This window comes from Trematomus bernacchii, unplaced genomic scaffold (genome assembly GCF_902827165.1).
Source record: "Trematomus bernacchii unplaced genomic scaffold, fTreBer1.1, whole genome shotgun sequence".
In the NCBI taxonomy this organism is placed as follows: Eukaryota; Metazoa; Chordata; class Actinopteri; order Perciformes; family Nototheniidae; genus Trematomus; species Trematomus bernacchii.
Genome location: NW_022988066.1, coordinates 366,325 through 467,377, shown reverse-complemented (window position 1 = coordinate 467,377; position 101,053 = coordinate 366,325). Strand labels below are relative to the sequence as shown.

The 101,053-nt window shown below is 40.3% G+C and overlaps 6 protein-coding genes across 6 annotated transcripts; 3 read left to right on the top strand and 3 right to left on the bottom strand.

The window, feature by feature from the left end:
• Positions 1–13,059: 13,059 nt before the first annotated feature.
• LOC117474708 lies at positions 13,060–15,397 on the top strand. The gene is made up of 2 exons (XM_034120691.1): positions 13,060–13,519; positions 14,584–15,397. Exons 1-2 carry the CDS (start codon positions 13,149–13,151, stop codon positions 15,173–15,175), a joined length of 963 nt encoding a protein of 320 aa, XP_033976582.1. The 5' UTR covers positions 13,060–13,148; the 3' UTR covers positions 15,176–15,397.
• A 2,009-nt stretch (positions 15,398–17,406) lies between these two features.
• Positions 17,407–22,798, top strand: LOC117474720 (ras-related protein Rab-40C-like). Its single transcript, XM_034120706.1, has 6 exons — positions 17,407–18,074; positions 18,166–18,226; positions 18,320–18,380; positions 18,484–18,561; positions 19,212–19,434; positions 20,985–22,798. The coding sequence occupies exons 1-6, from the start codon at positions 17,921–17,923 to the stop codon at positions 21,284–21,286; spliced, it is 879 nt and encodes a 292-aa protein (XP_033976597.1). The 5' UTR covers positions 17,407–17,920; the 3' UTR covers positions 21,287–22,798.
• A 1,249-nt stretch (positions 22,799–24,047) lies between these two features.
• wfikkn1 (WAP, follistatin/kazal, immunoglobulin, kunitz and netrin domain containing 1) lies at positions 24,048–26,871 on the top strand. Its single transcript, XM_034120269.1, has 3 exons — positions 24,048–24,311; positions 24,412–25,911; positions 26,806–26,871. Exons 1-3 carry the CDS (start codon positions 24,048–24,050, stop codon positions 26,869–26,871), a joined length of 1,830 nt encoding a protein of 609 aa, XP_033976160.1.
• mettl26 (methyltransferase like 26) lies at positions 26,695–30,128 on the bottom strand. The gene is made up of 6 exons (XM_034120270.1): positions 29,762–30,128; positions 29,378–29,540; positions 28,185–28,244; positions 27,998–28,065; positions 27,074–27,152; positions 26,695–26,977 (listed from the first exon to the last, which is right to left on the bottom strand). The coding sequence occupies exons 1-6, from the start codon at positions 29,953–29,955 to the stop codon at positions 26,921–26,923; spliced, it is 621 nt and encodes a 206-aa protein (XP_033976161.1). The 5' UTR covers positions 29,956–30,128; the 3' UTR covers positions 26,695–26,920.
• A 553-nt stretch (positions 30,129–30,681) lies between these two features.
• On the bottom strand, positions 30,682–56,184 carry ccdc88aa (coiled-coil domain containing 88Aa). The gene is made up of 28 exons (XM_034120780.1): positions 55,959–56,184; positions 53,311–53,413; positions 50,566–50,635; positions 49,636–49,694; positions 49,470–49,553; positions 48,751–48,891; positions 48,426–48,601; positions 46,727–46,808; positions 45,958–46,116; positions 45,700–45,846; positions 45,448–45,592; positions 44,088–44,717; positions 43,065–43,270; positions 42,780–42,974; positions 42,095–42,225; positions 41,859–42,000; positions 41,574–41,747; positions 40,550–40,711; positions 39,769–40,046; positions 38,617–38,760; positions 37,843–38,029; positions 36,956–37,101; positions 36,651–36,743; positions 35,251–35,462; positions 34,650–34,727; positions 33,365–33,622; positions 33,136–33,201; positions 30,682–32,296 (listed from the first exon to the last, which is right to left on the bottom strand). The coding sequence occupies exons 1-28, from the start codon at positions 56,018–56,020 to the stop codon at positions 31,248–31,250; spliced, it is 5,379 nt and encodes a 1,792-aa protein (XP_033976671.1). The 5' UTR covers positions 56,021–56,184; the 3' UTR covers positions 30,682–31,247.
• A 2,049-nt stretch (positions 56,185–58,233) lies between these two features.
• Positions 58,234–97,169, bottom strand: pld5 (phospholipase D family member 5). The gene is made up of 10 exons (XM_034120825.1): positions 96,919–97,169; positions 67,019–67,155; positions 66,220–66,403; positions 64,873–64,981; positions 64,297–64,424; positions 62,082–62,279; positions 61,252–61,403; positions 60,955–61,120; positions 59,890–59,980; positions 58,234–59,531 (listed from the first exon to the last, which is right to left on the bottom strand). The coding sequence occupies exons 1-10, from the start codon at positions 96,949–96,951 to the stop codon at positions 59,269–59,271; spliced, it is 1,461 nt and encodes a 486-aa protein (XP_033976716.1). The 5' UTR covers positions 96,952–97,169; the 3' UTR covers positions 58,234–59,268.
• Positions 97,170–101,053: the final 3,884 nt, after the last annotated feature.

Genomic DNA, 101,053 nt, shown 5'->3' with positions numbered 1-101,053 from the left:
AATGTTTCAGCATAAAAAAAACACCGGGGTGGTGCTCGTGGAGCACGCTTACAGTAATTGCGCCGCATATGAATTGTAATGCTTAATGGGATAAAGGTGTGCCGCATTTGCGCTTCGGGTAAGGCCCCCTCTGCAAGACGAGGGCCCCTCCGTGAGGTGAGGCCCCCTCCGCGATGTGAGGCCCCTTGTGATCTGCGTGTAGGGAGGGGCGGGCCTGCTTATTGTCTTAAATGGAATAAGTAAACTGTTTACTGTTTTAAATATTTATTTAAAACGTAAACTTATAAAGAATATGTTTGCTGGAAGTGATACCGAGTTAATGAAGTGATAGGAAGATTATTTTCTTGTTAACTTCTATAAAACCTGATGTGTTCAACCAGAGGAGACGCCCCCTCTTGGATAGAGAGAATGCACATTCAGGGAAGTTGCAGGAATAGACCAGAAAGATAATAATTCACTGCATAAACACATATCAAAAATAATAACTGCAACATAAGGATAATGATGTGTTGCTGTATATCAAGAAAGTCATCACAGGATTATAATTCAGACACATTTTAGATTGCACACAGTCATTGTTAATATTACAATTGTTAGTTTTGCTTTGTAGTTCTTACAAAAGATTTCCACTGTAACTCCGTAACATTCACACCCTTCTCCGCCAGCTTCTTCTTGATCTGAAATAGAAAATAGAAAATAAAGAAATTAAAAGCAAAGCTCACAATATGTTTTTTTTTTCAGGAAAATGTGCAAGAAATTCAGGAAAATAATAATAAAATAAAACTTAAACTTAAATTGTACATGTCTATTGTTGAATTGTCTTAGTATGGTAGTCGCATAAACAGATATGAAATATTATACACCAATGTATGTCGTACAATTTTCGTGCAAAAATAAGGCTGCATACTTTTTTCTTTCAGTATGTACTGCAACTGCACTGTCACATCACTAGCAAGCAGTGAGCTCTGTGAAGAGAAGAGTGTCTACTGAAACTCAGCTAAACGCTGCCGTGATTAAACGCCATATTATGTTCCAAACCACTTCAAGGATTATTTCTGAAACAGTATGGAGCTCAAATGCTTTTTTCTGCCGCATGTTTACCACAAGGACACTACCTTTTTATATCTTGCTTTTTTACACATACTCTCTCCAGTACAGGTTAGCTCTGAGTGTTAGCGTTGCTTGCTAGTGTAAACACAGACCATATTACATCCAAAACATGTTGCGCATTGTTTCTGACAGCAACGTTTCTGATTCACATTTTAGTAATGTCGTCATGCCCACAGCTAATCTGGATCAGCTCCGTTGTACCCCCGTTTTTAGAGATGTGGGTAAGGAGGAAAAGAGAGAGGGTTGTATTTTCGGACACTTTGTGAGTCTCCTTACACACCGGCCGGGGACACATATTTATGTATAAAAGACATTGAAAAGTGCATTTTGCATAATAGGGGACCGTTAAAGTAAAAATATGTGAGCTAATGCTCGCCACAGATGGAGAGCTCTGCTTCTCTCTCAGGGTTTCAGTCAATGTGATGTCTTCTCCGTAGCACCGAAGATGGTGGGTCGAATACTATGCACGTTTTCATACTGCAATATGCGACCAAATTCAGTAGGACTTCATGGTATTTTTGGCAACTTGCATTTGACATACAGTACTGTGTATTGGGACAAACTACTCCTTAAACGGCTAAAGTGCAATAATTATTCTTCCTCTGGCATGTTTGGCCATCAAAAAAAGCTTTAGGTGCATTACTACAAGCCTGTTGACTGGAGTGGAGCTTATGAAAATAATGATTTGCATCAGTTTAAAAAACGGGACAGATTGTTATTGGATTTTTATCTTGACAAGGAAGATGGCCATATTTGGCTTAAATCCAAAATGTCATCTATGTTTTATTGCAACACTTAAAATGGGACCTTGGACTCACTTGAATCAAGAGGTCATTCTTCATTGCAGGAAGGTTTTCTTCCAGCACTGCGTCCTGTGAGCTGATAGTCATTTTCAAATGCATCATAGTGAGACCTGATATAATGAGAGACACAAAATATTTCATTAATTCCATCATGACCGGAAAAGACAGAGTAGTTTATAAACTCTGCTTTATTCAGCGATTTGCTATCAAATCAGAGTATCAACATCTAGAACGTTCTCTTACTTTTGGATTACCTCAAGATCAAATGGCAATAAATACAAAAGAAAAGAAAAATAATAACCAATAAGATGTTTTTGTCTGTAAGACAACTGAACAATGTGAAGAACCAAGATATTTAGGGTCTAAAATGTGTCCTTTTCTCAGAGATTTTATTGATAGGAAAACCTGCCTTTCATGAAGCATCATCAGGCAGTAGCCTACACACCAACAATGAAACACACGAGCACATACTACAGTTGAAAAAAGCAGAAATAAAATCTGAGCTCACAGAACATTCCTGTTTAATACACACAGTTAAAGGTAATTCACTTCAGAAACACTTGTTGTTATATTCCATGGAATGCTCTTAACATCCTGATAGCAATGAACAAATTAAATGCTTTGGCAATAAACATATGCAAATATTTCATCTGTGGAAGCCGTGGCGCTGTAAAAAGCACGACCAATCATCTGCCTCGGCCCGCGGCAGATAATTGGATGGCCTACCTGCCTGTCAGCCTTCCATCTCGTGCACAAACTTATCTCGTGCCCTCATTGGTCATGTGCGCGTTCGTGTGTGTTGGAGGAGGGGCTCTGTAAGGAAGTCTGAAGGAAGGGGCAGATTTTTTTCGGTTGTGTACTTTCAAATTCTAGCTTACTCGAGCTAGTTTCTCCATTCTTACCTACCCTACCTTTAAGCTCACACACACACTATTGTATGGACATATACTGTATGTTCACCTGTTCTCACAAATAATAAAATAATTTAGATTATGAGCTCAAAAAATTAACTAAACAGGGAATATGAAAGAATCAAATTGAAGAACTCACCACATTTACAGAGGAACGGGTGTTTTTCTGCGCGTAGCCGTTCTCCCCATCGTCCAGAAACACTCTTCATCAAAGCTCCACAGTTTCCGTCAGATGGAGTATAAACAGCTTTGCCTGTTTTCCAGTATCTGAATGAGGATAATGTCTGGTCCGACCACACCCAGATGTCCCTGAAGAGGCCAACCCACACTTGCTGGTCCCCGGCTACTTCCCTGATGATCTGATACTCTGCATCATTCCTCACACTGGCCAGGTCTGTGTAGAATTGTCTGCAGTGGTCTCGAGCAGCAATCCAGGTCCTAGCATTTGCAACGTGCACGTACTGATCTCTACCTTGTTTTCCTCCTATGAAGAAAACCACAAGTTTATCGTTTTTGTGTGTCTCTCTGTGTATTAGAAAGACTGGTGCTGATTGTTTTGATCCTTAAAGACGCCTTGTGTATACAGGCTTTTTGGGGTTTCCCTTCTACTGCGTTATATTGGTTTGTGTGCATGTAAATGGTCTGCAAAGGCTAAAACCCCTGCCTGAAACGCCTCCATTGGACTCCTTTGTTTACGTCTGTAACATAGTGACATCACTATGTATCACTCATTTTCCTATTGGCTAGCGCTCCAACACATTGTACGTGATAGGCTAGGGGGCGGGACATCTCTAAGCGGTTGACCAATCACAACAGAACCGGCCAGCTAACCAATCAGAGCAGACTGGGCTCTGGTTTCAGACAGAGGGTGAAAAGAGGTGCTGCAGCACAGGCAGTATGAGAAAAATAAAGAGCTTTTTAAAGCATGGAGACATGTCACAGTAGAGGCACACATTTTAAAGTGTGTGTGTGTGTGTGTGTGTGTGTGTGTGTGTGTGTGTGTGACTCCAGAATCAAAGTGTCACTCACCATCAAAGCAAATTGAACGTTGTGTGGTGGTGCACTCTCTGACAAACAGTGTCCCGTTGTTGAAGGCTCCACAGTTGAAACGATTATCTTCTTGCATGTACCAAATTAAATACTCTCTTTCTCCCTTCTTGTAGAAATCTTTTTCAGTTATGGACCAGTGCCACCTCCGCTCCCCTTTCATGAGTCCTATCCACACGGCATCATCGTACTGGCCCTCAACAGATCTCAGCACTGTTTCTATATCTCCCAGGTCCTCTATGGTGGCAAGGTCGAGACAATTCTCTCTGCAGAAACTCTGAGCCTCTCGCCAGGTTTTCATGAAGACAGAGAGCACAGCGCTGTGGGAGAGAAGCCATGGAGATACATTTCAAATGAAAATACAATAAACATACTCAAATTATATTCAATTACACTTTTATATTTTAAGAGCCATTTAAATTATGATTTGAATTGATTGATTGATTGATTGATCTAGTTAGTGCATGATTAAGTTAGTGATTGGTTTGTTAACTGATTAATGTAGTAATTGATTGAGTTAATGATTGGTTAATTGGTTGGTTTGATATCTGGAGGAGAGAAACTGTGTAATAGAAAATCAAAAACATGCTGCAGCTGAGAGAAACTACAGTATTGTGACAAATGATCATTTTATATCCTTGTAAGTCACATTGGTTTGTCAAACGAAAACTAATGTTTATTCAGAGACTGTTCACTTAGAGAAAGTAAAAGGAGTTACACTTACTTGAAAGTATAATGAGATTTAGAATCCAATCCATAACTCTGATGAGGCGGAGAAAGCAAGATTTAGTTATACTGCTATACAATTGTTGAAAGACTGAATTTAACAGACAAAGTTCAAGATTTAAAAGTGGGATTAGCTCATGAAATAGTTGACCAAATGCCCAAAAATGATAGCATGAAGAGTTTTATTTTTAACATATTGAGATTTAATAATAAAAAGATGAACAACTGATTTACCTGACGTATGCTAAGTCTTCACTGGTCAATTGTTGATTGCATTGTCTGTGTCTTTTCTTCTTAAAAATAATATCTATGTTATTTTTTCAGCTCTGAATCCCTCTCTCCTCTGTGATCACAGGGCTATATGGTTATGTAGTTTGAACATACATGAATACATGGGTTGAGTTTACATCCAGTGTCTCATATCCATATACAAATGTTTCTTCCTCTTATGTAAAACGTGCAATCTCTGGAACGTGTACAATGCAAACTTTATAATAATAATGTTCAAGGGCAAAGTAAAGATACATACACACCTAACAACATCTATTTACATTTGTTGTACTAGACAGATATAGGGCTTGATTACCGACGAGCCCTGGTAAAAAGAATATTTTTTATTGGTAGGCGCTTGTAATATTTATTATTCACCACAACATAATGCAGTACAATGTTTTGGGGAAATATTTTCCAAGGCCCATAACTTTGACCCAGTTTATCAGTTCATACTGTCCTGACTGAGCACACGCACCTGTAACCTTGGCTGCTGTGCTCTCAGTGTTTTGTCTCCCTGTTCCTGCCTGTTGGCGTCAGCTGATAGAGGTGTTATGATTCTATCTTGTTATGCACAATGTTGATTATTCTCTCTGAACTAGCTAAATACATGTGTCTGGGGGAGAGTTCTTCAGAATTGACGTGGCAACTCTACCGTGAAGTCAGAACGTCTGACTCCTGATTTGTTTTGTGAATTCTCCGGCCGAAGCTCCTAAATAAACCATCAGTGTTTGACATCAAAGCTCCAGCTCTCCCCGTGTCTCCTTCCTGAGTCGGTGACTCCTCCTGCATTGCTACACAGAAGTTTCCCCCCACATCTATGTTATTTTTTCAGCTCTGAATCCCTCTCTCCTCTGTGATCACAGGGCTATATGGTTATGTAGTTTGAACATACATGAATATGTAGGTTGAGTTTACATCCAGTGTCTCGTTTACCAACACACTCTCACTCCCTAAGCGTCCAGGAGCGACGCTTGGTCAGGGTCCCGTGGCGTCCAGTTGTGACGCGCCGAGGCTCCTTCAGCTTCATAAACGGACGCAAAGAGCTTTCAACTGATTGCAATGTATTCCCATCGGCGGCGGTATTTGACGCTTAGGGAAGCACGGCATTCGTTTGTGTCGGAGGCTGTTAAAGGCAATGTGAGCGTCCATTCCCATTGGATAACGGAGAATTGTACACCCGGAAGTAAGTATTCCCCTTACTGTCGATTGATTTGACAGTGATATCTCCACTACACATCAACTCAAAAACACCAGATTATCCTAATAAATAATACAATTATAAAATGCAATAACGTGCTTTAACCAGTAGGTGTCCCTTTCTATCAGCTGTGCACTGTTATGGTGTAAATACAGCCTATCTACCAATTGGATCAAATATAAAAGTCAGCCGAATTAGTGTTGATACTGCAAGGAGACGTATTGTGTGAAAAGAAATGTAAGATGTTGTTTAATTGCTTATATATTTAAGATCCACGTCAAGTTTTCAGTTTTGGCGGCAGTTCCTGTTTGTCTAGAAGTCTTGTCATCAGGGCTCTATAAATAGAGTTAACTACGGCAGATATGTCATATTTAATGCAGCCGAAACATGTATTACAATGCCGTTATGTGATGACTTTCAAAGAGAAAAGCAAGCACACTCGGAATAATGTATTATTTAATTGTTTTATACAGTCTATGGTTGCTACAGAGGATTGTGGGTAATGTAATGTCTTCGGCCGTCCAAAACTCATAGAAAACGACTAGTATATTCATATACAAATGTTTTTTCCTGTTATGTAAAACGTGCAATCTCTGGAACGTGTGCAAACTTTATTATAATAATGTTCAAGGGCAAAGTAAAGATACATACACACCTTACAACATCTATCTACATTTTTTGTACTAGACAGATATAGGGCTTACCGACGAGCCCTGGTAATGTTTTACTCAAATGGATGGAAATCTTTTTTATTGGTAGGTGCTTGTAATATTTATTATTCACCACAACATAATGCAGTACAATGTTTTGGGGAAATAATTTCCTAGGCCCATAACCTCTCTCCCTTCTCTCCCTTTTCTCCCCCCCCCCCCTTCCACCTCTCCCCTCTCCCCCCTCTCTCCCTTCTCTCCCCTCTATCTCACCTCTCCACCCTGCCCCCACTGGACCGGGACTTTAAAACCCCCCCACACACACAGACACAACAAATCCAACACCAGTCACTTTTACGCTGCTATGGAAATGTTTGCACTCCCATTTGCACTATGTACATCATCTTTTTTTATATATATCTTGCTTACTTGAAGTAAACGGTTATTTTGTGTTTTTTTGTAAATATTGAGTGTTCTTGCATTACATTACATTTAGCTGACGCTTTTATCCAAAGCGACTTACAATAAGTGCATTCGACCAAGAAGATACAAACTAGAAGAAAACAGAATCATATAAGAACATTAGGTTTCATAGAGCCAAAACATTTGTGTGCTACTCAACTGGCTTTAGATAAGCCAGTCCTTTATTAGTAGCCTATATAAGTCCTTTGTTAGTATGTAAGTGCTTTGTTAGTATCTAAGTTTTTTTCGTTTTCATTTTTTTCATTTTATTGTTCGAAGTGGAGTCGAAAGAGATGAGTTTTCAGTCTGCGCCGGAAGATGTGTAAGCTTTCTGCTGTCCTGATGTCAATGGGGAGCTCATTCCACCATTTTGGAGCCAGGATAGCAAACCCACGTGTTTTTGCTGATGGGAACTTGGGTCCCCCTCGCAGTGCTGGTGCAGCGAGCCGTTTGGCTGATGCAGAGCGGATGGCACATGCAGGTAGACCAGCCAGGAGGGAGTTGCAGTAGTCTAGGCGTGAGATGACAAGAGCCTGGACCAGAAGCTGCGTCGCTTTCTGGGTGAGGAGGGGACGTATCCTCCTGATGTTTTAAACTAAAGAGTGTATCTGCAGCAGCGGGTTGTAGCAGCGATGTTTGCAGTGAAGGACAGTTTGTTATCTAGGGTCACACCCAGATTCCTTGCAGTCTGAGTCGGGGAAACAACCGAGGTGCCGATGTTGATTGTTAGGTCAAGAGTGGGACAATCTTTTCCCTGAAGAAAAAGCAGTTCAGTCTTGTCAAGGTTGAGCTTGAGGTGGCGAGCAGACATCCACTGAGAGATGTCAGCTAGACAAGCAGAGATGCGTGTGTTAGAAATTAAAATGTATAACGTCAACATGGCTGTAAGATTCACAATTTAAATTTTTCTTTTAGGGATTGAAAGAAACCTTCCGCCCCAACCCAGATGTTCAAACTGAGCATTGAATGATAGTTTTAGAATTAACCTGCTCCATATCTGGGGATAAGATACTGTTTGATGAATGTTGACATGTTTCTAAATATTGATTGCATTTTGAACAGGTAACACAGATGCAGTGGCCAAGGGGCTACTGTGAGAGATGTAATTCCAGAATAGAATACAGAAGAAGTTGACCTGTGATAATGAAACTATTTTGTAATATTTTAACAGACATTAGAGTAACTGAGGTTTGAAATATAGAAAGAACATATTACAGTTAAGTTAAGCTAAAACATAGTAATGTAATGACACAGAATTTAATTTAGACAACATCTTGTAACTAGCCTGGTAAATAGATGTAAAAGCCATGGACTTTATTGTTTAGGCTATTATGGGGATATACATTTAATTTAAATTCATAATAGAAAGACATTTGATGACAGTATGTTGGAATTCTGCATTCATTTTTCAGCTTGATGATAGACAGGTAGAAGCAGTATTGCCAGGTGAAATTGATGGGATTTCTGCACACGATCCAAGCAGAGAATGACGTACCTTACAGGACAGATACACTCAGGAAACCACACTCTGACAGCATCATGACTTCAGTTGTTTTTGAATCCATAATGAAATTGTATTACATAATGTTAGTGTGTGTCTTATAGTTCATTGTTATATTTAGATTTGAGAAAGATTACAAGGATTTTATTTAGGAATAACACAGATGCTCATCAGACATTTCCGAGCTATTGAAATATGTTATTTAGTTCACCATGAAGATGTTTTATTTTGTTTGTAACATATGCCAAGTAGTAAGATTCAGATATCAGCAGGTTCTGAATTATTATTCCTCTGTCCCATAACCAACAAGAATGTGGATGGGGAGAACTATATCTGCTGTAACCAGCAGAGATTCATAAATTACACCAGAGACACAGTAACAAGATGACACAGTTAGATAAAAACAGACCGATAGAATGGCGCTAAAATTTAGTTGAAAAAGGGGGTGTATGCAAAAAAACTGAAGAGGATAAGATTGTTTAAAAAAAAAAAAAAAGTAATATTTAGCTATTTTCAGATAGTTTAATCCTCATATTTTGTAAAAGAACAAGTGCCTTAACACTGAATGTGGTATGAGAACTGTTTCTGTGAAAGGAGGGAGAAAGAAATGTTCAAATACCAAGCTAATTGCTGCTATTTTGAAAAGTGATATTGAATGTTAAAACTAGAAGTTTAAGCACAAGGGAAAACTTATGTTGAAGACCAACCGAAGCATTTTTTGTATTTTTGATGACGGTTATTTGAACCATTCCATTTTGATAGTATGTTTTTGATATGAGTTATGTACTATGCAAAGTTCAGATGAAGAACTCATTGATTTCAGTATTGTGTTCACACCTTAAAAGGTGTGAAAGGAGGGATTGTTAGAAATTAAAATCAATGTTTTATGGCATAATTTAGTCTAAAACATACCGTCAGTTTAAAAGCAGTCTTATGAAGAACTCATTGATTTCAGTATTGTGTTCACACCTTAAAAGGTGTGAAAGGAGGGATTGTTAGAAATTAAAATCAATGTTTTATGGCATAATTTAGTGTAAACATTCCGTCAGCTTAAAAGCAGTTTTATTCTGAAAATCCTTCATTTCCGGTTAGCATTAGCATGTGGCTAACGTTTTGAAACCGTGAATTGAAGGTGAAATGACATGTGATGTTGTACACTAAACACACTGGGATTAGCACTCATTTATTGACGCTGAATAACGTTTATCAGGGAGTGTTTAAATAACCACAGACACCAGAAGGATGTAATTTAGCAACAAAAAAGGCAGGAATTGCATTGGACCCGCCCCCGACGACGCTGGCCAATAGGAGAAGACCTCAGATGACAACAGGAAGACGAAGCCAAGAATCAGGAGTTCTCACCTCCTGACCTGGGCTGACCAAGACATGGGGAGAGTGTCTCCGCTTGCAATTTCATTTGTAAACCACCGAATCTTTTGTGTAATTAAATGCTGTTAACTTTTATAAGCTTGCCTTGACTCTTTTCAGTCTCTCCTGCGTGTCGTCAGCGTAGCAATGGTATGCATTTTAATGTGTGTTTTTTTGTTATACCTCGGGACTGTGGGAAACAGTATTTCGATTTTCTGTGTGTACTGTACAAACATATTTTGAGATTGACAATAAAGTTGACTTTGACTTTTACCTAGTTAATCAGTTTTTACTGCCCTCGCTGAGCACAGGCCTGCAACCTTGTGTTTTGTCTCCTTATTCCTGCCTGTTGGCGTCAGCTGATAGAGGTGTCTTATTGCTTTGCCTGATCTATCTGTGCACAATGTTGATTATTCTCTTGTCACCAGCTAAATACAAGGCTCTGGGGTAGAGATCTTGAGGATTGGTTGGGATACCGCCGTGTCAACTTCTGGCTGCAGCAAATGTCTTTGTCAATTCTCCGTCCGTAACTTCAAATAAATCTTCAGTGCTTGCCATCAAGCTCAAGCTCTCCCCGTGTTTCATTGTGTTTCGACTACATGCTCCAGAAGTTTCCATTACACAATGCAACACCCTATTTTTAGCATCACGTAAGTTAGCCATAAAGTCAAAATCCACACTTATTGTTTCCCACCAAAGGATATTTGTTAACATGGGGTAAATTAGCCCAGTTACAAGTGTTAAAAGGTACCTATTGAAGTCTATCCTTTAGGCAAGGCAAGGCAAGGCAAGTTTATTTATATAGCACCTTTCAACACAAGGCAATTCAAAGTGCTTTACAAAAATGAAAGACATTAAGAAAATGGCATTTAAAAACAGTCATTAAAAAGCAAAGATAATAAAATAAACATTAAAATGAATAAAAGTTACAGTGCAGTTTAACATTACATTACATTGCATTTAGCTGACGTTTTTATCCAAAGCGAATTACAATAAGTGCATTCAACCAAGAAGATACAAGCTTATCATATAAGTACATTAGGTTTCATAGAGCCAAAACATTTTAAGTGCTACTCAACTGGCTTTAGATAAGCCAGTCCTTTGTTAGTATATAAGTGCTTTGTTATGTAAGTGCTTAGTTAGTATATAAGTGCTTTGTTAGTAATTGTATTGCTCAAAGTGGAGTCGAAAGAGATTAGTTTTTAGTCTGCGCCGGAAGATGTGTAAGCTTTCTGCTGTCCTGATGTCAATGGGGAGCTCATTCCACCATTTTGGAGCCAGGATAGCAAACCGACGTGTTTTTGCTGATGGGAACTTGGGTCCCCCCTCGCAGTGGACTTCAGAGACTAAACTGAATTAAAGAGTGTCATCACTGTGTTCAAATTTGACTAAGATTTGCCAGATAAAGTTTTATTTGCATCTGTGTGTCTTTGGCTGCTCTTCTTGCTGAGAATGTAAATAAATACTATATTTACTCACTGACCGTTTTTGTCAGCCCATGCACCTGTCCCTTTGACCCCAAAGTGTCCAGGCCGACTTCATTTAGACAAATTCAGGATGAGAGGGACACAGTGGGTGTTTCTCAATCGCGAGTAAAGCTGCTTCAGAGCCACTATTTCAAGCATACTACGTCATCGAGTGCCGCCGAAGTACTGTTCCAATCTCCAGTATACTTGGAAATCTAAGTGACTCACTATAACAAACACCAACAATCCTCCAGATGTGTGTGATATTACTGTTCCCAGTGATGGAAGAAGCAGAGGTGGAAGAAGTACTCAGATCTGGTACTTCAGTAAAAGTAGAAGTACCAGAGTGTAAATACTCTGTTACAAGTAAAGTCCTGCATTCAAAATGTTACTCAAGTAAAAGTGGGAAAGTATTAGCATCAACATATACTTAAATTATCAAAAGTAAAAGTTGTCATCGTGCAGATTGGTCCATTTCAGAATAATATATATGATATGTTTTATAATGATTGATCATGAAAGTGTTCTCAAAGCTGGTAAAGGTGCAGCTAGTTTGAATGACTTTGTATCCTGCAGGGTAGCTTGTGAATTTACTCCAGGTGGAACTAAAGTCTGATTTAACACTTGATTATATTTCACATCATTCATCCACATCTGTAAAGTAACTAAAGGTATTAAATACATGTAGTGGAGTAAAAGGACATGATTTACCTCTGAATTGTAAAATAGAAAATAACCATAAACATCTCACAATATAAAAATGAAACAGAACTAAGAAGTGAAAGATATACAAGTTGACCGTGAAAGATGCAAATCTGTAGACTATCTGTTAATAAAAGTTGGATATTATTAGCATCAAGTGTGTAAAGAATGGCATAATAATTCAATATAAATGTTATCTGAATAGTTATCACCACAATAAACCGTATTTAATTTTGTCTTAATGTCAATTATTTAATTTCATATTCTGTTTTTGTACATATCATATTCTATTTACATGTATATAGACTTCTTGCACAATTATTTTATTTTATTTTGTATTTTTGTATTTTATTATATATGTTGCATTGTTGGAGGAGCTCAGGTCAGAAGAATTTCATTGCCATTTCTACACTGTAGCTTTGTGCATATGACAATTAAACCTTTGAATTTGAATTGAATTTGAATAAATGTACAGTGTGAATATAAGTCCAGTTAAAGGTCCCCTATAATACTGTTTTTCATCAACATATTATAGGATATAATCAGATATATACAAAATATGTCTCTGAAGTGTTTGGCTCCAAATACCAAACAGATCTCTGTTTCATCCCTGTTTCAAAAGTGCTGATTCTCTTTCTGTTACCTTACCTTGGTTGGTGATTGGCTAATGGTTACACAAGCCAAAACATCGTTATGACATCATAAAGTGGCTAAAATCTGATCAGCTCATTTTCAGACAGGTTTTTATATAAATGGATCAGGATAGAAAGTGAGAGAATCTTTTTTCCTGAAACGTTCAGAATCTCTTTACACAGAGGGGACACATGTTGATGTAGAAAAGACATGAAGAAGTGGATTTTGCATGATAGGTGACCTTTAAGAGCAGAGATGTTAAACACACACTGTGCTTCATCTTCAGCTCTGAGTGGAGATGAAGCCGGAGCACCAGGATCTGGTCCTGCAGGCCTGCGGGGCCTCTTCCCTGTGTGTGGGGGCAAAGATCCAGACGCTGTGGAGCGGGTACGGGGAGATCGTGCGGCTGCAGTTGCAGGGCTCTGATTGGCCGTCTGTGGTCCTCAAACACGTCAAGTTTCCAGAGGAGGCGGAGCATCCCGGCGGCTGGAACACAGATCGCTCACACACACGTAAAGTGAGATCCTACCAGGTGGAGACTCACTGGTACCAGAACTTCTCCACCAATCAGAGCTGCAGGACCCCCGCCTGCCTGGCTGCTCGTTCCTATGGAGACGAGATGCTGATCGTGCTGGAGGACCTGGATGTGGCCGGGTATGATCAGAGGAGGTATGAGATTTTGTAAGAAATACTGGTCGGTCTGTAGCTCTGCAATAGATATCAAAGTCAACTTTATTGTCAATCTTTCAGTTTGTGTGTACATACAGAGAGATCGAAATACCGTTTCCCACAATCCCGAGTACAAAAACACATATATATATACAAATATGTGTGCAAATATTTATACATATGCACACATTAAGACCTAAATAAAAGCACAACAATCAATATATACAAAATAACAGTCACTTTAATATCTAATGAATCATCATGTTTTACATTTCTTATTTCCTAGATGAGAAGCAGTTGAGCAAAACATACATTTGTTCAAAGACTTTCCGTTATAAATACATCCACATAAACAGCCAGGATTAAATAAATCAATATTGAGGTCATAGGTCAAAATTCTCACATTGCATGTTACTTTTCAGAACATATAATCCATCACACAGGGGAAGGAATAAGGTTTCATGAAATACAAACGAAATAAAAATACAGGCGTTTTGGTGGCTCGTCATAAATCTTATACGTGGAAATATACTGTTAAAAATGCTAATGTCTTTTACACTCGCAGGACATATTAAGGTGAAGAAATACAAAACCCCTTTATCATATTTAGTTATTGCTTAAAAACAATACAAATTAGACTAAAATATGATACAAATAAGCACTAAAAACTCACCAAAATGTGTAATGCGTGTTATCTCACCTCTTCTTCATGATGTTAAAAAGAAAACTCATATTTCCAAATACAAAAGTGTGAGAATCAAAGTGTTTTCAAGCTTTGGGTGCATGATGTATGCATGCAAATACTTCTCACCGCTCATAAAATAAGATGCAAATACCATAACAAGGCATTTTAACGTTTTAAACCATTATCCATTTTCAAAGAACCAAAATAAAACCAAAACAACATCTGGGAGTTCTTGTGAGCACTCTGTTTTTGACCATTCCTCTTCAACATCCTGTATATTACATGCTTGTCAGGTTGTACCACGGCATGGAGAAGTGTGAGATATTATGAGAGAATACAAATGTTTCATGCTGTATAAATAAGGATGTTTTCTCTGTAGGACCAGCGTGAAGGACAGAGAAATAAATGCTTGTCTCAGCTGGCTGGCCCACTTCCACACTCTCTTCCTGGGGGTGGAACCTGAGGGTCTGTGGCCCGTCGGCACATACTGGCACCTGGAGACCCGGCCCGACGAGCTGGAGGCCATGGGCCATCCCGAGCTGAAAGCAGCTGCCGGGGACATCGACAAGATCCTCAACGAATGTCGCTTCAAGACAATCGTTCACGGAGACGCCAAGTTAGCCAACTTCTGTTTCTCGGAAGGTGGGCGGGACGTGGCGGCGGTAGACTTTCAGTATGTGGGAGGAGGCTGTGGGATGAAGGACGTTGTGTATTTTTTAGGAAGCTGCATGGAGGAGAAGCAGTGTGAAAAGAGGGTACCAGACCTGCTGGACTACTATTTTAGTGAACTGAAGCAATCTGTGAAAAAAGATGTGGACTTTGCTGCCCTGGAGACGGAGTGGAGGGAGATGTTTGTTTATGCCTGGACAGATTTTCATCGCTTTCTGCTGGGATGGAAGCCTGGACACTGGAAGATCAACCACTACAGTAAACAGCTGACCAAGGAGGTGCTCCGAAAACTGAAGCTGTAACCAAAAACATTTAGGAGAACTGGGAGTGTGGCTGGAAGGCTACCTGAAAATCTGTAAATGGAAAAATGTATTACTTAAAAAACCTGTGTATTAAGCATGCCTTTTGAAACACTTCTGGATACATTGAAGTGTGTGCAAAATACTGTCACTTTACTATACTGCCGTTCTTTTGACAAGGAAAACATTGTACCATCTCAATAAAGGAAAACAAAAAAACAACTAGTCACTGGAGCTTGTCTTATACGAAGATTGTACTTTTCCCTTTTTTCAGTGTCTTTAGGTTTTTTCCTATATTATTGGGTTTTTTCTCTCTTAAAGAAATGTCCAGCTACGATGTTGAAAATATTATCCTATTGAAAGTAAAGTCATGACGTTATCAAAATCAGGTTGTGTGACCATTTTGAACGCATTAAATAAAAACATAAAATGGAATCAAATGTTGAAAAAAGGTAGGAAGTTTAAGTCAAAAGATGCAACTCAATTTATAACAACAACAAATATGTAAAAACATGTTTATTACAACAAATACAGTGATGTCATAATAAAGGTATTAATGCTTAAAACAAGGTTATTGATCAGGGTAATAACTTGAATGATATGAATTGTTTTAAAGTCTCGTTGCATTTTTTTTATTCTACAATATGAAGATAAAAAATGGCAGGACTTTTACTTTGTTGTTGTTGCAGAGTTTTACATACTTTCTCCACCTCCAGCGGTGTAAAGTAACTAAGTACATTTAATCAAGTACTGTACTTAAGTACAGTTTTGAGGTACTTGTACTTCCCCTTGAGCAGGGGCGTCGCCTGGACCTGAAAACATTCGGGGCTTAGCCCACAGTGGCAGTGGCATTTTTCACTGCAACACTCCCCACACGCACACACAGTACACCCACGACTGTTACAATGAAGGCTCGATAATCAGCTCACGGCATATAGGCAGGGGTAAAGTGGTATTTTTTATGAGTGGGGGGCTCACCTCCTCTAGGGGGGTCCGGGGGGATGCTCCCCCGGGAAGATTTTTTTTTAAATATTGAAGTTAAATGCATCAATCTGGTGCACTTTGAGAGCAACATGAAGAGATCTATGGATACCTCTCTCAGCACCCATATGAAGCAGAACTGTAAACAGATTTACTTTTTCTTTATGGATATTTTACTAATCACTCCCCTTTTAAACTCTATTCTTGTTTTACTGCCATATAGTATTTCATAACTGTTTTTCCGTTATTCTCTTATTTTTTTTATAACTATAATGATCATATGAAGGTGTGCCGCGGAAATAATCTTTTGAATAATTTGTGACCAAACCGTTTGAGACCCACTGAGATAACTTAGACTAAAGTTAAGTATCTAAACACTCAGAGAGTCCTTTAGCTCACCTGAGTCTCTCAGTCTGAGAGGAGAGGACTCTCCTCCAGCTTGTTGTGGAACAAACAGCTCCTTATGTCCGTTAGTGCAGCTAGCTAACCAGATGCTAACAACACGGTCCCTGCTGGCACCGGTCCCTCCCTCCCTCTCTCTCCCCCTCTCTCTCTCTATCACACTAAATGCGCTATTGCCACACACACACACAGAGCCGAGCTTGAATGACACAAGCACACGTTTATTTCCATGCAACTCTCTGATTGGTCTGGTGTCATGCCTCTGTTGCATTCACTGAACACGGGAAATTACAGTCCTGCCGTCCTCTCTTGTGTCATGATGAGGTTCACGTAAAGCACGGTTAATGTATTATATTATTGAGGGAGAATTGTCCGGGGCTACAGAAAAAATAAATAATAAACGTAAATAAAACATACATAAAGTGAGGGTCAAATACCATACATTAATTGCACCATTTTTATTTTGTGTAAAAGAGAAAGAACCTTGCATTAGTATTATAGATTAAATACATTGAGACATACAATTACAATAAAGCTTTAATGAAAAGCTGCAAATCCTATTTATTTTACTAAATTATTTTTAAATAATCCACGATCAGATTTATTATCTGTTGACTAATACATTTAAGGGCCTCAATGTAATTTCATAAATCATAAATATCAATCAAATTAAAAAACGAGGCAGATAAGGAATAGTTTTACTAGTGAGAATGTTGGGTAATGGTAATAAATAAATAAATAACATGTTGGCCTTTAATCATTTTATATTTTCTAAAATATGTTTTGTTGCGTTTCTTTTATTTGGTTAATCCCACCCCGGATGGGACGCAGCTCATGATGTCATCAACACCAGGAAGTTCCAACACAGTCCACATAGACGTTGGGCTTGGACGCTGAATATCTCTTTTAGGCTTTATTCTTTCTAACAAATTGAAAACAGTCACATTTGATCTGGTAGAGTATCGTTTATTGTGGAACTAAACAGCCTCGTGTCGACTGTTTGTGCTAGAATGCGTCATTGTCGCTTGCATTAGCTGGCTAGCTAACAAGCTAACAGCTAGTTAAGGTTGTTTTGGTTATTTTTGTAAGCGTTCCATCATATTGACGGTGTCTAGAGTAGACTCGGCTTTAATTGCCGATAACGTACATTGAAAGGCGTATTTGTAAAGTTGACCAGGACACCATTGTATTTGTGTCTGAGTTTACATAATACATAGTTAATGTAAATCGTGGGTAGTGTAGCAGCTAACGTCAAACGTCGGTCGCCTAGCTTTAGCTACCACTGTTAGGGAACGTCTGGTTTGTCCCTTTCCCCGAAGAGTGGACCTCTGGTGAGCTGCAAAGGCTCTCTCTGAACTGGACCCAATGCGCGGGATTATGGGGACCCAGAGTAGTCCAGTGAAGAGTTACGATTATCTCCTGAAATTCCTTTTGGTGGGAGATAGCGATGTTGGGAAGGGAGAAATCTTGGAAAGTTTACAAGACGGATCAGTGGAGTCTCCCTATGCCTACAGCAGTGGTGAGGAACTATCTATTTGTTCCCAGCTGTTTAGAAATCGATTTAAAAGACTGGACTGACTCACATTAAATAACTGTGTATTTACTCTCAGGCATTGATTACAAGACAACTACTATCCTGCTTGATGGCAAAAGAGTGAAATTAGAGTTATGGTAAGTGTTTAAAAGCAATAAACAATGAGGCAAAAGTGACTGTCCCATAGCATGTTAGTGTGCTTACTCTACATGTCCGTGTGTCTTCCACAGGGACACATCTGGGCAGGGCAGGTTCTGCACCATCTTCAGGTCTTACTCTCGTGGAGCACAGGTGACGACTTGCAGAGCATTTTCTGTGTTTCCCTTCATTATGTGATTCTGTATACATGTATACAAATGTACTGTAGCTACATGTTTGTTTTTTTATTTTACAGGGGATCTTGCTTGTGTATGACATCACTAACAATTGGTCGTTTGATGGCATTGACCGCTGGATACGAGAAATTGACGAGGTAATGCCATACATTTCTGCTTGAAACAAAGGAAATGCACCTGCATTCATCTGCAAAGAAAGATAGTTATTAGTGCAATGGCTTTATTTTTTTCTCCAAAATACTATATTTAAATATGCAACCCGTACTCAGATTGGTCTGAAGTCTTGAAATATGGTAGGAAATACTTTGGGCAAGTATCTAATAAAACTACCTTTTGAATCACAGGAAAAATATTTTTTGTATCAATTTTCAAATGCAGAATGTTTGAAAAGTTAGACAACTGTTTGTGTTAATTAAACTTCTTCCATATGAACTGTTTATTTCACTGCATACGTGTGATTTCATAATCAAGTTGTTATTCTCCTCATAGTCTTTGAGATACACCCATTTCTTAATATTTCTAATAACATTTTTTATTCTATATTTAGTCTTGGGGCACATGGGACTGCTGTTTTTTTCATAAAATATAATGAAATATATAGGACCAAACTGTAGTCCCATATGCCCAAAGATTACAGTTTGATAGAAAAACTCAGTTTTCTGCCAGATATGTGATTGACCAAATCCAGAGAACACTTTCACTAAAGGACATTCAAAGGGTCTTGCATGAATAGGTTACGAGATAGCATGTAACATTGTTTTTAGAAACTCATTTTGTTTTCCAACAGCATGCGCCAGGTGTGCCCAGGATCCTGGTGGGGAATCGTCTTCACCTGGCTTTCAAGCGGCAGGTGCCCACAGAGCAGGCCAGGGCCTACGCGGAGAAGAACAGCATGACTTTCTTTGAGGTCAGCCCGCTGTGCAACTTCAACGTCATCGAGTCCTTCACAGAACTTTCACGCATTGTGCTGATGAGGCACGGGATGGAGAAGTTCTGGAGGCCCAACAGAGGTGAGCTGGTTTGAAATAGCAGTTATGGCAGATTATGAATGCATTGTTTTTCTCAATTTGAGATAAATGACACAAAAGACAAAACGGATGAAGGATGTTAAAATTGCATTCGTCCAATTTTCAGAAGTGTATTTGACAGACTCAAAAGCATTTGGATTACATAGTGACCTGGACATTATTTCTGAAAAGACACACTGCTCTTGAGTGTTTTAGAAATAAGGTCGTAATTGTAAATATTTTGACCAACCCTTACCCCACAATATTGGAGCGATATATTTGAGCTCTACAATAATTAATTAAACATGGCACATATTCAGAATTAAACAAATATTGTGCTTCCTGTGACATAATGAACCGACTAGTCCATATTGAAGTTTTGATCAAATGTGATTGATTGTACAGCCTTAAATAAAATATGTTTATCAGTTGTTTAGTAAAATGTCCTTCACAATGCCGCGTTTTATGTGTGGCGCTTGAGTATCCACTTTCCCCTCGCTCTGTCAGTCCGAGAAGAAATCTAAATTTAACAGAGAAGCAGCCTCTGTAACTATATAATAGTTATATAATATATTTTGTCTTTCGGAATATTTGTTTTATTGCTTGCCCATATTGCATTAATCTGGGGCAACACATGAGTAGAGCAAATGTCGTATGACATCAGGTTGGAACTACAAGATTATTGCCAAAATCATGTTATTTAAAAATATTTAAGATCTATACATTATTGTTTTTTAATTTATCTTCCTATAAGACAAACGTGTTTGTTCATGTAAGCTATTTTCAACTGAATTGTTCGGGAACATAAGAAGGGCCTGGAAGAAAAGGAAGAATAAAATTCACTCAGCTAAATAAAACAAAGCTTAAATATTGATAAGATAAGAAGCAAATCATTCTAAATGTGCAGGAGCAAATATTTGTATCTGGCGGAGTGCCTCAGCTAAATGTTCCCTTTGTTGTGATGCCCACATTAGGGCTGCACAATAAATCAACATTTTACTTTTATTTACACAATTAGTTTTGTGATAACTAATCAGTAATGTGGATATAAGGGTTAGGTGGGCAAAGAATAGAGCTGAACGATTCATTGGAATTGTATCAAATTTGCAGTGTGGATGTATGCATGACTAAATTGCAGTAAAGGAACATTTCGTTATAGGCAAAATATGTGAAAATATCATTAATTAAAAGGTGTGATGCTGCAGAGAGGTGCCTGCCTACAAACAGTATTCTACAGGCTAAAGGGAAAATCTTCGTTTGGTACGGATCCTCTTAATAAAATCACATTATCTTTTAAAAATATTTTTCAATGATACTGTGAGTAATGTTTCAAAAGTCGTTTTTCCCTCTCATAGTGCAAACATATCGCAGTTGAAATATCATTCCAAATAACTGTAATTAGTTATTTTTTCTACATTGTGCAGCCATGGTCCAAATAAAAGTTTGAGCTATCTGAAAACGTATTTGAAGAGTATTGAGTATTTAACTTAAGGTTATTGTGACATAACATCGAGTCATAACGTCCACATTTCTTCTTCTTCTTCGCCCCACAGTCTTCAGCCTCCAGGACCTGTGCTGCCGTTCCATCGTCTCCTGCACCCCCGTGTACCTCATTGACAAGCTGCCCCTCCCCGTCGCCATCAAGTCCCACCTCAAGTCTTTCTCCATGGCCAACGGCATGAACGCGGTCATGATGCACGGACGCTCGTACTCGGTGGCCAACAGTGCATCGTCGGGCGCTAACGGCAGCGGTGGCGGTAGCAAAGCTAACGGTCTGAAACGCTCCAAGTCCTTCCGGCCTCCGCAGAGTCCTCCGAAGAGCTCGTCCTCTAAGGGGAACTGTAAGATCTCATAGTGAAGGAGAGGACTAGCGGTTAAAGTTATAAATGTGTTGTTGCTCCGAGAGGTCACGAAGGCCATAAAGGAGCACGGAGAGCCACCAGCAGTCTTCACCAGGAACAGATTTAGCTGTGAACTTTCATTGTCCTTTGTGGACTTGCATTGGTTTCTTTGGGACGTGCTGGGACGTCTTGTGGATGTTCCGTTTACCCGTACTCCTGACTGAAAGAGGCTCGCTATGATCAAGTAAAACCAGATTACCCCTGGGACCGACAGATGTGAATCTAGGGAGCACGGCTCACCTGTTTACACATGAGTAGAGGGATGTCAGCTATCTTTTATTATGAAAAAGGATCTATCGTATTTAAAGTTGTAAATAAGCTGTATGTGCTCGTTGTTTTGGTCTGTGATGGTGATTTGATCCAGTTTATGCTTGTTTTTGTCTTGAATGTTTTGGGAGCCCTGCTTTCGGTGTTCAACTTATTTGTGTTTCATGGAAAACTCCTTTTTAAGGGTGCTTATTTAAAATCAGATTTGTTTTTAAATGAGGTTTGAATTGAATGTCATGAGAAACTAGTTTACCAGACAGACTAATACAGGATTACAAATAAATAACGACACTGTCGTCTCGTTTTTACAGACTCCCTGTGGTGCCCCGTTTTAATTCCAGCCCAAATGAATTCACCCTCCGTTCTCATCGGGTTTGGACATCTGTTGACTTTCTCAGGCCATTTTCTTAATCTAATATTCTTAGTTGCAGCTTTATCACTTTAACTGGTTTCAGCAGCATGATCATTTATCAGAGTTTTCACTTTTTGGGGGAACTTCCAGAGATTGATGGTGCTGATGAGGAAACCTTGAACAAACACAAACGTACAGATGGAGCCTTTGGGAAGTGATCTTGTGTCTTAGCAGTACATTGTAAATTCACCTTGGTCAGAGGAATATTTTTTAATGGATTGCTTTTTGGGGATTTTTATATGCAATGTATTTATGAATGTAAAACATTACTCTTCTGCTACTTTGCTGTGGCCGTGCGGTAACTAAGAATCAGAGGTGGAAAGTTATCGCAATACTTTTAACACGTTTTGAGTATTTGTACTGTAATTTCATTCCAACCCTCATAATGTGTACAATAGGAGGGGTTAGAATTGTTTACTGTGGAGAAACAGGATGTCAGATGACTACGGAAAGTCTTGGACTTTAAATCAAAAATATTGTTTCTTTAAATAATCCGAACAAAACGCTTTTATACTTTTAAATTCTCAATTTTCTTTCCACCTCTGATTTAGCGTATTATACTTCCACTCCAACATTCCTAGTGTCATGGCTTAATGTCTGATACGCTCATTGAGGGCATACAAAAAAATGTGGTGCATGTTTTCTACTGGCGCTGTATGGAAATGTAAAGCACTATATGTAAACGTTTGGTAATGACTGTTGCTATCAGAACTGTGTGTTTGCATACAATTGTGACTCCATTGAAAACAGACAACCACCTAAATAAAGGGTAAAGATATTACTAAAAGGTTTCTGCCATGAATCTTTTTTCATTCATTTATCTTTGTGGGAATATATTTTGTACCCCTTTGTCCAGTTCGGGGGTCGCCGGTGCTCAAGTGCAATAAAACCCTTTTTTCGGGGGGGTGGGTAGAATTGATTATCCCTCCCTCGGTATTGGCCAGATTTTTTGGATAACCGGGCACGTCGCTGCAGCGCATGAATGCAGCGCGGTCAAAAGTCACCCAAAGGTTGCAGGGTCACTTCCAATGAAAAGATGGGGGGGTGCAGCTTCTCATCGCCTCGGAGCCGCGTGGGGACAAAGATGCGTCGCCCACTATTGAAGAAAGTGGACGCTTTACGCCTTCCCACCTGACCGCGGCTTCTCTGTCCCGTGTGAATGCGCGACGGTGCTAAAGTGACCGACGTCTAGACAAGAGGACGTAAACAACATGTTTTGCCAGACAAGACGCGACACGCCCCATGTTTGTTTTACACGCTTTCCCCCCCAGACGACTAATTTCTGTTTTAAAATGTGATTTTACACTAGGAAAACTTGCATATGCATACGTTTTCCGTGCGTAAAACCTCCGGGAATGCGTAATTATAACCGAAAATGACAATACACCCAACAGCCAGATAACAGGCTAATTTCCTTATGTATGAATGACACCTCTATAAATGCTGTCTGGACGCATTTAACGTTGGATGTCTCACCGGAATGTGTAGCTCCTTGAGCACGGTTGTTGGGACAGCTTGTCACCACGGCTCCACGTTTTCTTTGATGTTTTTACAATGTTTGTCCAGTTGCTTAGCGCATGGTGTTGCTTCATAAGAGTTTCAGACACTGGACGATCGTGGGGGCGGTCAGAGGGGCTGCCCTTTCCACCTCCATTCACTCTCTGAAAGACTGATGTTGCGTCTTTCACTCTCATTGTGCCGTTCCGTTCGCTTGTTTCGCTGTCCGGTGGAAATCGACCTGAATGAGAGTTTGTCCAATTGTTGCAAGAGGTTTGTTTTGTTTCTCAAGGCAAATATTGCATGCAACCCGAGTGCATGTTTTACACGCTTTTCTGGGATTTATTTTTTTCAGCGGATGGGGAGCCCGTGTTGATTTTCGGGATTTCTACAACTCTTTGTGCGCACACAGACAAACCTGACTTCCATAATGTTTACGCACAAAACGGACGGCTACATTTGAAAACCGACTTCAGAATTTCAAGACTTAAAAGGAGGAATGGATTTACTCGCTGGGGGACTCATGCAAAAGAGCAATAATGTTTAAAATCCCTTTACAACTTTTGGAGCACAGATGCATACAGGATCCACGTCTGGATATTAATGGACCAAACACAAATAAAATAGGATGGATTCGTGCGTGTTTGTTGATACTCCTGATTTGCAAATTACCCGAACTTTCTTTGTGTGCAAGTGTGGCAGGATCCAAAGTTGAACACGAAGGATTTTGTCCCAACAAGCTGAATTCCAACCTCTGGGTTGATGCGCAAAGCACCTGCGAGAGGGAATGCAACGTTGACGAGGTGGTGTTATTTATGTTTTGATAAACTAATAATCATTATTTTATTACTTTTTTTTTTTACATTTAAATCTGATTTTATAAATGCTGTTTTGTGTGTGCAGGACTGTGCTGATTTTGAGAAATGCTGCACCAACGTGTGTGGTCTCAACAGCTGTGTAGCTGCACGTTTCTCCGATGGCACTCCTGCCCAGCCAGATGGAGAAGAAGGAGTAACTGAAGCCCCCACCTCCACAGCTACCTGCGAGGGCTTCATCTGCAGCCAGCAAGGGGCCACCTGTGGCATCTGGCTGGGACAACCCATCTGCAAGTGCCAGGACCGGTGTGAGAAAGAGCCCAACTTCACCTGCGCCTCAGATGGCCTCACCTACTTCAACCGCTGCTACATGGACGCAGAGGCCTGCATCCGCGGGGTGACAATAACCGTGGTCCCCTGCCGCTTTTACCTGGCCGGGCCCCCCACCAGTCCACTGCCTCAGGACACTACGGCCAACCCGACCCCTACATCCTCCCAGGAAGACCCCATGTTCCCAATGCTGTACTCCAACCCACACCAACAATCTGTCTACGTAGGAGGCACAGTGAGCTTCCATTGTGATGTGATTGGATCCCCAAAACCTGATGTAACATGGGAGAAGCAGAGCGAACGGCGTGAGCAGCTGGTCATGAGGCCCGACCAGATGTACGGCAACGTGGTCATCACCAACATCGGTCAGCTCGTCATCTACAACGCCCAGGTGTGGGATACAGGTATCTACACCTGCATTGCGCGGAACTCAGCAGGGGTTCTTCGAGCAGACTACCCTTTGTCCGTGATTCGCCGGGGACTTGACGACTTCTCTGAAGACCCTGAGATGCCCATGGGGCGGCCCTTCTCGCCAGCAGACTGCCTGGCTCCCGTAGACTTGAGAGTGTGCAGCAGCGAGCGGCACGTGGACTGGTTTTACGACGGCAAGCTGAGCACCTGCCTGGCCTTCAGCAACGGCGGATGCGATGATAGCCGCAACCGATTCGAGACTTACGAGGAGTGCAAGGCCTCCTGTCAGAGAGAGGGGATGGGCATCTGCTTCCTGCCTGCTGTCCAGGGCCCCTGCAAATCCTGGGAGCCACGTTGGGCCTGGAGTTCTGTCCTGAAACAGTGCCAGGCCTTTGCCTACGGCGGCTGCCATGGGAATGCCAACAGCTTCAACAGCAAGAAGGAGTGCGAGGCCAACTGCCCACAGGCCAAAAAGAAACCTTGCAAGGCCTGTCGGGTGAAGGGGAGAATGGTGCCCAGCTTGTGCCGGAGTGACTTTGCTATTGTGGGGCGGCTGACAGAGCTGGTGGAGGATCTGGACTCTGGGTTAGCTCGCTTTAGCTTGGAGGAGGTCCTGAGAGATGAAAAGATGGGATTGAATTTCTTCAATACCAAGCACCTGGAGGTGACCATCGCCAAGATAGACTGGAGCTGTCCGTGTCCTAACATCACCATGGAGGAAAACCCTCTGCTGGTGATGGGTGTGGTGCAGGACGGCATTGCCATCATCCAATCAGACAGCTACGTCAGAGTCATCACTGAACGCAGACTCAAGAAGCTACGTGATGTTCTGAAAAAAAAGGCCTGTGTATAGAAATCCCAGGAGTCAGACTTGTCTGGGGTCACCTTCACCTTAAGCACTGAAACCAGGATTTCAACAAGAAAAGCTGATATTTAATTATGAGTCTTGAAATCAAAAGACAAACATTTTGTTAAAATACTGTAGGTTTAAGGAATATTTCCCCCTCAAAATGACCATCAGTTTCTCACACTGTGTTACCTTGAACGTTTTTGTAACTTAATTTCACAGAGAAGGCTTGTGGGATGAACAAACTTTTGTTCAAGAATTCTAATCAGCACAGGGTGAGTCATTGATGAACACATGTTTTATTTTGTCGGGGAAGTATTCCTTAAATTAAGACATGAGATATCTTGTATATATATTAATTACAACAGAGGTTGTACTACATTCCAGGTGTGCTGCGAGCCTAATAATACCAATGTTATTATGTTCTTTTTAAATAAGATCAAATATAGATGTTTTTTTTTAATAAATGTATTCTTCATGTTATTGAAAAATAGAATAGTAGGCAGAAGTAAAGCCATACAAAAGCATCAACTTGTAAAAATGCTTAGCTAGACGTCTATATTACCTCATTATGTTTTTCTATGAAATTGTATACATTTTATTCTATATTAGCCAGTCTTTTTTACATAGGTGTTATATATAGTTTGTTATGAATGATTTCAATATCTTATAAGCAGCACGTTCTCTTTTGAGTATCTCCCTCTGCAAAGCACTTCTGCTAACTTAGAAATAGAAAGGAGTAGGTGGCTGTATGGAGGTAAAAAAAAAAGTACAAAGACATCATATCAGTGAGCATGTTTTACTCAAGTGTGCAATACATAAGAATATAATAGAGTAGATGGAGTAGTATGTCAGGTCTGAGTAAACAATTGCGTTGATGTCAATGTGTACCAGAATATGGGAAAACAATTTATTAAAAGTTCCGGAGAATTTGGCAATGTATCTGAGCTTCAAGTGTAGGTTAAGGCGCTTGGACCGTTGTGCTCCACACACTGGACCTTAGGACACTTCACACCAAACTCTCTTTCCTGAACAGAAGACACTTGTTGTTGGCAGGCATGTCCATCTGGAAAGGAAAAGATTAAAAAACGAGACTTTAGTAAACCAGTAATCCCATAACTGCACTGTTTGTTTATGATGTTTGAATGAGCTTTATACTCACAACTTTCTCCAGGAATAAACCACTTTTTTCTGCTATAGAACCGAGGAAGGAGATATCCCTGAGTCCCCACTCGGAGTTCCTGTACAATTAAAAGGCATACAGTCACCTTTGCATTATTATTGATTTTTAATACAGTCAAAATATTACACATAACAAATACAACTAAATTATGAAATAACAATTTGCCCTCAATCAAATTAGGAACAAACATTCAAAAGAAAGAAAGGAAAAATAAATAATAAAAATAAACTAAATTGTATTCCTTCAGTAAATCAAATGATTAGGTAGATAGTGGCAATACATTTTCAAACTGAAATATATAAGTCAGGTAAATACATTTGTATTAAAATGTACTTATATATATAATGTATACAGTTCCCACTAGATTATTTTTGTTTATTTGTGTCACTTTGAAATGGTTTGTAGCAATAACTTTTTTCAAAATAAATGAGCTTTGCCATGTCATTTTCATTAAATATAGTTGAATTTTTAATCTGGGGACAATTTCTATCCATAATCCTTGACATGAAGTTTAACGGTGACCATTTAAAAATAATTGTTCAGTGACCTTATCCTACTTTAGATATTGGTCCCCAGACTTGCAACATATATAGACAATAAAAACACAAATGATTACATTATTCATGTTCAGAGTTTTTTTATAAACATTTTAGTTTTTTTGTAGATACCATCTTTTAGAATATCTTTAATTCAAACATTCAGTAGTAGGAACCAATTTGCTGAAGTTTATTGCATTCTTCTTTAAAATGATTATTGATGCCTCTCTCTAAAGAAAAACAGATGCTACTTTATGTCAAAGTGAAACACATTGGCTGTCCATGTCTTTGACCAGAAAATACTGAGACCAATCCTTTATAAACAGCTTTAGGCTAAGCATTAAAAATATGTTTTTGAACACTTTACCTCTGCCGTAGGCTGTAGTCAAAGTCAATATTACTTTGAGGCGCGATCTGCCCATTCACCGCATATGGCTGAGGGCAACAAGAAAACATGTTAAGTAGAATTTACAGGCACTCTTTTATGTTTAGATTTCATAACATGTCATGAATGTGGTAAGTGCATGTTTATGACAACATGGTCTTTCACTCACCCCGTATGTCATCAGGAGACCCTGCGGCTTCAGCACTGCTCCGGCCCCTTTGAATAAACCCTAGGAGAAAAATAGTGATCACACGCAGTGGGGGTTGAGTGGCAGGGGGGATTACTTTATGTTCCTGATCTCTTTTATAGACTAAAAGACCCGAGGCAGGAATAGTAGAAAGGGCAGTTATTATCTTAGGTCAAAGGGTTCATACTGCAGATACACTCTAGGGGACTTACACTGAAATATCTCCACTTTATGGAAACTAGAAACCATGGCCAGACTGTAAAAGTTGATGTAAAATAAACTATAAAATAACTTGAAGTTGAATTTATAAGCCAATGTTGCTCAATAGTGGTCAATCATTATGAGTAATAAAGCAGGTATATTTTGATTTTCTTTTGCATTTGACAAATACAACACTTTAATACTTACTTAAAATATTACAAATAATGATAATAATTAAGTCATAAATACTTAAGAATTATAAAACAAACTTGTTAACTTCATTTTAACTCGATCTGCACCACAAAACCCAGGAGTGGCCATAGAGAGATCAAATATATATTTCAAGTACACAATCTATACATTTGTGTGCAGAAAATATCATTTGTTACCCCAATTTATTGAAATGTTCCTGCATTTATTGCACTTTTGCAGTAAATTGAGGCCTAAATAGATTTATCTCCGGGGCACAAATTATTCACAGTGGGAAAAATGCATGTAAAATGATGTCTCAAATTACTATATTGTGCTTACACATTATTGTTTTCTAAATCTTATTAGCAGTTTTTTTTCTTTTAAGAAATAGTCACCATGAAAACATAGGGCCTCAATATTAGGAAATAATACCATTTCAGTTTTATTCAGGGATATTCCCGGACTGGGTCCTTTGGTCGTTGGGTTTGATAAATCCAATCTGAACACTGTGGCTACCTTCTAAAGCACATCACATACTTTCGGGTCATACTGCTTTGTAATAGCATAGGAATGTGAACCTTGACCCTGATTAAATATTCCCTGTGCAAAGGATTGTGGTTCAGTATAGCCAGAGAAGCACTGCTGCACTAGGACACCCAGGCATGTCTGCACTGGAAAATGTATTGGGAGGATACATTAAATCTAAATCTGTCTTCACTTGTGGTAGAATTGGTATTGGGACGCAGTGTATCGAGCAACTATAACACCAGCTGTCCTCCTACCTCTGTGCAAGCCATGGGAGAAATGTGGATCATGTTGATGTTGACCACCAGATCTATGCTCTCTGGCGGGATGCCCCCCCAGTACTGGTAGGGCAGAGAAGCATCCAGGTGGATGGCAGGCCTCACATTGGGCAGCTGGTAGTGTGCTCTGTACGCTTCGATACTGAGAATGGGAACAAAAGGCATTATTGTGAATGCAAGCAGACCCCCAAAAAACACAGCCCTGCATTAGAAGTATTTAATACACTACCGTAATACTGCAGATGCATGGCCAATGCCTTTCTTTAAATTAGCTACGCAGGAATTATTATTACCGTAATAACCGAGTAATGCTGTTAATACGGTATTTTGATGTACTAACTGAAACACACAGCCTGCGTTTACCTTGCAAGAGACTGGCGGTCAAACTCTGAAGGCTGCCAGACGATATTCCGCAGGGACTGGGCAAAGTGTGTGACGTGCTGCCCGGTACCGGAGGAGATCTCCAGAGCCTGCAGGTGTCTCCCGGTGTTCACGCTCTCCTGGAGCACCGCGAGGATGGGCTCCTTGTTCCTCTCCGCGGCGGCGGCGTTCAGCATCGTACCAGGCCCCGGGTAAAGCTGTCGAGTGATGCGGCACAGTCTGCGGAACCACTCCAGTGGAGCTGAGTAACGTCAGTCCAGATTGAATAACTCAAACACCACCCACGAATGTTTTGGTTTTTGGCCGAAAATGGTCTACTTCCGTACTGCCTCACGTGACTGACCTGTCATCCAATGGGAACACTGAATGGGAACACTGAGTGGGCACAAGAGCTCCTGCACTGCACCGTTAGTAATAATAAGAAACCAACAATGATAGTAATACTAAAATATAATGAGACTATTATAATTACAAATAATTCATTCAATTCAATTGATAGAAATAATAATAATATTAATAATAATACACATTTATTGGTAAAGGAACAACATTTTTTCTCGTTTTTTGCTTTAATAAAATCTGAAAAAAACAAGATGGAGAATGAACCACACTTGATTTAATTTGACCAACAAATAACATAAAATATAATATATGCAATATAACATGAGATGGCCGTAGATGGGTAAAACCCTTGAATAAGAATAATATGGAAATCAGCACCCATATTTGCTACATGTATATATTTAATGGTCCAAAAAAACCCACAACATCTTTCTCAAACTACTTGCATTCAATTCTTCAATCAACATATTTACTCAGCAAGGTGCTTTTCGGCATTAATGGCAGTGTCATTTTTAATTGAATAAAAGAATGACAAATCGAATGTTTACGTAGAGGGTTTGTTTATTTAAGGGAAAATAGCATTCAGGTATACATCCTATTTTACAAGATTTACAGTTTTTCACATGTGAATGTCACATTTCCCCAAGGCTCACATTAAAGTCTAACAGTACAGAAATCATATAATAACTTAACAGTTCATTTATAGTAACAGGACATAAATAGAAACGACAGTAATTAACAAAATATTTTTGGCAAACACAAATATACATAACAGGATTGTCAGTGTGGTAAAATAAAATTAAAAAACAGGCTCGAGTCCGAACAACAACCTAATTAATAACGGGCAAAATAGGGAAATCTATCCATACGTCATTCACTTATATCAAACATAATGTGTGCAAAGAGACCGAACGGATAAAGATAATGTTGTGAATATCTTGAACTAATACTCAGGTGTTATATGAGCTAAAGCTGTGTGGGAGAAAAATCACAACTCAAAACACCTTTTTTTTTACACCTTACATAGCTGTATAATCAGATGGAATACAATGGAAACAGATAATTGTGTGCTTCGGTTGACGAGATTAAAAGTGACCTTCCTACACAATATTGAATCGTTTGACAGCTACTTCCGTGCAACCGTGAGCGTCTTGTCCTTCTCCAGCCCAGCGTCACGTTTTACATTTAGTCTCTGCTCGTTCTGCAGCGTTTTCGTTGTCTCAGGTGGACAGTTTTGCCCCAGATCTGGATTCAGACCGAGGATTGTCTGGTTGTTGTCCAGGGCATCCAGACTGCTCATGGTTGGAACCACAGAATCGCTGAATATTGTGTTAGAGAAGACAGAGTTGAAAGTGAACGAGGAGCCCAGAAGTGACTCCTGCACGGGGGGTTTGGGTTCATCTGTGGGGACAACAGCGGTTGGGTCTCTGGGAGGTTTGACTGGAGGAATGGGCTCACTGTTTTTTGTCTCTAGTTCGAGTTGACCTGGTTCTTCCTCCTGATGGCTCTCCTCTGAAACCTGTACGGACAGCAGGTCAGCCTTCGCCCTGCAGTCGCTGTTTACACTGGAGCGTCGAGACGACCCCTCTGCTGTGGAAATGACGCTGCTGGCTCGTGGGAGACATGTGGGCGACCCCCTCAGTCTGCCCTCTTTCCCCAGAGGGGTGGAGAAGCAGTTGAGGCAGCCGGACATTGAGGATGACTTGCCCTGAACATACAGCACTGTGATAGGTGAACAAGCCAAGGCTCGGGTAGTTTCAACTTTGCTGGAGCTCGATTTTGAATTCACCCCATTGCATCCTGGGTTCACTTTGACTGTGCCCACTGTATCTGAAGAGCGACGCGTCACTTTCACCCTCGACCCCCTCCGGATGCTCTTTGTACCCCGTGTGAGCCAGAAGTCCTGAGAGAGCCCGTGGCTTTTTTGTTTTGGAGTAGACTGCGTTTCCGAATGGGCGATGGGCATGGTGGAGGCTTTCTCCTTGTGCTGCTGCCTCAGTGTGTGCTGGGGGGTGGAGGTATCGCTGGGGGGCTGGAAGGAGGAGGAGGAGGAGGAGCGGCGTGACGGGGGCTGCTGGATGGGGCTGCTGCCGTTTGACCATGGCTCATTCTCTATGCTCATGCTGAACTCACCGCTGCTCTCACTTTGGGCTCGACTCTGGACGCCATTTAGCCCTGGAAAGAGATTATAATGGTTTTAAGGGGAAACACTACAGGTGAATATGGTACAATATTTAAGTAAAACTTTCCCAGTTGATGACATACATTGAGACAGTTGTTTCTTGTGTTACACGTTTTCTTTAATGTTATGTTTGTATGTGCAGACGAGTCATTATTTTTAAGGTTCCTACAGGTCCTTGAAATCCTTAAAAGTGTAAACATTTGAGGGAAATAACTAATCGAAGAGTTTGAAAGACCTTGAGAGATCTTGAAAATGTATGACAGATTTCATTCCAAGTTCTGGAGTAGAAATGTAACTAAACTAAACAAAATAATAGATTTGCTGTTTTTGTCATAAAAAAAAAAAAAGTCACAGTATTATATGTCAAAGAAAAGTCATAGTAGGCTTACAGTATGCCATTTAATGTCATAAAACATTATTTGAAAAAGTCTAGAGGTTTAGTATATCTTACAATTTTCATAAAAGATTAATAGTATATTGTGATATATTTTTTCACGAAATGTGTTGTTTGAGGGACTTCTTTTCAAAAGTACATTATGTGTTATCAAAGCAAAATAGACATAACTCAACATTTAGCTACAATAAATACACACATTTTCATTTCTATCAGGAAATCATGTCAGCTGAATCAACACAATATCCTTAATGACCAACAGGGGGCAGCAAAGTCCAGTCTTTCTCTGACAGTTGTTGGCCTCTGTGGTCAGCATAGATAGACATTAATACGAAACAAGGTCATGAATGCAATTTGATGGATTTGCTCTAATTCCAGAGCTGGTAATACATCTGAATGTTTGCTGAATCCTCTAAACGACAATCCGCAGGGCTTTACCGTAATTCTGCAGCTCGTCGTTGTCCTCAAATCCAGATGGCACAGCGCTATCATTTGAATCCTTGTCTGTGGGGCATAACATGAGAAATCCCTGAATGAATATGACGACTTTTCAACATGAATTAAAAAAAAAAGAGGGCCGCCTTAGCTCCACTCACCTACACTTTATTCTAGCATCTAACTAATGAAGATGACATTGAAATAAAAAGCTCATGAATGCCTCATCTACCTGTCACCCAGAGCTCAGAAACATCTGGAACAGTGTCGGTGGTGTCAGAGGTTGTGATGGTGACGTGGCTGCATGGTGGAGTGGTGGGAGGATTAAGGTGGAGGATGGACATGGAGATGGATGTGGATGGGGATGAGGACAATGTGTTCTCCCTGTCCTCGTCCACATCGGCCTGGGACCCCTCCAGCCGATCTGCGCTCTCCGCCCAGCGCTCCCCCCGCAGCGGGGCCGAGGCGGGGGACACCAAGCTGCTCAGGGCTGCATTGTTGGAGCAAGGAGTGGAGGAAGTGGGAGGTGGATGAGGGGAGGAGGGTAAACATGGAGTTTAAGAGCTATTGTAGTTCTATGGTGTTGTGAATGGACACAGGGATGGTTCGCTCTCTCAATAACCACACAAATCATGGTTTTACATCACTAATCCCTACAGTACAGCTGCTAGCTCACACGGCACCAGTTTCCTCCTGCAATGCAGCATTTCTTTGACCTCTGATGAAAATAGCCCAGATTGTCTTCAAAAATAGCAACACGCGTGCAAAGGCTTAAATATGTTATATTCAATTATATTCATCTAAGTTAGTGTGCGGAAATGAGGTTGGGATGGAACAATTGCTAACACATGACTCCTGATTTTCCACCTTTTTGCAAACAATGATGATTCCTATTCAACATACTGTATGGTTATATAGGTGTTATGGCATCTAGAAAAAGAATACTAAAGCATAGAAGCACTTGATGGCGTTTAAGGGTCATTGTAGGGTAAATAACAATAATTGCAGAGCTAGGACAGGGGGGTAACATTTCCAGTAAAAAAAAGTAGAATTTCAGTTTAAACTGAAAAAAATGAAGGAAATTAGGAAAAAAGATAAAACGCAAAAATTCACAAAATAAAAAACCTTGAATATTCTCTGAGATTATAGTAAATAATAAGGGGGGAAATATGAGAAAAATCAACAAAATGTACGAAAAAACAGGTTTAATATTCTCTGAGAATATAAAGTTAGAAATGATTGTGAAAATAAATCTAAAATGTACCGATATTAAAGTCTCAAATTTCCCAAAGTTTCATTTCTTTTCTTCTTTAATTCCAAATAAAATCTGAGTTTTTTATTGTAAATGTACAATTTGAGTTTGATCTTTGAATATTACCCCCCTCTGCTGGATCTGTAGTTATTTGTAAACCTACAACGGCCCTTAAACGCTGTCATACTTAGTATTATCCAGTTAGCAGTGAAACAATAGGCTACAGTCAAGATGAGGGTAGACACGGGACCACAGTCTTTCTTACACATGGAACGACGGAAGAGGGACTTGACTTTGTCTCTGTCCTTCAGTCTGTTCCTCATGCGGGGAAACATTTTGGTGGCTATGATGTAACAGCAAAGGGAGGTAGACAAAGGGATTGATGCAAGCAGAGAGAGGGACGTAAGGGAGGAGAGAAGTAGGAAGGGAAGGAAAGGACAAAAGGGAAGGAAGGCGGGAATGAAGAAATACATTAGGAAACAAGAAACACATTTGGAAGAAATATTGAGGAAAGTAAACACACATCATGCATCAGGACTAAATGACTGCTTGGACACATGCTCATTTACATTCAAACACAATGCAGTATCTGCATTATTTAAGTATTTATTACAGTTTTACTTTAAAATCCATTCATTTGAGTTGCTGCGTGTCCTTGAATATAGCTGAGGCGGAGGGAGACTTTGGGGAGATGTCTGGACGTAACATGAACACACTACTAAAGGATCTTTGTGCCCTGCCTGACCTCACTTCCTGGTCTATGGCTGAAGCAGTGAGGGGGGGGGGGGGGACACGACGTTGGTACTTTGATGACACCGCTTCCACCAAGTCAATGGGAGATGTGAGATCCATAAGGTCGTACTCACTGCTGTGACGTTGGGGTGAGATGACGTCACCTGCCGAGGTGCAGGCCGAGCCTCCGGAGCCGTCTGAGCTGATGAAGGAGCCGTTGTCATGGGAGACGAGGTGCGGCTCCACACCCCCCAAGTGTGTGGGGGTGGGCGGGCAGTCGGGTCCATGCTCACGGCTGTTGGATTTAATCAACTTCTTCAGTTTCAGGGTGATCCAGTTTCCACGTCTGCGAAAGGGTAGATTTAAACATAAAGAAGAAATCAATATATCAACAATCAGATGTGAGTTTGGCTAGCAAAGGGATAGTTTGGATAGTTAGAAGTAGGGTTCTTCATAACATATGAAATATTCTTTTAAAATGCATTGTTTAAAGTAAACAATGGATACTTAAAGCTGCTCTTATCAATGTACTTGTTGTACAACTCTGCAAATCCTTTATGGAGCATTTTATTATCTTGCAGCTTCTTGTTTTGGTTTTAAAGCCCACAACTTTAGTTTTTTGGTTCACCCTGGCTGCTTTCGTGGTGGCATTAGAGGCTCCGGTTATTTTCAGTAAAGAAAACAAAGTTAATTTAAAGTGGACCTATCATGCTATATTTGAATAATATAGTATAGGACCATACCTATATAAGGCATATTTATACTTTTTTTTTTTCAAAATACCAAACAGATCATGCATTTTAGCCATGCCTCATTTCGCTCAATTTGAAAAAAAATTTGCTCTGTGTTTGCAAGGGCAGATTCAGTGAGAACAGCACCATCTACTGGCCTGGCATATGTACTACAGCGTCTCCAGCGCTTTCGAACGGCAATGGCCGTGGCTGTCTCCTCCTGATTGGTGGAGTTGGCCCAATAGCCGTAGCGCCACTTTACTGACGTCAGTAAAGTGTTCAAATCTGGATCAGTTTTTATCAGATCCATTGCAGCCCCTTTTTTAGAGATTTGGGTATGGAAGGAAAATAGAGAGGGTTGTGTTTTCTGACACTTGGTGAGTTCCCTGGAACACCGGGGACACATATTCATGTATAAAAGACGTACAAAAGTGCATTTTGCATGATAGGTCCCCTTTAATGGAGCAATTAGCAGTTTAAGATTGATTTTCTTCAGGAAGTTGGTTCGGACCAAAAACAGAACAATGCAGGTTTGAAAGACAATGAACAAATAGACATGTTCTGCCATACAGAGATGCAGAAGACTATGGAGCTCCCTGATCTATCATCTATTGTCTCATCAAAAAAAAAAATGTGTATTAGTACTACGAACATGTGTTGAGCTGAAAAGAAACTCTTAGTATTAAGTGAAGTACTACATAGTGATCAAAAGGTATAAAGTTATGTGATTACTGATTACTGAAATCTGACATGTCACAACCATTTCTCCATAGTCATGAAAAAAAGAAATCACAGTCTCTTACCTGCGAGGAGGCGACGGCTCATAAAACTTGTACTGGTCCATTATCTTTTCCTCTAGCTTCTCCTTCTGCCTCCTCAAATCATGAAGCTTGTCACTGAACAGAGACAGAAGAGAAAGACATTAATAAGATCATCAATTATAATTGTCAGCCTGATGCTAATTGTATTTTAAGTGTCTTCAAGTACCGAACACCAAGGCGTAATGCGTTAGCTGATTAGCTAATTAGTGATACATGGTGTAAATCAACACATAAGACCCTATTTGCTGCCACGTTATCTCATCATGTTGTTGGCCTTATTTGCTTACATATACTGTCGCTCTTCAACGTGAAACAGATCCTTGCTCTCCATGGTCTGCTCCAGCAGGGTCCGGTTCTGCAGCATCAGGGTCTCGATCTGGCAGAGCAGGTGGCGATTCTCTTCCTCCATGTTGCCCTTCAACTGACCCAGCAGCTACAAATCACATAGAAAAGCATGTGTGTAAGCAGGTATGTAAAACACACACTATCCATCCATGTTACCCATAAGTGTTTAGAAGTATAGAGGTCGGCCATGAGAGTTTTTCAATATGTGACCAGTGCCAGTAGGTGTGTCTGTATGTGAAAACTATATACACAGTAGACATGTAAATATGTTTGTCTTTTATCTTTGACTTTGATGTATAATTTCTATCTTTTGTGGAACTGCAGGACATTGAACAGAACACATTTCTATCAAGTCATGTCGTATTGTAAATGATTAACCCTTTTGTGCCCAAACACTATCCTTAGTAGGGAAAAACCCACAACATCTGTTCCGATTGGTCTAAACTCTAAAGTCCAATTTGAGGGAAAAACGTATTTTTATCAATATTGTTTTGAACACTCTATATGTGTGCATATATTCATAGATACAAAATACCTAATCATACTCTTTGTGGTTTCTAAATAACACCAATCTTCCTATCATACTATATTCAGTGTTTTTGCACATTACTTTTTTCTTCTTCTGGCCTTTCATAAGAAGTAAAGACAGCAGTCCGATTTGCCCAAAAACTGAAATATAGTATAATAACACATATATTAAAGTATAATAAACACTTGGGTTGAAACTAATTGGTTGAACACAAACATATTGCACTATTAGAGTCAGCTCATTTAGCCTATGACTCTTAAGAGTGATCTTTTCCAGAGGGAGCTGAGGTACAGTCAGTACCTCACACTGGTTGGTGAGTTTCGTGGAGGAGATGTCCAGCTGCTGGAACTCCTTCTTGAGTTTGGAGAAGTCGGCCTCCAGCCAGGTGTGCTCCAGCTTGGCCTCGTTCAGCTGGCTCTTCAGCTGCTTGTGGTCCACCGTCAGCGACTCGTTGTCGTTGAGAAGCTGACGGTATGTCTGGTTCAGCCTTAAAGAAAATACAAATAAATTCATGTTTGTCCTTTTGTACAGCGGTGGAAGGGGTATTCAGAACTTTTACTTAAGTACAAGTTGCAATACTACATAGTTAAAATACTATTTAACGATTAAAAGTTCTGAATTCAAAATCAAGTCTAAGTACAAAGTATTTGCATGAAAAAATACTGAACGTTACAATATTAAAAAGCACTCATTATGTAGAACGGACCTTTTCAGAATCATGCATATGTTTTATAACTCAATTAAAATAATAATAATCACTAAAAAATGATGTTTAAATCAATGTGCATTGTCGCTTAACCTTCAGTCACACATCATAACATATTATTTTGTAAACATTTCTTATAATAATCAATAGTAAAGTAATTTATTCAATGTCTTAGTGAAATATACATTAATATTTGCCTCCGAAATGTAGTGGAGTAAAAGTATAAAGAAAGATTACATAGACATACTGATATAAAGTACCTCTAAATTCTATGTAAGTGCACAACTTGAGCAAGTATTCTTAGTCTAGTCTTGCCACTATGCCCTGGTAAAGTGTGTGGGTGTTCATCAGTGTGTTCCCCCCCTCACCAGTCCTTCTCGTCCCGCAGCCTGCTGCACTCTGCAGCCGTGCTCCTGTGCTGTTCTTTCTCCAGGGACATCCTCATCTGTTCTTCCTTCAGAGCTTTCTCCAGGTCTTCTAGCTTGGTGCGCTGCTGCAGCAGGCTGTTGTACCTGAACACACCACCAACACACACACACACATGTTACAAACTTATACAAACTTATTATTATTATATATATTATATATATATATATATATATATATATATATATAGATATATATATATATATATATATATATATATGCTATATATATATATATATATATATATATATATATATATATGCATATATATATATATATATATATATATATAGATATATATAATATATATATATATATATATATATATATAATATATATATATGCATATATATATATAAATATATATATATATATATATATATAAGCATATATAAGCATATATATATATATATATATATTATATATATATATATATATAAAAAATATATATATATATATATATATATATATATAAGCATATATATATATATATATATAAGCATATATATATATATATATATATATATATATATAAGCATATATATATATATATATATATATATATATATATATATATATATATATATATATATATATATATATACACAGACAGACAGACAGACAGACAGACAGACAGACAGACAGACAGACAGACAGACAGACAGACAGATAGATAGATAGATACTTTATTGATCCCAATTTGGGAAATTCTTTCGTCGCAGAAGTGTGTTCAGACTTTATAATACATTACTTACTTAAACAAGTGGAAAAGAGAATTAACAATTAAAAATAAAATGAAAAATATTGTATCAAATATAAACAATATAAACCAAACAATATAAAATATTCTGGATAATTAAAATACAAAAGTCAAAAATACTACAGGATCCAAAATATTACAGGTCTTTTATAAGAAAGTAGAAACTCAAACTATGGAGCAGTGAGTTCTCTGCCAGCCAGAGGTGAGGTGTTGAAAAGTGTTATTACAGAGGGCAGGAATGTTTTCCTGTACCTGTCTGTGTGACAGCGGAGCTGGAGCAGTCTGTTGGATTTAAAATAAAAGTTTTAAATAAATGATCATTAAATGATCATACCTGTCCTCTGTGGTGCGATGCTCCAGCTCCAGAGTGCGATGGGCGTTTTTCAAACAGCCGTGCTTTCCCATCAGGGCCTCGCACTCCATGGCTTGGCGCTCGTGCAGAGCCGCCAGCCGCTCGTGATCTCGCAGCAGCTGCTCGTGAACGCCGCGCAGATCTTCACGTTCCCGCACGGCGCCGTCTCGCTCGCTTTCTGTCCCCAACTGCTGCTGCTGGAGCTGAGCATTCTGGGCCATGAGGGAGGCGCTCTGCGAGTTCAGAGTGGACTTCTCCACCTGGAGAAGGAAGGGATTAGAGGTTAATGTATCTTTTTACTTTATACAGGTCAAAATATATGTTTGATTGCTTTTGATCGTCCATTATCATCATTTAAATAGTAAAACAACAGAGAGAAAGAGAAGTGAATTGGTCACACATACATGCACACGGCACACACAGTGAAATTTGACCTCTGCATTTAACCCATCACACAGCACTAGGAGCAGTGGGCAGCTATTGCACAGCTCCCGGGGAGCAATGGGGAGTCCGGTGCCTTGCTCAAGGGTACCATGGCATGGCCCAGGAGGTGAACTGGGACCTCTCCCAGTAGTAGTCCACACTCCATATTTAGGTCTGTTCAGGGACTTGAACCGGCGACCCTACGGCTCACAGTCCAAGCCCCTACTGACTGAGCCACTGATACTTTTGCAGTGGTTTCTTCACTTTTTCCGCGGCTAATTATATTTGTGTGTACAGGGCTCAAGTGCACCACAGAGAGAAGAGTGTGTGTGGTAGGCACCTGCAGGTTAGCGTTGTGTGTCTGCAGGGCCGTGTTGTTCTCCTGCAGCGAGGCGGCCTGCCTCTGCAGGGCGAGGATCTGAGCCTGCTGACTGTCACACTGACTCTCCAGCTGCCTCAGCTGCGCCTGCACAGCCTGACGCTCGGCCTCTAGTGTTGCATTCTGCAGGGGAGAAGATAGGTTACTGTCAAATGTGATGTGAAAACATGGAGGTAGTGTTAAGTTTAGGCCCTCAGCTGAGCACACTTAGCCTCATGCAGGAAGCGATATACAAAGAGAGTTCCCTTTTATTTTTGTTTGTGTCCACTTTTCCCCCTATCTTCTTAGTATCCATTAGTTTCTAGGATATCACCGTGTGTTATTATTTTGTCTTTTAGGTAAGAGAACATTTTCAGTATTCAAGGGCACTTTACGAAGATGGAAAACATTTTTATTTTTCCTATTTCTATTGTTTTTATTTTATTTTACATTCCACAAAGCCAAACAAGTTTAACATTTGAAAACAAAAGGGATGCATTTCATATAATTACATTTAGATCAATATTGCATGTAAGAGTGATTAAGCTAACAAAATAAAATGTGTACATTTATCCCTGATGAGAGTAAAAAAACTGTTGATGATATTGCATTAGTTCAGCTTCTGAATGGCTTACTGTCATGTTCTTAGATGTTTCCTGTAACGCCGGTACTGACTCTCTGGAAAATCACATGTTTATTTTGTTTAATTGTCTTAAACAATAGCTTAATTTCACAACTGTAATTGCTGGGCATGTGCCTGAGTATCTGTACCTGCCCTTAGTTGTTAGTGGATATCACCTATGCTAATGATTAACAATTAGCACGAGTTAGTCCAGTTTATGTTCAAGTGGGATTCATCATTAAACACTCCTGGGTTCGAGCAGATTTGAACTCTCCTAACAGAAAATGAAGAGCAATAAATACACACCAAAAGCGTGTCTACAAACCATTTGTATGTAATGGTCACGATATAGGTATTTTACTTTGATAAAGGCCAACAACTTACATTCCTTTCCACTTCAATGAGACGGTCTTTGAGCTTCAGCAGTTCTTTAGTAGCCTCCTGGCTCTCACGCAGCCATTCGCTCATTGCCTTTCCAGTCTCAGAGGTAGGGGAGGAAGTTGAGGCTGTCCACTCCTCCTCCTGCCTCTGCTGAAACGCCTCATAGCTCTGCTTCACCTGCGGGGGTCAAAGGTCACATCAAATCAGCGCAATGTCTTTTTTATACTCTTCTTTTTTTAATGTGACACTTATAGGCCTCAAAAGGTGACATTCTATGGCAGGACGTACAGTCTTGAGCTCTTGCCGCAGCTGCTGGTTCAGGTTGGAGGATTCCTGCAGACGAGCCTCCAAAGCTGCCATCTTGTCTTCTTTAATCTGAAGAGATCTTTTCAGAGACGCCTCCAATTCTGACTCCAGCATCTTGAACCTGCTGCACAAAGGATAGAAGGATTTATTTTTAACCAAATGTCGCATAATAACACTCATAATATTAATTTCAAAGGGTACAGGATGGGACCTCCCACCTGCTGTTTGGAGTCTCTCGCTGAGCCTGCTGTGCGCTCTCCTGGTTCAGGACTTGCATTTCCAAATCATGGGCCAGCCTCTCCAGGTCATTGTTCCTCTGCTGGGTGTTCAGCTTCTCACTCACCAGCTCCTAGAGAGGGACAGTATATGTGGGTTACATATTTTAAGGGACATTTGTTGATAATAACATCTTTTATGAAACTCACTTAAGTCTATTATGTTTTCTTTGGAGTTCTGTTGGTTCATGCAAATGTAGGACTTTTTTTATTCGCAGAGATAGAAAATTGTTTTTCGATAATTTGTGAGCTTTTTTCTGTAAATGTACGACTTTTATCTTTAATTATATCCAATTAAAAAGAGTATTAAAGTTTTATCTTTCTTGAATTTACAACTTAAATGTGGAAAATTCAATACGTTTTTGGGAATATTATCCCCTTCCACATTTCAGTAAGTTCACCTAAAAAACCCTATTACATCTCTTAGTAATTCCCAGGCCTAGTAAAAATGTAAAGGAGCCGTTTAAAAAAAATTGCACACAAAAAAAGAGTGACTTTAAGATAAGAGAATATTCCTCCTTCTCCTGTTGAAAAACAGTGCTTTATCGGTGAAATGTCATGGGAGGTCCGGTTAGATTATCTATTCAGTCAGCGTAAACTGGACAGCACAGACTTCCCCCCCCCTCACCTCTCTGAGGGTGGCCAGGGTCCTCTGGTCGATAGCAGCTTGCTTGGTCAGTTCTCTGTTGTCTCTCTCCAGGCCTTTCACCCTCTCAGCAGTCTCCCTTAACCCCTCCACCTCTTTTACAACAAAACGCATCTCCCTTTCCAGGCTGGCCATACAGACGTTGCTGCTGTCTAAGTTGGCTTCCAGGATTTCAGCCTTAGACAGAGGAAGGTAGAACAGTGGCAGGTTATTTAAGGGCTAAGTACGTTTTTCAAACAATGTCCTTAGAAAAACAAGCCTACCTACCTGTTGGCGGAGACGTCGGTTATCCTTCTCCAGCTGCCTCTTCTCCCTCTCCAGGACTGTGGTCTCTTGCTCCAGGCTTTGCTTCTCTGCTTCCAGTTGCTCGAGGCGTCGTGCAGAGATCCGAAGTTCCTCTAAAGTGGCTTGCAGACTGTGGTTCTCCGCCTCCAGCTCCTGAACCTCTGCCTCCAGGCGCTGAACTTTACGGTCTAAAGAGATGTAGGAGGGCGGAAGAATTACACTTTATAGTTTATAGTATCTGAGGCTTCCTTCACCCAACTCTTCTATTTTCTCTCACATGCCTCCACGGTGAACATAGAATCAAACATATTTACAAAAGTCTTGATGAAGTAGTACAATTCAAGTCCCATTTAGCCATTCATATACTTCAATAACACATGCCTTTTCACTTAAACCTTAAAATATTATAGATGTTGTTATCCTCTCGAACGTTTTCGCAAGTGTGAGAATGTTTAAGCTGACGTGGTCTATAAAGGGGCCCTATTACGCACATTTTCAGCTTCATATTATGTAGTGTCTCTACTGTGACATGTCTCCATGCTTTAATGTTCAATAAGCTCTTATTTTGCTCATACTGCCTGTGCTGCAGCACATCTTTTCACCCTCTGTCTGAAACCAGAGCCCAGTCTACTCTGATTGGTTATTTGGCCGGATGTCCCGCCCCTTAGCAAGTTACGTACAATGTTTTGAAATGCTAGCCAATAATAGCACGAGTTACATAGCGATGTCATTATGTCACGGAAGTACAACAAAGGAGTTCAGGCAGGGGGGGGAGTGTGTGGGAGAGAACGTTGGGATTTTAACCTTGCAGACCATTTACATGCAAAAAGGGGTAACCCTTTTTTTCATTTTGCTCTTGTTAACGCAGATCTCATTTACTTCAATTAGATTTTTCTTAGCTTTTAGATTCATAGTTCACTTTGGTGGCTCTCAAGAAAAAAGTTTTCTTCAGGAATTTATAAGGGTAGGTTTTCCTTTAATGTGGCTTTGCTCCACACAACCTACCGGTGTTATCGAGGGAAGTCTGTAGATGCAGGTTCACCGTGTCCAGGGCCCTGCACTTGGCCTCCAGCCGCTGTGTGTGCTTGCTGGCGTAGGAGGAGCGTGTTGGCAGACCTGTGAGGATGCTGTCGTGGCAGGGACTGCTGCTCTTTGAGCCAGGGGAGTGGTCACGTGATCCAACAAAACAATGGCGCCTGTTGTGATGGTTTTCTAAGTCCTCCATCAGTTCTTTGAAATGATCTCCATCGTCTCCATCCTCTAGCTGTCCTTTCTCCTGAACATGGAGGTCTGGATTATCTGTGAGGACGATCTGACTCTGGACCTCCTCCAGATCTTCAGTGACGAGTTGCTGATGGCAGTTTGAACCTCCATTCAGCGTCTGCTGTGTCACTGTGCTGAATGGGATTACATGAGTGCGGTTTTGGATATTTGAGCAGGTGGTCTGCAGCTCCCTGGGTTCATCTGTTGATGAGGTGCAGTTGTTGGTGCTACAAACCAGCTGGCGGCCATGTTTGTTAATGGAGGCAGCTCTGAGTTCCTCGATGATCCTTAAGAGACTTTGGTTCTCCTTCTCCAGCTTCAGCATGCGACTGCACGTCCTCTCACTCACCTCCTCGCTCAGAGTCTGCTGGCCTTTACACAAACACATGGTGGCAATTAACTGAAGGACAAGAGGACTCGCTGTAGACATTACAAAGTGTAGACAGAGTTAGACACACTCGTGGATAACTTTATTATGTCTGCACACAGTTTAAATGTTTGTTGAGTCTTGTTTTGCTCAATTAGCCAGTACCAGAATGTTTAAAGTGTTTAAAGGGACACCAACAATCTTAAATACTTATTTTTCCATCTACATGTAGAGCTACATATACTGTACATTTATAATATTGTTTGGTGGGAGTTTCCGAGAGCTGGAGATAACGTCGACAGAGATGTCTGCCTTCTCTCCAATATAATGGAAGTAGATTCTGTTGCCCAATGCACCAACAATCATGGAGGAACTCTTTTCTTTCTTGACCTGCCAACACTAATAACACAAAGATTGAAGTGTGCCTCTACTCGTGTACAAGAGGCTGTTGACATTGCAAGAGTTAAACATTAATGGCCGATATCTCCAACACTTGGAAACTCAAACTAAGACCGTGTCTGGTCAAACATCTCCTGAACGTGCCTATACTCTAGGTCATGTTTCAGCAGACATTCAAACTGGAATGCTGAAACATAAAATAAACTGTTTTAATCCAGAGAAAAAAACATCTCTAAAGCAGAAAGAAAGTGCTAACAGTATTATAGTAACTATTTCCCTACTTACCCCACCATTCATGATCCCATGACTTTATCTTACTGTATAGCCGTCTCTTACCCTGGGAGTTCTCAGTGGTCTGTGAGAGCTGCTCTAACTCCCAGCCCAGGTGCTGCGACTCCTCCATGCTCCTCCTTTGAGCCAAACACAGCGCCAGGTTCTCCTCCTGCAGCTCCTCGATGCGCCTTCGATCTGCCTCCCGCTCCTGGAGTGGAGACACAAAGTATCAGCAGAGGACAACAGATTCTTCACAGCTGCAGAAAAGGAACTGAGGGATCTAACGTTGAGTTTTCCTTTATTGAGCAGTCTGACCTGTTCCATGTCGTGGACCGTGGCCTTCAGCAGCAGACCGTGCTTCTCCAGCTGGTGGATTTTATCGGAGCGTGCCCTCCAGCCTTCCAACTGATCCTCCAACACCTCTTTGGTCTCCTGTAGCACCCTGTTGTCCTCCTTTAGCTCCTGAAATGCAAACAAAACAACAGATTCATCAATACGTGATTGTTGCATTCAGTAATTCCTAATTTCAGGTCTTAAAAGTCACTGGTAAATCATGTCTGAGACTGCATCTACCTCTACTTTGGCCTTGTAGAACTCTATCTTGTGAAGTTGCTCCCTGTAGCGTCCCACTTCACTCTCCAGCTTGTCTGCCTTCATGGCTCTCTCTCTCAGGGCGTCCAGCTCGTCTCGGTAGGTGCGGGCTGCGCGGGCGTCTACAAGCAGCTGGGAGTTCTGGTCAAAGTTGAGACAGAGGTTTATAGCAGAAACTGGAGTTTTGCATCATTCTTGAAAATGTATCTCAGCGGTTTCATGTCAGTGTCAGTTTGTTAGATGATATGTATTTCAAAGTCCCATATTGTATAAAATTAGATTTAGATTTTTAAGCATGTGCAGGTGTTATATAAATACTGTGAAAGTATTAATACCCTCAATCCATGAATAAATGCGCCATGAGGTGTCAACTATACTATATACTGTATAATTAGAATGTGCCATACAGTGCAGATACAGTGATTCCCCGTGTGCAATGACAGCGCAGATTTTAAAGAGTGACAGGGGCTAAACTGACATTTCAGACGGAGGGCAAATACAGATACAGTTAGTTCAGACAGGTGACATTATATGTCTCCCATACTAACATGTACAGGCACAAGGCTTAAACAGGGAATACATTTTGCGATTTCCTGATCAGACAAATCCATAGGAGCTTTGTTTGTATCTGTGTGGCTAAGAGTGGTGTGCATTAATCTGTATAATCTGCAGAGCGGTCAGGAGGTTACTGTGTGTCATCATCAGAAGGAGCTCTAATTTCCTTCTTTTCTAGTCTTTTCAGTCTTCAAACCTCCAGCTGGATCCTCTTCAGCTCTGTCTCCATGTTCTCCAGCTCGTGTCTGCAGTCCAGCATCTGCTCACTCTTCTCCTCTCTGGTGGGGTCAGATGAGCGGTGAGGAAAGACAAACAATGGCTGGTTAGTGAGTGTGGTCTACCTACTACTTTTTCAGTGCATATATTCAAATGGCTCATTTGATCAAACACAAAAGGACAAATTCAAATGCTTGGTAATTCTACACCTTAAGGGGATATGGTTGCAAACGTTGTTACAAACTTGCATTGCACAATACTAGATTTGATTTCAACTGGGACTGCACAATTAATCTGAATTTTATTGAAATCGCAATATAGAATAGTGTAATATCCAAAGTAAATATTTGGTAAAGGCCAAATATGTGAAAAAATGATTCTGAATTTAGTATCTAGCTTCTGCAGAGAAGTCCCAGACAACAAACGGTTTACAACAAACTATATGAAAAAGTCTTGTTTGTTACAGATCCCCTTAGAAAAATCACAAAATGATTATTTTAATATATTTTTCATTTATAATGTGAATGACATTTTATAAATGATAATTTCCTCTATTATCCCCAATCATATCGCCACTGTCGCAATAATTGCAATTAGGTTTTTTTCAAATCATGCAGCATTAACTTAAATCTCCTCGAACTATATTTCATTTTATTTTCCACAAGTTGAAAAACAGATACATGTTGGAAGAGCTAAAGCAGGCTCTGATGAACACACAGTATGCACATGAAAGAGCTGTTAAAGGCCAGGGCTATACATGATGCTTTAAGTGACATTGTGTTTGCTCAGCAAGTGAATCTGAGCGGCTAAACAAGAGAGCACAATACAGCCTGGAAGATGGGACCGAGAGCAATGATGGAACTGAGGTCTTGACCGGATCAGGGTTAGTGTGTGTGTGTGTGTGTGTGTGTATGTGTATGTGTATGTGTATGTGTATGTGTATGTGTGTGTGTGTGTGTGTGTGTGTGTGTGTGTGTGTGTGTGTGTGTGTGTGTGTGTGTGTAGTATCGGCTGAATTGCAGATCCAATGTGGGTCAGTGGTGGTGAGCAGCCATGGAACCTGCCAAGCTGGCTGTAATGTGGGCCAAACTCCCAGGGGCATCGCTTATCCTGTAGTATCTCTCTGGCTCTCATTCACTCTCTATTGGCAGTTCCCCAGAGGACAGGCTAACACTCTATACCATCATCCATCCTGTGGTAAAACTCAGACTGTACCCAGAAACAATCACTTACTGTAGGATTTGAAAACTTCTACCAGCAAATATTTATGATTTCATCCAATACGCCTTGTATTTAGATCTCAGAATAACAGTTTTCCTATTAATTGGCTTTTTTATTCTCCTGGTATTGTTAACTATATGTTAAACTGTTAGTTTATAAGGGCAATTTTAGCAAAAATGAAGACTTTATTTTCAGAGATTTTCATTTATTTTTTGGAAAATATATATTACTGTGTATAATCTCAAAGATTATTACAATTTGTATCTGTAAATTCCCCACTTTGATCTCACTTTTCTTTTTTGGTATGGTCTTTTTATTCTTTTAATTTTTTTTATTTTGTATCTCTTGGAAGATACCCCTGCTCAGTAATTTTAGTCCTATAATACACTTTTTTGTTATTTCTTGTTTAACCTTATTGTTTATTTTTTGTAAATAATAAAAATAGTTTTTTTACTCACAGTTCTTGTCTAAGTCGTCTGATCTTGGCCTTGGAGTCGGCGAGCTCCACCGCCAGGTGTTGCTGAGTCCCCGCATGCTGCTGCATGCTGGGAGAGTAGCTCCCTGAATGTGGGCTGGAGGGGCTATTGAGCAAGCTAAAAACTCCTTCCTTTTCCTGCATCAGCTCTGCTATAGTCTGCGAAAAGGACAGGTTACAGATTATCTTTAACATAATGACTCAATACCACATTTTTTACGTACAAAAGCTCACCATCAAGCACACTTTGCAACACCTTTATACCCAAATACAACATCTAAGCAATCTTGAATGACTATGAAATCTACCTCTAGATGGTTGTCCCTCTGGTCCAGCACATGTCGCAGGTGAGCGGCCATGTTTCTTGCTACGACCTCCAGCTCATCCGGATGCACCTCGCTGGACTCCAGCCACTGCAGATCCATCACATTCTCCTGACTGAGGGTCAACTGGTCAACATGGAAAGGGACAGTCAGGGTAGCAGGGAAAAAAGCTAATATAATATAAAAACAATACAAAATGATCCTCAATATGCAGCTCCACAATAACTTAGACATTTAATTCCCTCCTTTCCGAAAGAATCCTTACCACTTCTACCTAACATTTATTTTCCTCCAATAACATCACTGCTGGACAGGAAAACCAACCGTGTCCATAATATTTATTTGCAGGGTTGGGAATTACTTTAAAAATACTAAGTAATTTACTCTATACAAATGACATATATTTGGTTAATGTAATGTTACATTGTGGACTTTGATCACTGTCCTTTGTTCCAAATCGAGACAAAAACCCAAAATGCTGTCGCTGCAACTGCGTAAAAATGTAATCAGATAATTGTTGAATAAAAATGTAAACTGGGCTGTGTATAGTATTCGTTTTTTGTAATCCCATTAAATAATCCCAGTCACACGTAATCTGTTATTACCCAAGCCTGTTTATTTGACAAGCACAACAATACACAAATAGATTTCCTCTATGACACAGCTGGGGCTTTTCAAAGCTCATGTCATACACAGTCAGATACCTCCTGAATATGTGCAGCTATGGCAGCTCTCGTCTCAAAGTCAAGCGTCTGGATCCTCTGGATGTACTCCTCTTTTTTCTCACACTGAAAATCAAAACGTGAACAGATTTAGATCTCCACAGCTCATGCCGGCTATTTGAGAATTGATCTCACAGTCAGAATTTACCTGGACAGCACATCCCAAGAGCAGCAGCAGAAGCTTCTTCGTTTCCTCCAGACTTTGTTCTGTTGGGGATAAAAAGGTCATTATCTGATAAAGAACGTATCAGGTTAAAGTACTGAGGGCTGCTGGAATGGATTTACGTTGAATAGAGCGCTGGTGAATTTGGGTCACTACTCCCCAAAGCCCTGCCATCACTATGCAGTGTGGGTATCAGACTGATGGAGTGCCATTGAGTTAAAACTCTATTAGAAAATGGATCAGAGATCTATAGCAGTCAGTCTGTGAGGAAATACTGTCAACGTTTTCACTGCGGAAGTGATGTGACCTCATTTTCATTGTTCACTAATTGAAAATAGTATTATCGTTGCCGTTTTCTTATTGCAATTAACAATAACATTACTGCTACTAGTTCATTTGGTTTCAAGTATTAAAAAACAATGCTCTTCCTGTTTTCAATTAATGTGCAAATTACACAAAATGTTGTTTATGATTTGCAATAGGTGCAAAGTAAAAAGAGACTGTATTGTCCACGGAACTAGATTAAATTGAACATCTTTTAAATATAAATCCTTTACATAAATATGCTAGTTCCGCTCTAATATGTAAATTATCCTTTCAATTGATTTGTGCTTTGTCTGCAAACATTTTTTCATTACTCCAATACATTTTGTGGCGTAAGCAAGCTGAGGTCTTTGTCATTTTGACTATATTGTTTTTCTAAATATAAGGGAACATATTTGTACTATGAGGACACATCGCTTGTTTGATAAACTCAGATGTTTTTATGCAACTTGTTCAGCCGTGACACTAAATCTATAATACACAAGTCTTCAGTGCATATTGAGTATCAGCAAACAGAATAATCAGGCTTCCAACCACATACTGACTTAGCAGCTCCACTAAAGAGAAGCGAGGAGGAATAAAAGAGCATACCACAGTAAGGAGTCCTGCCAAACAGCAACACGTTTGGCAAAGGAATCATGATTAACTGTCTCAGATTCTCCTGCAAAAAAAGAGGCAGAGAGGGAGATGGGAAGAGAAAACAGGAAGATGAGGCACATTTTAGACCGAACAAAGGACACAACACTGAAGATTGCAGTAGAGCCCAAGATCTTGAATGGACAGGAGCGTATGTATGTACAGCACATAGCAGCTGCCTGAACACATGTATAGAAACACAGCCAAGAAATGGAGGAGCGCTTTGAATGGGACGATGACGGAGCCAGTTTCTCTAAGTACTGCCTAGAATCAGCCTTTAAATGGCTTGTGTTTTTGTGTACAGTACGTGTGCTGTGACTGTGTGCACTGTAACAGTGATTGCTAATAACTTCTGACGAGGAAAAGTGACCATGTAAAGTTCAGGAAATGACATCCATACCCATGAAAGCCACTGCAGACTGGAATCATTTAGTCTTTGATGGAATACCGTCCCACTGCCAACATTTCCCAGTGACTGCTACTTTGACCCTTTGAGGAAAGTTCATCTGACTGGCCATGCATCTCCCATCAACCTCTCCTTTCATATAGTCAGTATGGAGTATGGAGCTGTGAGAAAGTCTCAAGTCTCAGTCTCTTTAGGTAAGAGAAAACTCTGAACGAGAAACTTGTTTTGTAAAAAGGGTTTAGCACAGGCTAAGAAAGAACCCATAAACATTGGACCAGACCCGGGTCACAAGGCCGTCAGACAATATCTTTTTCACTTTCATTAACATTGCATGGTAAGGCATTTGGAAAGTGCATATCAGTTGAATCTTCATTAAAGGTGTGTCATGCTTTTCCGGTTATTACCCATCCCCTTGTGTGTTATGTAGCTTTTTATGCATGTAAACGGTCTGCAGAGTCACAAACCCTCAAAGTACACCCTGTAGCGAGTACAACTCCAACACAGAAAAGACCTGTCTATGCTGCCCCAGAACGCCTCGTTCGAGATTTCTCTTTTTCCATTTCTCTTTTTCCATTTTTTTCAAATGGACCAATCCGTGGAGCTCCTCACACACACACACTCACTCACTCAGCCTTATCTTTTCTCAGGCTGTGAGTGTGTGGCGAACTGTGTGGCGAACAGCCTGGCTGTGAGTGTGTGTGTGTGCTCAGGCTGAGCTCCGCGGTGTCTCGCTGTCTCGCAGACCCCACGCAGCAACCAGGAAACGACACCAGTAATCCAGCTCACACTGTCCGCTCCTCGAGCCTCAAAGGGCGGAGCAGCGAGCCCCGCAACGTCCCGCCAACACGGCACCCAGACCCCACGCAGCATTCTCATCTGTTTGTCATTACTGGTGTCATTTTCTGGTTGCTATCAAACGCCATTGTAACACATAAACACTGTTGTTCCGCTGTAACGGTGGTGGACTCATCAGAACAGAGTGGGCGAGCTGACCAATCAGAGCACAGTGGGCTCATAGGGAGGGGGGGGCAGGAGCTCCAACAAGCCGTTTAGGACAGAGAGTGAATACACATACTATACAGAGATGCTGTATGAGAAACCAATGGAACATTGAACAATATAAATCTATTCTAGTAGACCTCAACAATGGAATTATGATCAGTAGAAATGGCCATGACATGGGACCTTTAAACCGTTGTTTGTCATTTATGTAACTTAAAAAAATTCGCATTTTAGAACCAATTGAATGGGTTTTGAAGTGTATCTTGTGGCTCTTTGGTAAGCTAGCAACATTATTTTAGGATGGCTAGACCTAACAATTGTTTCAGCACTTTTCACCAAACTGAAATATCTCAACATCATACCCATTAACCAACAGCATGTTAACATTGTCCTTGTAAACTTGTTAGCATGCTGCCATTAGCATGTAGCTCAAAGTACAATTGTACTAAGAAATTGAGCAGCTAGCTTAGATGTACAGACTTTTAAGTCTAATTTGTTTTAATGTGACTGCCCTAAAAACACAGAAATAACCTAAATTGAACCAGTATGGTGAGTTAAAAAAAGCAAGAGCTGCCCTATTTCTACCTTGACTGCAGTGCACTTGAATAAGATCTGTTTTAATGAGCAAAGGCATGAATAAAAAGCTGCAGTCTTTCTCAAGCATAAAGGCATTCTAATGTTTTCTTCCTGTTAGGTCCATGGTTTTAGAGCTGTATTAACTGAGACCAATGTTACCAAGAATCAAGGATTCGATATGATGATCAGAGATCCTTTTAATTTGCTGTAACAAAAGAATATAACCCCATCAATCCTTTGCGGAGCTAATCTGTAGAACTTGATTGTCTCGTCCTGAGTGAAATTACTTTTCTTCTTATTTTAGCAGATCTTAGCAGAAGACAGCTTAGCTCGAGTTGTACTTAATTTCTCCGACACAGACATCAAATCCAAGACTCAACATCAGGGATGTCTGCCCATGAATCTTATGACTTTATATGTCACTCTAAAGCTCTGTCCAGCATGTGCAGATTACACTGATGTGTACATGGCTGGTATTTAGGGCAGGCATCTTAAGAAGAACTAGTTGATCTGCTTGGACACAAATACTACTGACCAACTATCTGGACTGTGCATGTTTCAGCCAGATTTCGCGTGATGGATAATTCAAAATTGAGGCAGAATGTAAGTGTTCAGATATCATAATCCCATGTAGAGAGAGATGGAAAGTTTAGCAGCTTGGAGAATTTATATAACATATTTCACATGGCTGAGACAAAAGGGGAGGGAAAACTCACCACATAGTACGTCTTGATTTGCTGGACGAGGGAGTTCAGGTTCTGGACCCTCTGACTTGGATCCCTGCTCACTTTGTTTGCACCCTGAACAGCCGAGGGATTTCTGAAGACAACACAAAGGCATTTTACTTCACATGTCTGCTGTTCACAAACAAATGTCAGTCAGTGGAGTGGAAAGAGAGAAGCTGCAAGCTGGTAGAAGCCCCAGAACAACGATCGCCATGAAAACATGTATGAGGTCTCTATTCATTCCTATCTTTAGCCCGTGTGACGTCATCCTTTCAGCCAACAAACCACACTGTTCTAGAGCCAAACGGGGTGGCATTAGACTTTCCAAAGGAAACACTTTAGACTGGATTTTTGGGCTGTTGGCCCAGGCCTAATGAATTCTTGTGGCACTGTCATAGAGGGCAGCAGAGAACAGGAAAGGAAATATGTTAAAACCGAAGTAATAGATTACTTATATATAAATGTATTCAAGGCCTTGGGTACAGATAGGCCTGTCACAATAGCAACTTTTGTTGGACGATATATCTTCATGGAAATAATAGCGATTAATGATATTGTCGGCCTTTTTAAGACCAATTTATGACAAGGATATAATGATAATTCAATAGCACAATATTGTACACCTTTTTTAAGGCAATTAACCTTTAAGAATATTCAAACATTAGAAATACAATAATCTTTAAATATAAAGTGAATAACACATAAATAAAATCCCCTCAACCAGAAACACTAAATAAAATGACTCTTCCGCTCAGAAATGTGCCATCAAGTCTTACAATGGTAAACCCTGCTGTTTATTCTGGTGGATTGGTGACCCTCTTATGTAAACAAATAAAAACCCAACAAGCAATATTGAGCTCCGCCGAAATGACCGAGGTCACGTCCATATATATTAACATAAATCAATAAAGTAATTATTGTGATGTGCCGTATACAGTTTGAAAGACGTCATGTATGAAAGAGAGACAGAGAGCTGCCAGTATGTCACATTTTTGTGTCTGTTTGTCTCCATCACTGTGCTGTTTGTCCCGTTTATGTCCCTCCCCCCTCCCTCCCTCCCTCATTCCCTCCCATCTGTGTCCCAGTGCTACTAAACACCCGCAACAAGGCCATAATCCCAGAGGGTCTCCCAATCCATGAGATTATCCCGCCTCCATCCCCTCCCCTCCACAACCCTTCCCTCTGCATTGTTCTGCATTTAAGGCTGGTTATTGTGACCCTGGGGGATTGTGGGATGAATGGATACTGTAGATCTGAGGGGGGGCTAGACAGCATTATCCACAAGTGCATGGGTCATCAGTTTTAGTTTTTTTACCAGTTCTCTTCTATTGTATCTCTTCTATTTTAGTTCTACAATAAAATAGTTTTTTCATCCTAACATGAACATTAAAGTGTTGCCCCCTGTCAGCTCACAACACTTTTTATCCAACTGTAAACAGAGCTGGAGCAATAAATCCACCAATTAGTCGATCTCCAATTATTTTAATAATTGATGATTCGTTAAAGTTATTTTTCATGCAAAAATGGCCGAAAATGCTGTTTTATCCCCTCACATCCGACTTCATATTGTTGTGTAGTATTAAAGTGAATATTTTAGGGTTTTGGACTGACAAAAAAGGACATTAGATAGGATTTGGAGTCTCTGGGAAAGACATTTAAACTATTTTTCTGAGTTTTTATTCCCCAAACAATAAATCCATAAATCTAGAAAGTAAACGTCAATAGTGAAAAAGTGGATTGCTAGCTAAATATATGTCAACATTTTCCAACATGATTGCTGATATAACATCAAGTCTCTACTGTAGTGGAGTTTACATGATGGCCCACTGTCAGATGAAGAAATAAAATGCAATGCTTCAAAATGTTCACATTCACTTGACAAAAGAAGAAAGCTTCTTAAACTTGTTTACATGTAAAACAGGCCTCTTTAATAATATGTTTGATGTAACATATCAGCCTCTCATATCATAGGAAATGTTCATCTTTGGCCAATGCCAATATTGTATTTTAAATCTTTTATCTCGGATATTGTGACATGCGGATATCATTGTGTATCCCAATTGTAAACTGCCAGAGGACCATCAGTTAGTGTTTTTTTATGGGTGAGGGTAAGTCCCTCAGAACATAAGGCACCCAAATCATAATCTCTTAAGTAGTGTCTTGACAGTATCTATGATGTCCCTCATGTCTTGGGAGTCATGTCTTTGCAGTCTTGTCCTTCAGTGTCTGTAACTTTAATGCTAATTGTAACATTTTTGGAGAAACCCAAACCTGTAAAGTAATAAGGGAAGTTGCATTTAAAGACTACTGCAGACTACAAAGATCCCCTTCATTGCTGCAAAGTGACAAAGCCAGTTCTGTTAGTGCTTGGGTAAAACTGATAGCAGACGCTTAATACTGTACCATTATCTGATATGGGAGAAGATACCCAATTATTTAACACAATACTGAATTATTATGGTTTCTAGTGTAAGAATGATGTACTTAATCACCATCAGCACATGCTTTATCAAGTATATGACAGCCAAAAGCTTCAAAACACAGGCTTGTATTTTGAACAAACCTGGAACACCTCTTACAACTGAGATTCAAAATGTGACAAATACATTTTAAGCTGCAAGAACAAAGCTGTGACTTACATTTGTGTCATTATGTCATTCAGAAAGACTCCATCCAGTAACTCACAGAAGTCCAAGTGCATGCCCCCATCATGTGGTACAAATGTCCTCACCTAAAAAAAAAAAAAGAGGAAATATTAAACAACATGACAGGATTAAATCACAGGCAGGAAATCATATTATTTTGCATTTCTTACCCAAGTGACAAGAGGGCTCAGCATGAATTGGTCCAGGCAGGGCAGAAACACTCCACTCTCCATCGTTACCAAGGTTGTGTGGGTGAATATCCCAGTTGTGTCAATCAGAAAAAAAGGACTGGTAACAACTACATTTTCTGCAGAAGTGAGGCATCCTTGCAAGAGTGCACCCTCCAAATCGTCCCATCCATTTTACTCAAACTAGTTGAGAATGTCCTCTCGGCACTGCGGTTTAGTTGCGGTTTTCACGCACAGACTCCAATCGGTACGGTGCTATCAGCCACATCCGGGATATAGTGCCGTTTAAACGTCTCTAAATCGGTGTTCAAGCCCAGTCCTGTTCGCATTTTGTCCCGCAACAGCATGCACCCTGACATCCTCCCGGCTCCTCTGCTGCTGCAAAGGCATCTGCCGTCAATCCCCCGCCACCACCGCCCCCCCCCCCCACCAAACCCCGCCTCCTCCACCCAGTTTCCCTGCTCGTCAAGAGTTAACCCTGATAGATTTTTCAAACTAAATATTTTACCACCAGAAGTGACATTTTCGCAAAGTGTGCTACAATAAACTCTCATTTCAAAAAACCTCGCTCCTTTTCGGATACATAGCCTAGTTGTGATGCCTCTGCAGCAGACTGTGCTAAATAGAGCTATGAAATATCTTCGCCCTTTAATCTGTCACCATGACAACAGCACCCCCACCCCTGCCCATCAGCCTCTTTTTCACACGGCAACAAAAGCAACACTGCTGCTAACACTGAACCCACTATAATGTTAGCCACTTAGCTAAAGATCAGCTTCTCTTGTTTTTATTCAACTAACATTAAAATAACCAAAACTCGATAAGTAAAAATGACATTTTTCAAATTATTTATTTTTAACAGAACAGAAAGTGAAGCAGAAAGGCAAAACACAAGCACCAAGTAGGCTACTATTTAAATAAAAACAAATAAAAGCAATAAAAAGACAACAAAAATACAAGCAACTGTTAAAAAAACACAAAAACAAAGTGCCCCTCCCCTTTATTCAGTTATAAATCAACTTTCAGCCTGTGATCGTGCTATGGCGCCTCCCTGTGTTACAAACTAGACATAACTCTGTTAATCTGTCATACATGTAAATGGAGATAAAACCAAATCAAATACAACTTTATTAATCCTGTGGGCAAACAACCTTGCCAGAGATTGCCTAAATGTATAATACAAATAATTATAAAAACAGAGTTATTATAATTATAAAGTGTATAAAAAGTAATACTACCTCCTATGACAGCCTAATAGAATATCAATACAAGTACGATTGCATTTAGTCAAATGGGTAAACTAATGTAAAATACTGTTAAAAATGTCTATCCTACCTAAGAATGTCCTACCCGTATACCTAAAATATATCTTACTTACATCATTATAATTTTGTGTTTTTTTAACTTCCTGGACATTTTGGAGGACATGTATTTGTTGTTTAGATGTATTGCATTCTAAATGCAGCGAGAGCAAAAGTCTGATCATTGAGAAAGAAGAAACAAGAACTGCAAACAAAAACCTATGTTAAAACAAAGAAAAAAGACTTATAGTTTACATGATTACACAAATGATTTGTTTGCAACTTATAGTTTCATTTTTGAAATTAAATTAATTTTTTTCCTGTGTCTGATTGTGCCTCATTGAGTTCACCTGTTGCCCTTGTTCCTGCCTCCCCTGCCCAGCTGTGTCTTGTCCTGTGATTACCCTTCTTTGTATTTAGTCTTGTCTTCCCCTGTGCTCCATGTCGGTTCCTTGTCTTTCCTGTCACCCTCTATGTTTGTCACTATCGGGTTTTGTCTGGATGCTACCTCGTGCTACCTGTTTATAGATTCATGGTTGTTGTTTTGCATTGTCAACAGCTTTTTGTAAATTAAAGCTCACCTTTTGTTACACTCTGAATCCCGCTTCTCCTCAAACTGCATTTGGGTCCTACCTTACCTCAAAACCTTGACATCTGTCGAGTAGCGTATGACCTTGTATTTGTTGGAATGTGTGTACAATATAACTGTTGGCAACTCTGTTTCCCATATAAATGATGCTGTAATAAACACAACAACAATTATAAAAAAGATGCATTTTATTAGGTCAGATGATTATAATCAATGAAATGATTAACAGCTTTAGCCACCGCTGTAAATCTACTGCATATACATTCAAGATACTGCCTTTTCTACAATTGATGGTAATACAGCATTCAATTATAAAAAAGTTTATAAAATACAAATAAAAATGGTCAACAAAAAATAATGCATCATCATTAAATACTAAATGTGATTTGTTTTGATGAGGTTTATTGGATGTGTTTTTGTATTTGTAAATATGTTTAACATTGAGCATATTGATGTTATAATCAGCATATTGTTTGTACTAGTAAATAGTTTGAATTTGAAATATTGCTTTCAATATCCATGCAGCATGTCATGCTCATATAACAGTCAACTTTTGATTAAGTAGATAGATATTATTTCTGTAACTAGTAGTGAGTCTAATTATAACCTCCACATTTTCATAGGGACTACGGAAGCCCTGAGAGGCTTGTGAGAAAAATAAAAAATGTAGTGTGCATTTTTAAATTCAAAATGTATTCTTTTCAATTTCGTTTGTGGCAAAAACATCATATGAAGATTTTATTTTCAGGTAAACAAATGTTGATCAGGTGAATTTTTGTTTCCTCTTCATCTGGAAAAGCATACATTATTTTCCTGATGAGTATTATGTTCTCTTCACACTCTAAACTCAAGGCACATATATTGTGTGTAGGCAAACCAAAACATTATATTACATTTTCCTTGTGTATATGTTTTGGATAAAATGGAATGCTATCAATTATTTTTGACATATTTGAAACATGGGCTAGTGGTGCACATTGGCCTCTTGTGGCTACAATTAGTATTACAAGAAGCAATGTGTAGATACAATGCCATTAACAAAGGAGAGAAAAAAAATATTATCAATTTATTATCAGAATTTAGTTTTATAGTTGCCTCCCAGTATTTTCCTAATTGTAAACTAAAATCAAGTCTAAGAGTGAAACTCACTTTCTCTAATTGTGTATACGTTTTTAGAGTATTCAGCCTTATTAGACTTATAAGGATTATAGAAATACATTCTGTGCTTATAAAGATAAAGGGTTGTTCCACTTGTTTTCCTCCTTAGACTCCATATACATTTCCCCTTGTTTCAGGTTTCTGTATTTGCCCTGTCGGTCTTTGTTTCCTAGTAGGTTTTTAGCATACCGGGACTTCCAGTCTCTCTCAAAAGCAGCCTTGAGTTGTTCTAGGATTGTCGCTCCTCTGTCTTCGAGACTATTTTTCATCTTGACAACCAGCCCAACTCCTGTGTTAATGGCGAGGTCACTCCCAACCCAGTCATGGTTACCTGTGGATAGATAGAAAAACCTTAGAAATGGTGTTTGTAAAAGGTATTATTTCAAGGAAAAGGGCCGTTAAACTGTAGAAAGCTGTGTTAGTGAGCAAACGTTTAAGAAAAAGTAAACATTTGGAAAATAGCCTTCACTTTCTTATCTTTGTTTAAAGAAAAGCACCACAAAATGTTTTTGGAATAGCATCAGAAGACATCATACTGTAGACAACCTGAAATATCTTCAAAATGTCTACATGCATTTTTCCTTTTTTTAAATAACAAACAGAATGTAAATGTTGCATCGGTGCTTAAGCAAAGTCCTGTTAAATAACGGACAAAAATAACAAACAAAAACAAATTAAACATTGCCTACCAATGTATACAGCATTGTCTGTCACCATGTATTTGTTGTGGTTGAGTCCATGTTGAATATCCTCCTCTTGCTCCTTGTTGCTAAAAAAACGCTGCAAAAATGTAATTAACAACTTTAGTTTAAAGTATGGAAGCCCTGAGAGGCAAGTGAAAAAAAAGCTGATGTTACATTTTCTAATGTAATCTATATAGTGTTCTCTCTTGAGATAATGACCTAAAAACAGGTAAAATAAATCCACAGCAAGGGCGGACAAATGCGTTTTGCGAGGATCAGTTGTTTAATGTACTTTTTTCATACAATTGATGTTATACTTTGGCCACATAGTATTCTTTTTTAAATAGTATTAAAGGTGGGGTAGGTAAGTTTGAGAAACCGGCTCGAGATATACTTTTTGTTATATTCCATGGAATGCTCTTAACATCCCGATAGCAATGAATATCTTAAGTGCTTTGACAAAAAATCCATAAAAAAATGTCATCTGTGGAAGCCGTAGTACTGTAAAAAGCATGACCAATCATTTTAGCCGGCCCGGCTAAAATAACTGGATGGCCTACCTGCCTGTCAGCCTTCCATCTGTGCACAAACTTATCTCGTGCCCTCATTGGTCATGTGCGCGTTCGTGTGTGTTGGAGGAGGGGCTCTATAAGGAAGTGGCAGATTTTCTCCGGTTGTGTATTTTCAAATTCTAGCGATCTCGAGCTGGTTTCTCAAACTTACCTACCCCACCTTTAAGTGAGCTTTGCAAGAAATGTAACATAAATACACATTGAGTATTACAGCACATTCTTTTAAAAATAAAACTTGTAAAGATCATGGATCACAGGGGGGCGAGAGAAGGGAACATGAAAAATAAACCAATAACGTGGCAATGATAACAACGAAGTGCAGACTTCCACCTTTATCACCTGTTCTTAAGTCTAAAACCCAGAAGAGAAAACTATTTAAATCACCATATGTTTTTGTCTTTGGGCTTCTGTAGCTTAAATGTTTATACATTCAGTGCAGATACTAAACTACAGCTTTCATGAAACATATTTTGGAGGAGTTATATTTCAGTTTACGTACCACCTCTATTGAACAGTTTGGCAGCTGCATGCATAGCGACTTAAGGGAAGTGACAAAGTTAAAGGTGAGAGGATGAGTCTTCTTCCAGAAGCTTATCAGCAGACGAACTCTGACTCCTCTTAGTACCACGGCTTCTCTGATGACCTCATCAATAGCTGACCAGTACCTATAGATGCACCCATTGTAATCAGACACTGTTTTACAATGTAAATACAAGATCTGATTTCATCCAAACAATAATGAAATATATCTGTCAAAGGAAACTTTGTTTGAATATATATTTGAGTTCTGACGTACCTTGTGACTGTGGTTCCTCTGAAACTCCTGCTCACGAGAGGGAGGTAGTCCGTCACAGATATGAAGATAAACGTCTTTGCATTTTGGATGACTTGATGGATGGCGTCTACATCTCTGGTGCGATCTCTAGCGCAGAAGAGTTCAGGCGAGGTCTGCAGGAACCCAAAGCCCAGATTTAATAAAAATTAAGTAAAATCGAAGAACTGAAAGGTCAGAATAAAGGATTTCTATAACTTTTGGTATTCAGTTAGTCCAAGATCAACAAACAAAAATCGACAACCATATATTTTCATCCCGATGGTAAATGTTACATTGATAAGGCCAACCTAATTAGGGTTTGTCAATGTCCAAAATGTCAAATTAAGTGTAACATTTTGACAAAGTAAAGGCCAAGAAAAACAACTAGGCACATTTCTCCAGCCATGAATCAGGACGTGAGGCACAAGAGCAGGTTGGAGTTGCAGCAGCTTGTAACAGCATGGCTCCTCACTTCCTACAGGATGATGAATGTCCTGAATTCAACTGATAAGCACATTGTCGCTTAGAGGGTAACAAGATTCATTACTGTCAAATTAGGCTGAGGTACTGAGATATTCAGACTGGAGATGCTCCTCAGTGTGATATTAACATGATTAATCACTGCCTGTGTAGGTCTGTTATTAGTTGCTAATGAAACTTTAATAAAGACGTCCACCACCTAGTCCACAGTCAGGAAATGGGTGCCTCAAGAGGAATATAAAACAGACAATTTATAAGCTGTGGTTCATGCATTTTGAATGGAGTCAGTTTATGTGTTAACATGCTGTAAATACTGCTGAGTTGTTCCTCACAGACACATAAGCAGCAGCCTCGGTGGCGTTGAGTTGTAGCTCCAGGGCGTCATGCCTCCCGTAGATGGCTGTAACTCTCTTCGACCAGATGGAGGGGATGTAGTCCCTCTCATGAAGCTGCCAGTAAAAGGAAAAGACTCGGTGGAGGTCCAGAGCCAGACAGCTGCAGTTATACACCACCACCCCCAGTTCTTTCCTCTGCGGGGCGTCAGAGAGGAGCACAGAAGAAGAGGTGATGCAGCAGAAAAGTGGCAGTCTGAGTAGAGTGCTCACTGGACAGATAGCTTTTATAATATGAGACAGGAAGTAGAGTTAGATAAAAGGCTAAATCACTTTTGGCTGATTTTAGAGTTAGAACAGTAAGACTTACTACGTGAGATGATATGATCATTTAATATTGTCCATCGTATTATTAGATTATAATAGGATGAGATTTTTTTTCTCTAGAGTTTCTACAGCATGCTGTGAGGCTAGGCACCCTGGTGCTCAATGCTAACATGAGCGTGCTAAAATACTCACAATGACAATACCAACATGACGTTCTAGGTATCAGGCACAGAGATAATATAACACATTGTAGCTCGGTAAAGTAGGGCTATTATCGATCCTTTGACAAAAGTTCAGAATCTCAAGATTTAGGAGATTTTTTTATGGTGATCCAACCTTGCAAAGTGAAGCTAAAAAATAATGTTTTTCTTTGTTTATTGAGTCTTCTATCTCAGAATTTTCTTTAGTTTTTTATTTGAACATTTGTGAGTTTTTTTCATGTACCACTGTAATGTCGTAAATTTCCAACAAAAATCTTATATTAGAAATGAACCCCCATTCCTCTGTAATTAATGTATTAATTTATTTGAGCCCTTATACCTCAACCTAGTTAGAGGTATCAGGAAAACAGTAAATGTTGAACTTTCTAGCTGGTCGTTTTAACAGCTGACGCTGAAGGGAAGGCCATTAGTCTGCAGATTTGTTATCATAAATAGAAGTACATACATTAATGTGTGTATTAAATGTAATGACAATCCATTTAATAGTTGTCAAGACCTTTCACTCAAAACAAAAAAATATCAACTTCATGGTGGCGCTAGAGCAAAAGGAACTTCGACTTGTCCTCTGGGCAGAATGGTTGCAAAATGAAGTAGCAAATCATCCAATTAAGATATTTCAGTCTGTACCGAAGCATGGCTGAAAACAGCGAACAAGAGACGGTTGTTCTAAATATATTCTCGCCTGGTCATTAGTCAGACAGCAGTCAACTGTTTTTGTTTAATCTATTTTGGTTGGTGACCCAGAAGGATGCACAGAGGTTTCAATGCTTTCTACAATGGTAAATCCCTATCTTCCTCCCTTTGTGGCTCTTTTTCTTACCTGCCCTTCTATCATTTTTGTGTGTTTCCACACTACACATTAATATACTGTATATTTCCATTTCTTCCCTTTGGCTCCTTAGTATACGCCAAACCGTACTTCTACCTCCAGCCAGCTTCGAAGCATGAAAAGTGCCAGGTAATCACATTAGGTAATAGTATGCTAATGTTTCCTGGTTCATCCCTCTATTGTGATTACAGACTTAATGCAAAGGGAAATGCTACTTGTCTTTCTGGCCGGCCTCAGACAGCAATCTTAAATCATCCCTGATGCCCATAATAGGGTTGCTGGAGTAATTGCCTAAAAAGGTACAGGTGTATAGTGAAACTAATTCAGACTCAGTGTTATGTTTTAAGTCCATGTGAGGTCCCTATGTTATCGGTTAATTACATTTTGTAAAGCTTTTATTTCTTAGAGAATAAATCTATTGTTAGCGGTCCATCCATCCATCCATCTTCTCCCGCTTATCCGTGGTCAGATCGCGGAGGTAGCAGTTCCAGCAGAGAGCCCCAAACTTTCCTTTCCCTGGCCACATCAACCAGCTCTGACTGGGGGATCCCAAGGCGCTCCCAGGCCAGCGAAGAGATATAATCCCTCCACCTGGTCCTAGGTCTACCCCTCGGTCTCTTCCCAGCTGGACGTGCCTGGAACACCTCCCTAGGGAGGCACCCAGGTGGCATCCTTACTAGGTGCTCAAACCACCTCAACTGGCTCCTTTCGACGCGAATTGTTAGCGGTTTAGAGTAAAAAAAAAAAAACTGCAAATCTGGCCACACCTAACTGCAGAGACTCATTTATCTTAAGTCTGATTTTACTCTGCGCTCATGCTGTCAATGTTTGTTGTTACCTTGGAGAGTGACCTCCAATCCATATCGGCGCTCCCGATGTAAATGTGCTTCCGATCCACTACCCAGAATGAGGAATGGAGTCCTCCTCTGGTAAAAGCTGTCATGTTCACAAAATGAATCTCTGCATCTAGACGACGTTAAACAGAGAGATAGACGAAGAGTGGTACACTGTGAAAGTGGGAAAGAATGAGATGGAGAAAATCGTGGAAATATGCCAATTGGCCTTCGACTCTCACAAAGCAGGCAGGAAGCATGAGGGGCAAAGGCTTTGATAGAAAACCATTCAAGTACATTGCACATTCATGATTTTTTTAAACTTCATTGTCAAGTCTGGCCGACATGAACCCTAACCCCAACCCCAACCCCTTGCTATGTAAAGCTGTTGGATGGGGCCGAACGCTTAAAAAACGACTTAAATCATCATAGAATACATGAGAATCTTCTTTTAAAAACAGTCTGTTTGTGCACTGCTCATGTTGTCAGTGGGGTTGTGAGATGCAATACATCTTCATTCTGGAAGCTACAGTACCATAACAAATAGCCGTTACAAGATGAAAAATATGACAGCCTCTCACTGTGTGCTGCCAAGGTCTTCAGTTCAGCAGAGTTAGTCAGACTGCTGGCAATCTTCAGTTTTACCCCACGAGATTTCAGGCTGAGCAGTCTCTGGAACAACAGCTGACCCTGAGGAAGGGATGTTCTGTATTATTCTAGTGGAGCATTACAGAGGTATTTCTGGATGGCCCGTACCGACAAATCTGCAGGGCTACCTCATTAAAGGCTACATACAGACCTACAGTAGAAATGAATGGCATTTCCTCTTACAGAACACCTGGGAAATACAGTTGGTTCATCATTTGCACGAATGTAGGGGAATGACCCTGGGTCATTAGGCCATTTGTGTGTGGATATTTTCTCTCCTCCTGTGAGTTTCTGTGTGTGTGTGTATGTGTGTGTGTGTGTGTGTGTGTGTGTGTGTGTGTGTGTGTGTGTGTGTGTGTGTGTGTGTGTGTGTGTGTGTGTGTGTGTGTGTGTGTGTGTGTGTGAGTGAGCGAGCGAGCGAGCGAGCAGGTGGTGCCCGTTAGCTGATTGGCGGCCTTCGACATGCTGATTGGTCCACCTGAAGAGACAGGAGCATTTAAGCTGTTCCCTCTGCCCTCTCTCTCATCGACCTCTCCTACTCCCAACTCTGTGTCTGTTGTAGAAGATCTGATCTGTTGTTCTGTGTGGCTAAAGTTACCGATTACCGGTCCCTGTTGTACATTTTTGTATGTACTTAGTAAAGCTAAGCTAATTTAATCTGTCTTGAAGACACGCTTTGATTTGTCTAGGAGTGAGAAACCCTTTTTGTTTGAACCCCTTTTTCTCCTGTTTTTCTGGTAGGAGTTAGGTAAGAAGCCTGTATTTTATTTTATTTTATTTGTTTTGTTAGGCAAGTTTAAGGAAACTCTGTAAAGAGGGGTTTTGTTCGTTATGTTGGGGTTGTCTCACCTCTTTTTGAGTTTATTTAATCTCAAAAAGCTAATTTCCTGTGTCATTGAGCATTTCTTGGGAGTGGGAAGAGTGGGGAGAGTGCAATTGTATGCTACGCCTAGGTTCCCCTAGACCGGGGCGTAACAATACCAACCATGCTCCATTGGACATTCTACAAGCAAGACCATAACCAACACCATCAACTGATTTTAATGTATATTAATTTGTTTATTGTCAGGACAACTGAATATCATGCTATCATGTCAGTGGAAGTACACTCTCCTTAGCACTTTTGTTATGACTGCCACTAAGTCACTTTTAGACTTATAGATGTCATTTATTTTGTGTATCTATACTGTTGCTTTGCTGGTGCCAACCACAAATTCCCTTTTTATGTACATTTAATGGAATATAAAGAAATCTGATTCTGAATCCAAATGATGTTGTACCTGTTTGGCATTGCTTGGCGTTGTTTCAAGGTCCCAGGGGTTTAAGGCCCAGACCGGAGACACCACCTCAACTGAGTGCTTCGCCTGGTCCAACAAAGTATTAAAGCCAAGAGAGAGAGGGAGGTGGGGTCTGCCATCCAAGGGGAGAGAAAGGTCGTCTGGAATATTCTCCACAAGCACGATTCTGAAAGTAACACAAGCTTCCTGAGTTTAAGGCGTAGCTTCAAAAAGTGTCACACAGCAATATATGATCACAAAACTGCAAAACAGATCAGATAAGATACAATGCATTATGACGAGATGTATAGATTAATAAAAGATACGATCCTATACAACATGATATTACACTACAAGTAAAAATAATCGACACGACACGGCATGATACGAAACAACACGAAGTTGCACAATACAACTTAACTTTTAGTTGACAATAAAATGTATTTTGCATCCTCAGGCAAGTCTTTGGCCATGGTGTCCCTCAAGGAAACTACATGAAATCTGATAAATTGATCCCAGTAATGCTGCTTGAGTCAGGCCAGTATCGGAAACAGTCAACAAGGCAATATTTCGGAGATTCCTGTGAAACTGGATAACAAATGCGTATCTCTGACCACATTTTCTGTAGTCAAAATGCTGTGTGAGAAATATAGGCACCAGGTTTTGTTAAGGTATAAGAATGACTTAGAGAATTGTAATTGTGTGCACATTTTCATAGATTTTTTCCCGGATACATGATTGGCAAACCTTATTTTTTACATGCCTTATTGTGTTATTATTTGAGACTTGCAGAACATCTTACTGGCAGTCACGGCTGCAGTTTTCCTCTGTGATCCCGTCCTCATCGTCCCCCCAAATGTCCACCGATGAGAAGATTAGCACCGCTAGCACAGCAAAGCAGCAAAGAAGAGCAAAGATGGCAATGCACTTCTGCTGGGTCTGGAACACAAGTTAGACACACATTGAGATAAAGTCAGGTTTGAAGGGACATCTGTATGGCGATATCCCCAACAATCGGCAACCCACACCAAAACCATCTGGATTTAAAAAATAGCATTAGATGCAAGAGGAAAACATTTTTTGGTAACACTTTCTATTACCTTTTATGCATGAATTATGAAAACCTTAGTCAGTCAAGTGTTTTTATTGCTCTTGGGGCATGAAAAACAAGATTTTAACTTTAGTTTATTTTTATCTAGTTTTTTCAAATTTAGAAAATAAATGTTTTATATGTCCACTCCACTCAGGTGGACAGTATGCGTTAAAGTTTGAACTGAAGACATGTACATTTGGAAAAAATGATAAATAAAGATGTTATAAAATTACATTAAGTATATTGATTTAAGGCCCAAAAAGATATTGCAAATGAAGTATTTTCAAGAACAACAGTAGCATAACAGTATGAATTGTAGTTGAAATATAGCCAGTGATGCATGACATCCACTTTAGTGGACAGGTGATTAATCATAATTTCCTGCAAACATAAAATCAATACTTTGACAATTTATGAATTATATGATTCCTTAGTTGTTACTTGATGTCTCCAACATTGTTATACCTGCAGGGAGCGCTTTCCATAAAAGGATTGGCAAGATATCGACGAGTGATTCGGTCAATCTGGCTTTCTGTCGTCCATCTTGGTTTAGAGCAGTGGTTCTCAAACTTTTTCTGTCATTCCCCACTTTGAACAGGTGGGCCTTTTCAAGCGCCACCTGTTCCTCATCGCTCCAATAAAAAGGTAGGCCAAGCTTAAAATGTATCGTTCTATAACAGGGGTCTCCAACCTTTTTTAGGATGAGAGCTACTTTAAAAAAAAAATAAAACAAGTCGTGAGCTACTTTTACTCCTTTTTAGTTTTTTTGCAGTGTATATATTTAGCACATTTTAACATTATTATATGCTTACCTTTAACCTTTGTGTGCTGTTTGAAGATTTTTTTTCACTTTGAGCACAACATGAATTGATGGATACAGCTCTCAACACTCAGATGAAAGGGAGCTGTTTACTTTTCAATAATCCAAACATCTTTAGAATATGATCACCACCAATAACAACTAATTTAAACTTGTTTATTCTTATCTTATGTTACCTAGTTAGCATTCTTTCTTTCTATTTATGCATATTTTACTAATCACTCCCCTTTTAAACTTTTTTTTTTACTGTCCTATAGTACACATTGGAATGATTTCTTACTTTATTTTGTACAACCAGGCTATATTAAATAGATAAAGGTGTGCGCTCTCTCTCTCTCTCTCTCTCTCTCTCTCTCTCTCTCTCTCTCTCTCTCTCTCTCTCTCTCTCTCTCTCTCTCTCTCTCTCTCTCTCTCTGAAAAGCTGTCCACTGTAGTAGCCTCTATGCGTGCAACGGTTACACAAATTCACCATCAACTAGTTGTTAATTAACATGCATATTAGCAGTATATTGGCTCTTTATTAGTCATTATAAAACACTTATTAATGCCTTATTCTACATGACCATATTCTACAAGTACACTGTCAGAAAAAAGGGTACGGTGGAGGTCCATTTATGTTCTCTAAGGTACAACTGCTGGTGATGTACCCTCAAAGGGTCATAGTTGATCCATAAGGTACTAATAGGTACTTTTTCTAGGTTGATAAGGTACATATAAGTTACAAACTGAGAAAGGGTCCATGTCTGTACCATTTTTCCATCATATAGGGGTACAATCACAAAGATGTCAGTGTGTGACCAAAATGCTGTTGGGGGATGGGATGGTTAATGCATCAGGGCTGCTAAGGCAATTGTGAAATCTGGTTTTGTGCGTGCACACATTCATTAAGCCTAGGTTCAACAATACTTTTTTATTGTCTGTGAAATTTGATTAGAAGGAATTGAGTTGTAATGTAGGCCTACACAATTCCATGCAATATTTAGGCCGAAGCCTTTTAGAGGCTGGAAATATTAGAATTGGACAGCAAATTACTAAATTTCAAATATTTATCCTGGAAACAACAGTGATGATAATGCTAAATAAAGAGCTACAATGGTGGATTTGGATATTTGAATGAGAGAGTTCACCAGGGGCGTCGCCTGGACCTGAAAACATTCAGGGGCTTAGCCCACAGTGGCGGCGGCACTACAGTGGCATTTTTTACTGCAACACTCCCCACACGCACACACACAGTACACCCGCGACTGTTACAATGAAGGCTCGATAATCAGCTCACGGCATATAGGCAGGGGTAAAGTGGTATTTTTTATGAGTGGGTGGCTCACCTCCTCTAGGGGGGTCCGGGGGGACCCCCCTAGAAGATTTTTTTTTAAATATTGAAGTTAAATGCATCAATCTGGTGCACTTTGAGAGCAAAATGAAGAGATCTATGGATACCTCTCTCAACACCCCGAGCCTTGATCATGAAGCTGGATCGGTTTTAATAACTTGCTAACTTCACCATTGTTCTGTAATTTTTTTTCTCTGAACAGCACGACGCTCCAAGTCCCTACCCAACTGTACAGTTGGTAGACACCGACTGGAAGATGGCCTTTACCAGGAAGGTTCCGGTTTTGGTCAAATTGGACAGTGTGGATCTGTGCAGGGGCGCAGGAGTTGAAGATGGGGTAATTTCAGCCTTCTGTGCCTACTTTGTTTTCAACTTGGCTTACCCACCCTACATGAAGAATACGCTGACCTTTCTCCAACGTACTATACTAGACATTACTGAGGTGGGTGAAAAGCCCTTACCAGTCACTGTGACCCGAATGATCAATCTACTGTACTAAAAATGCCACGACCATATAGATGTACAAGGTGTAGAAGAACCACCTTCACCTTAATGAAACTGGTTCAACATGTTGGTCTTATCCACGCCCACGAAGCCAACTTTAATATTACTTGTGGACTAAATGACTGCAAGTCAACGTTCACATTATACGAATCATTCAGGCGTCATGTGTATCGTAAACATGGAGAGCACGTGCTACCTGATAGCGGTGCGAATGATATGGACAATGACACTGATCTAAACAATGACAATGATATGGACAACATGGACAATGATCTACAGCCTGAGGTTAGGGCAGACATACCACCTAGTATGGATGAACTATTGAGAAATTTTAAAGCAAATCTGTGTAGCTTCATTCTTAAATGTAGAGAAAAAAAATCACATTCCACAGGCTGTTCAACAGGAAATTGTAAATGACATACATTTTTTATTATGTTATTTTAAAGAAAATTACGACGCTTTTATTACGTACCATCTTCAAGAAAATGGGTTCAATATTTTGGAATTTCCTGAACTAAGAGAGGTAATGCAGTCTAATGATTTTTTTGAAAAAGCTACAGCAGCTGTTAGATCGCCATACATGTTGAAAGAACATTGTAAATCTAAGCTCAAATTGGTTGAAGATGAATTTGAAGTGGTCAATCCCTTAGGCTCAAAGAGAACCAAGCACAAGCTTTGTGCGTTCTATTATACTATAGGCAACATTGATGGCAAACATCGATCAAAACTTAAGCATATCCATCTGGCTCTTTTAGTCCGTCAAACGTTTGTGAAACGCTGTGGTTTACAAACCATCTTAAAACCCATGTTAGACGATCTTAAAAGACTTGAAAGAGATGGTATCACCATCATAGTGGATGGGATTGAGCAGACTATTCATGCTGCACTAGCAACATTGTCAGCAGATAATATTTCAGCCCACATGTTGGCTGGTTTTACTATGTCGTTTAACTCACACAGAATTTGCCGCTTTTGCATGGCAACTTACACAGAAATTAAAGAAAATTTTAATGAGGAACATTTTGTCTTGAGAACCCCAGAGGCACACGAGTATCATCTGAAATGTATTGAAAACCCTGAGCATAAAGTGACGTATGGAGTAAATGGTCCTTCTCGGTCAGTGTATGTTTTGGTCATTGGATTTTCTTTTCACAAATGGAAATTCAAAAACAAAAAACGACTGGATATTTGATTTTCGTTTTCAAATTGAAAAACCAAAATTGAAATACAAGGCGTTTTTCTTTATCACGGTCAAAAAGGGATTTACTAAACTTAAAAAACGGGATGATTTTCATTTTCTACTTCTCAAAACAAAAAATAAAATCACTAGAAAACAGAAACAAAAAAAAAACCCTCCGTTTTTTCATATTCTGCTACCGGAAGTTACCTTACAAAATAAGAGCGCAGACGAAACTCACGGAAGTGATTTCAAAACAAAAGCACTCGTAGGCTATGCTAAAATCACACTTTGAATCACTACAGTATCCTGTTGAAGGAACTGTGATTATTATAAACAAGGGGAATTTAGCGATCACAATGAAAACGGCCAAGACTCACTTTGAGCCCAGAAAATGAATGTTATAAAGGGCTGTAAATATAATAGGCCTATTTCTAAAATGGACAACATTGTTAGGAGATTTCAACTATACAGCGATTCTGCACTGCGGTCAACTCAGCCGTCTGGGTGACCAGATGTCCCGCTTTGTGCGGTATATTGCACAGCATTTTCACGACTTTTGGTGCGTTCCGCAAATTGAGACGATGTTCCGCATATTTCATTTTGATTGGCTAAAACGCTTTTCTAAAATCTGATGTATGACATGAATCAGATGCGGAGAAAGGCCGGCTCGGTTCGCTGATGGCCGGCACCGCCCTTTATTATTATATGTTTTAAACTTTATATATAGTCTATGGTTTTAAACGGCATCATGCAAGTTGCGCTGACAGCGACAGAGGTTCACAGTGTACCCCCCCCCCCGCGCTGACAGTTCACGAGCGTCCATAGTGTCTCTCCACCCCCCGTTGACAGTTCACGCGTCGACATTGCATTTACATGTCCCACGGGCCACATTGTCCCACACAAACATACTCTAGAGCAGAAGTGGCTTGATTTTGTTCTCAGCATGGGACTTTGACAGAGGATGTCTCAAAAAGTAAAGAGTAAAATTACTTAAATGTATTGTAGACAGTAGTAGGCTTACTAATACAAAGTCAAACAGTATCAATTTCATTAAGAACTAATGGTAAAATTGTCTTTTTATCACTCATCAAAGATAGCAGATAAACATACATTATGTAGGCTACTATGGAGGGGACTCTGACAGAGGATTACTCAAAAAGTACACAGTAAAAGTACTTCATTTCATTTCCGGTAGCAGTCAAACTAGTACAGAGTCCAACTGTGTCAGTTTTATTTAGAACTTTTGGTAAAAAACTCTAGAGTATGTTTGTGCCACAAGTGGTGCAGAGCTCTGTCCCACTTGTGGCTTTCTGGCACCATGGTCACCTCAGCCGTCTCTCGAGTTTGATTTTTCAAATCAGCTGCTCTTCATTTTTTTTCCTGCTATATTCAATGAGTGATACAAATATTTGTGTCCACAAGTTCTTAATAAAACTGACACTGTTGGACTCTGTACTAATTTGACTGCTACTGTTACACCACTCACAGGGTTCCCGCGGGGTCTTAAAAAGTCTTAAATTTGATAATCTGAATTTAAGGCCTTAAAAAGGTCTTAAATATGACCAAAAAAATAAGAAAGGTCTTAAATATGATTTAGAAGGTCTTAAAAATGATGGGATTTGAAAGGTACTTCTGTGTTGCGATCGCGTCTAAAATGTGTTTTGGGGAAAATGTCCGGGCTGCAAAGTAACCAGTACGGTAAGAGCTTTTCAGTTCCCCCCAACAATTTGTATTGAAATAAATCAACATGGAACCAGTCATCACTAACTTTGTTTCCCCCGGCCCCTTATCGGAGAACACCCAGCTAGTGACCTAGCAACCAAGCTTCAGCTAGCAGCAGTCAGAAACTCATGTGTCTTCGAATCTACTTACAAATAAATATGGGGAAGTGTAAGTTCAACCGTATTTGGTTGGAAAACATCGAATTTAGTGCTTGGTTGAAACCAGTGGAGGGGAACGTGTTTGAAGCCCGCTGCACCTTTTGCAAAAGAAATTAGCGTTTGTTTTGCTAATGTAGCGTTAGCTAGTGCAGCAGCTCCCGCAACAACACCGGAGGCCTGTACTACGAAGCTGGTTCAACTTAACCTGGATATGTTGGAGTTAGCCGGTTGGCCTAAGCCAAAACATACGCGCTGGCGCTAAGCTGTACTACGACGCCGGTTATCAAGTGGATCGCTCAAGCCAGCAGTGTCCTATCTAGTTAGGTGCGCGTTCACATGAAAGGGGTGGTATTTGGAGCATTCGACCAATCTCAAACACGGACAACCGTACTGACAGCGCAGCGTCATACTTCCTGAATGAAAAGTGAACTTTAATATTAGTCAAATATGAAGAAGTTAAACTTTAAACATCCATGTCTTAAACACTTTATCCAGGATAAAAGCCACATAGCTGCACCTGCAAGGTGAATACAGCTGGTAAAAGAAAAAGTGTTTGAATGCGTACATTAACAGGTTTATGAAATCACTGCCCCGTCTAAGACACGAGTGGATCTGACTTTAATTAGGAGAATTTGACTCGAGTGTTTCGTCAATTTAATGTGTTGCTTAAAATAATACTTCTGCATACAGTATGTGACACTGAGTGTTGCACGGCCAGATACGGCTCAGCTGACTCAGATAAGGAAATATATGATACATTATGATGTGATATGATATGAATGATAATGGCACACATCGACGTCTGCACTCACAGTGCCGCGGACTGTACTTAATGTTACTCTGATCCGGTTACTTATGTCGTGGCAGATATTTAAGTAAGCTTTCTTAACGCTAATATTATAATAGTCAGATTGCTCTGAAGATGGGAGGGGATATTGTATTAATTTTCACGTTCACACAGTCAGTTGATTTTGGCCGGCTGTCTTTCCTGCAACGTCAGTTTTTCTGTATTTCCTCTATCCTGTAATATGAATTGATCGCTTTAAACTCCGCACACGGAGCTCTGATTGGTCAGCAGGCAGTGCTTTCACTGAGTTGATCTCTTAGCCTGCCACCTAACCTGCGCGAAAATCCAGCTTCGTAGTACAGGCCTCTGGGGACCTCCGGGTGACGTTTGTGTATTCGACGTCAACCCTAAAAGCGGAGGTGCTGTAGACGCTAAATACCGTAGTTAAACACCAATCATACAACAGCAACGATGAAAGATTGTAGCCAAGGCAGCAGAGCTCTGAATATAGCTCTTGTTACTCTCTCTCACACACACACACACACACACACACACACACACACACACACACACACACACACACACACACACTAGGGCTGCTCGATTATGGCAAAAATATATCACGATTATTTTGGTCAATAATTGATATCACGATTATTAAATACGATTATTCATTGACTTTGAAAACATCCATTTATTGAACTTTAAAACAAATAATAATTTGAACAGTATCTTTTTAACTGTTGATTACCCTGAACGTATAATTCTACTGAAAAACCAATACAAAAATAAATTAAATAAATAATATCAAAATAATAAATACCAATAAACAAGATCAACAAATATTTTGGAGCGCACTTCCACAAGCTCCTAAACATATATAAATATGATAAATAAAAATAAATTAGACTAAAATTAATTAGATCAAATATGTTGTAGTTCACTGTCACAAAGCGAAATAATAGTTTTTTTTCGATTATGTTGTTTTTGTAATTGTGGCAGGCCAAAATCGTAATTGCGATTAAAATATGATTAATTGCACAGCCCTAACACACAGACACACACACATACACACTTTTTGGCTAACACAGTTCTGTACTGTTATGCTGTTATGTTCAGTCATTGTTCTTATGTTGAACATGAATACATTTGCTTTGTAAGTAATTATGGGACGTATTTCTTCTTTCATAGCAATTTTCCTTCATACTTTCTTGCCGTGAAATAGGTCTTAAATTCTATTCAAAGTGGTCTTAAAAAGGTCTTAAAAAGTCTTAAATTTGAGTTGGCGAAACCTGCAGGAACCCTGCACTCAGACCGCAAGGGTATTATAGGTGTAGAAAACGTTCATTTATTAACTTCCACAAGGCACATGTGCAAGATGTCAGCATCTCAAACGATCTCAAAGCACAACACACAGACACACTTCTTCTGTTCATCTCCAGCATAAAACAATGATGAACCATCAGGTGATCTGCCCCCTTGTGGTATAAACATGCATGTGCAGGTAGACAACCTCAACCTTATGGGTGCTACACTACCAGAAATGAAATGAAGTACTTTGACTGTGTACTTTGTGAGTAATCCTCTGTCAGAGTCCCCTCCATAGTAGCCTATCCAGGCCAGTCTCTAAAGAAGTTCCAAGGTGTGAAAATGCTGCTGCCGGACTACTGACTGGAAGTATTGCTGATATCATGTCCACCATCCTCTTAAAATACTCTGTCCAACAATATCAGTCTCAGGAAGAAAGGTGTTTTAACGCTTATTAAAAGAAAAACATGCATTCTTGTTCTCAGGAGGGGACATTGACAGAGGATTACTGGAAAAGTACACAGTAAGTACTTCATAGTACTTGTGGGGGTAGTTTCAGTAGTACTGAGTCCAACAGGATCAATCTCACGAAGAACTAATAGCCGCGTTCACACCAAGTACTTTCCTGTACTTAGTTCCGGCACTAAGAGCCCTGGCGCTTTTAACCCCAGGGCACTTAGTACAGATCGCGTTCACACCGCAGTACTTTTCCCTGAGGGAAGATTACAAGTACAGTAGGTGGCGGTAAGCACCTTAAAGTTGTTTGCAATCCGCTACAAAACAAGAGAAGAAGAAGAAGAAAAACTTCCCGCGTATACTGTCTGTTGTTTACCTTCCGACCTCAGACATGATGGAGATGGAGTCGACTGAAGTTGTGCTGTTTGTGCTCATGTTATACAGCTTTGTAACTTCGTTAATGCGGCCAGAGCCTGAGCCTATTATGGCGCGTTTCCACTACAGCGCGGAGCACGGTTTAAGAGGGCTGTGACGTCAGCGGCCCGTCTTTGGTTGCGTTTCCACTTGGCCTAGTACCGGCCGGCGGGTCCTAATTCACAGTTTTTCTGGCCTCATAAAATCGCGGGTCTAGGGCCAGAGACAACGAGGCTGAGTCGGGCTGAGTATGCTAAACTAGAGAGAGGATCGCTGGCAAGGGGGCTACAACTACAACAAGATGGACATATTTGACCGTGATTTAATTGTAATACACGTTTCAAAATGATGCCGAAGTAACAACATACTGATACCGGTTAGTAAAAACCATGAATTAATGCTTTGTCAAGTCTGCAGACAGACGGCAGGCGAAAAACCTTTTAAAATGCATGTTTTTCTAGATGGAGATTGGCTAAGCTAACGCAGTATATGCTCCGACCGTCCACACTCACAACAACGGCCTATACAGACATAAATAAAGCAGCGACTGTATTCACCATGACACAGACAGTCTGTGGTGTGTACTTGTTTAACTTTTGTCGAGTTTCTGAACATATATAAGGAGCTGTGAGCTCTGAGTGCTAACAGCTAACGGCTGTGTTGTGTTTCTGGAGTTCTCACTGAAGATGACGTCACGGCTCCGCCTACACTGCGTTACTATAGATACTGCCCCAGTTCCTACATTTTTCTTCTTTACTTGCTTGTTAAGCGCTTTGAGCACCAGGAAAAGCGCTATATAAATCAAATGTATTATTATTATTATAATTATTACCCATTTTCAACACAGCAAATAATCCAGAGGACCACAAGTGCATTGCTTGAAATGGATTTCGCTTTGGAGAGACAAAAAAGGCACAGTTTCATCTAGTGGCCTTATTGAGAACATGCTTAACCAAGGCATCACCTGAAAGCTTATGTTCTGCTCTTTCAATTGGTTGGCTCAGTTTGTCTTTACTATGAACTGTCACAGAGATATTCAATCAGAAAGAGAATGATGGCATCTGATCCAGCCAGAATTTTTGACTTTTTTTCATATAGGGGTTGCATTGTTTGGACCCTCACTGTAGCTTTCCAGTAGCTAGTTGACCGGGTTGTCCACCCAGGTTGTGATCCTTGAAGGTCCTAGATATCATTTCTGGTGGACAACCTTTTACAACATTCCATGTCTGATTTCCGAAAAAATGGGGTTTTGCCCCCTGGGTATAACTTTCAGGTTAAAAATACAATGAAAACAAACTTGTAGTAGTAGTTTTAGCTTTTGATATTCTATAAATTATGGGGATATGTTCAGCTTGTGTGTTGTTTAGATTAGAAAAAAAATAATTCAACTCTGTGTGTGTGATATTTTCATGCCTTTTCCAATTCAGGGCCGACATAAATAGAAGCCTGAAACGTTTGCATGGGGTGAATATATAATACACTTTTTTAGACGATGAAACAATAATTGCTGATCTTAATTCAAACGTTTCTGGACGTTCAATAGAACGAAAATTAAAAACAGTTATTTTAGATGACACAGCTAACGTGTAGGATCGGAATATTTCGAGCCATGCCTGAATGCACCTCTGCCCAGCGTTTGCTCGCGCCACTGGCGCCAGAAAGAAATTTAAACCGCCGCTGTGTCTCCGCCCCCTCAGAAAATTATAAATATAGGCAGCTCCTTTCCTCCTTTCACTACAACCTTCAACAACCGATTCTTCAGTGTCTGAAAGAAGCAGGGGAAAAATCCTACAAAAATGGTGAGTACTGACGAACAAAACAATTATATAAATAATAAAACTACCGGTAATTTGATTTTTTTGGCAGTTCAAATCATAACGGTTGAAATTGGCCGTTAAAACGTAACTTCCATCGCTTTAAACTACAGTCAAAGATACTGTATTAATGTATCCCTGTGACTGTATATCTAATAGTCAGGGTGCGTACGGGTGCTGGAAATCCTTGAAAATGCTTGAAATTGTACGAGGTGTTTTCAAGGTTTGAAAAGTGCTTGAATTTTGGGAATGGTGCTTGAATTTGGGATAAAGTGCTTGAAATTGTAAATGCTTTACTTCGCTTTTTAGATTAAAAGAAAATAAAGAAGTCGGAGCGCGCTTAATTGTTTCGCTTTACATAAAACAGCTCCGCTCCGGCCTTCCCGCGCTATGCGCGTGACCGGCAAGTGTTTTTGTTACGTGTGTGACCTGGGCATTCTGATGAGAGTGATAGATGACAGTATGCCAGGAGGTTGCCGTTTCAACGAGCGTTGGCTAGCAGAAGACAAATACAAGCCATGGCTAAGACGAGGGTCAAGCGAAGCCCAAGAGTAGCCTCCTGCAAAGTGTGCAACAATAACGATGCGAGAGTCTGCGCTGACGCAACACACCACACGAAAGGTTTACCCCGCCCCCCCCAGGTGTCCACCGCTGTGGTGGAGCCCTACAACTCCATCCTGACCACCCACACCACCCTGGAGCACTCCGACTGTGCCTTTATGGTGGACAATGAGGCCATCTACGACATCTGCCGCAGGAACCTGGACATCGAGCGCCCCACCTACACCAACCTCAACAGGCTTATTGGACAGATCGTCTCCTCCATCACCGCCTCCCTGCGCTTCGATGGTGCCTTGAATGTGGATCTGACTGAGTTCCAGACCAACTTGGTGCCCTACCCTCGTATCCACTTCCCTCTGGCCACCTACGCCCCAGTTATCTCTGCAGAGAAGGCCTACCACGAGCAGCTGTCGGTCGCTGACATCACCAACGCCTGTTTCGAGCCGGCCAACCAGTTGGTGAAATGCGACACCCGCCATGGCAAGTACATGGCCTGCTGCCTCCTGTACCGTGGTGATGTGGTGCCCAAAGATGTCAACTCTGCCATCGCCACCATCAAAACCAAGCGCACCATCCAGTTTGTGGACTGGTGTCCCACTGGCTTCAAGGTGGGCATCAACTACCAGCCCCCCACCGTGGTTCCTGGAGGAGACCTGGCCAAGGTGCAGAGGGCCGTGTGCATGCTGAGCAACACCACCGCCATCGCAGAGGCCTGGGCTCGCCTGGACCACAAGTGCAAATACTTTTTAATAGATTTAATCAAGTAGTTTATTTTAGTGTGGCTTAGTACTCCTCCCCTTCTTCTCCTTCGTCCCCCACGCTGTCGACCATTATGGCGCAGTTCCACTACAGCGCGGAGCTCGCTTTAAGCGTGCCGTGTCGTGCACGTTTTTGGTTGCGCTTCCACTAGGCCTAGTCCCGGCCCGGCCCGGCCCGGGGCCACTTTTTCACGTCTTTTCTGGCCCGATAAAATTGTGGTTCTATCAAGGCCAACAAACAGGGCTGAGTCGGGCTGAGTATGCTAAACTAGAGAGAGGAGCGCTGCAAAGGGGGCTACAACTACAACAAGATGGACATATTTGACCGTGATTTAATTGTAATACACGTTTCAAAATGATGCCGAAGTAACAACATACTGATACCGGTTAGTAAAAACCATGAATTAATGCTTTGTCAAGTCTGCAGACAGACGGCAGGCGAAAAACCTTTTAAAATGCATGTTTTTCTAGATGGAGATTGGCTAAGCTAACGCAGTATATGCTCCGACCGTCCACACTCACAACAACGGCCTATACAGACATAAATAAAGCAGCGACTGTATTCACCATGACACAGACAGTCTGTGGTGTGTACTTGTTTAACTTTTGTCGAGTTTCTGAACATATATAAGGAGCTGTGAGCTCTGAGTGCTAACAGCTAACGGCTGTGTTGTGTTTCTGGAGTTCTCACTGAAGATGACGTCACGGCTCCGCCTACACTGCGTTACTATAGATACTGCCCCAGTTCCTACATTTTTCTTCTTTACTTGCTTGTTAAGCGCTTTGAGCACCAGGAAAAGCGCTATATAAATCAAATGTATTATTATTATTATAATTATTACCCATTTTCAACACAGCAAATAATCCAGAGGACCACAAGTGCATTGCTTGAAATGGATTTCGCTTTGGAGAGACAAAAAAGGCACAGTTTCATCTAGTGGCCTTATTGAGAACATGCTTAACCAAGGCATCACCTGAAAGCTTATGTTCTGCTCTTTCAATTGGTTGGCTCAGTTTGTCTTTACTATGAACTGTCACAGAGATATTCAATCAGAAAGAGAATGATGGCATCTGATCCAGCCAGAATTTTTGACTTTTTTTCATATAGGGGTTGCATTGTTTGGACCCTCACTGTAGCTTTCCAGTAGCTAGTTGACCGGGTTGTCCACCCAGGTTGTGATCCTTGAAGGTCCTAGATATCATTTCTGGTGGACAACCTTTTACAACATTCCATGTCTGATTTCCGAAAAAATGGGGTTTTGCCCCCTGGGTATAACTTTCAGGTTAAAAATACAATGAAAACAAACTTGTAGTAGTAGTTTTAGCTTTTGATATTCTATAAATTATGGGGATATGTTCAGCTTGTGTGTTGTTTAGATTAGAAAAAAAATAATTCAACTCTGTGTGTGTGATATTTTCATGCCTTTTCCAATTCAGGGCCGACATAAATAGAAGCCTGAAACGTTTGCATGGGGTGAATATATAATACACTTTTTTAGACGATGAAACAATAATTGCTGATCTTAATTCAAACGTTTCTGGACGTTCAATAGAACGAAAATTAAAAACAGTTATTTTAGATGACACAGCTAACGTGTAGGATCGGAATATTTCGAGCCATGCCTGAATGCACCTCTGCCCAGCGTTTGCTCGCGCCACTGGCGCCAGAAAGAAATTTAAACCGCCGCTGTGTCTCCGCCCCCTCAGAAAATTATAAATATAGGCAGCTCCTTTCCTCCTTTCACTACAACCTTCAACAACCGATTCTTCAGTGTCTGAAAGAAGCAGGGGAAAAATCCTACAAAAATGGTGAGTACTGACGAACAAAACAATTATATAAATAATAAAACTACCGGTAATTTGATTTTTTTGGCAGTTCAAATCATAACGGTTGAAATTGGCCGTTAAAACGTAACTTCCATCGCTTTAAACTACAGTCAAAGATACTGTATTAATGTATCCCTGTGACTGTATATCTAATAGTCAGGGTGCGTACGGGTGCTGGAAATCCTTGAAAATGCTTGAAATTGTACGAGGTGTTTTCAAGGTTTGAAAAGTGCTTGAATTTTGGGAATGGTGCTTGAATTTGGGATAAAGTGCTTGAAATTGTAAATGCTTTACTTCGCTTTTTAGATTAAAAGAAAATAAAGAAGTCGGAGCGCGCTTAATTGTTTCGCTTTTACATAAAACAGCTCCGCTCCGGCCTTCCCGCGCTATGCGCGTGACCGGCAAGTGTTTTTGTTACGTGTGTGACCTGGGCATTCTGATGAGAGTGATAGATGACAGTATGCCAGGAGGTTGCCGTTTCAACGAGCGTTGGCTAGCAGAAGACAAATACAAGCCATGGCTAAGACGAGGGTCAAGCGAAGCCCAAGAGTAGCCTCCTGCAAAGTGTGCAACAATAACGATGCGAGAGTCTGCGCTGACGCAACACACCACACGAAAGGTTTACCCCGCCCCCCCAGGTGTCCACCGCTGTGGTGGAGCCCTACAACTCCATCCTGACCACCCACACCACCCTGGAGCACTCCGACTGTGCCTTTATGGTGGACAATGAGGCCATCTACGACATCTGCCGCAGGAACCTGGACATCGAGCGCCCCACCTACACCAACCTCAACAGGCTTATTGGACAGATCGTCTCCTCCATCACCGCCTCCCTGCGCTTCGATGGTGCCTTGAATGTGGATCTGACTGAGTTCCAGACCAACTTGGTGCCCTACCCTCGTATCCACTTCCCTCTGGCCACCTACGCCCCAGTTATCTCTGCAGAGAAGGCCTACCACGAGCAGCTGTCGGTCGCTGACATCACCAACGCCTGTTTCGAGCCGGCCAACCAGTTGGTGAAATGCGACACCCGCCATGGCAAGTACATGGCCTGCTGCCTCCTGTACCGTGGTGATGTGGTGCCCAAAGATGTCAACTCTGCCATCGCCACCATCAAAACCAAGCGCACCATCCAGTTTGTGGACTGGTGTCCCACTGGCTTCAAGGTGGGCATCAACTACCAGCCCCCCACCGTGGTTCCTGGAGGAGACCTGGCCAAGGTGCAGAGGGCCGTGTGCATGCTGAGCAACACCACCGCCATCGCAGAGGCCTGGGCTCGCCTGGACCACAAGTGCAAATACTTTTTAATAGATTTAATCAAGTCGTTTATTTTAGTGTGGCTTAGTACTCCTCCCCTTCTTCTCCTTCGTCCCCCACGCTGTCGACCATTATGGCGCAGTTCCACTACAGCGCGGAGCTCGCTTTAAGCGTGCCGTGTCGTGCACGTTTTTGGTTGCGCTTCCACTAGGCCTAGTCCCGGCCCGGCCCGGCCCGGGGCCACTTTTTCACGTCTTTTCTGGCCCGATAAAATTGTGGTTCTATCAAGGCCAACAAACAGGGCTGAGTCGGGCTGAGTATGCTAAACTAGAGAGAGGAGCGCTGCAAAGGGGGCTACAACTACAACAAGATGGACATATTTGACCGTGATTTAATTGTAATACACGTTTCAAAATGATGCCGAAGTAACAACATACTGATACCGGTTAGTAAAAACCATGAATTAATGCTTTGTCAAGTCTGCAGACAGACGGCAGGCGAAAAACCTTTTAAAATGCGTGTTTTTCTAGGTGGAGATTGGCTAAGCTAACGCAGTATATGCTCCGACCGTCCACACTCACAACAACGGCCTATACAGACATAAATAAAGCAGCGACTGTATTCACCATGACACAGACAGTCTGTGGTGTGTACTTGTTTAACTTTTGTCGAGTTTCTGAACATATATAAGGAGCTGTGAGCTCTGAGTGCTAACAGCTAACGGCTGTGTTGTGTTTCTGGAGTTCTCACTGAAGATGACGTCACGGCTCCGCCTACACTGCGTTACTATAGTAACTACCCCAGTTCCTAAACTGTAATGGAAGCGCAGCATGAAGTGAGTCGGCCCTGTTAAGGCCAAGCCGTACCGAGCCGTACCGAGCGTGGCCGAGGCCGACCGTGTAGTGGAACTGCGGCATAAGTGAGCCAGTCCTAACGAGGCCCAGCCATACCGAGCGGGGCCGAGCGAGGCCGTGTAGTGGAAACGCGCCATTAGGCGTCCGACAAAAATCCGGAGCCGCCACACGTCGAATACTATAATCGCAAAGTTTCTTCAGCATCAAAGGCAGTTCAAAAGCTTTAGGAAAAGGATTGGCCGACGGAAAGCACACGATTGCCATGTTTCACCGTAGGATGGCTGATACAGGATCTGTTTAATCGCCATGTCGGTTTTCTTTATTGCACTCTCAAGACATAACATTAAATAGAAATATTTTAAATGTAACTAAAGTGTCAGTTGTACATGTCAGTAAACATTGTCAATATAAAATAAAGTGTCAGTTGTACTATATAATAACAGTAATAACAATATAAAATAAACTCCCAGGTGTAGGGATAGTCTCAGCAGCAAACCCACCTTTATTATATATCTTCCTGAGACCCACTGCATCCGTCTGCCATAAACACTATGCAAACATACATGTTAGTTTTGGCCCATAGTGGACTCCATGTTGTGTTGTGTGAAATGGGGGGGAATTAAAAGTTTAGGTCAAATAATATTTAAAATGATATAAATTGTCATATTTGTGTATTTGCCCCTGCCATTCCCCCACAAGGTTGCAACATTGATGATAAATAAATGACAAATAAAGCTTTGCCAGTTTATAACCGATGAAACATGATGGTATCAGAATAATCACTTACATGTGATGTATAGGATGCTACACAGGTCACAAAAGATAAAGTGTCAGGAGAAATAAGCTTAATCGCCATGTCGGTTTTCTTTATTGCACTCTCAAGACATAACATTAAATAGAACAATTTTAAATGTAAATAAAGTGTCAGTTGTACATGTCAATAAACATTATATATAAAATAAAGTCATAACAGTAATAACAATATAAAATAAACTGTCCCAGGTGTAGGGATATTCTCAGCAGCATACACACCTTAGTGCAACGTTGTGTGTCGTGTGTCAGTATTTACAAAAACTATACCAAATAAACTGTTATTAAATGCAGTTTGTCGCTCATCCTGCCGCTGCGCCGACGCTTCCTCATGGCGCAGCGCCCACACTTCATCCTGGTGCTGCTGGCGCTCCATCTGCTGCTTGAACACTTCTGCCTGGCGCTCCATCGAGGTGAGCATCTTGTCCTCCGTTTCCTGGGCCTTGGTGAACAGCACCATCTGATCTCCACGCAGCGACTCATTCACCACGGCACGCCGGTCCTCCAACGCCTGGGCGGTGTCAAAGAAATTCGCATCCCGTGTCCGCTTTCTTAAGGGGAAAATAAGCAATATACAAGATCTGTTTAGTCGCCATGTAGTTTTACAACATACTAGGAATGTGTTTTTTGTATTTTCACAAATAGAATTAAGGTTTCACAAATCTGAAACTGTTATAAAGAATCTTTTGACTCTGGGATAATCCAGTCCAGATTTGATGAGTCTAGGTATAGTGGTTTTAGATCAGGACCTGGTCTAATGTGGTCTAATGTGGTCTACATGTAAAAAAAGCACTGAAATCTCCCTTTTTTGTATTTTCACAAATAGAATTAAGGTTTCACAAATCTGAAACTGTGTTATAAAGAATGTTTGGCCTCTCTGGGATAATCCAGTCGAAATAAATCGGCTATGCAGCGATTTAAGAGGTTCAAACACGGAGGATTGTTCCTTTTTGAAGAGTGCTTCATGTATGCTTGAACTTTGTTTAATGTTGTTGAGGCAAGTTAAACATAAAATATGATGAATATTATGAAATAAACATGATTGTGAACATCAGTTCGATGCGTAACGTTCTTTCAAGACAAAGTTACAGTGTGTGTACCTTTTGCGTTTGGTTGCTGGTAAGGAGGACGACCAAGAACTGTGATCTAGAATGCAAAGCTCGCTTGTTTCCAATCCCGAGAGTTGTCCATCCTCGCCTGAAACAGACGATTAGTGCCATGAGTTAGTGAAGCAAATTACAGAAACACTGCACAGTTATTCACAAGTCAAAACGTTTTCATAGCGGCGGAGAATATCTAGCTAGCTAGATGTAGCTAGCTCGGGGCCGGTGTTAGCCTATTATGGCTAGCATGGCTAGCTTGATCTACTGAGCAAATAAAAGTACATCTGAGACCATTATTGTGCAGATTAAAACCCCAGTGCATGTAGTTGATTTTACCTTCGTCGTGGTAGTCATCGTTGGCCACTGAATCCGCCGTTTGTAGTCCTGAGTTTCTTTATATTTAGCCAGCTGTGCACAATTCCCAGGTCGAGTGAAAGCTACCGAACTGGCTTCAGTAGCATTCCCTGGGTCGCCTCCTCGGCGTAGATCTCCAGAAGCGCCGACACCTCCTCATCATTTCTTGATGCTTGCCATAACTGCTTTCAAAAACAAACACAACGCACGGAGCGTTGTGTTTTTGTAGCGAGGAAAAACAATGGCGTCTCCACACAACATTTTCAGAGTTGTACGGGCGTGGTTTGCAATTCGCCCAGCCAATCAGCACTGGGGCACTTTTGGAGCACTTTTCACCCACAGAAAAGTACGCTCTCTGAGCTGGCTCTAAAAATGGGGGTAAAAGTACCCGAGATTAAGTACGATTTTTGGTGTGAACGCGACATAAGGGGTACTCACGGAACTAAAACGCGAAAAGTACGGTGAAAGTACTCCGGTGTGAACGCGGCTATTGGCAACAAAAAATAATTCCCTCATCAAACTTAGCAGAAGTGGCTTGATTTTGTTCTCAGCAGGGGACTTTGACAGAGGATTTCTCAAAAAGTACACAGTAAAATTACTTCAATGTATTGTTAGTAGTAATATCCTTCAGCAAAGTAACACACTCTGTCACTCTGGTTGCCCTCTTATGATGCTGCTGTCTTTTAATATATAACTATTTCTCAGCCGCTAGTTCGTTCCTCGCAGATTCTTCAGTCTCATCAGCCTCATCCTTCCATCAGTCCCAGTCAACGCCTCCAGCACACTTCCAGTGTCTGACTCCATATGATATTGTCCTGATGCTGTAAGGGTGATGCCCCATGATCACAAAATGTGTGCCAAGGACCTCATATTATGTCCGTCATTAATGTTACATCACCCATTATAACAGTTCTCTTTCATTTTTTCTCTTGTCTTAACTGAATAGCCCTGTCTTTAAGTATAATACAATGTAAAGTCCTTTTCCTGCACCATTTTAAGGCTTCAAAAACAGCCATTTTTACTGTATATGTTTGGAGAAATGACACAATCAATGGCCCAGAATTGTACTTTATAAACTATGAATCTTGTGGTGCTTGAAAAAATACACACTGGCTAAGCCGGCCAGGATATATGCCTTTTTTGGAGCCCTTTTTTGCAATATTTATTAAAATGTCACTTTAAACAAACCCCTATCTGAGGATAAGACAAGCAACCATAAAACGCCCTTTATCTAGAGAGCCATTGAAGCCCATGAAGAATGTATCCTTCCACAAATCTTTTCATCTGCTGTAATAATAATAAAGCTGCCACGTGTTTTCAAATTCAAGTTAAGGCACTATCTGTGCAGAACATTACAAATATTCTTAATTTGCAGTATTTTATTTTAAAAGTGTTCAGAAAGACTGCATCAAATATGCTATATCTATATATATCTATATAATATCAATATTGTTATTAACTTCAATCAAAGTCAATTTAAATAGCGGGCAAGACTTTCCAAGGGGTAAAAATGCTGCTGCCGGACTTCTGACTGGAAGTATTGCTGATATCATGTCTACCATATCCTCTTAAAATACTCTGTCCAACAATATCAGTCTCATGAAGAAATAGCAGAGAAACATGCATTCTTGTTCTCAGGAGGGGACATTAACAGAGGATTACTCAAAAAGTACACAGTAAGTACTTCATAGTACTTGTGGGAGTAGTTTCACTACTAGCCTACTGAGTCCAACAGGATTGATCTCACGAAGAACTAATGGCAGAACAAATTATAACAAACTCGAGAGACGGCTGAGCTGACCGCAGTGCAGAATCGCTGTATAGTTTAAATCTCCTAACAATGTTGTCCATTTTAGACACAGGCCTATTATATTTACAGCCCTTAATAACATTCATTTTCTGGGCTCAATATGTGTCTTGGCTGTTTTCGTTGTGTAAACAAATGGACCGTAGATACACGGATTGACCGTCCTCATCTGCGCTCTTATTTTGTAAGGTAACTTCCGGTAGCAGAATATGAAAAAACGGGGGGTTTTTTTGTTTCTGTTTTCTAGTGATTTTATTTTTTGTTTTGAGAAGTAGAAAATGAAAATCATCCCGTTTTTTAAGTTTAGTAAAGAAAAACGCCTTGTATTTCAATTTTGGTTTTTCAATTTGAAAACGAAAATCAAATATCCAGTCGTTTTTTGTTTTTGAATTTCCATTTGTGAAAAGAAAATCCAATGACCAAAACATACACTGACCCTTCTCCATTAAATGAGCTAAAGTATTTTGATGTGACGAAAGCATTTCCACCTGACATAATGCACGATTTATTAGAAGGAGTCGTTCCACTTATAGTGAAGCTATAGAGAGAAACACATAACCATACAGGAAATTAATGAAGAACTACAACAACTAGCGATTGGTCAAAATGATAAAAAAAACAGACCAGTACCATTTTCAGAGCGACTAATTCAGAACTCTGGAATTACAGGGTCTGCCTCTCAGAAATTGTGTCTTTTTCGGCTCTTGCCTTTTTTAATGGGACACCGTGTTCCCCCTAATTGCAATTATTGGGATGTGTTCCTGATCTGCCGTGACATAGTTGACATTGTAATTGCCCCAAAAGTAAAAAGGGAAAGTCTATCTATGTTAAACTTACTTGTTTGTGAATTTCTTACAAAACTTAAGGATGTTTTTGGTGATGTCATCACTCCGAAATGCCACTATATGATACATTACGCAAGACTTATAGCCATGTACGGCCCCCTGCGTACGGTATGGTGCATGCGCTTTGAGGCAAAGCACCAATATTTTAAGCTTGTTGCAAGTAACTGCAGGAATTTTATTAATATAGCAAAAACTTTAAGTGACAGGCACCAGATGCGACAATGCTGGGAGTTTTCCCAAGACAACATTCTTGATGAATTTGAGATGGTGACAGGGGCAAGTACAGATACTCTGTTTTCATCGCTCCCATTAGAGTTACAGAGATGTCTTGCTCGTGTACACGGCAGTCAAGAAGCATTAAAAAACATGCAGCGTGTTTCAAGGGTCATAATTGACAGTGTAAAATATGCATGTAAAGATGTGTTGATTGTTGATTACTTACATGCAGAGAATATTCCTCTTTTTTTCATAATCAAATATATTTTAAATGTTAACACACTGTGGCTTCTATGCGATAAGCTTCTTGTCCCAATGTCTTATGATTCACACCTGCATGCATACACAGTCAAAGTTGATACTCAATGGAGTGTTATTAAACCAGGACAAGAAATGGACTTTCAGTCCCTCGATGTGTACAATGTTGATGATAAGTTGTATGTTACCCTTAGAAATATTTGAAATTTTTAAGGGAATTGTGACTTAAAAGGAGGGAAAGCTATTGTTCAATGAAATGCGTTATGCTGGATTGTATTGTATTGTGTGGCATTGATACATTTAACATTATTCTGAAATTCTGTATTGATAGAAAATATGTTTTTGTGATGTGGCATTTTTATATGAATTTTAATGTGATATTGCCATAAATTGTATGAATTGTATGATTTTAAATGTTGAAAGTGTTATAGATTGATGATGTAATTATTGTTTATGTTAATAAATGTGAGAAAAGATAATTTTTTGACTGTGTCCCATGTTGTACTGAGTACAAATTTGCCATTATAAGGTACAATGCTCTTGTCACTGGGGCAGTACCCTTTAAAGGCCAAATTTGTACCATTTCCAAGGGTACATTTAAGTCCTAGAGCATCAAGGTCCATTATTGTCCCCAGGGGTACATATTTGCCCCCATAAGGTACAAACTGTAAGGGTACTAATATGTACCCTTGTTAAGGGGTACAATGGGTGTACCTTTGAGGGTACTGCCCCAGTGACGAGCTGTTGGACCCCTAAAGGTACAAATTTAGCACATTATTTTTGACAGTGTAATAGGCCATTAGTTGAGAGTTTTTCCTTAATAACCCTCTAATTAGTGCTTATTTATTGCAAGTAAGGAAGTTGTTAAGCCCTGAGCCTGTTTTTCAGGTTTCAGATTGAACATAGTAAAAAAATGTAAATGATAGTTTCAGTCCAAAAAAACCCCCATTACTTATATGTATGTGTATTTGCCATTTCTCTGGAACCCATTGGTCGATTTTGGTGATTGACACCTCTTTTTAACCGTTAGAGCCAATAGAATGGAGGGGAAGTTCCTAAATCCATCTAAACATTACCATTGAGGATTGAGAGTGATGCGCACGCAGTTTGCCCAAAACCGGAAGCTCCGTCACACTCTATATGAAAAATAAGATTATTGCCATAAATATGATGATGGATTATCAGTAATAATTTCAAACTGACACAGAGACATTGGATTAACCTTCAGCAGCGTTTTATGCGTTTGCCATTGAACACAACTTTTGATCAGAAAACAGCAAAGGTAAGACTTATTTGCCGTTTTGGCTACGTAAAGCTAAGTTGTGTGTTGTCTGGTTTCGCCTTCGCTGCCGCGAGTTTTGGTCATGGAGTGATGATACTTATACCATTGGAATCTGTGGAATCTCAGCTTTCGATTGATATATGATATATGATTGTTTGTGCAGATCCGATGAAGTATAAAAATATTTATACCGTGAGTTATGTGCTAAGTGCGTTAGCACTCTTTGGCTTAGTGCTCATTCAGAGGCTTGGCGTTAGACTTGTGTTTTGTTTCGGTAAAAATGGTTCATATTGTCAGGTAGCTGAGTTTCTTCCCGTTAAGTGGGTATGACACATTCATAGTTTGTTAAATGTTAAGAAGCCCTCAGACGCTGTTTCTTGCAAGATGTTGCTTAACAGGTTAATAAGCGCTGCTCAATATGAGCCTAATAAGGCAGTAGTACCACAAGAAATAGTAATTCTCCCATAATAACATTTAACAAATATGATCTATTCTTATGTAACAAGACATGAAACTATACAAGTGTTAATTAAGTCTAAATAACTGAAAATTAAGTATTTCTATCTAAGAATTTGTTCCCTATAAGTGAAGTCTTGTTCATAACCAATAAGCTAGTAGTTTGACTCTAATTGACCTGAACAGGTTCCCTATTCTAAAGTTGCCACCTATTCACTCTTTGTAAAGACATTATAGCACACAACTACTGAAATGAACCTCAACAGTACATGAACAAAGTAGGCACACGTTGAAATATCTGTTTTATTAATGAACCACTATGTTTTGGTACATGTGTCTCGTACCATAGTACCATGGTAACATTTCTTATGGAATGTCAAGTTTCTCCAAGGCTGAGAACATATATGCAGCCTGTACTTTTTCAGGGTATAGCCTATGCAGGAATCCTGAAGTCAAATTTAATACCTTTTAAGACCTTTTTTAAGACCCTTTCCATACATTTTAAGACCTCATCGCCACTTGGAGTTTCCACCGGTTACATTGGCGACACACTTTACCTCACATTTACTATATACAGTATTGATTGTCCTTCCTCCTTATCTTCCAACCATTTGGACGCAAACTTGCATTTCTCCATAACGATGTTGTTTAACAACCGGCGTAAACGGACCTTCGCGCGCTATCAAGCAGTGAGCGTGCGATGTCCTGTTCAGATGACGTCAAATCCAACGGGATGCCATAAATAAACTACACAGAATCACACTACACACCTACGCAATGATTACATTCAGGCAAACTGCAGAATACAACCTCTTTGGACAATTGATATACTTATTGAAAACAAGCTACAAAATATAATACCTTGGAAAATGCCGTTTAATACTTTTTAATAGCCTTAATTTTCGCTAAATTGATTTATCAACTTTTAATACTTTTTAAGACCCCGCGGACACCCTGTTTTTAATAAAAACTGATTTTTAACAGAGTTTATGTATTTGTGATCATACTGTGTGACCTGCTTGTATGTACTTACACAATAGGTGTACTGTTCTCTCTATGTGTTGTACTGTCTCAGTGTGAACATAGATTAAACAGCCAGCCAAACTCTTTTGAGAGCCAGGGAATGAGCAGCCATGCAGCTTTATTGACTTATTTGCTCCACTGACATAAACGGAGTGAAACTATAAAAAAATAAGTTACAAGACACTTAATGATCTCATACATGCAAGTGTAACACACACAGATTAACGGCCCGTCCACACAGCAGCGTTAAAAAAATCTTCCAACGCTTCTGCCCATTCACTTTGAATGGGGTGACGTCACTTTGCCTCACTTTTCGCCGAACTGCATTGTGGGCAGCAGAGCGGAGATTTTCAGGATTTTCAGGATTCAAAAGTTGAGCAATGTTCAACTTTTGAAGCTGAGGTGGAAGCGTCAGCCAATCAAATCCCGTTTATGCAAATCTGACAGTTCAAGCGCTAGCCAATCAAACCGCGTGTAAGCTGGGAGAGACACACCGCAGGTCATTTCCTCATATTCCAAAAAATGGAGGAGAAATTAGCGGTACGGAATCACCCGGTGCTTTATGACCAGTCCCTATTTACCTACCGGGATACAACCCGGAGGAGCCAGGCATGGAGGGAGGTGGCAGAGACAGTGGTAGGTTTTCGCCTGTTTGGGGAGTTTATATCCAGTTTACTTCGGGCTTTTTTGCTTCGTATGTCGGGGGCGGGAGATTCATGTGATTGGTTGTTGGTCGCGTTGCTCGCAAAAATCCCCAAGCTTCAGATACGCCCACCTCCAAGATTTTTTTAAGGCTGCTGTGTGGACGCTCCGTAACACATAGGACCGCTAAGTGTAAACAAGGTAAATATAGCTAATGCTAGCTGTGCAATAAGCATGTACAGGCTAGTATGGCTAACGCTAGCGTGTATGCTAACGCTAGCGTGTATGCTAACGCTAGCGCGAATGCTAAGGCATTTTCTCATTGAGTTTAAACATCTCCAAATGTCATCACATAAACACAATACATGTTACTAATCCTTACAGTGTAAGTGTAAGGCTTACACTTACACTTACAGTCATTGCTTTCTGACGGACTTGACCATTTTACTATTCAGGTTGCATAGGGAAAATTAGTAGTAGTCTACTGCCATGCTATTCAGTTGAAGTTCACTTTCTCCTACTTCCTGTACCCGGTTTCCTGTCTAACCTTCAGTACAAATTTTATAAAAATATAAATGTGCAAATATGAAACATACAGGTCAATATCACCTTGCTATTGGTAGCTGAACTGTCAATACCCCAAAACATATTCTTAGATAGAAATACCACAATTAACACTTATAGTTTAATGTCTTGTTATATAAGAATAGATCATATTTGTTAAGTGTTGTTATGGGAGACTTACTATTCTTGTGGTACTACTGCCTTATTAGGCCCATATTGAGCAGCGCATATTAAGACCAAAACTCATGTACAACAACTTCCTTACTTGCAATAAATAAGCACTAATTAGAGGGTTATTGAGGAAAAACTCTCAACTAATGGCCTATTACTTGTAGAATACGGTCATGTAGAATAAGGCATTAATAAGTGTTTTATAATTAAGCAATAGCTCACGACAGGCCGTGGTATATGCTCATTATATCACAGCTAAGGGGGTGTGGTTCGGCCCGACGCGAAGCGGAGGGTCGACAACCCCCTTACCCCTAGATTCCACCGGGTCCGTCTGCGCCGCGTTGCGGTTTTGGTCCGGCCTCCTCCGGCGTCATACCCTACCAGGCGCGTTTCAGAAGCATTTCAGAAGCGGAGCGTCTTGCCTGCCGGCTCGCAGTTTTTGTTGATTTGGGCATATTTCCTGGACAGGCTACTTTGTACAGACAAAGTTAATAATAACTGTAATATTCCAGTTATAAACGACATGAATCAAAGACGTGTTTATTAGTAATTAGGACGTAATTATTCTATATATATAATTTACACAGTGCCTGTAAACCGGAGGAGAACGCTGGCATTTCTCCTCCTACTTGAAAGACTACGGAGGGATAGGGTCTGCAAAATTAGTTTGTGTGTGTGTATATATCTATATATATATGCTATATATGCTCTGAAGGTTCCACTTCCTGCCTGCCCGACCTTACATTACGGCTGCGCCGCGACAAAAATAGGATTCGATCCTAATTTTAGAGGAGCCCTGCGCCGAGCCGCTTCTGGGACGCTTCTGAGCCGTAATGCGCCGCGTGTGGTGGAATAGCACCCATTGACTAGAGTGGCCGCGATCGCCGTGAGCACCGCGGCGCAGCCGTAACGCGCCCGTAACGCGCCGCAGACGGACCCGGTGGAATCTAGGGGTTAGCTGTGATATAATGAGCATATATCACGGCCTGAAGTGAGCTATTGCTTTTATAAAACGGTTACCAAGTGTGGCAATATGAAAGAAAAATACACACTCTAATTTAAATAGTTTTTATTAGTAAATAATGATGTTCAAAATAAAATAGTCCCTCCGTTGCCTTCTGCACGAAACATAGTGCGAGGTGGTTGCTATGCAACAACACTAACAACCGCTAGCAAACATATTAGACAGAGAGCGTTGATCCATTATTTGGCTATTTATTTACATTAATGTGTATGTTGCTGTTTATTGTGCACCCACTGAAAAACTGTCCAGCATCAGTAGAATGGCTTACGTGGTTACTTGTATAGGTTGAGGTTGTTCTAGGCTGTTGCTTGGCGTGGCGAGAATATTGCTCCACTTTCTCCGGTCCCCGAGATTCGGCTTCCAGTAGCTCTGGAGAGAGCTTTCGCACCTGTGGCCACTAACGGTCATAATTTCTCTGCTTTGTTTCAAGACCCGCATCAGAAAGCTTTTGAATGGTGATACTTTTCCAGTTGGTCTACCTGCTCTTCACGTAGCTCTACATGTCGTTGTTTAGGTGCTTTTTGTTCTGGAGATAGGCACTCCTCAATCCACTCCTCCATAGTAAGACCCCCCCAGAGGTCGAAGTTAATCTTAAATGTTTTTGCGGACCTTTTTGATTACAGATTTGAAAACATCGTTGCTTGCTTTAAAAGTAGCACAATTCATTATGTCAAACCTTGGAAAGTATCTAGATATCCCTGTTTAATGTCTATGTCTGGACCGCTGCGTAAAAAGGAGGGTTTCTGCCCCGTTACTTCTCCGCTGTTTTCTTGTCCCAGTTTGAAAAGCAAACTGCAGGCAGTTTGCTTTTCAGCCCAACTGTATACAGTTTTTCTCAGACGCGGAGGGATACTGACTTGTTGTGAAAAGTAACTACAATTCTACCCGTGGTATACGCTCAGTATACCACGGCTAAGAACCAATCAGATTGCTTGATTTGACTTGTCCGTTTTATAATGACTAATAAAGAGCCAATATACTGCTAATATGCATGTTAATTAACAACTAATTGATGGTGAATTTGTGTACCTTAATATAAAGTGTTACCCATTTTTTGTTTTAATTTATGTTATACTGTCCCTTTAATTAATTTCTGCTGATCTCAACTCTTACTCTCAATTATTATACAGCAGGTTAACAACCAGCAGTGAAGACATTGACGTGGCAGTTTTTTTTTGGGGTGGTGTACAAAAGGCAAATGATCCGCCATTAAATGCTAATGTCCTCATTCAATATCATTGATCAGAGGTTCGGATTCACAATCAATACAACAACAACTACATGTCTTCTTCTGAGTGAAGAAACTCTTGATTTGACAGCGAGGCTGCAGAGGAATTTCTAAGCTCTGGAGCAAAACCGCCCCAAGCTTCACAAATCTCACTTTATGCCATGGGGCAGAGGACAAGTGAAGTGGAACGCTCTCCAGCTGAAGGCAAATTGATACACACCAAATCCCAAATATAGGGAATATATTTAAAAAAAGGCTTTTCTTTATACTGCCTGCTTTGTTGTTGAAGCGAATCCCCAGCTAAAGGGGATTTTATTACCTCAGTGCCAGCAGGGATACACTTTATGTAACATTTATGACAAGCAATATTAAAGGCTATATTAGTGTTCATGTATGTGTGGAAGTGTATGGTATATACTGATTTTAATAAGGTACGATTGACAGTCGTGGGGTTATGAGGCAGCAGCCTTATTGCCCTGATCCAGCCCGAGGAGTCTTCATTTCCACTGTTTTAAAAGTGCAGTAAGGCACTTCTGTTTTGCTTACTACGACAGATTTTTAGCCTCTCATTTGCGGTGTCGGTTTCGCGGGCTGTCATCTCATCACATTACATATTCTCTTTTGTTGTTTTCGATCAATCAAACGAACAACTTTGGTAGTGTAAGCGATAGTCTTTTACAGAAAGATGACTCCCCAGCTACTACTTTTCTATAAAATCTGATTATGACACAAAAGAAAAACACAATTCAGCAGCAATTCAGGGAGAAGATAGGGGTCAGAGGATGTTTGTCAACTTCATTTCCTACTTTTCTCTACACTGTGGCAATGATGCTGACAGACTGATATCAGCTGGATGCACCTCATATTCCCTCTGCTGTCCACAGAGACCATGAGCTCTTCATAACATTTAGAGGAGTCAAGGACCGTGTTTGACTTGTGGATGTGCACACGGCTGCTGGGAAGTAAAGCCTCATGATACAGAACGAGACTGACGGAGTGAGACAGGTCCGTCTACTTACAGCTGATGCAATGAGTTACAATAATTCACTCACTACAAAAAACACCAACAATGGGTTATCCCAGCTGTTATCGGAGAGGTTAAAATAACCCTAAATAGCTGGCTTTGAGTTAAGAGACGACTTGGTTTTCTATTATTCAATTATTAGTTTGTCAATTGGCAACATTATTTAAATTGTTATCAATCAAGCCACAATCAAATGTGTACATTTCCTATTTGTTCAGGTTTATTTTGTGATAATGTCTGGGTTTAGCAACAATGTTTGGACAAAACAAGTCATTTGAGAACGCCCCCTTGGGCTTTTTTTTTATCTGACATTTTACATAGGTTTGACTGATGAATGATTGTTCACACTCAGTGTGAACAATCATTCATCAAGCAGAAAAGCAAATATCAGCAGATTTCCGCACCTCAACTGTTTTTTTTGGTTTTTAACCATTGTTTAGAAATAGGGAGGTAATTTCTGTTCAACATCTTCTATATAGATTAAATCATTAAGTGAATAGCCAGTTTCACCTTCCAAAATGTGTGCATTTTCTTCTTTTTTTTGGTTTTGTAACATTGTTTGGACATTATAAGCAACTTTGAGGCAACCCCTTGGGCTCTGTGATATCGGGACAGTAGTTTCTTCCCCTGTCATTTTATAGCGTTAGGATTAGTTAATTGGCCACAATTTTAATAATCAATAGAATAAACTAAGTCATTTATCAAGCAACATTTCTCTATTTTACATCATTGTACATTGATTATTTATCTTTGATTAATCTGAAGAGAGCTTCATGCGAATTTGCGACAAACCATTTTCTGACATTTTACAGACCATTAATCAAATAAATAATTACAAAATGAATTTATAAAGAAATCATTCCTTGCAGCCCTAACTGTGTTCATTATACACATGTGTGTTTTAACTGAATGATTGAAGAACAAATGAATAATTGAATAATGTAATGGAAGCTAACAAGAAAAGCCTCAGGCAAACATGCACTAAAATGCCCCCAAACGACAAGGTGAGAATAATATCACAAATTAAAAAGATGCAGTGTTGCAATAATCACCTTTAAGGGCTCCTGTGGGGTCGGTCCCGCCATGAGAGCATGCACTCATTCAAACTTCTCTGACAGGTGGGGAAACTGCAGCTCAGTCTGTGTGATTCTGTCTCTCCGTCTTCATCCCCCTCCCCTTAGCCTGTCCCGCTCCGATGTCTTCACTCTTTGCTGCCGTCCTCATCCTGCTGGTTCCTCACTGTCCTGGAAGCAATGTGTGGGTCCGTCCCGTGTCCTGGCATGGTTCTTTCAGCCTCTAGCTGTGTGTGTGTGTGTGGGGGGGGCAGCTGTTTGTGTGCTGCTCACTCTCTGCTTCTCAGTGGAGGTGGTGAGAGAGATGGAGAAAGACCCAACCCCTCTCGTTCAAACGTCCAATACAGAGCTGTAGCTCAGAGCCCCAGCAACCCCCTCCCTCCTCCTTCTCCCATACCTCGATTCCTCTCTCCTCTTCCTCTCCCTCTTTATCTTCCTCTTTCATCTGCCTTGCGAACCAAACTCATTTGGCAGAAAGCAGTTGGACTTGCTTGGGTTAGAGGGGAGGGATGCTGAAACATGCCATTGGTGAGCCACAGTGTGTGACAGCTGCTGCAAAACTCTCAAATTGTTCTGAACTCATTAGGAGGGTCGAACATATTCAGACACACAATCCTGCACACTGTTCTGCTCAGCGTCGACACAATGATTTAAAACAGCCCTATGTCTCCCATTAATAATTTCAACTTCAAGTCAGCAGTAATGGCTGCTTTAATCCCCCCTGTGTTTAAATTGTTGTAATTAATGTGCTTTTCAATAATGCACCAGATTCCACAGCACCCATAATTGTTTCACCTCCCCTGTATATAGCTTCAAACTAAATCCCTGCCATTTCCCTATGCAACAGAAGTACGTTACAGGGCCTTTGTGTTGGGACATGAAATATGCAAACTCCCCCCTCGCCCATTTAATAGCCTCAACCCTTTCCTCACAGAATACAGCATCGCGCAATAGCAGTAGGCAACATATGCTGCTGACTGCAGGCAAGCTGCTGCTGTGTTTATGAGTTCAGCACTGTACAGGGAGTAAAGAAAAGGACCTAATGGGCTTTGACAGAGACATGATGGAAATATATGACCAAGGTGAAAGACTTTTTTAAAAGTTGAAGTTTGAACTTCTTCTTATACTGTGATCATCTGGTGCACATTTAAATTTGTCCCATGTTTGGATGACCAAATACCGGCGAAACTAATGACATTAACATCTGTCTCAGCCGTAATTTGTGTGACTGATTAGCAAATCTTAGCATGCTTAATATGCTGAGATGGTTTATGTGGCAAACAGTGAACCTGCTAAACCTCAGCATGTTAGCATTGTTGATATTAGCGTTTTTAAACTAAGATGATTAACATGGAAATAAGATAATAAGAAACCATAAAATCTGAGTAAAAAAACCAAACAACGAAAACAGATGTCTTGACATCTGGGTTAGTTTTATGGATTTGAAAGAAACCAAATTACAATGAAATTTACGGATGTCAATCTGTGTTATACAATGGAACGTGCCAAGGTTTTTTAAGTTACATCTTGCTTATGCTAATTCTCAGATTCCAATAAGTATTTTGTGTTACTAATGCTTATGTTTCATGTTTTAATGTTCAAAAAAGCAATTTTTTGTCACATCTGTTTATAAAAATACTAAATGACGACGGCCAAAAGGCAAAACCTCGAGGCAACCCTATAAGTCCAATAACCAAAAAGTAAAAAGATGAATTTATCTCTATACAAACCTGTGAACAAACTGTTGATTCTGGTTATAATCAATGAATCAAACAACTGATCATTTGCCACTGAAATTCCTAGAACGTAGGTAGAGTAAACTATTTATTATAAAGACCTGGGAGCATTGTGTGAGATTGAAGAAGGATATGTAACAAGGAACAAAGTCATAGCAGTGAAACCTGCTGTGTTTTTCTGGGGCGGGTGCCCGCTGCATGTCAGCCTGACTGTGAGCGAAAAAGGAAGAGCAAAAGGAAGAGACAGAGGCGACAAAAATGTTTGGACTACTTCCCAGGAGAGGTCATTGTTTCCAAAGTTGCACATATGGGGTGAAACAAACAAACACATGTTTAAACAGGATTGGATTTTCACCGTTTCCTTGACCCTCATGAACACAGACCATCAGCTGAGACAGAACCACAGGGCAGTTTTCTGCAGAGCAACAACATGAACGAGATCCCAGCTTACTGTAAAGGTCAGTAACGGTCAGTCCAGGAAACTGTTGACATAAACAATTTACCAACTGCACAGTCACCAGCATGATGCACCATTGAATACTAATGTGCGAAGCGCCAACCAGCATATTCTTTCCTGCTTTGTTGAACAGCTAAGAGCTCTCAGTTCACTTTTCAAGCAGCACTGTGGGCAGCAGACCAATTCACAGGTCACAGCAGCCTTTACAGTTTATTATAATTGCCTCCTGACTTTACAGTCATCATAATTGCTAATGTACAGGACAGTTCTTCGACACAAAAGACCAATTAGCAAAGTATTTTCCTTAAAGAGCCACACCGCAAAGCACATTCAGAGTTAAAGGTGGGGTAGGTAAGTTTGAGAAACCGGCTTGAGATCGCTAGAATTTGAAAATACACAACCGGAGAAAATCTGCCACTTCCTTATAGAGCCCCTCCTCCAACACACACGAACGCATACATGACCAATGAGGGCACGAGATAAGTTTGTGCACAGATGGAAGGCTGACAGGCAGGTAGGCCATCCAGTTATTTTAGCCGGGCCGGCTCAAATAATTGGTCGTACTTTTTACAGTACTACGGCTTCCACAGATGAAATTTTTTTATGGATTTTTTGTCAAAGCACTTAAGATATTCATTGCTATCGGGATGTTAAGAGCATTCCATGTGTGTGTGTGTGTGTGTGTGTGTGTGTGTGTGTGTGTGTGTGTGTGTGTGTGTGTGTGTGTGTGTGTGTGTGTGTGTGTGTGTGTGTGTGTGTGTGTGTGTGTGTGTGTGTGTGTGTGTGTGCGCGCGCATGTCTGTGTGTGTGTGTGTGTGTGTGCGCGCGCATGTCTGTGTGTGTGTGTGTGTGTGTGTGTGCGCGCGCATGTCTGTGTGTGTGTGACAATAATATAAGGGTGAAAGAACCCTTGGGCTATACTTTAGGCCATTTTCTGTAACAATAGACACTATAAGACACCACTTTATTTCCATAAACGACCAAAATGGTCTTAAAGATTTTATCAAATAAATAAAAAACCTATGACCCCTTTTATTCCCAGATTTCATCCTTTATTATGGTGTCAGGAGCAAACATTTCTGGAATATCTGCAACTAAAATGCTTTTAAACTATGTACTATGCAATCAACTATCTTCATCCCACATTTACAAAAAGGATATATAACAAGCTATCCATACCATCAATAAAACAGTGCATTTACATATCTATTAACCCTGCTAGGAGCCAACTTAAAAAAGCAAATCAAAATTACTACATTTTGCATCTTATAACTTCCTGTCCAAATCCACCCTAAAAACGTTCTCCCATGCTGACTGTGTGAGACGCAGGAACACACATTGAGATTGATACAACAACACTTCTGTATTCACTTTTTTCTTCCTTCTGATATTCTATTAATGTTTTTTTTGTGTCTTTTTTCTTGAAAAACAAGTTTGAGTACATCATTTTAGTGATATCTTTCTAAGTATGTTGTTGGGTCCTAGTTCATGTAGAACTATATTCATTGAAATGCCACGACAACAATTGTTGTTTGTTAACCAGACCTTTATCTTTTCACCCCATTTCAAGCCAGGCTGTTTTTTTGACCTACAACACCAGCCCCTCCCAATTTAAACACACCCTTGTGGCAACGAAGGACACCTCCATGTAGGAGTTTCACCTTCACTCTGAAGCTCAGCAGGTTTGCATTCGTGCACATGGAGTTTTTTGAATGTTGCTTTTGCGTCATAGTGGGTGATATGGGCTGAATGAAGGCTGACTGTGCGCATCAACACGGGAGACAGCTGGGCAACATGCCAAAGGGACTGTGGATGGGGTGCACACAGGGATCCAGCAGTGAGGAATGACCCTGTTACTGTTTGGTCCTGAACAGAAAGCGTGTGAAAGAGTGTCTTTCCACTGCAGAGCACAAGCTTATAG

What these genes read in the sequence shown, in the direction of transcription:
- LOC117474708 (XM_034120691.1), top strand. Translation starts at nt 13,149, where the DNA reads ATGAAGCCGGAGCACCAGGATCTGGTCCTGCAGGCCTGCGGGGCCTCT. An exon ending in GCCGGGTATGATCAGAGGAG is followed by an intron (nt 13,520 to 14,583) that starts GTATGAGATTTT and finishes TTTTCTCTGTAG; the next exon opens with GACCAGCGTGAAGGACAGAG.
- LOC117474720 (XM_034120706.1), top strand. Translation starts at nt 17,921, where the DNA reads ATGCGCGGGATTATGGGGACCCAGAGTAGTCCAGTGAAGAGTTACGAT. An exon ending in AGAGTGAAATTAGAGTTATG is followed by an intron (nt 18,227 to 18,319) that starts GTAAGTGTTTAA and finishes TGTCTTCCACAG; the next exon opens with GGACACATCTGGGCAGGGCA. An exon ending in CTTACTCTCGTGGAGCACAG is followed by an intron (nt 18,381 to 18,483) that starts GTGACGACTTGC and finishes TTTATTTTACAG; the next exon opens with GGGATCTTGCTTGTGTATGA.
- wfikkn1 (XM_034120269.1), top strand. Translation starts at nt 24,048, where the DNA reads ATGTTTAAAATCCCTTTACAACTTTTGGAGCACAGATGCATACAGGAT. An exon ending in GGGAATGCAACGTTGACGAG is followed by an intron (nt 24,312 to 24,411) that starts GTGGTGTTATTT and finishes TTGTGTGTGCAG; the next exon opens with GACTGTGCTGATTTTGAGAA. An exon ending in TTCTGAAAAAAAAGGCCTGT is followed by an intron (nt 25,912 to 26,805) that starts GTATAGAAATCC and finishes AATGTGTACCAG; the next exon opens with AATATGGGAAAACAATTTAT.
- mettl26 (XM_034120270.1), bottom strand. Translation starts at nt 29,955, where the DNA reads ATGCTGAACGCCGCCGCCGCGGAGAGGAACAAGGAGCCCATCCTCGCG. An exon ending in GACCGCCAGTCTCTTGCAAG is followed by an intron (nt 29,541 to 29,761) that starts GTAAACGCAGGC and finishes TCCCATTCTCAG; the next exon opens with TATCGAAGCGTACAGAGCAC. An exon ending in GACTACAGCCTACGGCAGAG is followed by an intron (nt 27,153 to 27,997) that starts GTAAAGTGTTCA and finishes TTAATTGTACAG; the next exon opens with GAACTCCGAGTGGGGACTCA.
- ccdc88aa (XM_034120780.1), bottom strand. Translation starts at nt 56,020, where the DNA reads ATGCACTTGGACTTCTGTGAGTTACTGGATGGAGTCTTTCTGAATGAC. An exon ending in TCATTGAAGTGGAAAGGAAT is followed by an intron (nt 40,712 to 41,573) that starts GTAAGTTGTTGG and finishes TCTCCCCTGCAG; the next exon opens with AATGCAACACTAGAGGCCGA. An exon ending in CTCACCCCAACGTCACAGCA is followed by an intron (nt 34,728 to 35,250) that starts GTGAGTACGACC and finishes GTTACATCATAG; the next exon opens with CCACCAAAATGTTTCCCCGC.
- pld5 (XM_034120825.1), bottom strand. Translation starts at nt 96,951, where the DNA reads ATGGCGGGACCGACCCCACAGGAGCCCTTAAAG. An exon ending in CCCCACAGGAGCCCTTAAAG is followed by an intron (nt 67,156 to 96,918) that starts GTGATTATTGCA and finishes CTTGTGTTCCAG; the next exon opens with ACCCAGCAGAAGTGCATTGC. An exon ending in GAAGACCTTGGCAGCACACA is followed by an intron (nt 64,425 to 64,872) that starts GTGAGAGGCTGT and finishes AACGTCGTCTAG; the next exon opens with ATGCAGAGATTCATTTTGTG.